The 143,770-nt window shown below is 45.6% G+C and overlaps 3 protein-coding genes and 1 pseudogene across 9 annotated transcripts; 2 read left to right on the top strand and 2 right to left on the bottom strand.

The window, feature by feature from the left end:
- Window positions 1-13,147: 13,147 nt before the first annotated feature.
- LOC144116527 (uncharacterized) lies at window positions 13,148-16,467 on the bottom strand (annotated as a pseudogene).
- A 7,810-nt stretch (window positions 16,468-24,277) lies between these two features.
- LOC144114885 (uncharacterized) lies at window positions 24,278-30,391 on the top strand. Of its 3 annotated transcripts, none has more exons than XR_013311159.1 (2): window positions 24,278-24,359; window positions 28,335-30,391. XR_013311159.1 is itself a non-coding variant. In XM_077648892.1 (2 exons), the coding sequence occupies exons 1-2, from the start codon at window positions 27,473-27,475 to the stop codon at window positions 28,458-28,460; spliced, it is 420 nt and encodes a 139-aa protein (XP_077505018.1). In that variant the 5' UTR covers window positions 26,457-27,472; the 3' UTR covers window positions 28,461-30,391. The 3 variants fall into 3 exon arrangements, 1 of the variants encoding a protein (XP_077505018.1); XR_013311160.1 differs by having other exon boundaries at window positions 24,279-24,437; XM_077648892.1 differs by lacking the exon at window positions 24,278-24,359 and adding an exon at window positions 26,457-27,766.
- Window positions 30,392-30,530: 139 nt separating this feature from the next.
- LOC144114886 (uncharacterized) lies at window positions 30,531-40,067 on the bottom strand. 2 transcript variants are annotated; one of them, XM_077648893.1, is made up of 4 exons: window positions 39,488-40,067; window positions 33,181-33,309; window positions 32,704-32,764; window positions 30,531-31,006 (listed from the first exon to the last, which is right to left on the bottom strand). In XM_077648893.1, the coding sequence occupies exons 2-4, from the start codon at window positions 33,209-33,211 to the stop codon at window positions 30,727-30,729; spliced, it is 372 nt and encodes a 123-aa protein (XP_077505019.1). In that variant the 5' UTR covers window positions 33,212-33,309; window positions 39,488-40,067; the 3' UTR covers window positions 30,531-30,726. The 2 variants fall into 2 exon arrangements, 1 of the variants encoding a protein (XP_077505019.1); XR_013311161.1 differs by lacking the exon at window positions 32,704-32,764 and having other exon boundaries at window positions 39,488-39,996.
- A 556-nt stretch (window positions 40,068-40,623) lies between these two features.
- Window positions 40,624-136,528, top strand: Mps1 (dual specificity protein kinase monopolar spindle 1). Of its 4 annotated transcripts, none has more exons than XM_077648890.1 (21): window positions 40,624-40,760; window positions 49,371-49,471; window positions 50,665-50,740; window positions 50,834-50,946; window positions 58,588-58,770; window positions 63,374-63,518; window positions 71,089-71,136; window positions 74,661-74,792; window positions 80,265-80,368; window positions 87,962-88,032; window positions 93,682-93,886; window positions 95,534-95,843; window positions 100,708-100,780; window positions 102,781-102,937; window positions 105,764-105,930; window positions 110,334-110,458; window positions 116,226-116,300; window positions 118,218-118,394; window positions 124,877-124,949; window positions 134,300-134,388; window positions 135,267-136,528. In XM_077648890.1, the coding sequence occupies exons 2-21, from the start codon at window positions 49,401-49,403 to the stop codon at window positions 135,297-135,299; spliced, it is 2,427 nt and encodes an 808-aa protein (XP_077505016.1). In that variant the 5' UTR covers window positions 40,624-40,760; window positions 49,371-49,400; the 3' UTR covers window positions 135,300-136,528. The 4 variants fall into 4 exon arrangements, with proteins under 4 accessions (XP_077505016.1, XP_077505015.1, XP_077505014.1 ...); XM_077648889.1 differs by having other exon boundaries at window positions 71,074-71,136; XM_077648888.1 differs by having other exon boundaries at window positions 71,053-71,136.
- The last annotated feature ends 7,242 nt before the right edge of the window (window positions 136,529-143,770 follow it).

Below are 143,770 nucleotides of genomic sequence, written 5' to 3'. Positions count from 1 at the left end.
GCGGTGGTGGCGCAGGACTTCGCAATGTCTCGCTGTATGTCATCACATAGGGCGCTGGCGGTGGCGGCGGTTGAGTGGGCTGCACCGTGCGGCGTATCTCGTCACGGACAGCCTCCGAGATGGCGGTGACACTAGGAGGCTGCTCCACAGAGCGAAGCTTCTGCAGCTCTTCGCGAACGATGCTCCTGATGAGCTCTCGGAGGGAGGTGTTCTCATCCCCGGGCCTCGGCATGTGGCACTCCACAGCAGTGATGTTTGAGGAACGGCCGTAGTGCGCAAACTGCTGCTGCAAGGCGCGCTCCATGCCTGCCGCCTCCTTTGCAAAATCGGCGACTGTAGCCGGAGGATCGCGCACGAGCCCAGCGAACAATTGCTCCTTGACGCCCCGCATCAAATGGCGCACCCTCTTGGCTTCCGACATCGAAGGATCAGCGCGGTTGAAAAGCCCGGTTATGTCCTCCACGAACATCGCCACGCTCTCGTTTGGCTGCTGCGCTCTCGATTGCAGGGCCAATTCAGCACGCTCCCTCCGCTCGTTGCTGCTGAACGTATCCAGCAACTGGCGCCGGAAGTCTTGCCAGGTGTGGATGGTGGACTCGTGGTTTTCGAACCACGTCTTGGCGGCGTCCTGGAGGGCAAAGTAGACGTTCCGAAGCTTGCGGTCCTCGTCCCACAGATTAAATTCAGAGACCCTGTCATACCCGTTCAACCAGTCCTCCACATCTTCAAACTTGCCACCATGAAACGGCGCGGGCGTACGAGGCGAATGAAGAAGCAGCGGTGGCGAACTCACAGTTTGCTGGAAGGTCTGGCTGGCCACCGTAGAGGTCATCTTGCGGGATGGCGCGGCGAGGGGATTGTACTCGGGAGCTAAGCCTTTCAAGCGGCGGCTTGACTTGTGGACAGTGTCGTGTCCAGGGGGTGTGGCTGAGCGCTGGAGGTTCCTGGGACCTCTTCGTACATAGATCGTACCCAGCAGCTGCACCAAAAATGTCACGGACGCCGGTAGGACGTTCAATCCCTGGCAGAACAGTACCTGGCGAGCACACTGCGCAAAGCGTAGCCGGCAGGGCCTAGCACCGAGCAGAAGAGGACGATGTCCGGCGCGCGACAAAGGTCGAAGACAGACCGCACGGGGGAGCCGGTAGCGTGATGGCTAAACTAAGTGCGGCAATATTAAGGCACATGTTTTGTTTTACTGCGAAAGCTGTTATAGGATTGTTTGAGCTGCTGTAGCCCTGCATTCTACATGAAATCTACACAACTTCATCCGGAGGACCTTGATTACTTTGTGATTAATTTTTTTTAAACTTAGTTCATTGAATTGAATTACACCATAGCTGTCAGCCATTGCAGTGAATCTTGGCAGATGACTCAATAAAATAAAATCCAATGGCCGCATATGCCAACCATGGAAGGTAGCAGCCATAATTACTTTGAGACATATATTTACTCTCTTACACATTATTTATTTTAATTCAGTTCAGTGTCAGGTGGCAAAGTGGGGAGATAGAAATCTTGTTCGACGTTTTAGGAGAGAGAAGGGATAGGGAAAGTGTTAGAGCGACAAGCGGGAATGGGTGGGAAGGGCGCCCAAATGGGTAAACCAGAGCTATAATAGCTTTCATTGATTATGCGCTGAGTCCGTAAGCTTAGCTATAAAGTTTTTTGATGTTCATCATTCAGAATTTTGTAGAGTAATCACTTTTAAGATATAGCTCATTATTCTGCATGCTCATCTTAGGCTGAGCGAACGTTCTGGCGTCACGCTAGCTCTAGCTCTTAGCTTCTCTTGTTTATTTTGTTAAGGCGTTCGATATGTGTAAGGCATCAGACCGCGCGGAAGTTTTTGCGTCACGTAAAGGATTGCTCCCACCATATGAGCATCTCCATATAGTTGTCAGTCTGGCGTACCCATTCTCCTAAGTACATCATTGTGATGCGATGGAGCCATCTTACCAGCTCCTCGGTTTTCTCGCATCTAGGGCCGTGCGATCCATTGCTCGGGCGTGTCTCGCGAGCTCTGTCATCAGATTGCGGTGAAGCTCGTCTCAGGGGGCTCCGTATAACGGCTGTCGCCGTAAAACATTCCCCTATCGTGTTTTTTTTTTCAGTATGAGTGTTAATTGGGTGCGTAAGACGCGCGTACGCCTCTCAATTCCCTACTGTTGTCTGCTTGTGTTTGATTACTCAGTGCTGCATATTTACAATTAGGAAAATAATGGGCTCGTAATACATTGTGCTTAATTCATGATAAGCATATTCCGGCACATGAAATAGCAGCTACAGGAATAATAAGCACTCTATGAACTGACTAAAACCATTACGCAGCTGAATAAAATGAAGATGCCTGATGAAAATTCTTGCTTCGTGCATTTGTACTGGGCGTTTTGCACAATACACGAGGTATTGGTCTGTGCGCTGTAGCGCTCCATCCACTCCTCTGCAGCTGTAGCGTCAAACACATTCATGCGCAAAACCTTCACGTCCGTAGTAGACACTGCGGTGTCCTCGCACTCCAGGTTGCCGGTGCGCCGGGCGGAAGTCCCAGGTGATAGCACGGATCTAGACGCGCCACCGTCTTCTACGCAGCCCGTAGTGGATGTACTGGGCCGCATCGCGCCGGCGCCCGAAATCCCGGATAATGTGGTGCAGGGAGTAGAGGCATCAAGGTCCTCCGAGTGCTCCATATATATGTGTGACACACACATTGCCAACAGCAGCACGTAGAGGCTCTATCTACAGTAGTCAGAAAAGGACACTTCGACAAGCTGCTTCTCGCACTCTCTGGGATCGAAAAGGGGCGAAAAACACCAGAGGAATGCGAAGTGCGTTGACCACTTCAGTGGTCATTTCCGACTTCCGAGTCTCGTTTATGTTAACGATCTCGTTTATGTTTATGTTCGTTCATGTCTCCTCTGTACGTGAGCCAGCCCAGCTTTGTTGTCTGCATTACGGCCACGTTGGTAGGGGCTGGTTGGGGCGAGTATGACACAAAAAACAACGAAGCACACAAGGGCGAAGAAAACAACGCGGAAAACTGAACGACAAGCGTATTTTCTCGGACACCGCCGCGGGTATTTTTCGGACCGCGGGCTGCGCGACCACGTGGATGTATATGGCCGCTGGAGTCTGGCATCGTCTGCTGGAGCGCTTCGCCGCGTCGTCTGCTACGGAAGTGACGTATACAGTAGAGTAAGCCAATGAGCAGTATCCTGGCTGGGTTTGAGCTGAAAAAGAAACACGGTACTGGCAGCACATCCTTTCTACAAGAAGGACAGCGGCGGAATTATTTGAGAGGTGGAGGGTGGCGTGGTGGTGACGAGGGGCAAGGGAGATTTAGGTTCTCATCTCACGGTACTTGTTTTAGGTGTTTCCCTCTTGCCCCTCCTCTCCAGACAGCACTGGACAGACGGACTGACAGGAAACCACGAAAACTCTCCCATCAAACGCACATAGCTTCGTAAGAACGAGGGCCCCGCCGGGTTGGCGGGGGATTCTTGTTTTTTCAGCTCGACAAGCTCTTTTCAAATGATCAGGCTAAAAGCATGCTGTTACATTAGGCGGGGGCCCCGTCTTCTCGTTCTGGTTTTCTCGCTTCATACATGTCGCTCGAAGTTCCGTTGCCCATGGTTCCATATACTAAGCAGGTTAGAATAAATGGGCCCCTTTCTCCTACTGTGCGAGGTTAGGCCCTGGGCTGCAGCCCCCTTAGCTTCCCCCCCCCACCCCTAATCCAGCGCTGATTACACCATGACGGGGCCGAGCTTTCCAGCACTACAGGGTCGGCTGCGGGTCAAGCAAACCAGCAATGAAAAGGAGGAAGTCTGTGTTTAGTTTTCCGAAGTCTCTAATAACTGAACTCCGAGGCCCTGAAACTTTGATTTGAGCACTTCTCACCTTGGCAAGACGGTCAGCAAATTAGTTCCCACTGTTGGAAATCTCTCGCTAATTTTGCGCTCGTCTGCTCTCGGATTTAATAAAGGCCTGACGCTCCTTTCAAATTTATTTAGGGGGATTCCTCCTTTTTTCAACACTCTTCGCTTGTGATTATGTAGAAGAGAAAAGGCATTTTTGCCATGTGGCATGTAGTTAAGATTTATGTCTGCTTTCTTGTCTGCCACGTTTGTATATATTTATGGACGTGAAGTATTTTGCCACAGATAACGTGAGATAAAGGAGCTGCTAAGCTTTTGACCACGTATGGCCTAGCTTTTTTTTTTTACATTCGGCCAGATTAGACGGCTAACGGTTAAGTCGCCAATGAGATGCTAAAACGGGCCTGTGAGACGGCACTGCCGACACGATCGGTTATGCGCACAGACGAAATGCATAGGCGCGATTTCACCCCCATGTCATTCAAAAGAACGCGAGAAGGTCTATATGTCCTGCGTTAACTCGCGTTTAAGCATTGAGCTCTCTGTAAAAGCACTGTAGTACTTGAGGTACTCGGCAGAGGTGTTGGCACCGCACCTAGTTAATGTCCCGCAGTCCGTCGCGTCGTTCGTTAGCGCGGATCCCCAGCAGGTTGCAAGTGGCCAAATTCGGTGGCGATTTGCGTGATTTCTGAGGTTTCTGTAATAAAACCGTTCCCGCGTATCTAAAACACACTGCGCGAGTTACTAGATCTGCACATTGGAAAAGTGTGACAGGGAAAAAAAGGGCAGAAAAAGTCAAAGGATATTGCATTTGATCAGAACTTGCCGAGCAGCGCTTTGGACGTCCCCAAATTTACAACGGAGCCACTGATACCTTGGTAGAGTGGCTTCTCCGTGTTTCAGCAATATTTTTAAGAGTTTTGCACGATTGCAGTAAAAGCTTCGCCACACAGCTTAAATGTTTTTTTTATTTGTTGGCTTTGCTGCAGTCCGCAAGTGTAGTTAGGAGAACGCGTGCGCCTGACTCACAACTACTTTGCGGCCTTCGGTTCGAGCGTGTTCCCGGCACACTTCACGGACTCCAGGGCACGCTTGCACGAAGCAAATAGTCTAGTTCCAGTGCTGTTGCTTTTTTCGCAGTCTAAACCTTCCACTCGCTTTGACAAAAGGGAAGGCGCATAAATGGTATCCGGGTCATTGGATAGTCCAAACGCGCTGTGATGTGGCGGTGATGTCCATCCACAAATTTAGGTTAAAACAATGGAGGGCTCAGGCTTCGTTGCTTTTTAGTAAATGAATGGCGCATAACTGGCTCCCTAGGTCAGCGCACACCTCAGTCGCATTTTGAAGTGCGCCGCATTGGCGTCCACCTAACACGTTACCCGTAACGCATTATATGGCTGCCTTTGTACCCCTGATATCGCTTCTACGAAGTGCCTTGTTGAAAGATGGCTGATTTCGCTTTAAATAATGGCTGCGATGCATTTGGAAGGTGCTCACAGGTCATTAATTTCAGCTTTCCAGTATCCCTCTGTGCACTGCTGTATTTGGCCAGTGCCCACCTATGTTGCGGAAACCTGGAGGCTAACGAAAATTCTTGAAATAAGGCAGAGGACAGCGCAGCCCAGGACCGCAAAGCGAGTTATGGGGCAGTGGAGCAGAAAGAGCAGTGGGTTAGGGAGCAAACGCGAGCTAATGATGCCCTAGATGAAATCAACATCAAGGGGAAGTATACATGTATAGGACATGTAGTACGGACAGTTAAAAGTCTGACGATTCCTTAGGGTGACGGAGTAGATTCCAAGACAAGGGAAACATAGCTCAATGTGGCAGAGCCATTGGAACAGATCAGATTAGGAAGATGGCGGTTACTCAGCAGCCGCGGCTGGCATAGGACAGTGTGAGATAGGCATTTGTTCTGCAGTGTACGTTGTTGGTATGGTGGTGATGATTGCACGGTGCCCGCTAGACTATTGTGAGGTTTCCGCTGGTTTACCGAAGGGAACAAAAATGCTTAGTTATTTTTGATGGCTTCCCTATCGTGCATCTCTAACGCCTCGCCATCCACTTTAGAAGAGGTGAGGCATGGTTGGAACGAATCATTAGTTGCATGTGCATGAAAAAAAAACAGCCGTGCAGGAAACACATGGGACGCAATTAAGGTATACACGACCTGTTGGCAGTCCCGACTGTGTCTTCGTTTCGCTATAGAGTGCCAGCAGATGCTCCAGCTCTTGTCTATATCGCGCAATAGGAGGCTTTCAACATTCTCGGCAAACTCAGTTTTTATGCGAAGCATAATAGGGACTCTACTTAGCTCAACCATAGCCCAGCCTGGCACGGCCGCGACCACCAAGGCTAACTCCAGCTCCTCCCGCTAGGGGCGCTGCAGCCGAGCACGTGGTCTGACGTCACGACAGCTGAGGAGAGACGGGGCTCAACTCGCGCGGTCGCCGCGCGGCCGCGACCACCAAGGTTAACTCCCGCTCCTCCCGCTAGGGGCGCTGCAGCCGAGCACGTGGTCTGACGTCACGCCAGCTGAGGAGAGACGGGGCTCAACTCGCGCGGTCGCCGCGCGGCTGCGATCACCAAGGCTAACTCCCGCTCCTCCCGCTAGGGGCGCTGCAGCCGAGCACGTGGTCTGACGTCACGACAGCTGAGGAGAGAGGGGGCTCAACTCGCCAAGGCTAACTCCCGCTCCTCCCGCTAGGGGCGCTGCAGCCGAGCACGTGGTCTGACGTCACGCCAGCTGTGGAGAAACGGGGCTCAACTCGCGCGGTCGCCGCGCGGCCGCGACCACCAAGGCTAACTCCCGCTCCTACAGGAGATTGCTAAACAACGAAGAGACTAGCCTGACTTACGGGCAGGCGATACCGAATCCCTTTCACAAATCTCTTATGCTTCGCATTCTAGGCTTAACCTTAGCTAAGCCAGGCCATTATTTATTTTGCTTTCTAAATCAGCATTGTGGCTCGAGATATCGAACGTGGAATTAAGTGTGCAAAATGACCCGATACCAAAATAGACGCTTCAGATGCGCCGGAAGAAGTATAGCGCCGCTTCAAGCTGGGGGACTCGGTCAACGAAAAAGTGGCTATGACGCTCGGCTGCTAGCTGTCCCGGAAGACGCGGGTTCGATCCCGGCCGTGGTGATCGAATTTCGATGGAGGCGAAATTATAGAGGCCAATGTACTGTTCGATGCCAGTGCACGTTAAAGAACCCCAGGTGGTCGAAATTTCCTGAGCCCTTCACGACGGCGTCCCTCATAACCTGAGTTGCTTTGGGACGTTAAACCACCATAAACCATTAACCAAACAAAAAAAACCCACGCCCAGTAGAATTAGGAGACACGCGCACCTGTCTGGTTGCGCTCTTCGTTAGGTGTTCTCGACTGGACGCAAGCGTCTCACAGTGGTTTCACAGACGCAAGCTACTTGGGGTTCCCGCTGCATTTCTCGTTGTATCGAAGTGAAGGAGACAGTAAATGCTGCCAGCATTGTATCCCGCTTTAACCGAGTCATCCTCACCGCTGCATTTTCGCGCGCATGACGCCACGCTGAAAACATTGTCAGCCTCGCAATTTATTGCTGAAACCAGCAGCGCTTCTTTGCCTTCGCGGCTCACCACTCAGAGCGTCTGCGCCCTCTTTAGGTTGATTGATTGATTGATTGATCGATCGATCGATCGATTGATTGATTGATTGATTGATTGATTGATTGATTGATTGATTGATTGATTGATTGATTGATTGATTGATTGATTGATTGAACTTTATTTCCTCGTCATAGCGAGTGGAGACTGGGACTAAAGGTTCCAATGACCTGACGAAAGGTCCCAGCCCCCTACAGCAAACAGTTTCGACAGCAGTGATAAAAGAAGGAAATACATATAAAAGGCAAAAGTACAGAATTTACACAAGTTCAAACATATTACACTTGTAATACGCACTACACAGCCACAATGCGCAAATATCACAACTGCACTGTATATATTCATTTTGTCATGGGATGTATGTACATACAAACAAGCAGAAATGGAACAGAATGGCATTGATCAAGAAAAGGAAACAACATCGGCTAGTAGCAATGCAGTTAACGCTTTTTTGAAAGTACCGAATGGAGCGCTAATGTCTAACAGTTCCTCAACCTTGTTTAATATTTCAGTTGACTGATATAAAAATGTTTGCTCTCCATAATTTGTTCTTGTTTTCGGCTTGTGTCGGATGTTTCGCCGTAGAAGGTGCCGAGATGTAACTGTATTGAATGTTTTAGAGAATAATTTCTGTTTGTGTACTGTAAGCAGAAGCTTCTTATAATAAATTTTGTCTGCGCGAAGAAGAGAATAACACTGGAATAATAGAGCGGTTTCAAGATCTGCATAACGACCATGGTAATTGTTATATATACGAAGAATGCGTTTTTGTAAAAGAATTAGCTTGTTGTCCCCGATTCGTCCCCGGTGAAGCAAGAGGGAAGGCTCCGGTCCGCCCGATGCCCAAGGAACGCTGCTTCTATTGTTTGTTTGTTTTGCTTTTAAACGCGTCTCTCCGTTGTGAAGTTCGATAAAACTATTTCCGGCGCATCTCGCGATTTGGTTGCGGCATGTGCTCGTTTTGCGCTCACAGTTCCATCTAAAAGCTTGATTTGCCTGCGATCTTGAATCCCTCCGATTGTGCCAATACTTTTGTGCGCTTAAAAAATAATGAAAAACTTGGTTAAAGATAATTACCTAAACATGCCACCTGCGCAGACCGTACTGCCGTATTTTCCAGGGCTGGTTGGAGAAAAGCCTACACAGACTAAAAGAAAAACACGCAGTTAGCGTCGAGGCTTAAGTTGAGTTCATTCTGATAGTCGTACAAATATATTTGTAGTAGGCAGACGAAATTGATAACAAAATGAAAGCTGCGAAGGGCCAAGCTCAAGGGGTCACCTGCACCTCAAAAAGTTTCTTTTTTGTCTTGCCTTGTGGGATGCGCGAGAGTAGGCCTCGCCACGCATCCCGACTTGAAGAGCGGTGGCCAAGTTGGTTTCAGGCTGTTTTCCACTGTCGCGCTTTGTTCACTGCAGTGCGCTGTATTCTGCGGTGGCTACCACACCATATCTGAATAAGCTTGCTGGTTACCTGTGGTAGGTCCCTTTAGTGCCTCTGAGCTGCTGTTACGTGCAACGATCGTGTAAAAAGCGACACTCCAATCTTTTGAAACTGTCACTTCTGGTTCACTGGCGCAATCAATCAATCAAGTGGCGAAGCTCTCATGCATTGCGTGAAAGCTCATTTCCATCTTTAGAAATGAGCAGCCCTTAATACGCCAGTCGTGGGGAGCAGGTGAGTAGTGTTACAAAGACCGAAGACAAATTTACGGCTGCCAGTATCGATAAATGAACTTGCTCTAATTTAAGGACGCTCTATTCTATGAAAACGGACATTTTATTAGCTCGAAAAGTCGTAACCACAATTTCTGGGCAAGCGTATTTTTTTCAACTCAAAGTTGTTTATCAACGCCCGGTTGATTTTCTGTACACATAAAGCATACCGCGGTAACTACAGAGGACGGCGCGAGAACAGTACAGGCGCTGTAGTTACCCTCTGCAGTTACCGCGCTATGGTACCTGTGTAGCGATGAACGAACGTGCCCAACCATATTCCCTCATGGTTTTCTATGGCTGTGTGAACTACTCGACTCGAAGCCACGACTTACTTTAAAAGCGAGATTTTGCTACGCATTCCAAGGTTAGACCATTCCCATCGATATGTTCACAAAAGTATCTTACAATTTTCCTCTTACAATTTAACTATTTTACAATCTTACAATTTGCCAAATGACAAGTTGCCTTGAAATTAAAACCAACATCCAAAAGAGCTAGTCTTGTATAAAAATGAAACATGGGTTTCGCCACCCCCAGCCATTTTCGCAAGTGAAGTGCCGTTTACAAACGCGGATCGCTGAGGCTAAGCAACACGGCTATTCATTCCAAAACGGTGATCATGGAGCCCTTTTCGGTCTTTTCCTCACAAGTTTCATCGGGTGGCACGAAAAATTTTAGACGAAATTTTCTCGGCAATAAATGTTTCTTTTTTGCTGTTGGACAGAGATCAACATAGCCAGGAAGAGCTACAAAATTAGCTTTGTACTAAGGGTGGAGTTGTCCCCAGTGTCCCTTTAACATATGCTGACAGTAGGCTAGCTGCAGGGATATACTGGAAAAGGAATTTACGTACGGCACGAAACAATTATATGCGTCGCGTCCTCCTTTTTAAGAGTTGGCCTCGTTTTTCTGAACGACGTCCAACACGGTTGCAACCATCGCTCCATCTCACACCAATTGTTTGTTTAATGGTTACGGGGATTGCCGTCGAATATAACGACAGCATGCAACAGAGCCAAGGTTCTCTCATAGGGGGTCCCACCTGCGGCCTTGTACCTTGGGACCTCTTGGTGTATATTCTTGCAACTTTTTTTGGGATCACAAACTTCAACTATCGTTCCATGTGGCCACAAAGTGCTGCATCCGAGACTGTGACTGGCGAACGCAGTTCCGTTGTCGCATTGAGGTTGAGTGTCACTGAAGGAGCAGCCGTCATTTCTGAGGGTGCACGCCTTACTCTGACCAAGCTATACCTAAGTGTCTCCGTTTTGCATGACACCACGTTGGCCTCAGAGGTCACTCTCGAACAATTTGCTGCTTTTAACGCGATTACTAAGCGACTGTTTGTCTCCCATGGTTGATTCACCGCCCTCACTCACTGTTTTCTCACCTACGCAGACGGCTGAGGCAGTTTATGGGCGTCCTGCGCAAGTTCGGTGGATCCTGCTACGCCATTTAAAGAGGCGCCCGGGGTTTCGACTTTGTTTTTTTAATAGTTTTTCGATATTTGTTATTTGGACGTAGTTGTAAATTATTTTGTGAATTATTAAATGTGAAGATCGCATCAGTCGTCTCATTCCTTCAACAACATATAAGCGCTCTGTGAGCACTTATCTACTCTGGGGGACTGTTCGCTCGTCAAAAGGGGGTCAATCTCCAGGTAGAACTGAATTTTAAAAACTTGGGGGAACAGTTAAGCTCCGCCTTAAATATATGACGCGATAGCGCATTGGGTTATTCCCATACTGCCGAAGGTCATTCTCTACATTCATAGATCCCTGGGAGCCCTTATGCCCCTTGTGGCGTAGTGGTTCAACGGTTAAGCGATGCGTCACTGCCCGGCGATGGCGGGTGCTCCCAGCAGAGGGCCTCGTGTGTGGCTCAGGTTGATCTTGCCGCGCGACCAGTTATTAATTTAACTGCCAGTTTGCTGACTATCCGGTGGCCAGGTTGGGATAACAGTGCAAAGTCGCGTGACCTAGGTGGCCTACCTGCATCCAGGGTCGCTCTCTGAGCACCACCTGACAGAGACATGCTCATGCTTGTTCGCTCACAACGCCGACACCGACGCCGACAGCGCCGACAAGAGATTTTGTGGACAGTGGGGCCTTTAACGCATCGCGTCAATACTTCGGGAGGCTACAAGAAATACCAAGTGGATCCGCAGGTCAGAAATAATAATTCACTTTACTTCAAGAAGTCGTAAGGTCTGTTTCTGTTACTGCTCCTATGTCCACTAGTGCTATTCGTGAGTTTCGGTGAATATGCTATGCGATTTGCTCTGCTCTGGAAACACTGAAACTAACCTCGGCCCACCCAGGAAGCGCTCCGAAAGTTCGATGTCCGAAACAAAGGAATATCCTTCGGCGGCCAACGCTTCACTGGCAATGATTACAGGCATCAATGATCAGACCTTGGCATTCGCTAAAAGACAGACCCAGCTCTGTGCACAAGTTCAGATCAAAGACAATAAAGCATCTCTATAACGTAAAATGTTAGGTGTATTCAATCTCCTCGAAGTTCTTGAATCGTAAACTAATATCCCTAGTGCCATTAATATAAAATGGCGTCGCTGCGATCGTATCGCTATGGTGGCTGGAAGGGGGCAGTGTGACGGGCAGGAGCCGGCGGGGCGCCCATAGGAGCGATGAAAGTTGTAGATGGCGCTACCTGCAGCTGGTGTGCAGCCATCGCGCCTGTCTCAGGGGGCGGCGCTGGGCAGCTAGGACGCCCGTCTAGCTAGCGTCGCGTTTTTTTAATAGTCGCTTAAGAACAAATGATGCGCGGCGCAAGTACTACAAGCTGTTTTCTGCTCAGATTCATTAATGAGAAGAGTGAAGCTTCTTTGGAGAGCAAAGAATAAAACGAGGCGTAATTTGCTTCATCGTAACGCGCAGCAGGAGCTTAGATGTGCGACTTAAAAAAAGGATTATATTTTGCACTTGAACGCAAAGTAGAACCTTGACTTGCTGGACGCCTTGGTTTCCAAGAAAAGACATGGTGTTAACCCAAGCGAACACGGACAGCAAACATGAACGACTCGGAACGCTTTTCAACTTTGTCATTCACACATCCGCCGTAATATAGTCAGTGGCCACAGAAAAGAAAATACGCCCAAGGAAACAGGCAAATACTACTTTGTGGCCGCGCGCAATAAAACTCGGCGACATCACCAAATCTTCGTTCTGTTCTGTCCGCGTCAGCATTCGCCAGCACCAGAAGCTTTATCTTTGTGAAAACAAAAAAAAATTAGGTGCTTATGTGGATGCAGAGGCAAACTTCAATATGCAGTAAATATTTTCCGTCACTGCTTTTGTTGTACAGGTCCACAATACCAGAGGAACCACTTCAATGTCCACAAGAGAATAAATGATTTTTATTTAACAGTGCGGCAAACCATATAACCATATGCACACATCAGACCGAGTGGAGCAGAGTGCTCTACTTCACTCTTCTTAACTTCAAATGTTTCTGGCGCTCCCTCTGAACAGCCTTGTCCTTATTTAAGGATTCTGTAAAAAAAATGCAGCCTAGTTAGCACCACAAACTGAATAATTCTGGCAGTAAGTTCTTTGCGATGAAGCTCGCATCCTACTTAGTGGAGCGTCAGACTGCTCAGAAATTGCATAAAATCATGCACACTGAAAGCATAAAGCTTCTCTGTTGAGAAAAACAATGTGAATGCACCCTCTAGCACTTTAATGAGCGTGGCAAACTCATCGCCAGGGTACAACAGGCCTCCCCTATCAAATTGTTGAGTGAACACACTGTCTGCATTACATTCAGCTGCTTCTCTGGTGACCGTGAGGCCAGAAGCACAACGTTGGCAAGAAATTTTGCCACTAAACTTCCTGGCCACATATCCCGCCATGTAAAAGACAAGCCGGCTATCACTTGTCTCAACCACATAGCTGTTGTGGTCCGAACTGAGGCACTGCTGAATCAGAGCCAGCATCATCAATGTTGCCAACCTCCAGCATGTCCTCAATTATGTCCTGCATGCTAAATGTGTACTTATTTTCACCACTTGGTGAACTAAGGAGGGCATTAACAAGCTAGGCTGGACTGTTTCCTGACTTGGGCGGACGAGCAAGGTTATAGAAACTGAGGCAATTCACAGTTACGAGAAACTGTGCAGGGCTTGGATGATCATTTGTCCCCGAGTACTGCCTGATAATACCGAACAAGTTTTCCAACTTGTCCTGACTTAGCCTTGACGTCAATAGGTATATGAAACCTAAAGACGCTAGGTAAGTCAAAAGTGACAGTGTGCTTCGAATTGTAACGCGCAGTCCTTCAGCAGTGCTCTTGCTAAGAAAGCCACCTCCAACCCTCTTTGCCACATCTTCCCATTTATCTAAATAGTCCAGAAAAGCCGCCAGGTCGGCAACACCCTGAGAGGATGGTCTTAGTCCACTGCGTGGAAACCTTGACGTGAGAAGGGATATGAGGCCACTCATGCACTTCACAAGCTTTTCTGTCGGCGTAATTGAATCATAAGAGTGCTTTAGGTGTGCTTTAAGTATAAAGAGGCCTTTTATCACTTCTTCGCTAAAGAGTGTGAAGGCTAAATTTACTTTCATTTTTTCGAACGAGTTGGGTCTGATGTGTGCACTGGTTATATGTGGCATTGCCTTCAGCGTTAAAGGGCTTTTGTCCTTTTCCCATGCTAGTTCTATATGCTCTACACATGCTCGGCCATCTGGAGTTAAGAAACCAGTGGTTACAAATGCGTTTCTAACTCATTTCACTAAATGCGGAAAATCTGAGCAGAAATGCAGCTCTCTTGTAGAGTCTACAGGATGTCGTTTCTTGAATGTGACATGGCTTGAGGATGCTGAAAGAGAAATGAAGGTATTTAGAGCCAACTCTTGTCGTACGTCCTCTAGATGTTTAGATCAAGATGTGTTCTCCAGATTACTGCACTCCAGCCTTGGAGTGCCATGCCAAATAAATCGAACACCAAGTTGTTTCTTACCACCAATTCCAAATGACCTCCACATGCTGCGGTTCCATGATGCTCCGTCACAAGTCAAAAAGTCAACAAACAGTCCAGCCCGTTCAGCCAGCACTATTGCTTCCAGCAAAAGCTTTGCAAGCATTTCGCCCTTGATGTTGCCTCTTGACGCAGACACCAAGTATTTGGGTCCAGTCACCTGCACAAAAATAAAAAACCACATAGGCAGCATGCATAACTTATTCTAGGAACACTGCTTGTATATTCAGTCAGCGGCACAAAATGTTTATTGAATCAACCATAATGGAAACCTTGTCTCTGCTTAGTGCTTATTTTGTGTGTGTAGCTGGGGCTAACACTCCTTACTACAACAAGGCTGCAGTAAATGAAGACTGGGAAACCACTTCTCTTTGTGCGCAACAAAACGGAGTGGCACACAAGGCCTATAAGCACATACAAGTCAAAATAAGCAGCATTACAAACCTTGAAATGGTTGGAAGAGCATCACCATTCCGTGATCTGCTGGAACAGTTCTTTCTTCTTCGGGTGTATGTCTTCCAAGGTCTACGAAACCTTGTACTGCACCTGAAATTATAAAATTCCATGACTACACAGTGCTGCATGTCATATTTAATTACAATGCTACCATGCTAGAGATACCAACTGTCATGGGAGAGGTAGTTGCAGTGGCTGTGCTTACCTGCAGTGTTGACACTGAAGTGCTCGCACAACTTCATTTCGTCGAACACTATGCCACCATGTCGTGCATTCGTGTCCATATGCTCAGTTTTCAGAGCGATGACCTCAAATACATTTTCACTAAAGCCAAAGCCACTTTTAAAGTTTTGAACATAGCGCTGTAGGCAGGTCCGGCTGGGTAGGATCAGGATCTTCTGTTTTCGAAGGTATTCATAGAGTTTAGGTCTTCTCATACGTAAGAGTACGCATTCAAGAATCCATTCTTTCTCATAATACATGCCAGACGTCGACTTTCTTGTTGCTGCTTTGAAGCAGGTCCTAATGGCCATTTGTTGCTTAAGAGGCAATGCTTTGATGCGGTCACTGAGCACTTCATCCCTCATTTGCTCATTTGCCTGCCTCATAGCCTCTAGCAACCTCGCTGTGTTGCGCGGTTTTTTTTTTTTTTTTTGCGCGGCTTGCAAGCGACGGCGTATATTTGCGTGCTTTTTTAGCCGACTTATTGCCGCACGCGGCCGTTTTATCCGTGACTGCTGGTTTTGAATCAGCTTCCTTAAATATTTACAGTGGATACAGGGTCTCGGCACTTCGCATGTGAGAAAGCATTTGGAGGAAAAGTGGGCGCCAGCAAACGATACATACTTGCTTGATTTTTCGGGGGTAAGTCCGCAACCTGTGCACATCACAAGCAAGTGAGTAGCGTCGAGGACTGCTTGAGCTTCAACAGAGGATTTAACGATGCGCTCCGAGTGCTTTACACCTCGCACATAGACATAGCACAGGATTGATCCCAGCTGGTTGTTGTCTTCTTGAAACTTGATCGCTTTTGGCAGCCGCATGCGACATATCTCATCTCCGTCTCGCTCGCAAACGCCGAAGAACGCAACGTGCGGTTCGGCTGCGAATCTCCGTTTGCTCCAGGAGCTATCTGGCAGCTGAAGGTTTTGGAAAATGCTCTCTACAGTTGCCTCGTTCTTGTCCTGTGCTGGTGACTGGCCCGGTGACAAGACGGCTATCTCGAGCGGATCCGATGACTGCGCCAACTGCGCGTCATTGGCCGTGCCTATCCTTTTGCGTTTTGAACATTTTATGTCTAGGTTGCACAAATTCCTCTCCTTCCGTTTGACGGGTGCTTTCTTGGTGAAGTATTTGGGGGCATCCGGAAAGACAGTAGGGATAGCGTCGTCAGTCAGCTGTGGCCGATCACGTGGAATATCGACTACGTCCCCATTTATCACATGCCGAAAGGTCCTTTCGATGTACTTCACTTCGAAGTGGCGTTCACAAACGACACACTCTGTTGTTAGCTCCTTGTCAGCACGTTTGATATTTCGCGACCACAGTTCGCGTCGAGCTGCATCTTTAGGCGGTCTGAAGAGGGAGGCCTTGTCTTTGCACGTTCTGTATCCGCTTCTGCAGCCAGGCACAAAACATGTTCGCGCTTTTGACGCCATGAGTGCACGCAGCGTTATCTATCACATAGCGCAGGAATAGCACTATATCACGCACTACACATCTTCAAATAATCACAGTGGCACATATGCAGAGCTTTCCAGCTCTAAAGTGAACGCGACCAATCGGTAAACACGCACCTGCGGCCTCTGGTATGGAGCGGCGGCAACGGCTTGCACACCAGCGCGCTTCAGCGCCCCTAGCGACGCGGGGAACTTTCATCGCACATCGCGCCTCTCCCTCCCATGGCGCGCATAGGGCGCCCGTCACACTGCCCCCTTCCAGCCACCGTAGTATCGCCTCCGAAATTAAGTTAACTACTTCTACGTCATCAAATACACCCACTGCATCTGTATTTGATGCACAAGAAGCGCAAGAGACGCCATTTTTGAGATTTGCATTACGGGAAAGCCAACTCAACGAGCTATATAATTGGAAATAATTGGCTTTTTGGGGAAAAGAAATGACGCGGTATCTGTCTCACATATCGTCGGACACCTGAACCGCGAATGTAAAGGATGGGATAAAGGAGGGAGTGAAAGAAGAAGAGAGAGGTGCCGTAGTGGAGGACTCCGGAATAATTTCGACCACCTGGGGATCTTTAACGTGCACTGACATCGCACAGCACACGGGCGCCTTGCACGCATTCAGACTTTGCTTTCAGTGGCTGGAAAACTATAAATTTCATTTTGCTCAAACATGAGTCTTGAAGCGAAAGCTTCAATATACGCTAGGTAAAGGTGTTCGTGCTTGTTGCTAAATTTGACCTTCCCGGAGCCAGAGATCGTGCTTTCGCGGAGTTGAGGTGTCCACTAAGATGTCGAGATCTGAGAGCTACTGCGCCCTTTCCTTTAGACAAAACGTTTCCTTCCCTCAAAACAAATGCTTCCGCGGGATTGCGGCGTCCACGGAGATGACGAGATCTGAAAGCTGCTGCGCTCTTTCCTTCAGTCAAAAACGTTTCCTTTCCTCAAAACACATGCCTTCGCATTCCTCCACGTAAGCAGACTGAAGTGTCCCCATCAGTTGCGTTTCACCACCACCGAAAAGGGGCCGCCGCGCTCGGGTTCGAACCCGGGTTGCCTGACTCAGTAGACGAGCGCCTTATACACTGAGCCACCGCGGCGGGTGCCTATCCAGTGTGCGGAACGCAGTCAACGTTACAGACGCCAAGTCGCTGCCACCTGCCAGAGTGGCAGGGTGACCGCTTTGCATATCTAGAGCACGGAATGCTCTCAACGTTACAGACACCAAGCCACGTCTACTTGCCCGATACAATACAGCTTTCGCTCTCTAACCTGGTTCCGCAGTACTTGAACCGCACCAATTTTTTTCTATAGGAAAAATGTTAGCATATCTGCAAAAGGAAGTGAATGATTTTTTTTTTTTACTCAGAACAAAAATTGCATGCAGTCGCCATCGGTTTCCCTTGAAAGCACCGCAGATGGTCGAAATAAATCAGGACCCCTTCTGCTGCACCTCTTTCTGTCTTCCTTCCTGCACTTCTTGCTTCATTCTTTCCTTCATTCATTTCCCTCAAGGCCCCGTTGAGCTGTCCATCTGGAAATGATGGAGTGGCTGAGTCTTTCCTTTCCGCAAAGCTAATATTCCATCACCACTACTACTACTCGTGGTGAGACAGAGGTGTCCACCGATAATCGGCACCGTGGCTCGTGGTTGGTTAGAGCACTAAGCTGCTGAGCCGAAGCATCTGGATACGAATCCAACTGCAGCGGCCGTGTTTAAATACATTTGACATGGAAGAGGCGCCCGGGTGCTGTTCGATGATGGTGAAATTATTCCTGGGCCCTCCTCTACGGCACTTCTTTCTCTATTTCCTTCTTTTACTCCAACCTTCTTCTCTTCCCTCACGGCGGGGTTGATGTATCCACCGAGAAATTAGGCAGTTACTGCACGGGGCGCTCGACTACTGACCCGGGGTTCCCGGGTTCGAACCCGACCGCGGCGGCTGCGTTTTTATGGTGGAAAAACGCTAAGGCGCCCGTGTGCTGTGCGATGTCAGTGCACGTTAAAGATCCCCAGGTGGTCGAAATTATTCCGGAGCCCTCCACTACGGCACCTCCTCTTCTTTTCTTCTTTCACTCCCTCCTTTATCTCTTCCCTTACGGCGCGGTTCGGGTGTCCAACGATATATGAGACAGATACTGCGCCATTTCCTTCCCCCCCCCCCCCCAAAACCAATTATTATTATTATTAATGCGTGCAGCGAGAAGGACCGTTTGCTTTAGACCCAGCTGGGTCTAAAACACTTGCTGAATAAAGTTTTTCTGTCTGTCTGTCCCTGCCCCGCCGCGGTGGCTCAGTGGTTAGGGCGCTCGACTACTGATCCGGAGTTCCCGGGTTCGAACCCGACCGCGGCGGCTGCGTTTTTATGGAGGAAAAACGCTAAGGCGCCCGTGTGCTGTGCGATGTCAGTGCACGTTAAAGATCCCCAGGTGGTCGAAATTATTCCGGAGCCCTCCACTACGGCACCTATTCTTCCTTTCTTCTTTCACTCCCTCCTTTATCCCTTCCCTTACGGCGCGGTTCAGGTGTCCAAAGATATATGAAACAGATACTGCGCCATTTCCTTTCCCCAAAAAACCAACTATTATTATCATTGTCTGTCCAACGATATATGAGACAGATACTGCGCCATTTCCTTTCCCCAAAAACCAATTATTATTATTAATATTACTGCACGTTTCCTTTCTTCAAAAAAAAGAAAAAGACCCTATGGGGTGTCCACCACTAGTGAGAGAGTTACTGCGTTTTTTCCTTTCCTACAAAAAATTTACATTTTTATTGGCCACGATATTGCCTTGTTGCGTAGTTAACGTGCTGACACGTGCGCGTGCGCGGGCCGCCTTGAGAAGACAAACAGTGCGTTCGTTTAAAATGCACAGCAACGCGCAACATGTGCCAAACTCTAGGGACGCCAGAACCGTGCTATGAAGGGAGCAGGCACCTTATCCTGCTCCTTTCAGGCAGGCAGAAAGTAAGATTATCCGTCAGGCAAATGTGAATAAATTAAATTGAGTTAAGATAATTTCGGAATAGAGCAGGGTAATTGAAGGCTATACAGTGCGCGCTGAGATCTCACTGAAATTGAGCAGATTTTGAAGCAAAAGCTTTAAAAAACCAGTGCTTTTGCGGCCGCCCGGCAGTATTACATGAAGGTGAGGGGGTGAGTAGCTCCTTTGGCTAATGAGCATTCATCTTCTGATTGATCTCAGGAACAATGGCCTCTGAGACGAAGCCGTTTAATGAAATTTGTCTCTAGATACCGGCTACGGTGGCACTTCCGAGTTGTATGGATGGAAACAACTTTTATTTAAAAAAAAGGAAAGAAATAATTTTTTCGATATGGTCACCTACTGGTCCAAGAGTCCACGGGCTTGTGCCTCACATAAGGCCCGATCCACCAGCCGTTTCTGGCCGGCGGGATGAGCGGTCCGTAAAGCAGCCTCCCAGGAAGAATGAGTGCGATTGGGGATGTGGGGTACTGCAGGTGGGGAAGGACATTCCCAAAGGTAGTGGAAAAGTGTTGATCTGGGCACGCCACAGGTGTTACAATGAGGAGGAAAGGTGGGGTGAAAGCATGAGACGGCAGGGTGAAAGAAAGCAGCCCGTCTGTAATTGTCGCCATGTGGCGCTGGATAAGGGCGACAAAGTACTGTGGGGTGGTGGTAATGTCATACGGCTGAGTTTGTAGAATGCGGTGATTTGATATGTATAAAGGACCGATGGGGCCTCTTGCGCAGGGTTGGGTGCCTGATCGTCCGGGGTCCGGGAGGAGAGTTCTCGGGCCAGCGCATGAAAGCGCTCATCACCGGGGATCGAGGCATACCCAGGGATCCACAACAGAGTAACCGTTCGGTCGAGAGAGGAGGCTGTGGCAAGAATACGTTGTGTGGCCGGTGTCGCCACGCCCTTTAGGTAGTGGCTGTATGCGGCCTGGGAATCTGTGCAAATTTCGGTTATGTTTTTGTCAATGGTGGGGTGGGCTAGCGCAAGTGCGATGGCGGCTCCTTCCGGCTCTGCAGGTGAATTAGTTCGGATATTGGCGGCGCCCCCCACAGTGCCGTTTTCATAGGCTGCGACTGCCGTGAAGAATCCTACTTTAGAATTTTCTGCCACGTCGACATAAAGGATATCGGAGCGGCTGCTGTATGTTTTGGTGTAATAGCTCGCTCGAGCCTGCCGCCTGCCCTGATGGAGGCTTGCGCTCACATTGCGCGGTAGGGGCTTCTGATATATGTGATCCTGCGTGCGCAGAGAAATCATGCAAGGTGTAGGACTTGTTGGGGTGGGAATGGGTGGATTCAAACGGAGCTGTCACAGTAGGCATTGTCCTGTTTCCGTGCGACTCGGGCGGACTAATTGGTTGGTGCGTTGAGCCTCTATTAATTCGATCACGGTATTGTGGGTACCAGTGGCCAGGAGGAGTTACGTGCTAACAGTCCGTGGAAGACGTACGGCGGAGTTGACAGCAGTGCGTATTAGGATGTCTGCCTGTTGTGTTTGACGCTGAGTGAGTATGTGGTATGGGAGGTGGTATGTAATGCGGCTGATGATTAATGCATTTGTCATATTGAGGGTCTCGCTTTCAGACAGCCCATGATTGCATGCTGCCACCTGCTCGATTAGTGCTGCCACCTGTTTGGTCTGTCTTTGCAAGAGCTGAAGGGTGGGGGTAGCATCGAGTGTGTTGTTAATGAAAAGGCCGAGAATCTTCACCTGAGACCCAATGGGCACTGGATTCCCGTACATGTGCAGTTCAATGGGGGGGGGGGGGGTCACTGGGCAGGGGTTTCAGCTGCAAGAGTTCAGATTTATTTGGAGATCAACGGAGGCCTGTGTTTTCTAATTGGGTGGAGGTGATGTCTATGACAGATTGCAGGATATCCTGGGCTGTTCCAATGGATCCTCGCGTTGTCCAGAGGGTTATGTCATCTGCGTATATGGCTGTGTGGAGCCCTGGGATAGCATCAAGGGTCTTTGCCAGTGGCGCTAGGGCAATGCTAAAAAGTAAAGGTGATAGCACCGCCCCTTGTGGGGTTACCAGGTAAGGCAGGGGGAAAGGCTGGGAGGCGACATCCCCAAGTTTTGCCGTGCGTCTCTGAAGGAAGGCCCATACATACAGTATTGTGCGTTTTTATCGTGAAGACTTTCAAAAGTTTCCCCGCCTCAACCGCTGGCTCATTTGCGATGAAACTGCACACAGAGCTTGCGTATTATGGTAACTTTTGTATCGTAGGAAGTTTGACAACGGTACTTACTTAGTTGAGCCGTGCATGATGCGAAAACATAATCGTCTACGTAGAGATCGGCAACCAAAACCCGCAGGCGACGCTTTTTCGCTGAAGGGCGGCTGTGGCGTCATCTGTTTGCGGTAGCGCAAAGCGTCACGACAAGGCCGTCGAGGAGAGCGTTGCAAGGAGCGCGGGACGTTTGAATATGCCGTTCCTGTCGTTTCGTCTGCTTCTACTGAAGCGCTTACAACATTTTCGACTAATTAAGCGGAAAAATATCAGAACAAATGATTTAACGAGGCTTTACCTTTTAATGAATATTGTTTGCAATGCTCGCCTCGGCGGCCTTGTCGTTACGGTTTCCACTGCCCAAACAGATGGCGCCACTGCCGCCCTTCAGCGAAGAAGCGTCGTCTGCGGGCTTTGGTTGCCGATCTCTACGTAATAATAATAATAATAATTGGTTTTGGGGGGAAAGGAAATGGCGTAGTATCTGTCTCATATATCGTTGGACACATGAACCGCGCCGTAAGGGCAGGGTAAAGGAGGGAGTGAAAGAAGAAAGGAAGAGAGAGGTGCCGTAGTGGAGGGCTCCGGAATAATTTCGACCACCTGGGGATCTTTAACGTGCACTGACATCGCACAGCACACGGGCGCCTTAGCGTTTTTCCTCCATAAAAACGCAGCCGCCGCGGTCGGGTTCGAACCCGGTAACTCCGGATCAGTAGTCGAGCGCCCTAACCACTGAGCCACCGCGGCGGGGACCTACGATTACGTTTTCGCATCATGCACGGCTCAACTAAGTAAGCACCGTTATGAAACTTGCTACGATACAAATGTTACCATAATACGCATGTTCTGTGTGCAGTTTCACGGCAAACGAGCCAGCGGTTGAGGCGGGGAAATTTTTTAAAGTGTTCACGATAAAAACGCACAACACTGTATTGCTATATGCGGGTGCCACAGCCGGTGGTGGCTAATGTAGTCAGGATATAGTGATGGCTTATACCCTCTTTACACGGGCAGCCTTAACCATGGTTAAGCTTAACTGTGGTTATAGGACTTAACTATGGTTGGCGCAAACCGTAGTTGGCCGCGCTTACACGCGGTTTAGGCATGTCGGTTATACCCTCTTTACACGGGCAGCCTTAACCGTGGTTAAGCTTAACTGTAGTTAAGGCGGTTAACCGCGGTTAGAGTTAACTACAGTTCGCCGCGCTTACACACAGTTTAGCCATCTCGGTTAGAGCGACAAAAACAGATCATGTGATACTCACCTCAGTGAAGTTAAAACATCGCCCATTGAGGCGTGCTATTAAACAGGGCTACATTGAAAAGAACACACAAGAGGAAAAACGTTGTTTCTTGTGCTAAGGCCTGCTTAAAAACTTTTTCTTTGTACTTGTGACTGTCGTTAGCCGAAATGTAAAAGGAAGTTCTAAACAATGATCACTGTCGACTTCGTAGCCGACTGCGCGATCTACCTTGGTCTGCGTTCCAATACTCTAGACGTCTAACAAAACGTCTAGTGTGACGTCTAGGAAGCAGTCTACATGTCCATGTATTGGAACTTGTCTACTGCTCACGCCGCCTCGCGGCATAATAATGTAACTAAAGCTTATGAACAATTGTACTACTATTTTTCAGAAACTGAGAAATAACGATAATTAAAAACGTGTTTTCAACAAGTTTACACATTTCTTCTGCAATGACTTTGCGCGTAAACCGGACTGGTGGATGTGCCTATCGGTCAGTCTACTTGTAGCAGACGGGACCGCTCCCCGAAGACGACGCTAAAGAGATATGAGATTATTCTTTTATTATTGATGCTAAGCTGTACATGCTCCTCGAACGTGCTCGTCCAGACGGTCCTGTAAACATAAGAAAGAATACGAAAGACTGTAATCAATTTGCGCGAAATGCGATACGGCTAATATACACTGCAACAGGAAAACACATACGTGACATTAAACCTGCTGTCTGCCGTACGTGGCACTCGGAGACAGCGAGAGACCTAAATACAGCAGCGATCTTTAATCCTGCAAATACTAAAATCAATTCGCAACATGCCGGTGTATTTATTCTGAGAGTGTAGAGATAAAGAATGCAGGCGAAAGAGTTGATGCAACTAATACAGCAACAGAAGAACACATTTGTTAACCGTCACGCCAGCCGTCTTAACGCCCGTCGAGGAAACCAACGACAGCGACGAGTATTCTCTAAAATCAGTGCTAATTAAGATCCGGCATCGTCAGATGCCGGATCACGTAAACAGACCTACAGCGTCCGCTGCTGCAGCAAAGCTCTCAACTGCACGATTTTCTCCTGCGTGATTCACTGCTAGGAATCGCACGTCCACGAAGATTAATTAGCCACTAGTTTGCGTGCCAAATAACATAATGAAATGACTCACATTTTTCCTTTCCTATACTCCGTGTACACTCCGACGCCCGCAAGAGTACGACTCGCTCATCCGCGTACATCAGCTCCGCCATCTTTAGACAGCAACTTAGCCTGCATCGATGTGGACTTCGGCGAAGCAGTCTCATGAGACTGCTTCGCCGAGAAATGGAACGCGTCCCAAGATGGCGGCTGTCCGGCTAGACGTCTAAGTAGCCGTCTACTTGGGACTATTGGAACGCAGCCTTGGTTCTACTTTGGCTACTTTAGCCTCTTCTCCCCGTGACTGCTCACTGCGACGCATCACTGCTCACTGCTATCGTTTATTTTCGTGGCTTTTCTTTCACAGTGAGTGCTGTGCTTGTGTTTGTGTAGTTAAGATCCTGCGGACATCTTGTGTGTCAAGCCTGTGTTGGCCCTTAGCAGGTCTGTCACGAAAGAGGGCGACGCTCAATTTTGGACTGCGTTCTTGGCGCATCAGGCAGCGCTACAACGCCTGCGCTGTTGTGCTCGCGCTTCCTTCCTGCTGTTGAGTTCTGCGAATTTGGACATGGGGAGGATTTCCTGAGGACCACCGCGAGGGTGGGTGAGCCCTCTGGGGGAGACGTGGCTGCAGGAATGCCGGAAGCAGCGACGATAATAGTGTCCCCACGTGTTCGAACAGGAATGCCGGAAGCAGCGACGACCATAGCGTCCCCACGTATTCGTTCCGGTCCTCAGGCGACGAAGTACAGGATCAGTGTTGCCCTCTCCAGTCACGCTGGGATTGAACAATCCGCCTTTTTCACGACGCGACTGCGCATGCGCCCATCCCCTGGCGGCGGTGTCGCGAAACATATTGGAAGGGTCGCGCGCTCCACTCGAGACCGGCCGTGGAAGCGTAAACAAACCGGAATTACAAACACCTCCCTTAGAATCCTTAACGCAATCAAATTCTCACCAAATTATTCCGAATTGATATGGGTCCCAGCCCATTTGGGGAATCCGGGGAACGAGGCAGCCCACAATAAAGCCCGAGGTTTCGTCGACCGGGCAGTGGATGAGTCTGGCTTCCTGAATTTCACGAAGGACTCAATGATCACATATCATGACCTCACCAATCATTTTAAACTAGAGAGGAGAATTCTCCCCCCTCCAGACAAAAGACTTACTAAAGAACAAGAGGTTACGTGGCGTCGTCTACAGACGAGATCGATACGCACCCCATCACTCCTCGCGCGCACATTTATCCCGATCTTTACAACCCAAACTGCAAACACTGTGGCCAACGTGCTACCTACGATCACATCCTGTGGGACTGCAAAATAGAGCCACCTCCGGGTGATCTAGTTACAGCTCCTTCTCTCGAGCGGTGGGAGACCGTGCTGGCTAGCTCTGACCCCAGAACGCAAGTTTTGGCGGTGGAGTGGGCTGACAAAGTCGTCGAGGGCTATGTACTCTCGACCACTTAACGCGACCTCTTGCCAAGCTCTTCCCGGCGAATAAAATGTTTTACAATCAAAACCGGCTTCCTACGCGGGGTGCGTTGCTGCAGCCGTCGGGCGTTCAGCGCGACGCATTTGGCGATACCTACGAAATATTTTGCATACGGCTGCAATGCCCAATATGTAAAGGGAAGCAAACTCGGATTTTTTCGCTTTCCGAGCGCTTCCCGGGACAGCCTTCGACGCGAAGCGTGGATAAAAGCAGTTCGCCGGCTCGACGATCGTGGCCGCCCTTGGGCACTGTCAAGCACGTCAAGACTGTGCCGGAATCACTTTGTGACAGATACGGACGAGGTACTGTGTTTAAATGCGTGTGCAGTCTATCACGAAGTGTTTTATTCATGGGCAGGAAGGCCTCGAATGTAACCGCGGCACCCAGACTTCGTTTCGACGTTTTTTGCTTTCTCAAGCAAGAAGGCCAAATGGGCAAGTGCTGTGAGCCGCTTTCAACGCGCGATGGAGCGGGCAACGAAAAAGAAGCTACGAGAGCATTCACGTGCCATGTTACTTGAGGAGAAGAAGAAGAAGAAGAATTCACGCATGGTGCTAAAATTTTGTCATAATCTCCTATGGAAATTTCCTTGTTTATGCCACTACACCGTGGCCAATCCCTCCGTGTGGGTATGTGCCATGTATTAAGAGGCAGAAGAAGAAGGTGCGTTATGCGTGTTTTGGAATCATATCCATGATAAAGAGCTCTGCGTGGTATCACCGGAATGGATCAATGTGCGCCTCTCGCGCTCGTCTTTATGGACCCGCATGCTTGTTTAACCTATGCAGCGGTGTGCTGTGGGAAAATACAGTAAAATGCTAACAGGGCGGCTTTGTTGCGAGTACGCTTGTGCTTTTATAGCTCGTGTAGCTATTCTGCAGCGCTTGAGCACAACGATTGCTTGCGAAAACTGTTGTCCCCAGTCGTTTTCTGTACTACGGCGTGCACGATGTATCCACCTTTCAGCGGAAAACGCCAACCTCACTGATCGGGGATATTTCATTGAACATTATGTTCCGAATGTAGCCTTGATCTCTGAAGCGGCGGCCCTTGCTCAGCTGGTGTTCGCATCGCATGCCGGATGATCGGAGATACTGAAGAATTTGCTCTTCGGTGGGCACAGCAGCCTGCTCCGGACTTCGCACCCAGCCATCAGTCAACCCTAGAAATCATCCGGGTACCAGGTGCTGCCCAGGACACGCCATCGTCGACAGATTCCAACAAAACGTGCTCCGGAGCGGCACTCAGTCCGGCCGGGTTGGGCGCGCAGTACCCTACCAGTGAGCTTCCAGCGTTGTACGCGAGGTGGCAGCACAGGAAAATGAAAAAGGCGGATTGACCGAGTGCCGCGCCTTCGACAGAGGTTCCGCGTTCCGGTCACCAGTACAAGATCTTTCACCCCTGCCGGAGACAGTCTGCATTCCTGTGTCACGCAGGCGCCTTCCGGGTCCACATGGGCGCGGTCCGGACACACGTGCGCGCCCGCCTGGAGGCCGCGGGGACGACAAAGTGACCGGGTCCTGTTCCCTTTCCCTCGATCGACCGAGCTGCGAGAGAACATCAGGACCGCCCTGCCGTGGGTGGTACCATCAGTGTCATCGTGTGATTGGACATCATTCTTCGAACTATATTCCCCATACGAAGAGTATTTAAGGAGCTGCTGGTTTGCTACCAGAGGAGAGCCCCCTTCTTGAGATACCCTTTGCTGGAAGAGACCCCCGACTGCTAAGAAGATCTCTTTACTGAGAAGCACTCTCAGTTGCCCTACTTGTACATAATGTAAATAATCCTTGTATAAAGTTTTCCAAGTTTTCTTCCTCCGATCGTCCTCGTCTCTTCTCCGGCCCAGTCACGCTACCTGAATCCCAACAACTGGTGGCAGCGGTGGGATGCTGCTACCTGAATCCCAACAGCGCGTGCAGATGCTGGCGCTGAGCGCTGCAATTGTCATGCTTGAAGAGACGAAGTGACACCGGGGGCGGCCGATGCTCTTTTTGTTGGCGGCGGCGCACCTGTCCATCCGTGAGCGAAGTCTGTGGGCGTACCCGCGCCCAGACTCGTGGTACGAGACCACGCTTCCACACCTTTCGGGCAGCGGACTCCGAAAAAACTTTCGGATCAACCGCGGCACATTCCGGTACATGGTGGCTGTTTGTGGAAGCATGAGCCGGCAAGATACCAACATGCTGCAACCGATTCCTCTGGAGAAACGCTTGGCAATCAGCTTGTACCGCCTCGCAACATCAGCAGAAGAGCGGACTGCTGCCAACTTGTTTGGCGTGAGCACTGCGCCAGTTAATTTATTATTTCACGAATTTTGCAGCGTGGTTGTGGAGCAGTTGGAAGCGCGACTTGTGCATTTCCCAACACCAGCTGAGCTTCACGAGCACATGTGTAAATTCACAGCAGTCACTGCATTAATTTCATATTTCACGAATTTTGCGGCGTGGTAGTGTAGTAGTTGGAAGCACGATTTGTGCATAAATTTCCCAACACCAGCTGAGCTTTACGAGCAGGTGTAAATTCACAGCAGTCTGTGGTTTCTCTCAAGGTGTCGGTGCAGTAGATGGCTGTCATATCGAGGTGTGCCCCCCAAAGCAAGAAGCTGCCGACTAATACAATTATAAGGGGTGGTACAGTGTCATTATACTTGCTGTCGACAACCACACATACAGGGTCCTATGCACAAATGTTGGGAGCCCTGGTAGGAACAATGACGCGGCAGTGTTTCAGAAGTCTTGACAGTCAGCTACTCTGGCTAGTGAGTTGTTCTGACAAGAAACAAAACTCATTGAAGGTGTGGAAGTTGGCGCAATTCTTCTTGGTGATCAAGCTTTCCCTTTGCAGACGCACCTGATGAAGCTGTTCCCCGTCCAGGTGCCTCTGGGTCCCCCTCACAGACCTTTAACTACCGGCTGCCGAGTGCCAGACGTGTTTTCGAAATTCTTTTGGACGTGCCAAGGCACGCTTTAGAATGGTGCTGAAGGGCCTTGAGTGTGACATCCACAATGTCAGTTATGTGATCCATGCTGCTTGTGTGCTGTACAACATTTGTGAGCAGCTCAGTGACCACTGTGATTCAAGCTAGTTTGGTGGGGTGCAGAGCGCTGATGAAAGGCGGCCTCAGCCGGTGTGCACGAGCAACCGGGAAGAGACGTCAGGTGTGGCCATCGGGAACGCCCTGGCCAAGCACCTTGCCTTGAGCTAGAACCCAGTTCGTGGGAAACTCAAGAGCAGCTAAGAAGGACACCTCTACCAAGAGGGAACAGCCCTGATCAGAGCTACACACACATTATTGAAAGAGCAGACTCTGGGTTCGGCTTACCTTAAATGGCTAGCATTGCATGCACATGATGCATACTCCCTACTCGGGTAAAGGTTATGAGGATTACAACTAGTGTAATTTTCGTAACCTGCATGTGCTTCATAAAATAGGTTTGGTTTATGGAGTTTAACGTTCCAAAGCGGCTTTGGCTATGAGTGATGCCGTAGTGAAGGGCTGCAGAATTTTCGACCACCTGGGGTTCATTAACATGCACTGACATTGCACAGTACACGAGTGTCTTGCTTTACACCTCCATCGAAAAGCCGCCATCGTGGCCAGGGTTTCAGAAAATAGTCTTGCATTATATAGCTGTTAATTATTGGTTCTCGTTAAGCTACAAAACGAAGTGGTTCATACCAACTACTAGTACTGTTTATGACAAACAAACCTTCACCTACATGCAACCATCTCTAAATAATGATTTCATTACTTCCTGCAAACAAATCTCTTTCTTCAAACAGTTTTGCTCACAGACGATAGTAAAATGCCAGCATCAGCCTTCCATTTTTATATGATTCAGTCTTGTTGAGCACTGCTATGTTGCTGTTTCATTGCCATTGTACTACCTTTTTCATTGTTGTGTTTGTGTCACATAGTCTGCGTATTGGCTGCTATTCTATCACTTGCTGTTTGCTTATAATTTTTGTGTATAACTGGCCATCATCTTGCCACATTGCTAATCAGCAACTTGTTGGTACCTTGTAAAGCAGTAGAAGCTTTTAGTCTTGCACTCCTACTTCTGAAAGCAGAAGTACTTGCTGAGGCCCTAGTTAGTTCATCATAAAGTTGAATGGCACAAAGGAACAAACACAGGAAGACACAGCAGTGGCACTTTTTCTGTCTCTTTGTCTTCCTGTGTTTGTTCCTTTGCACCATTTAACTTTATTCTGAAAGCAGTATAGTGAATGAAATGCATTCACTATATAGACCTTTCCAACAAGGGCCCCCTGGGTATCACCATATTTTTTCGCTAGGCTATTGCATGCACCTGATGCTAGCCCAGTGGAAGCGGATACCTCTGACCAAAAAAGCTGTTACTTACAAAGCTGTTACTGTTACCTACAATCATATTAGAGTGAACATTTTATATCTAGTCAAAGATTAAGGAATAGTTGCGAGAAATTTTTTCCTTTTGCTCATGAAGGTAACGAAATCATGTCGGTCACAGGTGGAAGCTTCATATTTTTGCACACATCATCCACACACAAAGCAAACACAAAAATGTGACGTAAATGTGACCCAATGGTGAGAGCTTTGAAAGACTTATTGTGATAAATTTCATTACATTCCCATCCCAACTTGTTAACCAAAGTATGCTTTCTGTGAACAATTTCATGTCATTACTATTTTGCTGATGTCAAAATTCCCCGCTGTTCTATCACTTGCCCCCCTCAAAAATGCAGTTATGTTGCAAGAAAAATATCAGCCTTGTAGCAAACAGTTCCTGGTGAACATGCAACAGCCATTGGTTCTGAGTGGAGAAGCAGGTGGAGTGTTACTGCGAGAGCAGCAGCAATGTACTTGCAACAGACTTGTTTGATTATTACACTTGTGTACCCCTGCAGTGTATGCATGGGCTCTGTTAACAACTAATACTGCAAGCTACCACGGTAGCCAGCCTGCACAGTGCAATTCACTGTTTAAAACACAATACAAAACTTTCAGCAGTAAAAGATCTTTCATCTCATCACATGCTGTAATATGAAATAACTTCCAGCTCTCTTGATCACTCTTTATTGAGCGAGTCATTATTTTCTTTGCTATCTAGAAATTTTGCAAGCAGTTGCACCATGCTTGCATTTATGGCATTCGCTTCCTTCTGAAGGTCCACCATTTTCTTGCGCATTTTGTGTGCCTTGCGGTCGGCCTTTGCTGCTGCCTCGCTTTCTCCTTTATGGAGGGCAACTAGCTGCTCTATAGCAGATCCTTGTCGCTTGTGGCGGCTCTTTTGGGGTTCCCTTCTTTTGGCGCTTGTGCCAGCACCGGCACTGCTGCTTGCGCCAGCACTCGCTCTGCTTGTGTCGCCGCTGCTGTTGCCTGTGCTTTGCAGTACAGGTACTGCAGCACTGGCACTGCAAATAGGGGAGCTGGATGCAAGTTGTGAGAGGTCGTCTCTGCTGCTTCATTCAGGCAGGCTCTCCTCCCATGACAGGAGCACTTCTGAGCCGTCTGGTGCCTCATTGACAACTGGCAGCTGCACATGATGAAACACAAGACAGCATGTTATCATCCCAGAAAAGAGGTTGAATGTGTCCTAATGTAATGCAATCATCCGCTTTCACAATATGTTACAAAAACACGAACTTGTGATGGCCAAACTGAAAAGAAGGCAGCGGTTCAAATTTTTTGTTTTCCTGCACATAACTAAATAGATATATATGAGGATCCCGACATGTACATCAGGATTCCCTAGCCCCCGCTTTCACATGAACCAATGGGTTCAGTTGAGGAGTTTTTTCCTGAATACTGTTGTGGAGTGCAATCGCCTTCCTTTAGGTTTATGTGACTCAAAATATTTTGTGAAGGAGTTGGAGGATTTTTGTACGGCTCCTAGAGTGGGTGTTGTGATGAATGTTGGATTTTATGTCCTTTAAATGACTTGTGGCTGTTTCGGCTAATGGTTTTATGGCTTTTATAATTGTGTGCCCCTCCTGCTTGGGCCAAAGTTATGGCTCGCAGTATGTACAAATAAATGAATGAACAGCTGAACAAGACAGTATACCAAGTTGATCAAAGTCAATAACAAGCAATATGTTAAACATTTGCAAGCATGTGGGGCATGGTTGACCAAGGGTAAACCGAGCTGATGAGGTTGAGTTGAACAAAAGTACATGGAAGGTGAGGTGCAAACTCTGGCACGACAAGGCGCTGCAATTTGAAGACGCAAGTACCATTTCTGCTTCCCATTGCCATTAATGCCCATGGTTGTGGGAGTAGCTTACTCTACATATGCCCCCCCCTCCTTGAGTCTGTCCAATGGTTCCAAAGGAAGGATTGCTGGGTGAGTTGGTTCATCATTATGGGCTTAAAAATGGAACGAAAAATGGGATGATACAGAAAGAATGAATAGACAGCACTGAACTTGCAATTGAGTGTATTTTATGTGAAATGGCAATAAATACAGAAAGCATGCACAAAGAACTTTGTCAAGGGATGATTTATTACACACGCTCACAGAGTCCCTCGTGCCGGAGTCCCCCAATAGTCATCCGCAGTTCGCGCACCTAATGCAACGCGCACAGAGCTCACACTTGAGCCCACTTCGACCACGCCACTCGGATCACTCCCGCGCTACCCGCGCACAACTCACGCACATTCCCGCCATAGCCAACCATGCATCCCCTCTCCCTCCAGTGTTGTCAGCCGTCCCTGTGTGTCCCCTGATGGTGCCACCCGCACTGGCCCCTACAACTTATAGAAAAAAACGCAATGCATTACAGATATCACTTATATACTTCGAATGAAGACAGCGCAAGAAAGGACAACCACAGAAGAGGACACGACACAAAGAACACTTCTCTTCTGTGGTTGTCCTTTTTTACGCTGTCGTTCATTCCAAGTACGAATCACCAACTAGCCCACCACTATGTTTTATTGAATTACTTGGACATCACAGATATCACAAGAAATTTATCTCCTTTGCTACTTCCCTTCAGTGTCGCTGTAGAGAAACAACGTTCGCAATAACAGCTTATGATCCACAGGTTTCTGGATTACTCCACTGTATTCAAGCCCAGTTGCTAATGTAATCAATGGACGAAGATGAGTATCTACGAGAGAGAAGGATGAAGGTGAAGCTGCATGTGCACAGGTGTGAAAGATGAATTGTCATACAGCACTATCAATATTAATATATCGCACAAATAAAGGCACCGAAATTCTGGTGCGTACCATGACTTCATCTTACTACATATCCATCCGCAGTGTGTGCCTTCTGACATATGATTCCCACCTGAAAAAAAAGACGTAACCTAAACCAGCAATGCACACTGAACTCCCTGTAAAACATAGCGGTCTTTGCTATGACATAGTAACATTAAGTATATGGGGAGACAACCAGCTAACTACCGATATGCTGAATAGCTAGAAAAAAAAAAAGGATTTATGGATGAGCTGTGGAAGTTGCTTGGCTAGTTGGTTCACGCTTCATGACAAAGAACAACAGCACAAGGCAAAAATGTAGACGTGGAGGACAGTGCCCATGTTTATGGGAGTGGTTTACACAACTGCTTGAGTCTGTTCTTTATTATCTATTGTTGGCCAGCATTTTATAATGAGTATAAGTTCCGCACTGAGAAATGAGCAGCAATAGAATTCTGAAGTGATCTGAACAACAGATTACACGCAATGGTATAAATCACAAATTACCTCTAAACTTGAGACTCAACTCGCCCATCATCGTTGATGGGAAGGCAGCCGAGGAAACTGTGGAGCTGCCAGTAGAAGATCCATGGGACACCAGGCGACCCAGTTGAAATGCCTGTCCGTTTCAGCTGGCTGGACAAATAAAAATGATGTGAGCTATTAAATGTGTTGCTAAAAAAAAAAAACATTTGAAGGTTGTGATCACAGCATTTCTCTCAGTGGATTAAGCTTCACTGTACACATTCTCAATGCAAGACTAAAATTTCACAGATAAGTGTCTAATGCATATGCACAGGTACTGGTGAAATTAATGCAATTTACATTTGCAATGTGGCTAAACTAAATCCTGCTAGTTGCAACTTTGCAATTGAAGCCATGACTGTGCATTATGGTTCAACTATTGTCATTCTAGCAATATCTTACTTGGTTAATTTCTAGATTTATTTCTTTCATATATCTTTCCCAGCCTGCAGTCTGTAAACTACTTCACAAATGCTGCAAGTACACAGTGAAGCCTGGTAAAGAAATATGAAGTAAATCTAGAAATTCAATTAACTACATTGTTGCTCTAGCAGGGGTCAGAAATAGCGACGCGTACAGCAATGCTGTCAGCGCTTCAGCTCGCAATTTGCAAATAAAAACAACGAACAACACGTGTGTAACGAGGAAGACAAAGTTTGCATGCACCGCCGTGCTCGAGCGAAGATTCTAAGTGCTTTCCAGCTTCGGGGCAGCGGCTAAGTACCTGGCGGTGTTGCGCTAGCTTCCTAAATTCTCCTTCTTTTTGTCTGTGCCTGCTTGCTCCTGTTCTGGGGTGATCGGGCGCGGGACGAGAGCTTAATGTCTACTTCTTCTCCCGGCCAGGGGTTTTCCCCTTGGTCGGCATCTCTTCTTCAAGACCAGCTCCCAATTGATCTCTTTTTCCGCAGTGGTGTTTCGAGCATTCCGGTCGCTTTAGTGCCTTCTGATGGGGGCGCTATCCGATTGAACAACCCGGAGGCAGTGCAGGCGGCCCTTCAGTCCACATAGAAGCACTTTATGCACATTACCGATGTCCGGCAGTTCGGCAGGGGTGGTATTTTGTGCAGGTCGCAGGATAAAGACTGTATTGATGACCTGCTAAAGTGTACGACCTTCGCCACCCACCCGGTGAGCGCATTCATTCCGCCTCAACTAGCATGATCCAAGGGCTTGGTCCGAGGGGTCGACTGTCGATTGAGCCCTGCAGAAAACGCTTGAGAACCTCTTGCCTGCAGGGGTGATTGCTGTCCATCGATGCAGCAGGATGGTTGACGGAGTAAAAATTCATACGGAGTCCGTCACTGCCACATTTGCAGGAATATTTTGCCCGTCAGAGATTAAGGTGTGGCCATTGGTTTTTCGAGTAGATGCCTTTAACTCTCGGCCCCTTCAGTGTCCAGACTGCTGGCGATTTGGCCACAGCGGCAAAGCCTGCAAATCAGCCTTACGCTGCTGTGCCTGTGGGGAACGTCATTGCAGAGAGGAATGTCCTGAACAGCAAGAGAAATGTTGTTTGTGTAGCGGTGCTCACCCTGCTGATTCACCTGACTGTCCTGCACGAGCACAAGAAGTTCAGGTGCTTGAGCTTATAGACAAGCGCAGATGCACGCGGAGAGAGGCTTTTGCCGCAGTCAAGGAGAGAGCCTCAGGCTACTCTAGTGTGGCCGCCAAATGCCCACCCATAATGGATTCTAGTTGGTCCCAGGCTATTACAGCAGCAGTTGAGAAAGCTGTGGCAAATGCAATGGATCGCATTATGGAAACCGTGTCCATGTGCATTTCGCAGGTCATAGCTGCTCAGATGACCAATCTTCTGCAGGCGTCCACCGCTCCGCTCTTGTCTTCTTTTGCTTCGGAAGCTACCCCTCCTTCTGTAGTAATCGATTCCGCTCCACAGGACCAAAAACAATGTGAGCAACAAAAGACCTCTCAGGCCTCTCCTTCGACCAGCGTTTTGGACGCATCCTCTATGGACTGTATGGATATGGAGTCTGATCTCCGAGCCCAGAAACGAAGTGGGTCTCCTCTGAATAGTGCAGGCCCATCTTGCCCCCAGTCAAAGACAAAGAAAAGTAACGCAAGTCAAAATGCTAAGAGCAGGATTCTAGAAAAGGCAGTCGCGGCTGTGGCACTCCCGCCAAGATAGGGTTCTTAGGTGTACTACAGTGGAATTGTCGATCTATATTCTCACCTTCAACAGATTTAAATTGCCTATGCAATCAGCTTCTACCAGATTTAGTTGCTTTACAGGAAACATGGCTGACTTCAAATTTCAATTATCATCTCAAGAATTACCGTCCTTTCCGGCTTGACCGGTCATCACGAGGGGGAGGGTTGTTAGTGCTCATCTCTACAAAGTTTTGCCACAGGGCATGCATTTCTTTCCAATATGCGGACAATGAATGTGAAATCCTTGCGGTTGACCTCAGCATCCCAGGTCAACAGCCCTTTACGGTAGCTAATGCATATTTCCCGCCTAGTGTGCGTGACACTCGGCCCCTTGACTCACTCATGTCTAGTAGCCGATCTCAGGTTCTATTACTTGGAGACTTCAATTCGCACCATGTGACGTGGGGGTTTAAAACAGACAGCTTTGGTTCTAGACTATTTGATTGGGCTTCTGACAACAACTTGATTTGCAACAATTCCGGATTGCCTACGTTTGTTCGGAGCCAATGCCGCTCTGCCTTGGATTTAACTTTTTCCTCCCCAGGAGTCTCTTATGTCTTGGGCGCCTGTTGACAATGCAACAAACAGTGATCATCTACCGATTAGTTTCAAGTTTGCGTGTAAATTAACTCTTCCTGAGCAACATCAGCGCACGTCAATAAATTACAGTTGCTTTAAAAACACGCTAAAATCAGCCCTCCAAATCACTTCAGACACTTGCGCTCAGACAAGTGCCGAAAGCAAGGCTGCACATCTATGTTCAGTACTGGACCATGCAAGGCAAAAGTCTGAATTTTTGGTTAAGAGAACTAAGGGTGCTATCGCGAACAATTGGTGGAATGCTGAGTGCACGCGTGCATATAGACGACGGAAAGCAGCTTGGAAGAAACCTCATGAATCAATGCCCAAAAAATTGGTTGGATTATAAATATGTTGCAGCAACATTTAAGCGCACCGTCGCCCGTGCAAAGGAGGAGTATAATACAAATCATTACGATTTTCTTTCACAATCAGGAAATAAACGAGCTTTGTTTAATTTCATGAGGCGTAACAAGTTGATTCCACCAGCTGCCAACATTGAATCCCTCGTTCAGTCCCCTGCTGACATCGCAAAGGCCTTAGAGGATATTGTGTGTGGCTTAGAGCTTCGCTTTCCTACTATATTTACATGCACCTCAAGTGATTTCGCTGAGGTCTCTATGCCTGAGCTGTTGCAAATTGTTCTGCGCTTATCCCCAGCAGCTCCTGGCCCCGATAAGGTCACTTCATCTATGATCAAAATTTTCTTCAATGAATCTCCTGCAGACCTGTTGGCTCTAGTTAACCATTCTATTAAAGGTCCTTGGATACCGCATGAGTGGTGTCTTGCTGAAATAGTTCCACTGCTTAAAAAGCAAGGGGAGGGCTTAACTTTAGACAATATACGCCCTATTTCCTTAACATCGAACCTTGTTAAATTGGTGGAAAGGGTCCTTCTCAGCCGTGTCATGTCATTCATTACGAAAAATGCCTTCTTGAATCTATGTCAAATTGGTTTCAGGCCGGGTTGTTCAATTTGGTGTGCTCACATTGACCTAGAGAGTCGTATTAAATTAGCAAGCAATAGAAAACAGTTTGCTGCGCTTGTCACCTTGGATGTCAGTAAAGCATACGAAAGCGTTGAGCACTCGACTCTGTTACTAAGTTTACAGGAACTGAACTTCCCAAGCTATTTTGTAGCCTAGATTTCTGCTTATTTTTGTAAAATAGAGAATTTTACTGTGGCCAAAATGGTGTTTCCTCAAGGAGATTTCCACAGACAAGAGGTTACCGCAAGGATCAGTTCTCTCACCTGTTCTTTTTAACATTTTTCTAAGCTCAATTCCATGCATTCAAAATGTGAAAACTTATGTGTAAGCCGACGATATTGCATTTTTTGCAACAGCAGGTGACATTCACACTCTTTATCCAACCCTGCAAAATTACCTCAATGTTCTTGACAACTGGTTAGGAAGAATTCATCTGTCCCTTAATGTGAAGAAATGCGCATTGTTAGTATTTCCAGTTTCTGTTTCTGTAAATATCTGCCTGGTCTATAGAAATAACATAATACCTCAAGTTCAGACGGTGAAGTATCTCGGAGTAATATACGGCTCTACTCTTTCCTGGCGGCCACACATTGAGCAACTTTCTGCAAAAGGAGTTCGGGCCATTGGCATCCTGCGTAGGCTTTGTAGTGCTAGCTCAGGCATGAGAAGGCATACACTTCTGATGATTTATAAAATGTACGTCCACCCAATTTTGGAGTTCGGGTGTGTCTTATTCTCAGGAGCTCCTGCCTATAAACTTCGCCTTCTTGTGCTGTTGGAGCGTGAGGCATTGCGCCTTTGTCTTGGGCTTCCTAAATATGTCGCCAATGCTGTTCTGCACCTTGAGGCGCGAATGCCATCGTTATCAGCTAGGTTTCGCCTTTTAACAGTTCAAACATTTTTAAAATTGTGCAACTCACCTCTTCACGCTTTCAGTATAATATTTCTTAGTCAACCTTCCGCCTTTTTTAGTGCTGCCTGGTCTCGTTTTCATACCTCGCAGATATGTTACGTGCAGTCCCTCCTTGATCCCATAAATATTCATTTCACAGATGTCCGCCAATTGTATAACAACTCATCATCTGTCCACATTGAATTCGATGACATTTTCCCATCGAATGCAAAGCTGCAGCCCTTCCCGCTTCTTCAGGGTCTGTTGCAGGACCACCTAAGGTCCTTTCCCTCTTATGTTCTTATTGCTACCGATGCCTCGCAGGATCGCGATAAGGCAGGTGTGGGAATTTTTTCGCCTTCACTGCATTGGTCTTTTTCTCTCCGTCTTCCTGACGTCACTCCCATTTTTCTGGCTGAATTATTAGCAGTAATCTTAGCCTTACGAAAATTAGAAACTACCATTTCCCAGGTTGTGGTTATGACAGAGTCTCTGTCCGTTTGCTCTTCCTTATCCTCACCCACTGAGTCTCGGGCATTACGCCTCTTTAAGTTTCTGATTCCACTCCATCTAAATTCGGTAAGGTTGCTTTGGGTACCAGGTCACATGGGTTTTCACTTAAATGAGGTTGCAGATTCCTTAGCAAGAGCCTCTCTCTGCGGCCCAATTGTTGCTGTTCTGCCAACGTGTGCATATACAGCTGCGGTGAGGTTTCGCAGCTACACAATATTTCAGGAATTTGCTGCCTCGGCTCTTACATCATCTCCCGAATATCAGCATCTTCTGCATCCTTGGAGTAGCAAAGTCTGGCGCTCACGCAGACTAGAGGTCTCTTTCACGCGCTTGTGCTGCCAGGTTCCCCTTCTAAATTTCTACCTTCACAGATCTGGCCTAGCGGCTTCCCGATTGTGCACTTTTTGTGCCGAACCTGAGACAATAGATCACTTCCTGCTGTTCTGCCGCCGCTTCTCTCATTTGAGGAAGCGTCATTTGCAAATTCCATTTCATCAACTGGGCTTGCCTGTGTCCTCCGCGGTTGTTCTTTCCATTGGCGCTTCTTTGCTTGGACGAAGCGACAAGAGTGTGCGCTCTGCTGTGCAAAATTTTCTTCAAGAAACACAGCGCCTCCCATTCTAATTTCTTCTTCCCGCTCTCAGTCAGTACGACATTGAAACATTACAGGCATTGTATACTATTATGCACATTAAGCCATTGCCCCGTCTTCGATCTCCAAGTTAACAGGACCCCTGTCCTTCCGTCTTCCAATCTATCAGGCTACATCCTATTACCACTCCTTTTCCTGTCAAAAATTTCCTGTATCCAGCAATTAACCGCCTGTGTCTTGGCCACTCCCCCGCAGTGGGTATGTGCTAGCAACGTCTGAGGCCTTCCTTCCTTCCTTCCTTCCTAAGTGCTGCGTATGCTGCTCCTGCCTAGGGTCATTACTCTCGAGTCCTTACTACCTCAACAATGCATTCTCAAGATCGTCTTCGACACTCCAGAACTGTGCGACGAAGGCGAAGAGAATCGACGCGTTGCTCCAGCGACAACACATGCTACTGTCGCACATGCGAGGCTGATGTAAATAGATCAGCTGCACTATGAAAACAGCGCCAAGAACCTGATGGCACGAGCATCGTTCGGTAAAGGTCGCACTTACCGGTATTTCATGTTGAGGTTTTTCCATTTTCAGCTTCACTTGTTTGGTGGTGTATGGGCCTTCTCCCGGCGGCAGCCCGGCGTTCAGTTCCTCTACAATCGCAGCATATATCCGAGCGTTGCGCGTGTTACCGTATCAGATCCGTATCAGGGCCGCGGTTGTTGAATCAGGCCAGATGCCACAACTCTGGGAGGACGAGTCGTTCGATGTTGCTGCTGCCATGGGCGCCGCCATCTTGTCGGTTAAGATAGCAAACAGAGGTCGGCAAGCTCGGTTTGGGTAACTGTGGTTAGGTGGCGTAACTGCAGTTTCGTCTGCCGTGTGAGCGCGGCTAACTATAATTACGGGGAACCGTAGTTACCATAACTGTGATTAAGGTCGCCCGTGTCAATGCGGTCGCTGTTGCCTATCCTTGTCGGGTCTTACTCAGAGGCTTTACACAGACGCCGCTGAAATCCGGGAAGTGCGGCCAAGGCTTGGTGCGGCTAGTAGTGCTTTCAAAATAAAATGTGGAAGGAAAGAATGAAAAATAAGAAAGAGCATTTATTTGATAATTCGCGCGCCAGATTATTGCTTTTCGAAGCTAGGATAGGGGTTTGAGAACGAAAACGTGCAGTGCTAAATTTGAGAAGAGGATATATTATGCGTCACCTGTAGAACTGAAGTGGAGACTATAGAGTGCTTAGTTTTGAGACTTGGTTTTGAGGAGCAAAAAACTTTGTCCCGCCCTTCGCGAGGGAAGAGTGTTGGTATTACAACGCTTTCTAGAACACTGTAGTTGGTATCAACGTGCTGGTAGTAACGTTGGGTTCTAGAACATATGTAGCTTTCGGATTTGCTGGAGGAAATAAAGGGAGTAGTAAATTTGGGAAAGGGTCGTCAAATTAGACAGTTCAAAAGGGAAAGTCAAAACTGAGAGTAAAAATTTAACAGAGACAAGGGGTTATTATAGGATAGTTAGCGCAAGCTGACGTCCTAAACAAAAGGTAAAGCCAATATCGTCCATTCTCCTATTCATCCATCCATAGGTCCACGCTTATATGTATGTGGCGTCGTTCTTCAAATCGGTGGAGTCAAAATTCGTCGGCTGAATAATTACTTGCGGAATATTTTGAGACTGCAGATCGCTTTATAATTTAATTCGAGTTGTGGTAGGTAATTTGATGTTAACGTCATTTATTTTCTGCAGAACGAGCGCGGATACGTGCTGCACGTTCTGCACGCGCAGTGCCAGTGGCAGCGGTTGCCGCCGAAGTCTCCGAAAGGACGAAGGGTAAGCCGCGGTCGAAACAGTCCTTTGAGATTGCGAAAGGCTTATAGTTTGTGGGCTTCGAATGATATGAAGCTGAAAAGTCGAGTCACTTGAGTCGAGAAGACAGCTTGAGGGCGACGCGCGTATGAACGTGACCTCGGTCCGTTTGCTCACGCGCGTTCGGGAACGAACCTTGACCAGCCCGTTTTCTTTTCATTTCAAAAAGGTAGGCATGTAGTGAAAAGTGGAGTTCAACCACACTGCGTCCGCCAGTGGAACGATTATTCGTCTGGACTTGAGACGAAGTTACTGGAACTGGCTTTGCGCTAGAGGCTTCGACCGCAAGTTCGTGATAAAGCTGTCTGCGTTTGAGGTCTGTATGCATACCCGTGCTTTACCTCAGGTTAAACGGCAAATGTGAGCAACGACCAGTCTCCTGTGAATGCTTTCTTTAATTATTTCATTTCGTCCACTGCTTAGTCCAGAGCGTTGCTCTTTCCACGACCGGCTTTATTACATGGCGACCTGCTCACTACGCCGGCTCCTACGGCGCCGCGTGTTCGGGTAAATATCACGAGACTCTTCAGGAGGGACAGCGCGCCGCAACAGGTGGCGCCACAAATTACCCTCATTTCGGCAGCGCCCGCCGTACACTTCTGCTATAGTAGGATACAACTTAAAAAAACAGCAGTTGTTAACACTGAGCCACGGTCCGCGGCGTACTGTATTACTCCGCTAGCCAGTCACAAAAGTGAACGAAATCAGCTTTTTAATATTTGACTTTATTAAACAAGCCAGGTATCAAAATTCTAGAGCTTATAACTTTTTTCTCATGGTTAGCTTCTTGTTTAGGTGACAAGAGAAGTTTTAACAACGGCCTACATTTTTGTCGTGGAGGAATTCTGTGCGCCGGTCCTGAATGTGGGCGGAGCTTCACTGCAGACTTAAGTTGTATCCGACTATAGCTTCAGTACGCTTGCGCTGGCATGTGGCCGGTAGGCCGAGTTAAACCGCATCGTTTTTTAAACACGCACCACAAAGGCGTGTTAATATTCATCAGATGCAATAATCGTGAACAGCTTTCTGTATACAGTGGTAGTTACGAGCGCGAGCTGTCAGCTAACACGCCTTCATCTCGCGCTCGTAGCTTCCGCTGCATAGCCACAAAAAGCTCTACCTGACTAGAGGCTGCTAGTGGTAATATTTTTGTTTTCTCAGAGCAGCAGTTTTGCAGTTAAAGTAAGCTCAAAGAGTGGTTGTACTGGTGGACGCAGCACCGGTGCTACTCGAGCAGCGTTTTTTTTTTTTTGTGTGTGTGCACAGCTGCACAATTTCAACACGATTGCTTCTGCTCTGTACCTAGCAGCATCCCAGGGCGAAGTAGCGCTCCTTTCCGCCAATTTACGATAAAAAGCGCGCTATGGACACTTCTTACTCACTTGTTTTCAGGAGCGTTAACCCGATTGTTAATCATTTCAAGACGCTCTCTACATGAAAAATAAATAAAACCAGACTCGAAAAGCTTGTTTACCAGACACAATAGCCGGTCGTGTTCAGAACTTTATTCGACGCCAGCCAGATCCTTACACGTTTACGACCTTCCGTGATTTTGGTTTGGCATTTATCATTTTTCGTTTGGCGTGCTCTTCTGTCAAATCAGAGGCAAAATTGGACAAATGGCCTCATAAACTTGTGGACAATCACCTTTAGCAAGGCCCTTCTGTGAGGCTCTGTGGTGTCCTTTGAGCACACAAACAGTGGATTTTTTTCAAGTGTTGGCAGCACTAGGTCTGCAAACTTCTTAAGCGGCTTTGGCCCCCTAACAAGCACAGGAGCCACACTTGATGCAGCACCTTCCAGGCGGCTGACGAACCCTACGAAAGCCAAGGTAGGGTACGACAGCCCTCTCCGGTCCATGCCTGCTATGATGGTAGACTGAGAGGCTGGTGCATGCAAATTAATCAGACAGCCCTCACATGCCATGCAGTCTTGCACCGCTCTGACCAAGAAGCCAGCAATCATTGCCAGTGTGCTGGCTCGAAGGCTTCGCTGAAGGGAACCTGTAAGAATGAAGGCTAATTGGAACTGAATGACACTTGCTCTGAAAAATGCTATCGGTAGCATTTCAGTCCTAAATCAATCTTTTTCAAGCACAGTGCCCAAATATTGGTAATATGTCCTTAATTCATGCAAACAGATAATTTTCAATGGATATAAGACTGAGCTGTTTAGGCAACACTTTTCGGAGGTCACCGTTCAGGCACAGCTAAGTGCAGAATGAACGCTGTCCCTTCCTCTTGGTTGAAGCCTCAGTCGTTGATCCCCTCGTTCAGACCCTAACAGTCATTTTGGGACAGCACCTGAACTCACTGTTTTCGATTAATATCTCTACTTTTCTGAGGAGCAGAACACTTAAAACTTGGATGACGGAAATGGCACTAGGCCTTCTAGCTTTTCCCTTTGAAATTAGAAGCTGCATGTGTAAATTTAGCATGCAAAGCCCAAATTATTAAAAGGTTGTCCCAGCATACTTGGATAGCGCTCCAGTGCAGCGAGATGTGGGAGCAGAAGCTTCTTGATAGCACTGTCGGAAGTGGCCTTTACAGGAATGGGAAACAGTTTTGATGTCTTCCCCAGCGAGCCCACCACACTCCCAGCATTGGCTCTGGATGATGCGCGGATGATTCCAGTCACCAAGATTTTCTGTAGAGATGATAGGGCTGCGTAGGCGTCGGTTTGGTCATTGCACCCATTCAATTGTCGTATTGTCGAAAACAGTGACTCTACATCATCACCTGAGAACCTATCTGTGAGCACAAAATGAAACCCAGACTTCAAGAGGAACCTTGTGCGTAGCACTGTCGACATGCTGGTCACTCTCGATGCCTCATATGTCTCGTCAGACAGGAATTCCATTTTATATGATATGCCTTCTTTCCATTCCATGAAGTACTTCAGAAAGTCGTTTTCTAGCCATGAAAGTCTGAAAAAGAAAGGTTTGCAGAGTAGTAAACTAGCGCATGTCACAAGAAAAGCAGCAAATACCTCTTCAGTAGCTGTTAATAAAGAAAACCTACTTTCCATTAGCTCCACACTAGAAGACGAAACTTATTAAACTCTACAAATCCATGCTTTCAACAGTAAAATATGTCGATGGCTGAGTGGTTATGGTGCTCTGCTGCTGACCCAAAAGTCGTGGGTACGATCCCGGCCACAACATTTGCATCTCGATGTAGGCGAAATGCTAGAGGCCTGTGTATTGGGCCACGTCAACATGTGCTAAACCTCAGATGTTTCAAATTATCTGCAGCCCTCCACTACGGCGTCCCTCATAGCCTGCGTCGCTGTAGGAAGTTAAACCCCGCAAACCATAAATCAGTAAAATACGGTCAGCATAAACACTGCCGAAATTAAGACACGCCTCTCGTCTTCTGCAGAGTAAAACGGCACCCTTAAGGCATCTCTGCTTATCCAGTGGAGAGTGGTGCTCTTAATATTATGGACCACAAACCATTTGTGCACCGAATCCATGAATTCTACTGTTGGCAGGCAGTCGCCAAAGCCAGGAGCTCTAAGGCTCTGTCCATGTTGCAAGAATCACAGGACTGTGGTGACCTAAACGAGAATAAGTGTAAATGATGATCATTCCTATAATATAGCTAATTACCCTGCTTAATGCTGCGAAGTCGAGGAGAAAAATGTTATTCAGTGCGTACAGTAACCCAGAAACTGATCCTTTACATTTGAAGCGTGCATCCTTTACACAGCCAACAAACTATACGCTTGCATACTTTACCTGTGGCGAAAAAACCTTAACAGCCCTGTTGACCTTCATTTTATGAAATTTTTTGGCCACAGGTGCTGCTTGGTCAGTCACCTTGCTTTTCCTGAATCTTGTACAACAAGGCGAAACATTAGTCAAGTTTGAATAGCTAAAGCAAAAATGCCATCTTTGTACCTTAAGAAGTCTGGAAGGATGAATTTTCCATTTCTTGTGAACAGTCTCTTCACTTCAAGGAGCTGGGATCTGATGTTTTTCATTATGTGGCAATAGTCAAAAGACAGGAAAAGTTCACGATCTGAATCCACAGGGTGCCTGAAAAAAATTATATTCACAGAAATTAGCCTAGCTGTGGTGAAAGTTCTAAATGAGATGCTTACAATGAAGGCATGCACACGTTTGAACTAGCATTACTTACTCAACAACAGGTTTTATGGGGCCACCCGACAGGTTCGAGAAAAACTTGGTGTTGGACTTGTGGTTATCTCCAACAAGGCGTACAACTTTGAATCCCGATTCTTCAACGCACTGCATTACCTTTAAGGCAAGAAGCTGAAGTTGCTCTCCTGACAAGGCCTTTGTGAAGTAGTACCCTACTGGGAGCCTAAAGGAAACAAGAGTTGCATTTGCAAATGAAATTCAAGACACATTTCTGTCTTGGTTTAGCTAAAGAACTGCTAACCCAGGTGGAATATTAATTACCTGTAGTGGGTAGAGAGTCCTATGAACACAAAGCACAAGAAATAAGTTGCCAGTTGGTCGTGAAGCCTGAAGTCTACTTCTGCACCTCCCAGGTCAACAAAGCCATGCACAGCATCTGACTGCTTTTGGTAGGAGGTAGTTTGCTTGAGGGACATTTCGTCCATCATCAGGGAGCCAAAGCGTGCCTACAAATGTTAATATCCAAATGTGACAGAATCCTTTTGATATAAAGTTAAAATATTTCACCTGCTCAGAGTGTAATTTTGCCTCCATATCTAGACGTTGCTTTATAAGTGACGACACCACTTCTCCAGTGCATGCACCAATAAATCTCTTCAGTGTCGAGCGGCTTGGCAATGACAGAACCCCAGTTTCTCGAAGCAGGTTGTATGCAGATGGGACTTTGCGTGCCATACGACACAATTGCGGATGGTTTCCTCCCGCCACCGACCCTTCGGTTTGCTCAAAAATGAAGGCTGTTCTTGCAGGAAAAGAGCCTTTGCATCATCTTCCTGCACCTTTTTCTAGAAAAGAATGACATTCATTAAGTAATATTTGCAGATTAACCTGAGTACTCAAGTTCTCAACGCCATACATACCTGAAGAATTGCCAAGTTGGACTTCTTCATAGCTGTCTCTGTCCTTGTCTGCTGTCTAAGCACAGAAATCTCAGCCTGCAGCTCATCCCGCTTTGATATGAGCCTCCGGCATTTGCGCTTCAACGTGTTGACTTGCTTTAGAAGTTTCGTCATGTGTGGTAACGTCAATCTTGTTTGCACTCCGTGCATCATTGTGGTCATTATTGTACTGAAAGTGGGCTCAGAGGAAACATCAGGTGAGGGCTGTTGCACAGGCTCAAGTGAAGTGCCTTTTGTAGATGCCAAGAATGCATCCAGAGAGAGTCCTTGACGAATTACTTCCATTTCATGGCTGTCAGCTGCTTGCATCATAGTGTTAGTGGCTGTTGGTGCTGGAACCTCTGCCATAGTGACCGAGATCTCAGCTAGAGAGCCATCAGTCATATTTGCATCCAGCCTGAAACATGGACATTATACTGAGGTTTTATTTACGTAGAATGTAATTAATGGAAGAAAGCAAAGGAAAACTATATTTGCCTACAGGATTTTTAAAAGCAACTGAATTGAGCAATATTTCATGATGAAGATAATTTATCGCTAAAAATCGCACTTGCCTTGCTGCCTTGGCATCTTTCCCTGTGGGCGAAGCCGGTTTTGCAGCGTTACGCTTTAAAGGAAGCCTCTCCTTTTTCGCCCCCTGCTGCAGGTACGTTGGGTATTGGGGAAATACTGACGGCACAGTGTCTGGCTTCAGCTTCCTTATCTTCAGGCCCTCTCTGAGGTCGTCTCCTTTAAAGTGCAGGCTGCAAACTTTACTGCAGTCGCTTGGAGTCCATGGCACTTTCCCAGGTCCTGTAAATATCCGTCGATTGTAAAACAAGCACAAAAAGAGAGCAAGGACTGAAGCCCTGATGACGCGGACCGCGCACTGTATCAACGCAAAAATGACAGGAGAGTAAACAAAGCTAGTCGTGGAGTGAACATTTAGGGCACAAAAGAGGCCCGCTGACTAGGACGCATTCCATGTGAAGCGTCAACGTTGCAGGTGTATTTTTTTGCCTTCACAGCCACGTAAAGATATATATGGTTCCCACTGCTTACCTTCTGCTTGGCGAGAAATTCTCTCGAGCCACTGGGCCCGCAGTTCTCTCACGGGAAACTCGTAGAATGTGATTCCTTTTGCTGTGCGCCAGCTTGATTTACAGAGTGGAATGCAGCAATACACCATCGCGGGCGATGATTTTCACGGCCTACGAAAGCTAAAGGCTCTCAGATATAATTAAATTCTTAGCACATATGCTGGAAGCAAGGAGAACAGCCGGAAACACGGTGTGCACAAAAACACAACGAAGAAGCCGCGACTGCTACCGCACACCAGCCCGCACTCGGCGTGGGGGTAAGTTGTGGCGCCACGGAGAGCAGCGGCGGTCGAGCGAACTAACAAATCGGGGGCTACGGAGGCAACGCCGGTGAACAGGTCGCCAAGTAATAAAGCCGATCGTGCTCATTTCTTCAGCGTTCCCGGTTTGTCCAGAGCGTTACTCTTTGCTGTAGCATTCCCGCTCAGTCCAGAGTGTTGCTCTTTGCTGTAGCATTCCCGCTCAGTCCAGAGCGTTTCAGCTTAGTCCAGAGCGTTCCCGTTCAGTCCAGAGCGTTCCACTTATTTCATACCGTTCCACTTATTCCATACCGTTCCACTTAGTCCACAGTGTTGCTTATTGTAGCGTTATCCGCTTACTTGAAACGTTGGCTGCTAGAGCATTTTCCTTAAGGAAAGCAGTTAAGTGAAAATGTGAAAATATCAAAGTATCTGTACGCCTTTTTTAAATTTCTGAACAAGGCAGTGAATCACTGTGGAAAGGTATGTAGTTGGCACATGCACGCTACTGCAAAACCATCTGCTTTCATGCTGAGCGCACTCATGCAAAGCCCTCGCGGGGTACTGCCATGCAAATAGCAATTTCACTGCCTATGCAGTGGTGCGTGGTGTGGAATATAAAATTGTGTGCATAATTATTCATTTGCCAATAATTCTGCAAGTAGCCACAAACTACAACTGCTGGTATGACGAGCACTTCTTTCCTTTCCGTTGTCTGCTTAATTGCTGGTAGGGACAGTTAATCTATTGTACACGACTGTTCTTGTGTTTTTGGTTTTCACTGTGCCTTGCAATTATTTCCTTGAAATACTGTCATATATGCCAGGATTTACTAGTACAACCGAAAGAAGCCAACAGTCACTGAAACCAAGGAGCATAAGGGAATGTTTTTTTTAAATTTGTGGTGTTTATCAATGGTAAATTAATAGTGCAACTATTTTATCGCTGTAAGATCATGGATTAGAAAGCAGAAGAAAAAAGTCACAGCAGATTTGCATAGTTAACCAAATGCAAAGTAGGTGCGCTAGCACTGCTTACTCCTGCTATACTTTTGTTAGTGATGCAAAATGCACTGGCGTTCTATAAGGCCGCTCTGCCTTCTCATCGGCTGAGACGGGCGATGTTGCCACTGTCTCCTTCGCGCTTCAAGCTCGGGGATTGAGAAAGCGAGAGAGAGCAGGGGCGGCTTACCCGTAGCAAATAAGACAGTCTTATTCCCAGTCCAATCTTATTTGCGGTGTAAAACCTCCCTTGGTTTTGAGAAAAGGAAAGGCACATAGCTAGTTCACTTTGTTGGCAGACTCCTCTTAGTCATGCCTGAACTAACTCTGCACTTTCCTTTATTTCCTTTCCTCAAAGCCCGTTGTAAAACCTGTGAAACCTAAAACCTGTAAAACTGCTCTCAGTTTTGAGAAAAGGAAAGGCTAGTTAACTTTGGCGTGGATGCCTCAAGGGTGCCAGGAACCCTGGCTAAACCAATAAAACTGAGAGAGGTTTTACACTGCGAATAAGAATACATTGGGTTTTGATAAAAGGAAAGGCACATAGCTAGTTCACTTTGTCGTATCCATGAACACAGACTAAAACACTGAGTTACCGTGCTTTTAGTTGGCCCTCCAACAAAGTGAACTAGCTATGTGCCTTCCCTTTTCTCGAAATAGAGAGGTGCAAGCCAGCCCAGTCTTCAGACTGCCATCGGCGAAATCCGTGATTGCGGCTAGAAGTGCTGTGCACCTGAAACAACGTGCTGCCGGTGGGATCCAAACCCACGACCTCAGATGTGGAGGTCATGGGCTCGGATCCCACCAGCGACATGTGGTTGTTTTTTCTTCTTTCTAAAGCATGGTCTTGCAGTGATAAAGTAGATGCACTATTAACTTACCATTGATTAACACTGCAAATAAATAAAAATAGAATCAGTCTCTTATGCTCATTGGTTTCGGTGACTATTGGATTCTTCCGTTTGTATGTCATAACGAGCTCCTCATTTGCCTTCTCTTGTATGCAGGGATTTACTAGTGCCACATTGATGCCACATTTGTAAGAGTGGTTATATTTAATTTACAACTGTGCTTTTTTTCATGTGGCAACTGATGGGGCAGAGCAGTATTTGTGTTCATTGCTTAAAGGATGTGCTGTCAACTTTTCTTTTGGGCTAGACATTATTTTTTTATTTTGTGTGAAAATTTCAGGTTTGCTGCTTTGTATGGACTGGTGCTACCATGCATGCTGCCACTCCTGCATCTGAGGGCCGGGCTTCACCGGCCATGTTGCCTTCATCAGGGCCACAATAGTAATGCCAAATCTCTTGTGAACCTTTTTTTTATTCTGGTGTTTCTTGTGTTTGTTCAAATAATGGGAAGTGGCTGGCCAGATTACACTACTGGTCTTGTTTAAAGTGCCTTCATTTTTATGCGGAAAATTTTGCAAGCTCATGTGGTTATGTGTGCACTTATACATAGCTTGTACCAATGTCATATTGGATGCTATGTTTGAAACTAGAAGCATGGAAAAAGCCTGCATGTTTTTCTAATCTGCTTATTGCCACTGCATTTGGGAAGCCTCGTTCATTCATGTGGCCAATTTTCTATGCCACATGCCTCTGAAAGGTGCCATACATAATATGTTGCCATAGTAAATCGATACTCAAACTCCATAATTTCCATTTTTCTCTGATATGTTTTTTCAGGCTCTGGGATGCTTACGAGGCCCACTGAATTGTCTTAAGAGCTGCTCGCTATTCAGCTGCAGAAATCCAAGCCGGAAAATTTCTTGCATTGCGCTGTCCATTAGATGTTCAATAGGTACACAGCTTATGCAGTCAAAGTTCGCACAAAGTAGTTCTTAAATATGTGAAAAAATTGGCTGCATTATGCATCAATTAATTTAGTAGCAGCTTGAGTGAACATGTGGTGGTGTGATGCTTTGCTCAAGTTTTTATTTTTTGTTGTTGGTCTGCTCTCTCCAGAAGGCTTTCTGTGCAAGCTGTGAGGGGTTTCTGAGCAAGGAGCTGCACTGCGTTAACTGTTGTTAATGGCCGCTCATTAAAGGCCATGTAAATAAGTTTGGCAGGTGTGATGGATCTACTTTGTTCACTCTTACTCAAGCAAACAGAAGTGTATGATAAGAATTGGATGGCACATGTTTTTGCTTTATTTGTAAGCAGTGTGCAGTCAGCCACAGAGTTTAGTTCCTGAAAGCTGAAATCAGATAAAATGTTTGGTAGGGAACTGCTTTTGGCAGGTATGGGAAAACAAATATTAGCAGGGACAGGTAACACCACAGCGAAACTGAGACAGAATGAAGAAAATAGACACAGCACTAAATGTGTAGCACAGCGCTGTGTCTGCTTCCTTCGTCCTGTGTCAGTTTGGCTGTGCCTTTACCTGTTTAACATATACTGACTAGCTCAACAAAGTACCCTTTTGCATTAGCATGGATGCTATGGGTCAGCTGCAGTACTTTTATCACTGAATCTGTTTGCAGTTCGTGTCAAGCCAAAGAGAGTAGTCATGGCTATGCAAAATCAAGACCCACACCCAGTTCACTACGTACACTTAAGGTGAGCTGGCTGGTTAGGTCTAGGTGTGCTGCTTGAGAATTTTTTTGCTTAGTTGTTTCAGTGTTCTTATTGTGCAAAAATATTTGTGACCAGCATCGGACACCAACCAAACGCAAGGAGCCTGTTCCAGGGAGGCATGCTGGTTTGCAGCATGGACAGCTGAGGACTCCAGCTGCACAATCCCCTTTGGAGCTAGAGACTCCTTTGTGAGTAGGGCTTCTGCTGTCAGTGCTAGCTGCTAATGCTTTGGTTGGAGTGGTTGTTGTGCCATACAGGAGTAAAAAGGGCACACTTTGTCGCCTAGTATCTTTTTTTTTTTTTTTCTGCTTGGGGACGCATAAGCATGCACCTTTCCAAATGCAGTAAGAATCAGTCAGTCAGTCAGTTTTTATTTGCAGGAAAATCAAATCATCCTGCGGGTGGCAGAGACTAAAGGCATGGTTGCCTGACAAGGTCTCTGCCCCCATAACAAACGGAGCAACCTACAGCAGTACAGCAGAGAGCTTTTACAAAAAAGAGAAGCATCGTTACAGATAGTACACGCATACATACAACATGGCTGTACTTGAGCACTATGGACAGTTTTTTTTTAAAATCACATTGAAAATTTGCTCAAATATCACAAAAACACGTAAAAAGAAGTCAACAATTGAAAACAAAATTTACATTTTGTTATCATTATCATTGTTACTTAACAATCTCAACGAAAAACAAAATTGCCCGCAGTTCACGTTTGAACCTTTTTCTAGGTAGGCAGAAATCTAAAATAGAAGCAGAGTTATTTAACATGTCTATTACCTGGTATTCCAGATCTTGTTTTCCATAATTTGTTCTGACTTTTTTATTTCTGCGTTTGGGGTTACGAATATCATGTTGAGCCAAAACAGGTGTGTAAACACTGAAGTTTGCTATCCCAGTATCCATAAATAGACTTTACTTGCTGGTAAAACATCAAATCTGGGAAAAAGTTATTGTGTCGACAACAATCTAATAGGGCCGGTGTGGTTCACAAAACTTCGGAGGACACGTTTTTGCAGCAGTTGTAGCCTGTCATAGTTCCCTTTTGTCGTTGTTCCCCAGACCAGAATGCCATACAAAAGTTTAGAATAGAACAGGGAGTAATATAGTGATTGCTTTAGCCACAGAGGTAGAAGAGAAGCTATTTTTCTAATGCATCCAACAGACTTCGCGAGTTCGGACAGCAGATGATTAACATGAGGGTGATTAACATCATAGTGTCATAGCCTTTTTTAATTGCTTGAGGCATAGAATGAACTTATGAAAAGAAAGTTGACAGAAAGTTGGGGTATGCTTTCATTGGTGTATCGAAGCATTGCAACATTTAATACTGAGTATCTATGGAAAATACAATTTTTATGGACATTGCCTGTCAATATTCAGTGTAGTTTGTTGGTGCTCTGGCCAGCTCTTTAGCTGCTGTAGAAGTGGCACAAAGTTTTTTTTTAGGGCTTCATACTGGTTACAAACATGTTACTCACTCAGTGTTGTTAACTAAACTGTTGCTACTGCTTTTACAATGCTAGCTGTCAGTGTGAAGGCTGTCAACGAACTCGTAGTAGTGTTCGTCGCCAATTAGCATCCACAGTCATGTGACCACCCCTTGCACATAGCTGGCGCCGCGTACCTCGTGCTAACTTCATTATCAGGTGTGGTGCGTGGTCGCAACAAGACTGTGTCTTATGCATTCAAACACTGCTCAAGATTACATCGTGAAATGACTACATGGTGTGGCATCCCGATAAAGCCTCCAGCGGCAATGTATCAGTCATAGGAGGGTCATGGATGTAGCAGAGGCGGAGCGTTGAGCACTAAATGCTTTGTGCATGCTGGAGGCAAGAACCATAAATGTGCAGTGGGTTGTATGTAAGACTAATGTTCTCTGCAAGCTGACCACAGACGCACTGCACGAAAAGATGCCCAAGTCTGTGCCAACACTTTTCTCGTGCTATAAATCAAATTAAAATTAAACTTTATTTTCTCTCTCAAAAAGAAAAGGTGATGAGTTAATGCTGCTTAATTACGGCTTGAAAAAGCCTGGTCCCCTCTGTGCACAGTTCAATGAGCAGTTCTAGTATTTTATATAAACATAAAAAATGGCAGTATATACTATGTTAAGTTTGCACACAATCAGTTGGCACATCCGAATTAGCACCTTACAGATCAAAACACTTCAGACAAAAAACATGTGCAATTTTAAATATACGTGTTTGAAACACATACAGTAACAACTTTCAACACTATTCAGAAATAAAGAGCATTTCTTGGCAGTCAAAGCATAGCATTAAAGAAAATAAGCAGGGGATAAAAGAGGCATCAAGAACACCAAAAAGTACAAACACAAATATACAAAAAATGACGAGGTGTTGGCCATAAGGAAATTGCATGAATTGCTCATTTTGGCATCTTTTGCAGGCAGGTATTGATAAGGATAAGGTTATTGAGAACAGCAGCATGATATGAAATGGACTGGCAACCGTACTCTACGATAGTGAGGTAGCACCTATGCAACATTTCGGCGTGGATTGTGGATATAAGTTTGAGGTCGCAGGTTTATCAAAATAGGACAGAAAGGTTAAATTGATGGAAAGGGATGGAATAGTTAAAGTAATCAGAAGTATGCGCATGACATGGAATATTATCAATGGCATGCAAGGCACGCTTCTTAAATTTTGAGTTTCATTGTTTTCTTTTGATGTAGTTCACCATATTAACTGGCAGTAGTTCAGTGTAGACGAAAATAGTGCTTTATAAATTAAGCGTTTTACTGCTGTTGGCAGGAAGTGGCAGTGTCTATGTATTTAGTATCTCACATACGTACCTTAAGTTTGTTGCAGTTGTTCAATACATTTGTTCCCTGTAAGTTTGCAAAAATGCTATGCCAAGTGTCCTAATTTCATTAGCAATGCTTACTTCCTTGCCGTCTAAAACTATTTTACCTTCGGGGTTTACGTTTGTGCTCTTAGTGTAGAAAAGAATAGCTGGACCTTTTTAGGATGCAGTCGCAGATTCCTTTGCGACCAGTTACTAATCTGTGGCAATGCGCGATTCGTTGAGCAAATTAAATCGTCAGCATTCGCTCCCTTGAAAAACATGGCAGTATCATCCGCATAGCCAGCCCTCGAAATGATGTCGTGAAGGGAAAGAATGTTGTTGATTTAAGGAACAATTAAGAAGTCTAAGAATATTTCCTTGCGGTACGCAGGAAGTGGTGCTTTCTATTAGGGGTGTGCAAATGTTGAAATTTTCGAATATGAATCGAATACGAATATGAAGAAAAACTGGCTTCAAATATTGCATATCTCTAGAGTACACAAAATATATTTCAGAAAATGATAAACAAGCAGATGTTGCCCCCCCCCCCCCCCCCCCCCCTTTTTTTTTTCAAAATAGTGTATGGTCTTTGCAGCTGCAAATAAACAAACTATACTGCCTCAGCACCGTATAAAAAAATGTGATGTGTACAGAAATGTATACTACTTGATTAGACTGCATAACAGTATCCAACCTGTAATGTGGTCATGCAAAATGAAATCCACAACATGACAAGACTGGAAACAAAAAATAATGTGATGCCTAGTAAAACCTCATTAATTTTGAGTTCAAGGGATAGAAAGAAATGCCCGGGTTATTCGAAAATAGATTTATGAAATGCCTCCCCCCCCAAAAAAAGTTCCGAAAATTCTGTAAAGCCTTGTGAGGCGGCTTCATCGCGCAAACACGTGTAAGCCCGTGAGGAGCACCGAGTTTCGGCGTGCTTGACGAACACACAAACATAAGTGAGGGGGGAATGCACATAGGCGTCGGAATGGCGAGACTGCTTCTAAAGAGGAAAAAAATTCGCCAACGACGCGCCAGTTGGCAGAGAATGCGTGGGCCGACAGCTGTAGTCTCCGCAGGAGAGCGGCGAAGCTCAGAAACCGAAACTATGTGGCCTGGCTGTTTTTGGCCTAGCATAAGGGGCCCTCCGAACGTTATCACGTCTGCCGTTGCGCCACTTAAGAGGTGCCGGAGCTGGAATGCACTGTTTAATAGGCGGGATTCTTACAGGATCTCTTGCCCTGTTGTGACACCTCGACTCACCCTTTCGGGTGCCTCAGACGAAATTCCGGTAGTAGGCTTTCTTGCGTATCGTTGTTGACCAAAACGAGATGGCAGAGGTCAAGCTGAGAGAGTTATGGAGGCGACAGGACGGATGCCATGGATGTGGGCATTAGTATAACATATTATGGAAGGATATCAGAAAAAATAAGCGCACTTATGGGTTGAGATCGTTCGAAGTGGGTCGTTAGCCATTTGGTTTGCAGCACATGTGATGTTGGAAAGCCCGCTTGTGGAATGTCGCACGAGGTCAAGCCTAGCGGCATCGGAATACGATTGGTCCACGTGATAGACGGCAGAAGAAAAGGAGCAGGATGTTTGTTCTGTTTTCCTGGAACTTTAAACTCGATCGTCGGATAATTTGCCCAGATAGTGTGGTTTTGCCATGGTGGATTTTATGAAAGGTAGTGCCGCTGGTGAGTATTTGGGGATTTTTGAATATTCGGAAATTCTTATACAAGAATAAATTGATATTCATAATTGATAATTGATAAGAGAAATTGATATTCATCAATTCATCAATTTCTCAAATATGAATAAGAACCGAATATCAAACATATTCATTTCATATTCGAAATTTTGATTATATGCATGCCCCTGCTTTTTATGTTTTAATTGTGATTATTATGGTTTACATAGTTGCACCTATTATTCAGATATGAAGAAGATTTCCACTATTGTGCACTACATAATGCTCCAGCTTAGACAATAAGGTTTCATGATGGACATGGTCAAACTCTTTCGAAAAATCAGTATATAGTCCTAGTCCGAGTTCTTTAAGTTCAAAAGTGTTAGTGATAAGCTCCTTTTCTGCTAATAGCGTTAATTCCATGGATTTGCCTTTTAGAGAACTATAATGGTGTGGCGAGATAAATGCAGATTTGTTTAAGAAATTGTAAAGGAGCACGCGCAGTATTTGGTTTTTCAAACCTTTTGAAAATATATGTTGTACGGAAACGGGACGAAAGTTATGTTGATTTCGTCACCTCCTTTATATAGGGCTACCACTTTGGAAATCTGCGTATTCTTGGGAAAACGACTGTACTCTAGGACTGGTTGTATAGTTTAGTCAGGAGTCGGGACAGGTACAATCAGGTCAAGGAAATATTAACTAGAAGGATCTGCATGTCATTCACATCCTGTGACTATTTTTCATTGCCTGGAATGCCATTGTGATTTCCATCTCAGTTGTGGGAAAAAATACCATACTTATTGCTGGCAGTCTGCATGAAGTGCTAACACCAATAAGCATATCAAAAAGCTCTTTGTCAGCCACAGTGGTTTTACCTACATTCAAGCTTATGAGTACAGTTAAACTTACTTTGCAGAAGACTGCTTACTGTGTAAATGCTTCCAAACATATCAGTGTTTTTAATTGCATTATTGAAATATGCCATTAGGTACTGATGCTTAGCATTCCTAAGCTTAGCATTTAAGCAATTTCTGAGCGACATAAACGCTTCTCTTGACACATCCTTTGATTTTACGGAATTCCAGTATAGCGTATTTTTAAATTTATTGTGATCTAGAAGGTAGCTTATAACCCATGGCTTCCGTGAGTTTTTGTTACTAATTTGTGGCATGCATGGAAAATGTTCTCTGTATAGGACTGTAATATCCCACAAGAAAGTGTCGTACATGGAATCATCAGGTTTTTCAAGAACATGAACCCAGTCGTGGGCTTGAATATCAGCACGAAAACTGTTTAAAGAATCATTAGTTATATTTTGAAAAAGCAGGGGAGGTGTGTTGTCTGTCTTTGCTGCTCATAATCCTCACAACCCTGTAGCTGCAAGCACTCATAACTTTGCCAGAACCAAAACACAATCGTTACCTATTCTTATGTAGCAGGAGCATTCAAAACAAATGCAACAATTGCAAAAGCACAAGGTGGGCATGCTAGTGTTGGTCATCTGCATTGCCACGGGTGTAATCACCATTAATTTTTTTATTTGTGAGTTAGTGCTCATGTCCACTCTTTATGTTGTCTCATTTCTTGAGCTGTATTTTTTTTTCACTAGTAGCTCATCGCAATTTAATGTCACTATCATGGTGACGGATTTTGACATTTGGCTTCAGAGCCCAAGGACATGGAATTGAAATCCAGCTGCAGGGGCAGCATTTCGATGGACACAAATGCAAAAACACCTATGCAATGCGAGTGCATGTGAAAGAGCCCCAGGTGGTCAAAATTAAATTTGTGCTGGCCACTACGATGTCATTGATAGTTCTCATGCACCTTCGAGATGTTAAACCTGACCTACCACCATGCTGTACCATTCAGTATATCTGTTATCTATGTTCGCTACATTACATACTTAGGGGCATGCATTTTGCTGATATGCTTGGCTATATTGGTTGCTGTTATTAAATAGTGCTCCCATGCATTAAATACTGTGCTCTTTAGTGGATTTGACTTATTTTTGTGCCAGGTTTGCCTTATTCATTGGTGGTAAGGTGCTTAGTGCATGCGGTTCCTAATGATTCAATGCTGGCTGAAAGATCAGATTTTGTTTGGTTCTATCTCTTGCCCGTTCTACCCTTTTGTACAGTTCAAGCATTTCAGTGGCTTGTTTTCAGTTTTGTTCTTCTTTCTGTGCTTCATGGACTGAGGGCGCTGTTAGTTACTGAGGATGATTTAATCGTATATGTTGTATTTAATTTACAAACAGCATTTTTATGATCAGAATTCTGTTGAAGCGTTTTCACATGCTTGAGTTGTGTGCACAGATTTTTTTCTAGCATTAAATATGCGGGGGGTCTGTTGCCATGGGCACTAAATGCTGATACCTACTTCTGCCGCTTGTTTATTCTTACCACGGAACCATGCAATGGAATGCTGGGGGGGTTATTATTGAACAGATGCTTTTGTTTCTTTCTTAAAATGTCAAACAAAACGCTAGGCCTCTTTCTGCTGACCAAGAGTGGCAAATGTCGAAAGCCATTATGTATACTTCATTGACCTTGTGAAAGCAGATTGAAATTATTAATGAAATATGCTCCCTGCGGTCTGATCAGTGCATCATTGAACAAAAAGTTGCTGAACTAGGAGTTAAAGTGGAGTGCTTCGAAGATGCTGCATCATCAGTCCCAGCTTTAGCAGGGGCTGTAGGTGAGCCTTCTGCTTACGAGACTGTTGCTGCTTTTCTTGTGACAATTCATGATAACCAGGGATCTGGAAAAGAGAACTTTGAGGAAGGGCTTGATTATGTATGGCCTGTCTAATGCCATCAGTGAAATGTGGGTTGTCTGAAGTGGAGGTTGTTTCCTTTTCTGAAGAGCTTTTAAGAGTGCACTGATTAGGTTGTTACACACTGTACAGGAAATAGCCCCAGTAGTAAAATTCTTGTCTTTTTAAGGTCGAGCAACAAGTACTAGCAGCTGGTTCAAAATGAAAGGGCACAGGTTTTGCTATAAAGATAACCATGCATTGAGCTTATATAAACGAAGATTCAGGCAAACCCCCTTTAAGCTGAAGCATGTACTTTACTTCACAAAAATGTGCTCAGTTCTAGAATGTGGCTGCACGACATGGGATACTAGACCATAACTTGCATTATATAGCTTGAGTGATTGAGAAATGGATGGTGTGATTGAATTGTTACTTTACCGATAGCTCCTTTGAGTTATGTGGAAATCTTGGCTGACTGCTATTGACCAGTGCATTGCTTGCAGCCCAGTCTTCTAGAGTTAACTCACCACTCTACATTTTTTTCTTTTTTCTTCAGTGAAATGCGGAATGCAAAAAACAGCCCCGAGAAGAGCACGTTCAGCATGTCAAGGAAAGGAACGCCGCAGTTTTCAGGGAGCAAAATGAGTTCGCCTGCTGATTTCCTAGAGGAACGGAGACGTAGCGTGTCGAAAACCCCGGAACCTCCATCTCCCGTCAGGCCACCCTCTTCACACTCCAGGCATGTGTAAAAGGCTGCAGGCATATAAGGAGTATACACCAATGTCACAGTGGTCCCCATTTTGTTGCACTTGGAGCATGGTGGTAGGCCCTGCATATGGCTAGTTAGCTTACTGCCACCCGCTTTGGCTTGCACTGCTGAAGCTGTGTGCTGCACAGCAAAATGGTGACTGTAACATCATGTGAATACCCACTATATTATTCAAGTACTAGTCAGTGCTGATCAATTGGACACCAGTTAAGATTGAATGTGCTTTGGTTTATGTATGCTTGTGGGTACTAAGCCTGTGGGGCACATGTATTGAAAATTTTGTTAATATTTTAGTGTGCTAGCACTAGAGCTCTCACTAAGCCGATTAGCCATTGTCTGTCCGATCCCTCTGTGTGGGCAGGTTATGATGACGTCATCTGCCCCAGCTGGCCCATCTGCCACCTAGGTTGCTTCTCTGTGGATATTAGTGCACTGGCACTAAAGCCCCCACTTGCCAATTTCGCTGTTTGTACAGTTCCTCTGCCACCTTGAAGGGCTGGGTGGCAGATGGGGCACCTAGGTGACGTGGCGTTGTGACGTCATCACAACTTGCCTACCGGATTGTGAGCAAACTGCCCACCTTGGCAAATGGCCGTGCAGTTAATGATTAGTCGTGGGAGGTTGCTCTTCCCGAGTCGCACAAGTCTCACCAGTGACACCTGCCATTGCAGGGCAGTGGTCCATCGCTGAACCGCAGCACCACTGCGCCAGGGGTGACATGAGGACAGGGATATATGGATGTAAGGTAGAGAATGGCCCTTGAGAGAATGAAAGCTGAAATGCTAGCACACTTAATTTGCATCTGGGCTAACCGCGCTAAATCTTGTCATTTTTTTGCTGCTTTTTAATGTTCATTGTGACATAGACCCTCTTGGTGTAATCTTATTGTTCTGCAGTGGCATCATTTACTGCCTTTCTTTTATCCTGCTGTTCAGTCTTGTTGCATTAATCCAGCTACTCTAAAGGTATCACTTTTGCAGGGCCTCTCCAAGTGCCCTTCAAAATGCGTATTTCTAGTGTGTAAAGGGTTTAACTGTAGGCTTTTATTTGGCTAATATTTTGCTTCAGGAAAAGTATTTGGGATTTGGTGTTAATGTTCTCATGCAGTGCTTTTGTCCGCGGTGGCTGAGTGGTTATGGTGCTCGGCTGCTGGCCCGAAAGACGTGGGTTCGATCCCGGCCGCGGCAGTCGAATTTTGATGGAGGCGAAATTCTAGAGGCCCGTGTACTGTGCGATGTCAGTGCACATTAAAGAACCCCAGTTAGTCGAAATTTCCGGAGCCCTTCACTACGGCGTCCCTCATAGCCTGAGTCGCTTCGGAACGTTAAACCCTCATAAACCAAACCAAACCAAACCAAGCAGTGCTTTTGTGGAGGTAGATTGCACCTTGTTTTTATTACTTAAGCTTTGCTTCCTAGTAAAATGAAGTGAGTCTTGTCCTCCAAAAAGCACACAACTGCCCTAGGTGCATTGTATACATAGTACAATACAACACTGAAGCATGTAACAGCTTATCTGTATGTGCATGTATGCCAATATGAATTGGTTTTGGCAGCACAAGTTTCAGTAGAAATATGCTAGAGCCCTTTGATGGAAACCATCTAAAGTCAGCATCTTGATTCAGTGCAACCTTAAAAAATCTTTTCTATCTTTGGTGAACTACTATATTTTCTCACATAATGAATCCACCTTCCCACTTTTGTCATTGAGAATTTACTTATTTTAAGTGTTAGCTTTTCTTGATGTGTTCCTTAGTTTTGTGCCCTCAACAACGCAGACCTTGGCACTGTGCCAAAATGCTATGTGCCCAAACATCACAGCATGTTTATCTTTTGACGAGAGAGCTCTGGCGGCGGTGGTGGCACGCGGTGAACTTGGCAGAGCGCCAAGACGCTATGTGCCTTTGACAGAAGTGCTAGCGGCAGTGGCTTGCTTGGCATACTGCAGCGTGCCTGGCTGCACCAGCGTATGCTTAGAAAGCCAACGAGCGCTAGAGCATCGGAGAGGAGCGTAGCAGTTTAAACCAGAATGCTATACAACATCCTCTTAGCTTGAATGCTATGGAGGAAGCAGGACTTTCGGACCCCCCCCAAGCGATTTGGTGAGATCAGGAGCGGAAATGCCTAACCTCTCTCACACCACAGCTAATGCTTAAACATTCATGTAACACACTTGCAACTCCCTTGCGATTTCTGTCTTCAATTAAAAAAAAAAGAGTACACCTGACCTTAAGGGCCAGTGTTCAGTATGTTTGGTTTATTTCGTCGCAATTGGCCAGCACCATCAACCTTCACAAAATCATCATATGGTGGCATGATACAGCAAACACATTTCAAAGCAAACGATGCTAAATACCAGCAACTAAAATGTGGCCGACTGCGTGCTTTTGTTGATGGATGGGTGGGTGGACAGACGGATGGACATATTTTGACTCTCGCAAAAAAATCTCAACTTGTTTTTTTTCCCATGTAATGAGCACTCCCCCAAATTATGTCAGTTCGGAAGAAAAAAAAAAAGTGTGTTCTTGCATTGCGTGGGTAAATAAGGTAAATGAATCCTGGTTGTATAAAAAATGAGATTGAGCCTGTAGCATCTGAAACCCAACTTCTGGCCACTTTATCAGAACATGTGTTATAATCAGAAGCACTTCTTATGGCCTACTCAGGCATGAAATGAACCTCTGCCCCATATAGCATGGGCAGAAACCATATTTGGCTTGTTGCACCCAGCCATTTAATTGTACTGTTGCACTCTATATGACTTGTAACATACGAGGTGTGCCTTTGTGAACCAGTGGGAGCCTGGCTCCTGATCAAAGTCGGGCTTTTTGGAGCGTGTATCATGGCACATTTTATTGTCAAGTGTAAGCCACACACACTACATTTGCCTCTGGCACATTACAGGTCATGTTTGAGCGCAGTTGTACGGCCTCGAGATGTAGTGTCATTTTCGAAGCATTGTATTCCTTACTTATAGAAACCAGTCTTCAAACCGGATTCTTGGTAATGATAATTTTGGCTGGTTTGAAGCCTTGTCACACAATGGCCCTTAGAGAGAAGGAAGTGGCTGCAACTTTTGATACCATGAAGAATTTGCTATGTAATTGGCGAGAAACTAGTCAACAACATTCAGCAAAACCTGGTTTATCATGTAGCTACCTCTCTGGTAGTAATTAAAGTGAATGTAGTAATATACAGTATAATATATTCATGGCCCCTTATTTTCAGGTAAAACCTAATTTTACCAGATTCTTGCAACCCTGAGTGTAGTTCTTAAAGATCGGGTGAAAGCCGATTTCTCCCCGAAAATGAGCCTTCTAGACGGTGTTGGTTTTCCAGTTCACACAGCTGAAGGCGCCCCATGAAAATTTGGGCATACCTAGTGCTTATTCAAGAGATGTGTCCTAGGTCAGCTATAGGATCTTAAACCTCTTTTAATGCTTGTTTCCATGAGGTGGACGAATTTGAGGGCAAATTTGAAAAAGGCAATTTTGAAGAGAGACCAAAACATGGCTACCGACCAGAAGTCTTATCTGAGTCACTGCATGAGGTGCTACCCAGGCATTTTGACTCAAGGACCTTGTGCACTTAAAAAGCAGTGATGTTTTGGCACTGTGCGGGAGATGCGGGATTACTTCGTAGGAGATTGGTAATTTATGCGACAAAATATTTGTATTAGCTTAGGGAAAAAGTTTTAATTGGGAAGCAATTTTTAGTGGAACCCGCGATTTTCATGTATCTTATGAAATAATCAGCAAAATGTGAAGAATTTTTTGCCTAGCAGGAAAACACTGTTTTAATAAACTGTCTTGTGCTGAATGAGCAAAAACTCGAAGTAACGGAAGTTTTTTTCTGAATAACCAGATTTTCGCTTGAATTTGAGCTTTAAGAATATTGCCCCCCCCCCCCAAATTTTGGAAAAAAATAAAATTAGAAAATGAAGGACCCTTAGTATAGTATTATAGTAAATAGTATTGCTTCGTATATGTACTATAACGGCACTCGGGCAATAGTCATGGTGAACTTGAAAACGGATGGCACATTAGGTAGATAATGCTTGTAGAGAGAGCTCAGGAGCACAGTTGCCACCATGTATATTGGCTTGGTGTGGCCAACAGATAGTTCCCATTTGTATCCTTCATTTTACTTTTCAGCTCTCTCTTTACTCTCTCAGCTGCTTGAGGAAATGCTGCAAACTTTGCGGATACACAATCTAGTGCCAGGTGTTGCCGCGGTGTCTTAGTGGTTAGGGCGCTCAGCTACCGAGCCGGAGGACCCAGGTTCAATCCCAGCTGCAGCGGTCGCACTTCGATGGAGGCAAAACTCAAGACACCCGTGTGCTGCGCGATGTTAGTGCACATTAAAGATCCCCAGGCGGTTGAAATTAATCTGGAGCCCTTCACTAATGTGTCCCTCATAGCCCATGTGTCGCTTTGGGACGTCATAACCTGCAATTTACAATTTTTTTTTCTAGTTTCATATTTGTTCAACACAGACGAGTATTAGGTGCATGGTGCAATTTTATGCAAAGAGTTGTAAATTTGCTGCACCTGAATTTAAATTTTTCTATTCAGCTTGCAGTGGCTGCGGGGTTGCTTGGACAAGGACAAAAACTCAACCAGCCAGTCTGGGCTCAAGCTGTCGTATGCTGCTGCTGCTGCAGGTGGCTCTGCTCAGCTGCTTACACCTGCTCACAGCCAGGGGTCTTCGTCTGGGACTGTAAGTGTATCTAAGTCCGCATTTTGTAAAATGGCACTTTCTTTCTTGGTCTTGCATGTGTTGGTAACAATGGCACTCAAGACGTCGATAACATATGGTGATATGGTGGCATTTCTGTTTTATAGCTACAGTAGAATCCTGATGATACGAATCTCGCAGGTTCACTAATCTCATGGGGTCATCCGGACTTTGTATCATCCAAAATGAACAAAACATGTATGCAAAATTACGGCAAATACACTCACACAGATATGTTTATGACTGATGGGAATAATTTGTGGCAGCAAGTTGCCACTCAACTCTTGCAGTGCGTACTGTGCAACTGGCGATCACTGTGTCAGTGATGTGCGAGCCACACATTGTAGCTCACTGCTCGCAGTGTGTGCCACGTATTAGCGATGTGCGAGCAGCGCTGAGTGCTCACGGGTGTGGCAGCAGCTTAGGTGTTCATACCATCCGTAGTGGTGTGGGAGAGTGTTTGCAACACCCAAAGTTCTGCACTTGCACATAATATACTCCAACCAGGGAACTTTATGAATTCGTATCATTCCGAAATTTGTATCAGTACTTGCATAGTAAACCCACTAGCATAATGAGCCCACCCCCCACTTTTGTTGGTGAAAATTGACTTTTTTTTTTAAACTGTTAGCTTTTCCTACTGCGTTCCTCAGTTTTCGCGCTGTCTTCAACAGCGCAACAAGATGCTGCATGCCGATAACATCACAGCATGTTTCTTTTGTCTTTTGACGAGGGCTCCTGTCCTGTCAAATGGCGTTGGGGGGGGGGGTCTCGGCGAACTTGGCAGAACGCCAAGATGTTGTGCGTCCTTGACAGAAGCGGCAGTGGCGGCTTAATCGGCGCGCTTCTGTGTGCCCGGCTACGCTACTATGTGCTTAGAAAGCCAGTGAGCGCTTGAGTATTGGAGAGGAGCGTGGCAGTTTAAACCAGAATGCTATAATTATAACATCCTATACATTGAAATACTATGAAGGAAGCAGGGCCTTCAGACCCTCAAGCGATTTGGCGAGCTCGAGATCAGGAGCGAAAATGCCTAACCCTTCACCGTCCTGCATGTTTGTTTTTTTTCAACCTCGCATAATCAACGTGCACCGGACCTTGAGGGCCGGTGTTCAGCATGTTCGCTTTCTCTCGCTATGATTTGCTGGTGCCGCCAGCTATCACAAAATCGTCGGATCGTGCTGTGATACAGCAACTTTGCTAAACACCGGTGACACGAACGTGTCTGACCACGTGCTTTTGTTAACGATGGATGGATGGATGGACGGACCGACGGGTGGGTGCGCAAACGCATGATATGAAATTTCAGCCCTCCCAAAACAATCTGTTAAAACTTTTTTTCCCGCGCAATGACCTCTCCCCCCAAATTGATGTCAACTTTTCTGGAAAAACAGTGGGTTCATTACGTGAGTATATACGATATTTCGTTCCTTCTGTTTGGCACAGCATACTCTTTGTATGCATATCAAGGTGTGCTGCTAAGATGAGTCTCACCACTAAGAAGGTTTGTGCATTTGGAGCATAGACATACCTATTCTCAAGCAGTGGTTATCTGCCAGGTGTTAAGAATATGGGTTCTGTGCTCTCAGGTTATTGACACGCTTCCTATTTTGATATTCGTTTTGGAATGAGGCTGTTTGCATTCAGATAGGTGGGTCAAAATGTTGCAAGCTTGTTGATTAGTATAGTGACCATATCTTGAGGTTGTTGTCAGTGCACATATAGTTGAGAACTTGCTGGGTGAGTTGGTTATCTTAAACGGGCAGAAAGGAGCTACTAAGACATAGAAAGGACACATACAAATGCTTCATTGTAACTAAGTGTATTTGGTGCCTGGAAGCACATAATGCTATACTCCCCCCCCCAAAAAAAACCTTCTGTTCATGTGGCTGCAATGAAAAGAGGTACACATATTGCAAGTTTGTTTGCAGGAATTAGATGCGTGGATGTGTCACTAAAAGTAGTGAATGCCTTTTTTTCTTTATGAAAACCATTTAGTACTTGTTTACCCACTGCACCACATATGTATGACATTACGGTAAGGGTTGTGGGGTGGGTTGGGTTATATGAAACAAAAAAAATGAAAAGAAATTAGTGATGATACAAAACACTTATTTTCAAACAGGGTGGAAAAAATGATTTGAACAAATCAATTCTAGCTTTGAAATGCCGTACTTTATAGTCATGATCAACATGTTTGGATCTGTAATATTGAGAAACAATTTTTAAGCTTTCACTTTCTTCTCGTCACCTTAAGAGGCTCCCATTCTAATACCTGTTTCACTCAGAGGGCTCGTGAGCAACCATGTTTCTGCTCTTGCTTAAAATCTTAGCATGAGGAAATTGTAGCTTGACCACAAGCAAAGCAATGCGCCAGCAGGTGCGCATCCTTTGATATCATATTCTCTCAGGTGGTCATCAATGCAAGGGGCAGTGTGTTTGATGCAAAATTTACTATAGTATATGAGGGTGTGGTTTCATATACCACCAGGTCCACCACTCCTTCGGCACACTTTGTAAAAGGCTTGGATGCTTCTTTGAGCAACCTTTTAACAGCTGTCTTAAGGAGGGATGTTGTTCTTAAAACTTTTTTTGACTTATGATAGGATTCTTAGTAAAGTAATTCTTGTTTTTTTTATGTAGGTCCCAAATATACAGTTAGTTTGAATAGCTCAATTAGAACTTAAGTTATAACGTTTTGCCCCCCAAAAGTTTGTTTTTAAATATTTATAGAACTGAATCGCCCAGAATACGCTGGAGTGCAAAATTTGTGTGTGTGTGTGTGTGAAGGGGGGGGGGGGGGGGGGGGCAGGGGGGGAGATGTTTTTGCGCTTGCCTCAGTGAAAATACATTGGTAAAAAATGTACAAAATGAGATGGCTGGAAATTTAGGAAAGCGTCTAATTAAATTTAATACATAATGTAGAAGCCACTGAAAATAGCATCGCTACTCAGCTCTACTCTTCCCAAATAAATTGTTACCAAGCTCATTTCAGTTACCCAAGGCAAACCAGAGAGAAAGCTTGTAAGGCGGAGACTGTTTGTAAAATCACAAATAAAGAGGCTTTTAAAGCCATCTTGAGAAGTGTCAAACAAAAGGGCGTGAAACCAGCTTTCAACTGCTAGCTGAATGGCAGTGATTGGGGAGCGGTTTCAGAGTTTCAATTGCGTGAACGGAACATCATTTCGAAGCTCGCGCTTCGTTTTTCAGCTGCGCGACTCTCATACTTTATATGAAGTATATGTAGTAGTAAGAAAAAAGTTTTTCAAAAAATCAACTTATTTTTTTTTTTTTTTGCATCTAAAGACCCATATCGCCCCTTAAGGTTGTAGGCCAATCATCAGGATTTTCCTTCCTTCCTTCTTTATTTCGCTGTCGACTTTAAGCAGCCACTCAGAGAAGAGATCGCGCGTCATCCAAGCATGGCTGTTGGCTCGGTAGTCACACGGCAGCGACACTACATTTTTCATGCAACGAGGTTTTAAAGATTTCCCGATGATGAGAGGCCTGAGCTTCTTCATGCCAGTTGCATTACAGGCGAACAGCACAGAAATGCGAACCTTCGATTTCTTCCCGCCTTTGCACTTCGTGTCCTTTAAATGCATCGTTTTCCCCGGGAGGAGCTGATAGAAGCACGCGGTCTCATTGGCATTAAAAATATCCTCGGAGTAAGACTGTACGATTTCTTGAAAGTGGCTGTTCGTCCACGCAGCGGCACCCTCCGCGTCCGCTGCTTTTTCCTTCTTTCTTCTCCGAAGGCTGTCTGCCAGGTGATCCTGTTTCTCTGACGAAAAAGGTTGAGCCACCCGGCACTTGCTTTAAAACCAGCGACTTCAAGCGCTGTGGCGAATTCCCACGCTTTTTCCTGTAGCATTGGCCCAGACACTGGCACACCTTGCAATTGGGCATCTGAACCACGTCAACACTGCTTGATTCACGTTTTGAAAATTCTCAAGACTCAGCTGTTTCCTACTTGGAGCAAGCTGAGACCTCCGGTGAAGCTCAACTAATTTTGCACGATCCTTCAAGATGGTCGCAATGGTTGACGGAGCCACTCCAAGCTCCTTGCTGACAGTGATCTGCCTTTTCCCGCCATCAATGTCCCAAAGAATGGCGACTTTATCCTGCAGCGAAAACTGCTTTCGCTTCTTTTTGGTGGGCACTGCAGAATTCATCATCGTCCGAAGGGCAGAGTGATCTCGCGGCAGCCGAATATCAACACGTCCTCACCAACCTGAGAGAGACAACAACACGGGCGCTCCACTGGCTCAGGTGATTAGTGCGCGAGAAAAAGTAGGCCTAGTTACGCATTCCACCTGCACGTCAATGTTTTGTGATGATATTTGTCAACTTCAGAAACTGCCTGGCGACAAAACCCGTACTTTGTTTTCCCGGAGGTGGCCTCCGTGACTGGCTCCGGCAGCGATGCTGGAGCTGATCGCGGAGGCCACACCCTGTATTGCTCGCATCCCGCGATCGGTTCCGAACTTGCCGCTTTCCTTTCTGCGGTGGGTGTAAATTCGTAGTAATGAGGTATTTAACTTGAGTGACAGCGTTAAAATTGTAGTCGTTATTCTGAATGTTTCGGTATTTTGATATTCGTAGTACTGAAAAATGTTTACATTGAAAGCATAGGCCTTCGGAAGGGGTTTTTTGAAATGTTTGTAATTCTGAAAAAATAGTTAGTCTGAGGTTCGCTGTAATGAGATTTGACTGTGTCTTGCACTGCAACATGCCTCTTATTCTAGAGGTAGCTTTGGTAGATTAAATTCAATGTTTTTTTCTTTTTGTCATATCTTACACTGCAAGTCTGCATGTTCCATGACTACAGCACAACGAACGGGACATAGAAGGACACTCGAAGGGACACAACACAGCGCTGTGTTGTGTCCCTGTGTATGTCCTTCTTCTATGTCCCGTTTGTCGCGCTGTAGTCATGGAATATCGTAACCAACTTGCCCAACAACTTACCTTGCTGAAGTCTGCATGCACAGCCTTTCCACATTTGGTCGCATCTCTTAGCTGTGCTTTCTCTTATGGAAACAAATTTAAACATTGTTAATTACACATTTGGAACCAGCATTTTCCAATCATTATTGTATGAGACGTTACTGAACAGCACTCCTTTTTGAGCTCCTTATAATCCTTGTCAGAGTGAAAGCGCAGATAAATTTGTTATATTTCAATGCGGCCTTTTAATAAAATTCAGCTTACAGTATTGATTTGCGCATTTAGATGTGAGTGAGGGTCAAAGTTTATACATCATAAGTTGCAAAGCTGGCTATTGTCTAATTTATTTTTGCAAGCAAACAGAATGCAGCCAAAGCTACCCTATTTTTGTGTGTATTACTTGCATCGCAGAAACGCGACCCTACAGTGGGGCACGCATTATATGTGAATTGTGGGTGAAGGCAGGTCGGCTTCACCACGGCTCATTGTACCTTCGGGTGCATGCAATCCCCATTGCCATCGATGGGCTGTTTCTATGGTGGAAGGAAAAAGAAAACTTTGCGGTTGTGCTGATCAATATATAAAGAATGGGCTGCTTTATTGATCAAAAGGTTGTCTTCGGCAGCAGAGATAAAATGAAAACTGCAATGATAGAGATGATTGGATGCGATCAATGATTGTGCATAGCAGCGAGCATCATCTCCAAATAAACTTGTTCTGAGCACAAACTGAACATTGTTTGCACAGTTTCAAAAGTGGGTAACCATATTTCCTGAAAGTGTGCGAGTAGTACGAGGGAAATTTTTTTTTCTCTGTTGTGCGGGTCCAAATGAGTAGTGCAGGCTGTATGCAGGAGTGGATAATACACATGAAAATACAGTACAGTAGAACCCCGCTATAGCAGATTCGGTTATAGTAAAAGCTCGGATATAGTAAAGCGAAGCTGTGGCCCCATTTTGCCTTCTGTAGATGACCATGCATTTTTTTGGGTTATAGTAAAGAATTTTTTCGATGAAACAGATATAGTAAAGAGCGTCTGAGCCGTGGTGATGTACTGCCCGCGGAATGATGACATCGCGGTGCACGTGAAGTCTAGGATTGCGGGGCAAATAGATACCAAATACGATAAAACAGCAGTTTTTTGGGGGTGGCTTCACCATTGAGCTCAAGAGCTGCGAGAAGCCAACTTTTCGAAGACCTTGAGGCCGTGGGCCAAAGCGCGCGGCGTGCACGAAAAAAGTGAAGTTGGTTATGAACATAGGAAAAAGGCGGCTCGGGTCGCTGAGGAAGTGCAGTGAGGGGGAAGAAAAGGGCGCGCGTTCGTAGCACGGCAGTGCGAGGCACGGGAAAGCGGCAGCAAGAGGTAGAGGCGCGGTGGAACTGCGTAGGCGGTTTTGCCGCGCTTGACTGTGTCACGCACGTTTTTAACTACTGCCTCTTAAATGACGCTGAGACCACGGAAGAAGATGCCATCATCATGCAAATCTTTGGTTTTCACATAACCATGCTGTATTTGTGTAAATGCAGTACTTCCACAAGATTTAAACGAAGTTGAAAATGTGATAACATTCAATAACTGAAAATAATTATCACATAATGAGACGATAAGAGCACGATGCCAGGTATTTGAGTGTTCTTTTATAAACTAGCACTTCGTGCTTAGTAAGCAGCCAGAGAGCATAGTCGGAGCTATGCCATCGCCAACAACTGATACAGTAAAGACCCTGATATAGTAAAGATTTTTGCTGGCGTGAGCTACTTTACTATATATAGAGGGGTTCTGCTTTATATTATGCAACTGTGGTATCAGTCATTGGCAGCATCTTACTGCTGCTGAGCAGGTCATCCTTCTGCCTACGACCCAACTCAACACAGCGCAACAAAGCATGACAACAGGTGGGGCCACAGTCTTTAGTGCTTCATGCTAATGTCAAGGGAGCATTCAGCACAGGACCCATTAGGAGTTTTGCTGCCCTATGTTGGTTCAAAAGTGCCATGTAAGGGTAGCCTTCTTACACTATGGCTTGCAGCAAACATATCTGTCATAGATTTGGTAGTTTTGGCTTTACAATGTACAAAGGAAGTTTTTTACATGCAGATACATTAGGTTTTGTAACAGCTCACAGCTGGTGCTGTTGTCTTTTTTGGGCAGATTAAGGTACCCTTTCTCACAATGTTGTTACCATACTGATTTCTAAAGCTGGTGTTTTCTCTTTAAAGGGAGACTGAAGCACTTTTTGCAAAAATCGGGCTTGCGGTGGCACCTTTGATGCTGCAAACTCGATTATCGAACTAAAATTGGGTAAAAGCAAGCGCTAATTGTCGTTTTTAGCAGAAATATGCAGCCAGTGCCTCGGGGGCACATCGCGGGTCACGCCGCCGCCTCTGGTTGGCCAAGAAGACGTGACGACATTTTGAGGACCGGTGAAGCTGCCGATATGGTTCCAGTGCTTTGTAAGCTGCGTTGCGTGCCGATTGCAGCTCTTCGCGGTGTTGTAAAAGCGATTATAGGACACTTTTGACACTCATGTGAACATCGGGGTTTCACTGTATGTGTTCGTACCAGTTGCGCACGCAAACGACGCAGTATCTCCGTTGCCAGGAGCGAAGACCAGCCGGGAACATCTACCAGCGTTGGAAACATGCTGTGGTACGTCATTTTTCGAAGTTGCATGTCGTTATTGGCAGAAACTAGACGACTGTCCAATAACTTTCCCACGATAAGCCACTTCTCATAATGCCATTCGGAAGATCATGATGGTGCGCCTATAGTCCATAGAAATGACTAAACCCTAATGTGTTAGCTCTCACTTGCCCTGTGGCGTGTTCTCAATAGTGTCGTGGCATGGTGTGTGAAAAGACCCGCGACCACATTTTTCTCTCCTGGCAATGGCGCCACGTACAAAGCGTTGCATGAAGTAGAAAGTATTATGTGGATGCACAATTAATTGCTTGTGCGTGATTCAAGTGCGTTCGTCTGCTGCGATGTGATTCGCAATATTGCTTTGGTTACGCTGGAGAGCGGCAGTTATACCCGAAGCTTGATGCAACGGAAAGGCGAGTTCGCTAGCTCACATGTACTGCGCCAAGACTCGCTGCTATTGTTAGAGGCCTTTCTTTCGAAAGAAGCCGTCCACAGTGCTCTTGTGCATGCGCCGGCTGGCACCATTCCCAAAAAATTTCCGGTACGTGTCCGATGCCGGTACGGGATTTTTTCGCATGTGGGGTGACACCCAGTTGTGGATAACCGTATTTTCGCTGTGGCTGTAATATTACTCGTTCATAGCAAGTGTTTGTATGCATGCATAGAATGGAAGATGAGTACTTCTACTTATTATCAAGTGCCAGAAATCGCTAGGAGAGACCTGCTATATGCGGCTACTGCGAAATTAATAATAACCTCTAGTTTAATTGACGCAACAATTCTTGAAAAAAAAAAACAGCAAATGTTCCACTAATGAGTGAGAAATTTTAATCAACCTTGGGGGAAATTTTAACACTTTTCATTTACAGGCTTTAGTGAAATGCAGTGTACTTGCTGTTTGGCTCATCTGAAAACAAATGAGAAAGTCTACACTTTCTACCTAGTTGTCTCCTGGATACAGTCTGAGAAAAGCACCTTTTTGAGGTGTTTGTACAGAGAGGTTTCTACAGAGGTGTGTGTTGTTTTCAGTACTTGAGGTTTTTGCAAAGTGAGAGCAAGAAAAAGTGCCGTTTGCAGTGAAGATTAATTTAAATTAGCAGGGTCTGCCGAGTTCTGGCACGTTTTCCTGCAATCACTGTGCAGGAACCTGGCACTAATGTGATTGACATGAAGAAACCACATGGCAAATAAAACAGAACTTTATTCCATTTTGAAGTCAGGAATAAGTATTTTTGGTCCTCTAAAAATGCTAATAAGGTGCATTAATTTGTGAAGATTGGCAGAACATCTCTTACCATTTAGCGAAGTCGCACAAGATAATTGTGTTCCAATACCAACCTGTAAGATAAGACAGCAGGGATTACACGGGTTGTAACTTCTGTCAATGATTATTGCCATTGAGCAGTCATGTACAAGCTGGCCAAGCTTTGTTCTGCTATAGGTAGTCGGTGACAGCCTCCTGTCATCCAGCATTTCAGTGACTGCATGTGATGATCCACTACGCCAGCAGCAACAAAACAGTTAGGCACATGTTGAACCAATATCCAGTTGCATTTTACTACACTGAATAGCTCTACTGTGGCATTTATTGTCGCCGGTGTCGAGCAAGTATGTCCGAGTTAGCAAAACTTCATTCCTTTACGCGGAGTTGATGATGCTGCCCTAAAATTCTGGATCACATGAGGCTCTCCAATATGGCAGAAAAATTAAGGCAGTTAGGCTGAACTAACACCAACTTGCGAGATGCACCTGCAGGGATTAAACAAGTTGTAGCTTCTACAGCTGAGTGAGTTTGCAAATCCACTTCAAATAAGATTTTACGTCAGCTAAACTATTTTTTTTTAATCTTGGGCATAAATACAAACATGAAGGCTCCATGCAGTAATTATATGCTAGCAGCAAATGTATGCATGCACATTAGATACTTGTTCAGGGAACTGAAATAAGAGAGAAGGTCTGTTTGGCTTATCGAGCACTTAGAAGGCAAGCTAAAGCAACAAAACTCTAATCATGTCAGAATTGCTACTGCGAATTATAAAATTTATTTATTTATTTCAGAATACTGCAGGCTAAAGGAAAAGCATGTTGGAAGTCTGTTGGCAATGCAAAACCTACTTGTGTCAAGAACAAAAAAGTACATACTGAAGACCTGTAATTGGGGTGAAACTTTCCTTTGTAGTCTGCCCTGGCATCTAGCTGCCTCCCTAGTATGGCTTTGGATTGAAATAGTTGGTCTGTTTGCAGTTCATGCGTGCTTAAATGGTTGCATGTAGACATCTAACACTGGATACAATGATGGATACAATATTGTTGAAATAAATTTTGTGAAAAATTGAGCTGTATTTACAGTCTGGTGGAAAGTGCCGTAGTCGAGGGCCAACACACTGAACTCCTAGCTACGAATGTGCCTTGTGTCACTTTCTTCACCATCATTGCCCTTCCAATCAATAAGGCCCAAAAAATTGCAACTATGTACATGTTTACCGCAGAAATGCAGAGCAGAAAGGTGCCTAGAAAAAATTTTTTTTTTCTGCTTACCAAATGACTATTCCATGAAGCACACTAAGCAAAATGATTAAAATCTTCTTTTGTTCTGATCTCCAAATTGTCGAGAAATGCAGAAGCATAAAGCTTTTAAGATCATGCAGATACTGTCTTATAGTTTATGGTGTGTTCACCACAGTCTCGCTAGTAATATTTTCTGGAAGACAGCAATGGCTGCTAATAATGTGGCGGTAGTGCATTGGTTCTTCTTTCGTAATGGCAGATAAGAAGTACAAGAGATTGAAATCTTAAAAAAATAAAATGAAGGGAGAGCCTCAGTCCAGCGGTCATCATTGGCAGGGGTTATATAGGCCCTTTACTCTAAGGAGGATGGACTGGGGTTATGGTGGGGTGTGGAGTGAGGAGGGTGGGAAGGTGGCGCACTTAGTCTTCAAACAGCTCTTGTCTGGCCATGGAGGCTGTCACCTGCAGGTAGGAGAGAAGCAGGTTAATATCCATACTGACATGAAAAGAATGCAAAAACATACCCCCCACCCCCCTTTTTTTTCTGAAAAAATGCAACAGAATCAAAATGAACAATCGCAATAAAACAGTAAAAAAAAAAGATAAAGGAACAGAAGAAAACGCCATGGAGGAAAGAATAGAGGCGTTAAAGTGGTTATCAAGGTTGCATTCTTTCCCTTATAATCTATGCAATCCCCAGCATATAGTACACAGTGGTCTACATACTTTCTAGTGGCTGCATGATTTTGCCTACTGTGCCTTATGTTTTGTGATATGTTTTTCACTACTCTGACGAACCAAACAGTTTACTAACTAGTTCTCCTTAATTAACGGTGCATGTCATCACATCCTTTGCTATTAATTTTTACCTGTCTCAATGGCTATCAAGGGCTTTAGCTGCTCAACCCACATTCAGATTTGGGACATGCGGTAAACCTTCATACTATTTACCAGTATTTTCTCTGCAGGTGGTGAGAAACTGATCATTGTCTATTGAACCTTGACTTTCTTTTCTCGACCAGCTTGTCCTTTGGGACCTTTGGAAGACTGCTGCTGAGTGGTGGACGAGGTTCTGGAGCAGTTTTCCTCTCCTGAGGCTGCATGCTCTCAGCAATGGCCGTAACCTTGTCGAGGAGGCGTTTGACGCAGCCTGTGTGAGCATTTCATCTTGTAGCTTGTGCAATATTCACTTTCTTCGTGATCAAATAAACTAGGTGGTGCAAGCTTACCATGAGTTGGTGGCTCCTTTACTGGACAAGCTATTGGGCCACCACCTGCTGCCTTTGGGTAACGCACACACCATCGAAGTGTGCCATCCTTTGTGCGTGCCTGACCACGTCCACTTTTCTCGTTGTACAGCTAGTTGGGTCCTGAAAAAGTTGCACAGGACTGTGTCAAAACGTGTAAACTTGAAACAAATGTAAACAGTCCAACTGTAAAAATCATGCTACAAAAGGAGGTCACTGATGGACGTTGAGCACAACACCATGTTAGCAATTAGTGGTTTTAAAGCACCATGAGCGCGCATGATGAAAATACTGAACAAGCAAAGTACTACTTTTGAAGAGCTATGAGAACAAAGCATCTCCTCAGTTGCCGGGCGGATTGAAAATGAAAATGCAGTGCTTGCATGGTGAGCACAGCCGAAACTCTAAATGCTCACAAAGTGTCGGCATGTAAAATCCCTTCCGATTCGGTCGACTGCGTTTTTAATTTCTGTTTAGACGACATAAGAAATGATGCGGCTATTGACAATTTCAGTAAGTGTAATTTAAGATGGGCAGCTTTTCATATAGTTGTGCCACGTGTCTACATGCCTTTCACTTTTTCTACAGATGCATAACATTTGTTTTGTTTAACACAATTGTTTTGTGATATCGATGGCTTCTCACTGTAAAAGTAGAGAATAGAAGACAACAGCTTACCTGGCCCTCATTCCTGAATACGAATAATGGCAGGTCTTCGGTGCAAAATGCACTAGAAGGCTATGAAAAGCCTCTAATCCATAGTTTTGATGTCTGGTAGATAGCCATGGCATGTCTTTAAGAAGGGCCTTAGACTTTGTAATGTCTTGAAGCTTCTGGAAAGCCTTTGATTCTAAAAATAAATGGCCATTGTCAATCTCTGTAAATCTCTAAGCGTGCGGCTTGCTGTATGCTGACGACAGCAACAAACGGACAAAGAAGAAACAGACATGGACAAGCGCTCGTCCCTGTATGTTCCTTCTTTGTCCATGTTATTTTGGCACTTTCAAAAAATGACAAACGTGTACCAACTATCCCGATCCGCCACTCTTCTGGAGTTCCGAGTTCTTTAGCAAGGCAACGTGATCACCAAATTGCATCAACTCTTATTGCCAGTTCTTCTCATTTGAGGTTTGTGAATACCTTCTGTAAACACGCAGTGAATAGTACTCTAGAGATTGTGTCTCCCTACCTGAAACCCTCTCTTATTGGAATTTTATTACTTTATATATCATAGTTAGATATGCCTAATTATGCTTCGCTAGGGCCTTTCACGTATTTTTTCACAAAATGTAATATACCTTCTCTGAGCCACTGCTTGGTTTTGATGTCACCGTGCAAGCACGTGGGGAACGATGCCTGATCGTGTGTATGGATGTCCCTTATATGGTTAAGAAGTGAGAGCCATTTGGGCACAATGAGTTGTGCTTTGCCTTCACTGGATGCTGTCGCCCAATACAGAAGTTCCTTGCAGTTATTTTGTTTTGCAGCTGTGTGCAGCTTCTTGGTGATACCTAAAATGCGTATTAGAAAAAATAGAACTAATGTAATATGTTCTATAAATATGCTGAAAATAACATTTTATCAGCCACCGTAAAGCAGCAGCTACTAGATAACCTTTGCCATGTTCCACACGTCGAACTCATGGGTGATTGCAGCTTTGTTGTTAAAGAGAAAGCTCTTGATCTGTGTATGACGATCGGTCACCAGCACTGCTACCTTGATCTCCTCACTTTCCAGTAAAGCAGGGCCCTGTTTCATGCCTTCTAACTTCATGTGACAGCTGCCGCCAGCTTCATTGGACTATGGAATGATAATGGCAAAGGATATTGAGTTTGATGCGCTGCGTGTCTACCAATTAAAAAAAAAAGACTGCATGTACTGAGGTCTCTCCGTCCCAGCTGCAACTATTTTTACGAAAATAAATGTTTGTAGTTCTAACTATGGTAGTGCTGTGTTGGTGCTTCATCTACCAGCACAGGGATTGAAGGCTAAACCTATGATAATGCATGTGCTGTAGAAAGAAGTCATGATATTTAAGTGTTGCGTTACACTTCATTTGGCTGCATTAGTGAGCTATAAAAATTTACAGAACGTTGTTGTAGCAAAGTGGAAACGCACCTGCGCGACTTCAAAATGCAAGACTTTGTGGCGTCCATCAAATTATACGTGCCATATTTAGCACTAAATCCTGGTGAATCAGACCGTCGATCTCCAGCAAGGTTCACCTGTTGGCCTTGCAGCTCTTGCAGCAGACTTTTCTGCTCTTCTTTCCAAACCTGAAAAAAAAAAAAAAACAGTGCACATTGAACCTTGACCATGCAAAGAAAGCTGGAAACTTCTTCACAATGACTCCTTACCCTGTCAGTTGCAGGCCACAGGTATGAACGCTGGATTGCAAAAACTGTCCTGTTGCTCACAACGTGTAGCTGTTGGGTTGCTTCCAGAGAACTGCTGCGCAAAGCTGCAGGTTGAGCATCGGCTGCTGTTTTTTGATGTCCTGATTACACCAGTAAACGAAATGGCCAGATGCACACTCCTCATAAACTTCTAGAAGCGTGCCTTCACACTCGAATCTGACTGTACGAGGTGCGAGGCACTCTGTGCACAGCTGGAAAAGTTTCCAAAGGTATTTCTCCTGCACCAAAAATATTTTGCTGCCGGGTTCATCTGTGGAGTTTCCAACACATCTCTGCTTGGAAGAGAATGGGCAAATTTTCAATCGCACTGGACGGCCTAAACACTCTACCTGCATGAAAACATGAGGAGTGAATGTTCATGGCACCAGAGTAGAAGTAGGGTAAACGGGTTTTTATCATACTGTTAATAAATCACATGCTTCTCTTCAAATTCCTCACATGGTCTGTAGTCCTCATCATCATAGTTCTCATCTCCACCTTCGTCTTCTGCACTGTCATCATTTTCAATGGCCTCTCTTTGGATTGGCATGGTGGTTTGAGTAGCTGCATCTATCATGGGGCTACCAACCTGAATGCCTAAAAGTCATGTGATATGTGCAGCTGCATTTAGTAGTTTTTACCACTGGACACAACATAGAATATGTGGAAGTTTTAGTACAATTGAAAACCTCTATAGCACTTTGCCCCCTTCCCCGTCATTATTGTACAAAAATGTACGCTCAATGTGGAGGCACATACCGATAGATACAGTGTGAGATTTTGTCTGAGAGTGGGGTGATTCCATGCTTCTTTTCACACATGCCTGTACAACTGTGCTTTGTGTCGCTGGCCGCACCGTTGCTTGGACAGACTTGGGTCTTCCCTCTAAAGACTGTCAGTTTGACCTCCTGCGGCACATCATGTGCTGCATCTGCAATAATGAGCAAGTTATCATCTATGTGTAAGGGGTCAGTGCCTTGCATTACTCTGCTTGCTGAATATTGATCGTTACCAGTCAGAGCGAGGATACTTAGTGAATTTTCCGCACCGAAGTTTTCATGTGGCATTGCACAGGGATCTGCTCCAGCTTCTGTTGTGACATCTGCAACACAGACTGAGATATGATTTGATGCACAGGATAGCCATGCATAACTAAATGTTGAGACTGAATGTAGCATCATTACATGCTGAGTTACCAGAGGAACTGCCCAATTTTGGATAAAGTGTTTCCATGCTTGATCTTTCTCCAAGCAGTTCTGCAAGGACCTGAAAGGATAAAAAGCGTACTGGATTACTGAATTGCTCTTTACTGAAAATTTTTCTATGAAAACAAGAAAACCGCGTATGTGATGTCGTTCTCGGATTTTAGGTGATCATCGATATATATGTTTACCTCGTAAGAATAACATGACGCCTGCCGACTTATCGCATTTGCATAACCACATCAGAATTGGACAGATTTAAAAAAGTGCGAAGCTATCGGTTAGGGACATAGGGGAACAGCAAGGCGCCAGTGCGCATGCGCAGGACCATTACCAGAGGGGCGTTATTGTCCTTCGCCTGCGCTGTGGCTCCTCGCTATTTCGCTATGACCCTAGCCGATAGCTTCACCCCATTCTAAATGTCTCTATTAGCTCCTAGTCGGTTCTGTGTCCCGCCACTGCCAGAATAACAGTCCGACGCCGCGCACCTGTGTTTCAAAGCCAAGCTGCAACTCGCCCAGGCTTCTGTCGAGTATTTTCTTTTCAGATCGCGTAGCTAATGATTCACGGCAAAGCAGTAACGGGTGGGAAATCACGACGCCGCATGTCAGCAGCTTGGACATTTGTTTGCTTCGACGCGTTGAACTGAACCTCGCTCAGCGCGCCCCAAGACCTGGCCAACCTGGCTGCGCCACTGCTCCGCAGGGGCTCCACGAGCATGTCAGGCACAGCAGTGGGCTTTTTTCAGTTGCCCGTCCTGTCTGCACGTGAAGCGGTGTTTCGTTGATGAGTTAAGTGACGTTTAGCATGGGGATCTCTACAGCATATCCCCTTGCGCGAGAAAAGGAAACCTGCTAGTACAGCCGCATGATGCAGCTGTGCCCGTACCATCCCCATCGCGGGATCGCTCTCCACGTGGGCTAATCATGGTCAACGCTTCATGCAAAGCTCCACACACAATTGAGACCTGAATTGCCGCAGAGTAATGAATTTAAAATCGGAAGTAGAAGCCCTCACCTCATGTTTCCTTCTTTTAGCAAATGCACTTCTTGGCGGTGGTGACATGCTTCTTTTGTGCAAAAATAGTGAAGGAACCGCGTGATGGTTCAGCCATGCCCCTTTTGACAGAAACCCCTAGCGATCGCATTAGGGACAAGCTCTGCACGTAGTCGCTGTCACGAAAGTGCTTCGAGCAGAGTACGCTTGCTTTGGTCGGCTTGAACTTCTCCCTCTTCACAGCAGCGACCCACTGCACTGCGAGCTTTTTATCTTTGGGAAACTGTGGAAGACATCTTCGTGGCCGTAGCTGCTCGTACACCTGAACGCACAGCAGTACCTCATGTTAGATCAGCTGCATGTGTTCGGATGCTCAAAACTTGGCTGAAACACTTTGTGAGTACGTCCACAACGCAGGCAACACGAGGAACAACGCGCGCTGAAAGCATGTTTAGGTGACTCGGAGGACCTCCGGCTCCTCATATTGACGTCACATGGGTCGATAAGGAGGAGGTTTTCCTCTCTGCTTTTCTCCTCTCCTGCACTCTCTCGGGACGCGGGAGATTTGAACGGCGCACTTTCAATCTGTGATTGTGCCCATGCTTTTGCAACAGTTTAGAAAAATAACTTCACTAACATGATCAACAATGAGTATACTTCAAAAGCCTAGAAAGTTTGCAGATTTGAAAACCGCCTTAGCTTCTCTTTAAATCTTTAACAGAGCATGTAGCCAGTATACAACTGTGAAACTAATGTTGCTTGAATTTTCTTTGTGGAATGACTAGCCTGGGACTGGCTTTTCAAGCCGTTCAAGCACATGTTGGAGCAAGGACTCTTCTCAGAGCTCTTCTACCAAGAAAACAGGGACTCCTCCAGCTCTTCGAAAGTTGTAAGTAGCATATGCCTTCATGCTGGAATTATATACACTCCCCACTAATGTGTGCCAATCTTTCGCATTGCTACCAAAATGCACGTTCTGCACCAGGTCCTGACGGCATTCCTAACTATATTCTAAAGCACTGTGAAGAAAATATTGGTCCCTTTTTGGTTACTTTATTCAACAAGTCACTACGGGCTGCGAAACTACCTAAATATAGGAAAATAGCCAATGTCACACCAGTTCACATAAAAGGTGATCGCAGCCAGGTCACCAATTACCGCCCCATATATTTGACATCTGTTTGCTGCAAAACCCTGGAGCACATAATCTAATCTGGACTTGTAAAACACCTTCAAGATAAGCACGGTTTTCGATCAGGGCTGTCATGTGCAACCCAGCTAACTGAGTTTGTTCATGACATTGCATCCTGGATAAACAACTGTTTTCAGATAGAAGTTATTTTTCTAGATTTTAAGAAGGCCTTTGATGTTGTGCCGCACCACCTTCTTTCAGCAAAAAAATGGTGCGTCGTCCTCGCCTGTGGATGTTTTACCGTTCTTCATATTCATCAATAATATATGTGTCGACCTCAGATCCACTGTCAGACTGTATGCTGACGATTGTGTTTTGTATTCCCCTGTCATGTGCCTTGATGATTTGTGTATATTACAGGCTGACCTTGACAGAGTTTGTGACTGGTGCTTGAAGTGGGGCATGGCATTGAATGTATCTAAGTGTTTCCATGTGCAATTTACAAACAAAAAAGAAAATTCTTGGATCGTATCTCTTAAACCATGACACTATCCAAACTATATATAAGGTTAAATATAGTGGTGTTATACTCACAGCATCCCTAGACTGGATAGCCCACGTTAACATGATAACTGCCAAAGCTTCTCGTCTTCTGTATTTTTCCAACGGAATTTCAAAAGCTCTCCCCAGATACTAAAAGAAACATTATATTTAACAAATGTCAGGCCAGTATTAGAATATGCTTGTGTAGCATGGGACCCTTTCGCGGGTACACTCATTGACATGTTAGAAAGGGTACAGAAACGCGCTGCAAGGTTTGTGACTGGGAATTATAATTTTCATGTAAAGAGCTCAGAACTTTGCGAATGTATTGAGTGGAAGACTTTCGCAACCCAAAGAAAAATCTTCAGACTGAAGTTCTTGCACAGCATTTACAATGACTTTACCGGTATTAATAAAAACACTTATCTAAAGCAGCCATATTACATTTAGGAAAGACTAGAAAATACGAAAAAGATTAAGTTATCAATGCCGCATTAATGTATTTAAGTATTCGTTTTTCCCTAACACAATTCTTGACTGGAATATGCTTCCGAATGATGTGGTTTATGCACCTGATTTCCAAAGTCCTGTTGAAATGATGATCTGATGTTTTCCAGCACTGTGCCGATGTAATGCTACCACTCATATCACTCATACTTCTTGCGAAATCATTGTCTTCTTTTAGTATGTTGTGTTACCTTGCTGACATGTTTCCTAATATCTTCTTTGCATGTGTTATTATATGCAGTTCATCTCCCCTACAATAATGCCTCATGGGCGCTGTAGGTACTTGCAATAAATGAATGAATGAATAAATAAACAAAAAAAATAAATTTTATACAGTCGAGCCCACTTACAGTGTACATTAGTCATGTGGATGATTTTCATTGCGTCTGAAGTTTGTAGTAAATGGACTTCCTATATTACAGCCAAAAATGTCCAACAGAAGTGGCGTTTATTTGTTTAAAAAGTGAGTTATGTGCGCCTACTTTTTCAAAGATGATCCCATTAAGGTGCTTTCCATGCTCTCCAGCATGGTGATCTATTCCTGGCTGAGATATTTGCTGCCAACAATCTGCTTTAGGGACGCAATATGACTAATCGCAGTTGAAGCGAACACAGATCGGCCTTCCTAATCAGATGGTGGTGATAGGGGAGTGCTCATACTTTGTGTACAGTGCCTTTGCTAGAACACTGCTCTGCGATGTTGGCGTCCGCACCAACAAATTCATTCCAGGTGACATTCAACCAGCTGTGCATAAACGATGCATTGCCACTAATACACACGTGTTTGATCACAGGGTGTTTTGACAGCGTAATCTGCTGTTCCTGAACCCATGTGTATTTAAAGATCCAGAGATGGGCAAACTATTCCGGAGCCTTTCACTAGGGTACCCCCCCCTCTCTCTCTCTCTCTCCTATCACTCCCACCTTCTTCCCTTTCCTTCACGGTGTTGAGGTGTCTAATGAGTGAATGAGTGGCGAGACATTTACTGCGCCTTTCATTTCCTCATAACCCATCTTCCTGGACCCATGCAGCAATGAAGGTGGCGCAGTACATGTGTGGACAGAACATATCAGCTGCACTGCCTGCTGTCTGCACTTGCTAGCAGCACAAAATGCAGAGAGCTGACTGAGCAGGCGATGTACATTATGTTACCAGCGGGGCCATCAAGGCATTCAAACTTAAATAGCTCCCATTGATTCATCCCCAACTGTATGATGATGATAGTGAAAATATTTTTCGAAGTAAAGTTAGAGGGTGCGGAAGAGGAGGGTGATGTCCTTAGTCCTGGACTGCACCGGCGAAAGCTGCTGCTCTTACTCGTTCGATAAGCTGACGTTGATGTTCTTCGTCCATCTGCCTTCTCCTTGCAAAATTCGCTTCAATGGAATCCGGGTTTATGCCGTGTAGTATATAAGGGCTGTGGAATGTGAGTCTGTGGTCTACGGAGATAAATCCCTTTGTTTTTGCTAAGGTTTTTGGCAAGTGATGGGCATGTCTGCTGCTCCAATCTGAGGTTTTGTAGTATCTCGCTGTATGTTGTGAGTGGATTGACCTGGTCCGATTCTGAGGTATAGTTATCAGGGCCCCGGGGGAGAAAAGCCCGGGCTGAGCTGTGGGCCAACTCGTTCCCCTGTGTACCCTCGTGGCCAGGTATCCACACCAACTGTTTGACGTCAGCATAGGCTTGTCTGGTTTGGAGGATCAAGGTTGCAGGCGGGGCAGTTCTACCCTTAAAGGTGCACTAAAGAGGGATCTGAACTTGCTTTTTTACCACGGGAACTCTATCTGCACTCTCCGAGCATTTTTAGAAACTGTTGTCCTGTGCAGCAGATTTTCCTATTAAATCGAATTAAATGTTCCAGCTCCTGCCTTTTATTGAACTAGCCTGTGAAAAGAGGGGTCAGCTAATGCATGCTGTTCCTTTTAGCCAGTCATGTGGTTTCGCATTTGCTTTTTTTGTTTTTAAGCTTCCGTGAATAAATAGTTTGAGTCGTAGACTACATTGTTGCAAATTAGGCCCACGGAAGTAAAAATACAAGTGGACTCTTTACTTTTCTCGATCTCTACGCATCACTCTGCCGATGGCAAAGCGTCAAGATGCCACGCGGCTGGCATAAAGGCACCCCACACGTTGGCTGACTCCTCTCTTTTCGGAGGTGAGTTAAAAAAAAAAAGCTGGAACTAGGATGTTCAATTCAATAGGGAAATTGGCCGCACAGGACAATAATTCAGTTTCTAATATGTGCTCGGAGCATGCAGGTCGAATTCCGGCCATAAACAGACGAGCTCAGAATCCTCTTTAGTGCATCTTTAATGAAGCTTTGATATGCTACTTTTGAGCCTGTGAGGCGACGTGTGGAGCTGCGAGAGCTGTGGCCATCTTTTCTGCTGTTGTGCTGTGGTTGACTGCTGCAAGTCCATCGACTGTCTGTCCTTTGTGGACAGCCGCCACTGTGGACCCACGGCATCGACGTAGAATACGCCTTCTTGCATGCCATAGTTCTGGATTGCCTTTGCTCTTGCTTGTCTTCGTGCCTGGTGGTAGGTTGGGTGCATGTTTCTTGGAAGCTTAGCAGCCTTTAAAGCATCCTCTCCAGGTGCTTGGGATGGTTTTAGCAAAAAGTTTAAGGTTGCGCTCAATATTGAGCTTATTGAGGACCCTTCCCTGTTTGTGTGGTTTCCAGTCGGACCACTTGAGCCGTAAGGTGTGCCTCGATGAGTTCTTCAATGGTGTTGTGGACCATTTAGTATAGCAGTCGCACAGTTGAGAAAGCGGGAGCCCAATGGCTCTTTTATAAGTCATTCTGATTTGGTGTCGAGATGTATACACAATTGAACCTCGTTATAACAAAACGGTTTGCAATGAAATAATGGAAATAACAAAGGAATGATGATTCACCTTGGAAGTTCATCAACACTGGCTGTAACAAAGCTGTGGGTATAACTAATGAATCGCCTGGCCCTTTAGCTTTGTTTTAATGAGGTTCAACAGTATCAGGTTTCTTGAGTTGAAGGTATATTGTGCCACATATACTGTGTGGCTGGTAACAAATGCCTGTATAAGGCGAAGGGTGTCATTTTCTTTTGTACCACCATTCTTGGCTGTGTTTCTGGCAGTTATTCAAGCAATTTTTTCACCCATGTCGCAAAGCTTTTGTAGTGCGAGTGAACTATTTCTCCTGTTGTTGATGTAAAGCCCCAGAATTTCGTTTCTACCTCATGTATTGAGGTGTCGTTGGTCTGGATTTCTATAGTGTCTTGGTTTTTCAGCTGTCAAATGATAGGAAGCTCTGATTTTTCTGGGGAACATGTGAGTCCACAGCCATGTAGATAGGTTTGGACAGTCATTGCCGCTTCCTGGGGGGGATCTTCCATTGTACCAACGTTGCCCGTCATGGTCTGTATTCTAATGTCATCTGCGTACAGTGCATGATTGATGCCTGGATGCTGATTTTATTGGGAGGGGAGATTGATCATAGCTATGTTGAAGAGAAGAGGAGAGCAGTAACATCACTTTCGAGGCTGTCCCTGTCTTGCACCCACTGTGCTTCTCCTACTTCTCATGCTTCGCCCAGCCAGCACACATGCCTGCAATGATTGACCTTGTAGACTATCAATGCGCTTGGCAAGCGGTTATCTGCAGTTTCGATGCCATCTCTTTATTTATCTTTTGGATTTCAGTACTCTTTCTGGGGTAGTGCTGCGGGGGCTGAGAGATGCTCTGTGGCGAATATTTTGACTGTGGGGGCAAGTTTATGGCACCTCCTCGTTCACTATAGCCGAGTGGTAATGCCACAGTTGTTCATTATATTTGAGGTTCATTGCCATTGCTTTAATACATATTTTGACGGTAGCACAGCCCTTGTTCATACCGTATATATACTCGTGTAAGGGCTGCACTTTTTTTCTGCGATTTTGACATGGTGCGGCTCTTGCACGAGTCAGGCCTATATCTATCCTCAGAAACGTCGCACTGTTGCTGTGACTCTAAACACTAATGTAAACACTGCTAAATGACCACACATACTTTATTCAAGGAAATTCCTCATTCAAGAGCTCGTCTCATGGGTGCCTTCCCAGAGGGAGTCGTCTTTGATGCCGTCCATCTGATTCGATATTCCAGTCACCTTGAAGCTTTTCACAATGGTGTCGCACGATACCAAATGCCATGCACTTAAAATCTACAAACAAACTTGATGCAGCGAAGCTCTCTTCAACCTCCAATAGGAGCCTTCTCGAGAACATACGCTGCGCTGCCATCCACTCGGAGTAACAACGCCGGAAATCAGCTTTAATGGCTGATTGACAGAAACATCTAGTGGCTGCACGATGTTTGTCATTCCTCCGGGAATGACAGCTAAATTCGTTCGAGTTTCGGCGAGCTGGCCCTTGACACAGTCTGTGAGGTGGCCTCGAAAACTGTTGAGGATGAGCAAAGCCCTCCGTTGGAGCAGGCCGCCCGGTCAGTTTGCCCACACCACTTTTACCCAGTCCTAAAAGAGTTGCGCACATCCAACCTTTTTCGTGGACATGAACGATAATGCCATCTGGAAACTTTTCATTTGGCAGAGCCTTATTCCTCTTGAAAACCACATATGGTGGCAGCTTTCTGCCATCAGCAGTGATGCTGTGAATCACCATGCACCGTTGCCGTTCTGCACCGGTTGTACGCACAGAGATGCTTTTTGCACCTTTAAAATCAACTGTGCTATTTTCTGGTGTATCGAACCAGACAGGCATCTGATCCGCATTTCCTATCTGAGGCAGGTCATAGCTGTGCTCCCTTCGAAGGCTGTTAACAAAGCGTTGGAACTTCAACAGTTCGTTCTTGGACTCATTGGGCAGCTTTTGACACAATGTCGTTCTGCACTGAATGGAGAGCGCGTGCCGATTCATAAAGTGTTGAAGCCATCCCCTGCTTGCTATAAAATTCGCAAGCGGAATGCCCATGTGGCGAGCAATGTCAACGGCTTTCACGCGGATTATCTTCGTCAACACTGCAAAGCCATTTTTTCCTTGCCGTTGTGGGTGTACTCACAAATTCCTTTTCAAGCTCCGGAAACTTGCATTGCTTCTCGCAGAATGCTTTCCGGTTGCGGTTCATACTAGCGAGCTGTTCTTTCTGGTTGCACCACCGACGCACACACTTTTCATTGACGTCGAACTTGTGTCCAGCCGCCCGCTTGCAGTGTTCATCAGCATAAGCGACAACTTGAACGCCGTGGTGTAGGAAATCAAATCTGCCCATCGTCACCAAGCGATAAGCATAAGCCGCGATCCACTGAATAATGCTGCACACAGTAACTACAACCGCACTAACACACTGCACAAGACCACAGCACCGCACAAAGAAAAAATGGCTCCCAGAGTGAAATGGTTGCAAAAACAAGACCACATCCCCTCATGATCTCAAAGCACTGATGATGATAGAGGATTTAAAACAGCTAGCACCACCTAGTGACTTGTAAAACTTAACTTTTGCTGGTGCACGAATTTTCGCGTTTGGCTACGAAAGTATTTTTTTCTTTTCAAAATTTTGGCTCCAAAGTTGGGGATGCGGCTCTTACACGGGGACAGCCCTTACACGAGTATATATGGTAATAAGTGAGCATTTGTTACATCTGCGGCCGTTATAAGTGGGCTCGACTTTACGTGTCATTTCCATCATGGTGGAGTGACTTTTGGATATAAATACCTAGCTCAACTGGTGGAACACTGCATGTGACATGAAGAGGTCATGGGTTTGGCTCCCTCCGGTGGCTTGTTACTTTTCATGTAGTTTCCAGTTACCCTTCATTGACTAAAAAAGGAAATAAGTTGTAAAGGAACCCTTCTATTTTTTACCTTTCACTGAGCAAATCTCAGTCAAGCAATACATTTATTTTGGCAGGTGAAATGGAACATGGAAAGGCTGAAGCAATATGCTAGACTAGTGCACACAGGCTCAAATAGGTTGCTAATAAAACTCAACTAAGCTTTGATGGTGGGTGGGCTAGCAGCTGTATGCGCATGCGTTTGGTGGATAGTGGTTGTTGCCAGTTAGAATTAGAATTGCTTGTTATTTAACCTGAAACAGTATGAAAAATTTGTGTGGAAGTTTTTTTATTAGCTTGAGTTTTCTTTACTAATCCTTAGAATGTTTGCAATGGTTCTGCAATATCACCTCCTTTGCTGATCTTTGTTCACAAGGTTTGTTGTGGCTCTGTCACTTTCTCTGCATGCTTTCAGCTCTGATTTGTCCTCAAAGCTTTTGACTGTGCTTTCCAACAATAGTTTGATTTTTTTTTTTTTTTTTACAGCAAGGAAGATCCAGGTTTCTTCAAGCAGAGGTTGCCTTTGAGTGAGAGTGACGAAAGTGACGATGATGCAGGTAAGAATGTGCATTTTAATGAGGTTTACCCACTTTGTTTTTTAGGTGTTTCTTTCTTGGCAGTTGTTTAGCCTGTCTTTTGTTCAGAACAAAATGTTTCAGCTTTAGCAGTAGCGGTTTATGAATCTGTTACCCGTTGGTAATATTTAGGTTAGCTCATGCATGCATGACTTCGATTGGTTATCTCGTTTTTTTAGGGGGGGGGGGGGGGGGGGGGGGAGGAGGAGAGGGTTGCGGTGAATTATGATTGTAAGGTACTGCAACAGCTCTGATCTCCATATGCTTTGGTGACATTTCTGCCACTACAACACAGAGGAAAATTGTGCTTATACAAGGAAGACAGTAACATAGTACGCTCTGAGCCCTCAACTTCCTTCAGTCTTGTGGTGCTGCGATATTTCTTATTTTGCTCTCAGTTGCTGAAATGATGGGTGAAAGCTGTGCTGTGGGCCACTCAGATCACTCAACAAATTTATTGGCTATGTGTTGGTGTTGTGACAGCCAGAATGAGGTTGCCTGGTGTGTCAGCCAGTAGTGAAACCAAATGAGGCACCTTTTGGACTTTTACAGCTAATGTGCAATTGAAGTTTGATAGAGGATGTAGTGCAAATGCTGTGTCCACTTTTGTGCCTTGATTACAAATTGGTTTCCAGCTGCTTATTGTTATAGCTGAGTGTGGGGAATGCCTGCTGGCTGCAAATGCTAGGTTTTTTAAAATCTTGCAAAGCACCTTTTTCTGGGAGACACACATCTGTATGCGTAGATTGCCGATGCATGCAGCTCCAACGGCTGCCTAAAACCCAGTAACGCGTGCATGTCACATCAGTGTACCGTAACAGTCTGTATTTTGCAAGACGCTACTGCTTTGTCTGACAACATTGAATTTGCAGTGGTGATGCCCATCGTCATCTCACTTCCCCCTCATCCAGCTTTGTGTTATGCTCATGTACTTTTGCTGTCTAGCTGTGCTACACAACTGCAGGAGCACCATCTTTTAGTCTTGAAATACACATACTGCAGTTGATCCCAGATATATCTAATTCTAAGGGGATTGCAAAATAGTTTGATATATCGATAATTCGATATATAACAATGGCAGTAGATAAGCTTATCTATAAACTGGAAGCAAGAATACACTGCACCAACACTAGTGACTCTTTCTTATAGCAATGTGTACCTGCCGGTATGCTGGCAGCGCTTCGCTCGCAACATTTCCGTGCAGAAGGTGCTTGGAACTAGCTACTACATATGATAAGAGGTCTAATTTTGTTATCAGTACACTGTAAATAGTATAGTCTCTTATTGAAACTAAGGTACGGTTGGTTTTGCATGGTAATGCCTTTGGCAGCAAAGCATACCACGCGAGGGCTCACTAGGCGTCATCTGTCAGTTAGGTTGGCTTTGCCGCATGATAAGTTGTGCACCGAAAGTTACCTTTTCTGCATGACAGCGATGTCGCTTGGAAAATTAGTACGAGAGTTCGAAGGCTGCCCTCATGCACCCATGTTCACCTCTTCACATGCTTCGACACTAGCGCAGCCAGCAGCAGACCAAAGCTGTCTTTTTCGGCCCCTTAGCCTGGATTGGATGTTAGTGTAAACACAATATCCTGAAGCTAGAAAATAACATCATTGAAATTGTGGACAAGTTTAAATTGCTCGGCATTGTTTTTGACTCTCTCGTTAGATGGTCTGACCATAAAATGCATATCGAAAGTAAGCTTACTAGATCTGTAGGGTTCCTCTTGAGACTTTGGGACAAATTTTCTAAGCCCAAGCTTCTTATTTACCACACTATATTTCAGTCATACATAAACTACTGTCACCTTGTTTGAGGTACAACATCCAAAAAAGATCTAAACATCATACTTGGTCTCCAAAAGAAAGCAGTTAGACTGATTGCTGGTGGTTACACTGCCCACACAGAAACTTTATTTCCACAATATAGGATCCACCGTGTGCATACCACGTTTGAGTATCTCCTGTTGCACTGTTTTAGATTCTCACCACAATGCTCCTCCGACTTCCTGAAGAATCTTGCTGGACTTTAGCCATATGAGAAACGCTTTCTTAATGCTCCTCCGGCTTCCTGAAGAATCTTTCTGGACTTAAGCCAGATGAGAAACGCTTTCATATCAGAAGCAAACAAAAATGGGATGTTCCTCGAACTAGGACGTTATACAGAAATCAGAGCCTTTGTTTTGTCTTACCGTACACACTAAATCATCACAGCATAAATAACCCAGACATCTTTACCGCCCCCATTAAGTATTATATTTCATCAGTGCTGCACACTCTTTTCTGTTCTTTGCCTAGGTGAGCTTTGCCATGAGTACTATTCTTGAGCTTCAGCCACGTTGCCACTGTTAATAACTGTCATTTTAGTTTGTTTGATTCACGAGCGCAAGTATTTCTCATGTTTTTGCTGTTTTTCATACTACACAGTTTCATTCTCTATACAGTCGACGATTGTTGTTTCGAACTCTCTAGGGACCGCGAAAACGACCGAAAAATCAGGCAGTCCGGAAAATCAGATTTCACCGAAAAAAATCCCGAACTTATTACCAATATGCCCGAGGAAGGCGTCAGTTGTATTGCTCATATTCTAAAGCTCCTCATAACTAAATTTCGCCGCGCGACATGTGCACGGATGAGGATGGTGACCGCTTTCATGAGCTCGGCCTAGCTATGCTGCCCGTGGCATGTCGCCGATGAACGTACGGGTTGGGATAGTCTAATTGCGCGTTCACATTTGGACGTTCGGTGGCGAGAGCGAGCGGAATCCGCGGCCGCCGAAATGCTGTCTCGTTCACACTTCCTGGCCACGGCGTGGCCGCTCATCGTCTGTGTGCCGTCGGCTCACGGCGTACACAGATGTGGCAGGAGGTTAATCGATGCTGTCTACACACCAAAACCTTATGCACACTTGCGTACGCTAAATGCAGCTATTTTGTCAGACGTTACGACATTTCTAACATTCTCACTTTTTAAACGCCCAGTGGCGCCATCTGGTGGTTAGGACAGGAGCCATTGCTGTCAAAAACTCGACGCCCCTCTTAAGCCTAAAAGGGGAAGAATAGTCACCCGAAAAAAAAATTAAAGCAAATTTATCGCTCAAACGTTTTCTTATGGGCGAGATAAGATAAAGCGAAAGACCGCTGGCTCTTTTATGGCCTGTGAACATGCTGAAAAATGCAGTAACAGCGACGAATCCATTCCGAAGCGAGGCGTCCTGCATCGAAGGGCGCCGCCATGTTTGTCGCCGCAGGTACTCGCCTTCCTATTGGCTGACGAGATTCGGCGGATTTTTTTCCGGCGGCAGAATTCGGTCCTGGACCAATCGGCCTTTCCGCTGGGTATTTCGGTGGAATCTCTGCCGCGGAAGCGGATTCCGCTCGCTCTCGCCGCCGAATGTCCAAGTGTGAGCGCGCCATAAATGGGAAAGCGAACGCGCCGCTGCGGGAACTAGGCTGCGCCCGTAGTACGATGGGCCTGCAACGAGAACGCGAAGATGGCGAAACAATTAGAACCGAGGAACAGCCAAAGCTAGTGCTCCGTCAGAGTTGGCCTTTGGCATTAGGCCTAGGTACTAGAGCCGAAATCGGCATCGTATCCGGCGATATGCGCTCTGCAATGGCTTGCGTATAATGAGAGGCATCTTGCCTGTCGTCGAAACGCCAGTACTTTACGGTTTTACGATAGAAAAGTCAGGGTTGCAGTGCGTTTTGCCCCGGGTACGCTGACCTTGCTTTGAAATGCACCATCATTTCCTCCCGCGCACGCCGCTTCCGTGGAGCCATACGCCTCCCACGCACTTCCTCTTTCCGTATCCAGGACGAATGACTCGGCACAGATGAGTCCCGCGAACTCTGACTACTGTTCAAGTTCGTGTGGCGGAAGAAATTCAAGAACGTGTACTGTACCAATTCAAAACCACGCAGGCGCGATGTGCCGACTCGCGCGGAATTTCAGCATCTCAAGTTGGAAGGCTTGAAATTAGTTTTGTTTGATCAAATTTTCGATCTTTCCTGCTGTTTGAATTAATGAGGTTCCACTGTGTGCATTACCGTATTTACTCGCGTAATGGACGTGCTCGCAAAATGAACCCACCCCCACTTTAGTCTGTCAGAATTTCCTTTTTTTTGTTTTTCAGCCTTTGGCTTTTTCTGGTTCCTCAGTTTTCGCACCGTTCGCAGTGCAGGCCTTGGCAGTACGCCGAGATAGATGCTCACGGCCGCCGATAACATCACTTGTTTATCTTTTTAGGAGAGCTCCTGCCAGAGGGAGGGGGGGAGGGGGGGGTGCACAGCGCGCTAAGATGCTGCACGCCGCCGATAACACCACTTGTTTATTTTTTGAGGAGAGCTCCTGCCAGGGGGGTGGCCGGCAGGAGGGGGAGAGCGCGGGTCGAACTTGGCAGGGCGCCAAGGCATAGTCATTCGCATTAGGCACTCATCACCGTGCTGTTTTTTTTTTTTTTTACCTCGTGTAAAAAACGCGCGCCTCACCTTCAGGGTTGGTGCTGAGCATGTTCGCGTTATCTCGATGGGAATGGCCGGCACGTCCAAGTGAAAGATGCTTAACAGCAGCGGCGCGAACACGGCCGGCCATCCGACCGCGCGCGTTTGTTGATGAAGGAAGGACGGATGGACAGAGGTATATGAAATATCGACCCTTCCAAAAAAATCTGTTAAAACTTCTTTCCCGCATAGTGAACCCTCCCCCCAAACTGATTGCAACTTTCCTGGAAGAAAAGTGGGTTCATTACGCGAGTAAATAAGGTATATGGCGGCGAGTGCGAACAACGTCCGAAAAATCGAGCAGTCAGTTCCAGCGCGTCAGAAATTTCAAGCGCTCTTATGCATTGGCTGTATGGGCCATGTCGCGGAGCCGCGAAAAAGCCCGAAAAATCAGGTGTCCTAATTTCAGGTGTCGCCGACTGTATGTATGGTTGCCTTGAATGTGCACATGTTTCTGCTGCCCTGCCTTCACTGGGCCTCGAGCACCTCTTAAGCTACCCTTGTAGCTTTTTGCCGGAGGCCCATTTCCTATATGTCTGGAAATAAACGTTCTTCAATTAAAAAAAATGGTGCACAGCTGACCTGTCTTCACGCATGAAAATAATGGCAGGAATGACGCTATGAAAAATGCCACTTGCAGGGACATAGGGTTGTTCGATATGTTGAATGTTCCAGTAAATGGAAGTTTGATAAAAGCGAGCAGCAGTGCTATACCTTTGCATGGGATTTTCAAGGGGATGTTCTGACTGTTTGGTACAAACAGTAGTTTGATATATATCCAGGATCAACTGTATAGGGTTCCACTGTGCTTGCACCTGGCGCCTCATCTGTCTGAGGAGTAGCTCAGGCATGTGCCATGGGCTCAGAACAATCAATGTGTACCTTGTGGATTCCTCTTGATGTGCGGTACATTATAATTGGTCGAATGTCCTTTGATGGCTCCTTTGTCACTGCGTTTCACGTGAAAGGCCTTTGTATTGGCACTTACAATGAAGAAAATGCGGGCCTGGTGCCTTGGCCAATTTTATCTTTCAGTGCTCTCGTGTACCAATGCACAGTACAGTACAGTACAGGTACACGTGGTTTTGAGCAGAAATATGCCTATTCATGCCTTATTTATGTTGCTTCAGGTGATCAGCCGGTACCTGCTGAACCTCCGAGGGGCTCTCGTCTGGAACGATGTCCAAGCAGGAACACTCCCCTGAAAAAGTCTCCACCAAAAAATTCTCTTCTCCGAAGCTCGACTTTTGAAAGAAGTGCTTCTAAGATGCCCCCTTCCAGTCAGAGAACTGTGGCACACTCTAAGCAACAGTCATGGCAGCAGTCATCAAAAAGGTACTTTCGGGTACAAATACCTTTAGACTATGTGCTAGTGTAATGAATAATGTGACATTCATCACTGCCTTTTCTGCAAACCATACAAAGTACATGTACTTCATTAGATTTTGTGTATGTGAAAGATCACGTACGTAGAAACGGAGCAGCATCCAAATTAACGAGTGTCCGACACCATAGACTTGCAGGCGTTTGCTATGTGTGATCCGGCATTCAGAATTTCTGAATTAAAAGGGGTAGAATTAACGTGGTTTTCTGTACCTGTAAATGAGGGTGCTAGTGTGTTGTAGGACATATTAACAAATTTTGTTGGTGAAAAGTGGTCTTTAATGCTACCGTTGGCATAGTAAGTACTAACATATATTCCATTGCTTGGGTGGGTGGTGTATGTGCTTTGGGCTTGCCTTACTTGTAGTATTTAATTGAGAGTAATAGTGTGGAAAATGCTTTTATTTACTAAGGAAGGCCTTATAGAGCTCTTTAGCAATGAAAATCTCAGTTCAAAATTTATGTCTGCTGTTAACTAATTTTTAGTGTGTATTAGGTTTCCAGCTCTCATCAATTGAATACTTTCCTTTCCCATTCTTGGTTAGAAAACTTCAGCCACAGATTTTGTGTCTACACATTTGCGTTCTTGACAAGCCCAAGGTATTGGAAACATTTTATTCTAGTGGTTTCGAAAGCTATGAACAGTCGCGCTGCATGTGGCTTAAGAGCTCCACAGGCATCATTGCAGTGGCACCACTGATTCATTTTAATTTGGCTTTGCCAAATGGTTGCCTTCAAGCTTTATCTCAAGCAGCAGTAATGTATCCGTAGACGTCAGGCTTAGTTCACCTTATGCTGCAGTTAAGTACATTCAGCCATCGCACGATAGTATGGCTCATGTAAAACCCAGATTTTATCTACAATGGTAGGTAAGGAACTGCGCATCATGTGGTTCTTGGGTATTATGTTGATAGTGCCACATAATTTGTGTTCAAGCGCATGTGTAGTGCTGTGGCTGACACAGTGTGGTAGCCTAATACTGTGGAGCACTGACACGTTTAATGCATTGTGTAGTCAAGGATTTGACAGACATCAGTTTGCTTGAGTTGCATGCCTTGAGAATGAGTTCGCATTTGCTGACCGCAAGAGCGACTAGTATTTGGCATTTCTGACCCATTATGTAGATCAGCTCTGCTTCATTGCCATGCATTAACCCTGTGCTGGCTTTTCTAGCACACTTGTCCAGCACAAATGGCCACACTGTAGGAACGAGAAATGGGGAATGAAATCTTCTGGAAGCCCGAGCTGTATTAGAAAAAAAGTCATGAGTTAGTGGGTTGGATTGTCCCTGCTATGGCCCATGAATAAGCACCATGGGTGCTGGTTTTGGTTTGCAGCTAATTTAAAGTGTGCTCACCAAGCATAGGTCAGTGCTGATGAATCAAGTAAATCGAATTTTTAATGAGTAAGCACTGCATTTGGGGCTCGTTACCCAGTGTAGTTCAGGCTTTAGGGGGTTGTCGGATGTGTACACTGCACCTCATAAGACGGCCCTTGAAAATTAACCTCTGCAGGAAAACACATGTCCTAATTGGAACTTTCTATCTCTACATGTGTGTAGTAACCAGATTGTGCTGTAGCACACTTTTTGCCTTTCAGCTTGTCTGCTGCTAGAACATGTGCACAAGCGAAGCCACCGCAGGCTGCACATGCCCAACAAAGTGGCAGGCAAAGGCATTCATCGTATTGCCCCCCGAGAACCTCGGCCCGAGAAACGAGAGAACCTGCCATTGCTGAGAATTCTGCAGAACATGTGCCATCAGTGGCTGCAGATAGGAAGGTTGGCAAGGCCGCTGCCGTGGGTCAGAATGGCAGCCTGCGCAGCCGGCTCTCTGGAGCCAACGAAGTTCTTCCTGGTTCACAGAGGAGGAGCCTGTTAAGCCTGCTGCAGGATTCTGATCCACCTGTGGTGCGTATGCATGGGTCATCGTAGGTTGCTTGTAAACCTTTGAGTGCAAGGCAGCATTTATGATTTGAAAGCTGTTGGAACCAGCTCGAGTTTGGAGATTACATTGTTGCAGAAAAGTACTAGTCACCACTTCTAGGTGAGCATGAATGCACCATATGTTAGATACTTGCGAACTAATGAGCAAGCAGCATGGGGAGCTGTCTGTTTGTGTGGTCCTTGCATGTGTATTATAATGTGGACATCTGTGGAGCTGTTATGTAGCTCCATTATGAGCTTCTGTGCTTGCTGTAGAAGTGAGTGACCCTGTATGCCTTGTGTCAAAAGTAAGGAGCCCAAGGGGTTTTCTTCTCAGAAGGGCAATGCTGTGTGGCACATTATGCATCGCCAGTGTTCCGAATCTCTTGAAGGTGAGGGGACTGTTGTCTTTGTCCCTGTGAAGCTTAGGACATCTGTGGGTCCTTTAAAACCCCCTACTTGGCTTGGAAGCAAACCTTTTGGACTCTAGACTTTTGACAAAAGCTGTAAATGCTGCCAGCAGCAGCTGAACCTACAGCTGTTCTCTGTAACTTCAGAACATCTCATATTTTGCTAGCTCTGGCTGTGTTTTATTTATTCTTTGACCTTTCTTTTGGTATTTTTTTCTTTGTAAAATGAAATGCTAGGATAAAAACAAAGCTGCTGTTGCAGTGTCTAGGTGGAATCTCAGCCCCTTTTCTAAGAAGTATTTGTTTGCAGTGTTACGTGCTATACTTTCAAAATGATTTCATCATTGAAATAATGGCTGCAAGGAGGCTCTTATCATGCTGTTATGGACTGTGCTTCTAAAAATAATCACCAAAAAAGATCCTGCCACAAAGTCCTGCCTAATGGTTTGCTGTGCCCTTCCCCCATCTTCCTCGCCACATTTAGAAAATTGAATGCCACGTTAGTTAGAGCTTCTTTTTAGAACCTTATGTGTCTTAGCATGATACTGATAGATATACCTCTTTCTTACAATTGTATGTAAAGAGCCTAGTGCCATGCTAGCTGCAAGGTTTTAATTTAGCACACTTATATTTCATTCTGGTTTGCTGTTGTGGTTTCAAAAAAAAAAATGTGGATGTGGGCAGTGCATTAATGGGCACCATGGCTTTCAGCACCAACTTTCATATTTTTTTAATAAACTTCGATAATGTTTTCCTCATTTTAGTAAACTCTTTCAAACGTCAGTGCACAAAATTTCAGCATCATACTATCTAAAGAACATTTGTTTGTACAATTTTTTTCTCCTCTAGGCTTTGTGGAAAGCCTGTAGGTTTGACAGAATGTATTAGAAGATTGGTTTAGCTTTCACTGCATTTCTCAATGCATGCTATGCTTGATGACTATCTTAAATTTTTTTTTCCAAACGAGATTTTTTTTTTTATTTGCCAAAGCAGTTAGATGTCACACCAAAAATCTACAATCCATCAAAATAAAAACGAAGATTGTCATTGAATATAGTATAATTCTTTGAGTGTAAGATAACAAACTGGGTCAAAATAGATAAAACATTAAGAAAGAAATAAGCTGCACAAGGTGAGTGTCGTGTCAAAAAATTGGAATAAAGAAACTTCTATCTTTCGAGCATTTCCCCGATATGCAGAGCCACCGCAGTTCACAAAAGAATATCTTTAGAGTATATGCTTCCTAGTGGATTTCAGCAAAGAAACTTCGGGATAGTATAGAAAATGAGGCTATGAGCAAGCATAATTTAAAAATATAACTGTGTTTTAGCTCTGGTTAAACCTGGAGTGATGCGATAGTTACAGCTGGCCGAGTGCAACTCGCTCAGTCGAATTGCAAAGTCAGTCTTTTGCCACTGCGTTTCGCTGGGCATTCCTTCATCTTCGTTCCTGAACGTGGATTTACCCTCTCCCCCTCTCTACTCCTCCCCCACTTGGCACGGGGGTGCCGTGGCCACGCTGAAGGCTCGAAATGCTAGCGTAATGTAGGCGCGTGGCGCGCACACCAGCTGCGTGCTCTGATGTCACTCCGCGCATGCACACAACTGACGAGACGGGCGGCGAGGCGTGCGGCGCGCACACCAGCTGCGGGCTATGACTTACTTCACTTCGCGCATGCGCACAGCTGGTGGGAGCGGCGGTGCCACGGCTCAGCGCGCAGCCACGCTGACCTCGCGAAGGGGCTGGCGTAGTGTAGCTATTGCTACAAAAAAACATACTTTTTGGCCATTTTTCATGGTTTGAAGGTTGCACCCTCCCTTAAAGGGACAATCAAAAAAGCATTCAATGTTCGTTCTCTCTTGTGTTTTGTTGCAAAAGAAAAAAATTGCGAATACTGTGAAGATCTTGATGCTGCCTTTTTTGTAGGGGTGTGTGAATATTTGAAATTTGCAAATAGCAAATCGAATATCCTTTTGTCCAATTAGCTGATTGAATCAAATAGTGCATGTTCTGAATTATTTCAGACAAATCAAATCCATAGCCACATTTTTGAATAGTTTTCGGATCACGAAATTTGGAATGGGGCACACTAATTTTTTCTACGACTGTTTCATAAGCAGGGCCTACTCAATGCTGCACAGCAGGCTGCCACGATTGCTCTGTGCTGGAGGAAGGGTTCAGTGTCATGATGCAGTCCATTCATGTGGCTATGTTCATAATGCTCATACATATGGCCTTCAAGATTTGGCGACACTGCAGTGTTCAGCCATGTTTAACAAACCCTACCTTCATGTTCAATATCGGAGGCCATGGCTTTTTCTTGACTCTCTCATCAACTGAGATAAGGCACTGGTTTGTTCGTTGTCATCACCTCTAGCAAAGGTTAATTTTCCTGTGCATATGACATGATGTAAATAGAGTTAATATATTGCCTTCATGTTGCGTGTGTACTGGTGGAGGTTAGTGTTAAATTTTTCAACATTTACAGGTTTAACCATCTGTGTCTTATTGTGCCGCTGCTAGTGCTTTGCTATTTCACATGAATATTTGTTTTGTGTGGATATTTGCACGTGTAGTGAACTTTCACACAAATACTCAATTTGTATTCGATTTGATTCTGTCATTATTCAGTTTGTATTTTATTTGATTTTAACGAAATTATTTGTATTTGATTCGGTAGTGAAGCTAGCCTATTTGTACAGTTAAAACCTCGGTGTATTGAATTTCAATTTAATGAAATCCTCTTTGTAACGATGTAACGATATGTATGTAATGATGTAACATGAAAGTGGGCTCCACCAGTCTGGTGGATGTGGACCACAGAGACAGATGAAAAAATAATGGTGATCATACTGGTGAGTATGCCACCTACTGTGCCATCTGGGGTAGTATGGTTAAGGCTGACATGAGTGTCGGCACAGCCTGCGAGACCAGCTCTCAGCACTCTCTATTTTGCCCAGAATCAGTACTGAATGCAGTGCACTCATGCTTTCTGCAGTCAAAGGCGGTGAACCGCATTTATCGCGTTCATAGATTCCTGAAGCTTGGTAAAAGGGCTGGAAGGATCACTGCTGTCTATACACCCGTTAGCTATGAAGCCAGTCTTCGAGCTCCACACCTGGCAACCTTGCTTCCCACTCGGGCTATGTGCACACTTGCACAAAGGTTCATATACTCACACCTGCAGTCGGAAAATGATATGCGAGATGGGCCTGATTTCATTTCATTGGTTGTTGATTGGAGGACACTCTTCTCACTCTTGCTCTCGCTGACATGGTGTAAAAGATTGGTGGGGAAGAGCCGGGATGACCCACTGCAAGAATGGCTACCGCCACTAAAGGCCTTCCTTCCTCTGTTTCCCTACTTTCTTCCCACAAGAGTGCAGTAGTGGCAGCAATTGAATCTGTTGCGTTGCCACAGTGGCTAAGTGGTTATGGCACTCGATTACTGAGCTGGAGTACCCTTGCTCGAACCCGACCACGGCTGCCGCATTTCGATGGAGGTGAAACACAAAACGTACCTGTGTGCTGTGGGATGTCTGGGCAGGTTAAAGATCCCCAGGTGGTTGAAATTATCCTACGGCATTCTTTGCTTCCTTTCTTCTCTGGCTCCCTCCTTTATCCCTTCCTTAAGGCATGGTTCGGGTGTCCACCGAGATATGTGAAACAGTTACTGCACCATTTCCTTTCCTCAAAACCAATTTTCAATTTTTTTAGCGGTAGGCTCAGGCCATTGCAAGAGGATGACGATAAAACTTAAGACGATAAAACTTAAGACGGTGCAGTGGTGTGATGTGCTGAGGTACCTTGTGAGCTCGCACTACAAACAATGCAATCGCGATAGGCATACTGACAGCGTGCAACGCCGTTGTAGATGGTGAACAGAAGTAAAGGACCACTTTCAACACAATGTATTTTTTCCTTAAGTGATCTGCAATGCATTTTCTTTGCATGCTGGGAGGCAAATTTTTATGTAGTGAAATTTCTGTTGCAATAAACTGGATTTTACAGACTTTGTTAAATTGAGGTTTAACTGTGTTCGATTCAGTTGTGAAAAAGTATTATTCACACACCCCTACTTTTTAGGTCTTGCTTACTGGACATGCTGCTATAGCAAAAAAATGAATAAAAAAATAACTTAATCTCACAGATAGCACGTCAGGGTAGTAAAAACTGGCCTAAAAATATTGTGTAAAGGAATTTGTTCTGACAAGACTGTAGGCACAAACATATGACTCAGTCAGCTATGTGCTTAGTCTTTCATGTGTTTGTGTCTATTCCCGTGCTGACGCCACTCAAGCTATTCTTTATTTTCTTTTGCTGTGGTTTATAGTTGAGTTTTTATTTTAATCAAATTTGTACTCTGTGTGAGACTTGCTCAAAACCACTTTTTACAAATGTTTATAGTGTGAGGTGTCCAATTCTCTTTTGTTTTTACAGGGGAATTATCACACAGAAATAAATGGAAATAGGTACCAAGTGCTAAACCTTATTGGGAGAGGTGGATCTAGCAGGTAAGACATGGCTGTGTATGGTGTTAGCAGTTTCTCTCTTCTGCCATGATTGCAATGCAAAGATGTTGATGAAAGGAAGGTGGCCTTGCTGGCTTTTATTGCAGGCAAGGGAAATTTTCAGGTAGGCAAGCAGGCAGTGAGTGAATTGACTTCTACTGCTCACTCACTGGTTGGTGCTCTGTTGCTGTAATCCAGCTTCGTGTTTGAAGTGCAGCCCCTGTTTTCAGGCAACATGGGCCATGCCTCTTGCATCACATATGTGTCTAGTATTGTTGGAATAGTTTTTGAGACAGTACTTAACGAACCACTGTGGAATTTCGACTTGCCCGTAGTTACCACTATGAACGTGGCAGGAAAAGTGAAGTATAGTTAAATTGTACTAGTTATAATTAAATTTGCTGTACTTGTTTTAGTTCAGTTTGGTTAATTTACATGGAGCTTTTAGGAATCATAAATGAGTAACATGATTACCATATTTTCTTTGTGTTCCCTTAAGGCTGAAATGCCGAACACACTGCAATGTTTTTTGCCTCTGTGCAGTTTTGAGCTACCGAAAACCATTGCAATTTAGTTTTACTCTTTCAGTTGCCCATGCTACTATTTTTCTCGATAATTTGAGAAGAGACAAGAGCATTGAGATCAAGGCTTTGTACGAGAAGTAACTATGCTACAGTGTTCATGAAGTAAGCAGACAAGCTTGTGATTGAAAGTGTTAAAGAAAAAGGAATGCGGTCACTGACCATGTCATGAAATTCAAAGACGTTTCGGAACCTCGTACGGGTTCCTTGATCACGGTGATCAAGGAACCCGTACGAGGTTCCGAAACGTCTTTGAATTTCATGACATGGTCAGTGACCGCATTCCTTTTTCTTTAATACAATGCCTGACCAGACGAACTTTCGTCGAACCATTGATTATGATTGAAAGTGTGTGAAACAGTCGTGAGCTAGAAATGTGTGAACACTGAAGGATGGCCTGGTGCTCTGCTTTGCTCGGAAGAAATGGTTGGGAAATGGGTCTCTAACCCTGCCTTCAGTAGATCGAAATACCTTGTGGCATGGCGTTGTTTGCCCCTGGCTGCCCTTGTGCCATTAAAACCAAACCGTCGTCATAAAAGTGCGTTTTTCGACAAAAGCTGGAAGGCAGGCTGAACCTCTGCAGGTGTACCGTAGTTTCAAGAACTGTGCTTATTGACACTGTGATATTTCTTCAAATTTGATCTTTTGGTGCTTCACTGTGCTTCAAATAGCAATACTCTGAATATCATTCCTACGTGATCCAAAGTGGTTCTAAATTGAGTTTTACTACTCTATAAGTTGGTCTGAATGATAACTCACCAGTAGCATCTGTAAGCATTTTGTGATGGCCTCAGATGCTGCATAGGGCTTCCCTTTTCCATGTCACACTTCTTCTTTCATAAAATGCAGTGCTGTTTATAAAATGTAAATGATGTTCTTAATTTGCTCCAGTAATTGGAGCTTGAACTGAGGGTTGGTTGCTAATCGCTGTGACTCGGTATTATGAAGTAGTAATTACTGTGCTGCTTACCTTTGAAACAATGCACAAGTATCTGTATGCGCATTTGTGGCAGGTAGAAACTTTTTTTAATTTGTTTGCAGATACTATTGAAGCATTGTCAGGTCACAAAGTAGTCAGAATCTGTGCCGATGAAGAGCATTTTGTTCCTTGCCACTAGGGCTACTTAGGTTTTAAAAGGCAAAGTGGTACACAACCCTACCTTTAGAAATGTTATTCTGTTCATAAATTTTTGCCACCCATTGTTTACCTGGCTGCCTGCAATTATTGCATGGGGCTTTCTGCCTTGTTGTCCTTGTTTCAATAGCCACAACAAATTGGAAAATGCTATAATCTTTTTGGTCATGTTTGGCCCCGGCACCGGTATATTTTATGCCCAGTCATAGTTTGCTCACTATTTCTCCTTTACATGATGAAATGTGAAGAAGTCAGTCAACTTGTTTGCGCTATACAAATTGTGTGCAGGTTTTCATGATGCTCACCTACCGCAAGAAGCTCTGTGCAGTGAAGCTTGTGAGCATGTCAGGTGTTCAGCCAGTGGTTGTGCAAGCGTACATGAACGAGGTGGCCATCTTGAAGTCATTGCGTGACTGTGAACGGGTCGTCCGCCTGTATGACTAGTAAGGCCTACTTTCATACATTTTATATTTTCTTTCATTTCTTTCGCATTGGATGAGAGAAAACTATTGCATGGGAGACGGGATCAACTTCTGTGGTGACAGTACTTATGCGCTAAAGGAATGGGAGTTAGTATCTTGGCAGCTAAAAAGTGCTATCATAGAAAGCAGGTAGTGGAACAGGCAGGATGGGATTTTCGCAGTCTGAAAAAGTAGGCTACATAATTGTTCTGTATAGCGGGCAAGCAGAGCAAAGCTCCACGAATGTGGTGTGCACTGCATGTTCCATCAGTGGCAAATGTCCATGTTTCTTCATCAGCCAGCCCTACTTTAATTTTTGTGCAGTACCTTTCATTTACACATACCTGCTTGGAGTAAAGCCTTTGCAGCAGTTGGAAGCCCATGCTTTTATCTACAATTTGTTGGACTGGCTCAGTCATAGCTGCAAATTCTCAACTTCTAATTGATGTTCACCACATACATAGTAGTCCCATCTGGACATGTCCTAGCATGTCCCAGGTCCCAGCATGCCTGCCATTCATGGAACATTTTTGAACTGGTGTTCTATGAGGGTTCCTGTTTTCAATTTTGAAATCTCCAGTTAAATAAAAAAAAAGGCAGTTCAGTGTCGTGATCCAGCACCCAGTTTCATTGTCGCTAAAGGTTGAAATAACACCTTTGTGTAAGGGCTCTCAAAGTTCATGGAAGGCGACTCTGGCGAAGAAATATTTCTTTGCATCCCAGGCATATTGCTCGAGAGTTAATGGTGCACTGTGTAATTTGCACAATCACATTTGAGCAGCTAATATCTTTTCCAAGATTCATATATAAGTGCAGCTGTTCTGTTAATATTTTTCTCTCTAATATTGTCTTCCATAAACATTCAACTGCAGGTGTACATTCAGCCACAGCCATTGTAAAATGCCTTCGTAGCCAGTGGAAGTATTTCAGGGTGAATACCTTTTGCATTGCCTGTTCCTCATGAGTTTAGCTGTTGTTTTGGCTGTGTTGCAGGGCAGTGCGCTGTTGGTGGACATACCTATGTATACTAGTCTTCAATGGACCTTAGACATCTTTTGTAATGAACGGCTATTCAAACACCTGTTCAGAGCTCAGGATTTTTTTTTTTTCCCAAAGAAATCTCGAATCATTGTCAGCACCTCCAGTACATTTTTAATGTGATAGCATTAGACTTGTTGTCACAGCAAAACCTTGCTGATGTCCCATGTCATGAAATTCGCTGATTAGTTGAGAGAGGTCACATTATCTTATGAAATCGTCACAACCTGCCCATCGTGGCAGGTGGAGGTGACCACAGAGTTGTGAGTGACCTAGACAGCAACCTAGATTGAAAAATGGAAAAAAAATGATAGGTACCCGTTTACTCACGTAATATGTGCCCTTGTGTAATTTGTGCACCCATAATTTATTATCCAAGTATATAAAGATAAACTTTTGCATGCATATTTTATGCTCCTTGTTGCGCCAGACTGCCAGCATACATGCATATGCATGCAAGGCAGGCTTGGAAAAATTGGCGCGGCTGCGTCGGCATGTGCAGCTGCAAAAGGTGAGAGTGGCAAAGGGACTATTTGCTTGCCATTTGCCCGGCTCGCTCGTGCTGGCGGTCACTTTCCCGGATAAACAGTTGCGAGAGCAAACTTCCGGTAACCTCCATCACCTGCCAGAATTCGCAATTACCAAACAGATTGCTGTTCAGTTTTCCGCTGGTCAGCTGGGCCGCACGAGAGGCCATTGTTCTATTTTCGTCCATTTGCCTCCTACTGCTGGCTTTGCAATTGTATCGTCGCATGCTTATTGCTTTGAGCTGTGCACAGGCCATCATGCCATCCCATGGGGAACTGCATAACACGGGATGGGACGGGAGGGGTTATGCATGAACCTTATATTTGGAGTCAACTTTTTTTTTGCCATTAAGGGTGCGAGTTGAAAAGTCAATGTCTAGGCAGCAATATACAGTATATATGTGGGTTATGACCTCTGTGTAGTTTTTTAGGACGTGTTTGCAAGATCTTTGCGTAATTTGTGCGCCCCTCCTTTTGAAGCCCTAAAGAAAAAAACGTGCGAAAATTACATGAGCATGCATGCAAATATTGGCACCATCACAGCATAGCGGATGCCTGCTACTGCATCTAGCATATGAATATGGTGTTTGGTGGACCGACAATTGCAAAGAAACGCACACAAAAGTTGCAACAGAAGCTGCTGCAGTTGTGAAATTAGTGCTATCTCATTCCACCCTAAAGTTGACTTAAGCTCCCAATAGTTTTCTTTCCTTAAAAACTTTTTAAGAACTTTTGACAAGTACTCACTGGTTCTGTTCTAAATTCAGCACAAAAGTCACTATATGCCAAGAACGGTATGTAAGAAAAATGGATGATGACTCTGCGCGGCATTTGCCTGTCTGAAGTTCATATCTACTCACTTCCAAGCCACCTGGATGCTTACATTTGCTGTTGTAAAGACAGTACCACAGCAGATGCCTTTCAAATGGCAGCACCTGTCCTGAAATCTAAGGTCATGCTTCATGTTTCATGTCTGGTGTTCATCATGAGTGTTCTCGGAAAAAAAGATATATATATATATAACCGGGTTTTGCTTGGTGAGGACACTGTATTTGGATGCTTGGTAGTGCATGCGTTGTCGTGAGCTCTTGGTATATCTCGTTCTTTTTTTTTAACCTTTATCTAGCATGCCAGTTTATCCTTATCTGCAGGCTGCAGAAGCCTATGGCAACGCAGCAATGAAATTGCACTTGGCTAGCCTCTAGCGGTGGTAACTGACATCACATTTAATTGTTTGCTGCAGTGAGTATGTCAGAAAGGATCAAGTGCTGGCCCTTGTCATGGAAAAGGGAGACCAGGACCTCTCAAGCATAATCACAGCTGCTATCAAGAAAGGGGCTCTTGACCCGACTGGCGTAAAGTTCTACTGGTTTGAGATGTTGCAAGCTGTGCGGGAGATCCATGAGAAAGGTAGGAAGTGGCTACTGTACATATGCGTGCTTGTTGCACCTGAGTGCTTTATCGCCTGTCTTTTTATCCATCTCTTGTAGCCTGAATAATGTTTAAGCATGGAAGCCGTGTTGCTGTATAGCCAGTCCCGTATATATTGAATCTGAAGGGGATTGCGTATACATTGAATTTGAAGGGGATTGTGAAAGTTCAATATATTGGCAATTCTTATTTAATGACCGAAGATCTGAAATATGTGCAGTACATTAGTGGCGTACTTCGTGCAGCGACATGCTGCCCGCTGGCATAGCCTCTTGCTGCATATCACTATGCCTGGTCTGCCGTGCATCAATGCTGCAGCATATGGTGCTTTGAAATCCAGCCACTGCCTATTATAAGAGGTCTAATCCTCTTGCCGCTACCCTATACAGAATAATTGCTCATTAAAAAGGTATACAATACGCTCCCCTTAAAATGAACTTGAAGGTACCATTAAAATTTGTTCGTCTCATCAGAAGTTCATCTTAAGGGGACACTAAGGAGACTTATGTAACTAGGAAAAACGAATAGATTATTCCTCAGGAACAGACCGGCATTTTTTTCTGCACTGAAGGGTGGGTGCATTGCTGTGAAAATTGCAAATGAAAGTCCAGAAACCCTTCCATATTCAAACTGCCAGCTAAAAATTAGCATATTTACATCATTCCTATGACTCATTTGTGATGGACCTCTCCGATGAATCAGGTGCCACTTCCAAAGGCAGGAAACACGGCCGGAAACTGAACTAGCCCGCTGGCCGAGTGGGCTGTCACGGCGGCAAGGTACAAGTGCAGGACGTGGACAATGGAAAAAAAATTTTTGTCGGAGGGTCAATTTCTGTGCCTTTTTATCAGACTGAGCGTACTATTCACCAGCGACAATTAAACTACACTGTTGTAAAGAATTTGAATACGTATTTAGCCTTTTCGCATTGGTTGTTGTTAGCAAGCTACGCAGGACACGACAAGTGTTGGATGCGTTGAAATGCAGCATGTCAACATTCTTTCATACGATGAATATAGTGGTGCACCTTAAAGCAAAGCTTGTTTTATTTTAGTGCAGCAACAAATAAATAGTTATCATCCATGAATATTGGCAATTAATTTAGCTTGCAAATATTAAGTGCATTTGTTTTTTCCAGCTTTATTATCGCTGCCTTTTCACAAGCCTGCACCTGTGTCAGTTAATTGCTAGTCCACTGTCTCAAACACATGAGAAATCTACAATTCCAGTGTAAACAGGGGAAAATAGTTCGCATGATAAACAACTGAAAGATTTTTCAGGTAAACTCCTGTTGTCGGCAGTAATAACAGACGGTGTACTGTGATCAGCTTCCAGTCTAGCAAGGCTCAGTGACGCTCGTCTGCGGCAAACAGTATGATCACGGTGAGGTGTAGCATTGGGTATATGGCCACTCTCATGCAGTGTGATTCCCTTGCACATGCTTTCACCGCAAAATTAATTGTATGGGACTCACATGAACAGAAAATAATGCATGCGTATCTCGTCCATGGTTGCAGCGGAAGTGGGAAACCGCGGTGAGCGGCTCGGCCCGCCTATGGTTCCAACGGCTGCTACTAGGTGACTTTCAGTGGTGCCTCTATAGGTGGTACACACGGTGCATTGCTTTCAGCAGGGAATGCATGCGTAATCTTGATGAACACTCATCAGCTGGTTGAACGTTTTTCTCAGAGAAGCGCGTGTACCGTTGAGTATAGACACCTAATTTTAGTTCCGTGTTTTCTTCTCTGTAATGATGCTTGGGACACAGATCACCATGTAGTATTTACCTACGACCACTAAATAATTTTAAAATTACTTCTCTCATGCTGTTTGTTTTATCAGCCGAACGTTGACTGTGGTGTCAAAGGTAGCTTTAGGTCATGTGAGGCATGAAAAAATCTGCAATACATTTGCTGATATGTAGTTTTAAGTCACTACGATGCTTAATCCAGCCTGCTTCAAGAGCCTGAATGCTAACAAACGACGTATTGTGGTTATATTAGTTTCACGTGACCTAAAGCCACCTTTGACATCACAGCCACAGTTTGGTTGTTCGGACAGCATCAAGAAGAAATTCAACTATAAACTATTTAGCATTCATAAGATAACACCGCAGGGGTGATTCATGTATACTAACGTCTAACGCATCATTTCGAAGAAGCAGTCACCTAAGTAAAAGTTCGGGGCCTATAGTCTCTAATACAATTTAGCTGCATATTGCATCTGTATGCTACAGCTTCACCATAGAGAATGAGCTCTCAAATGGAAGGTGCAGTTGAACTATTGGTGCCCAAATTTGAAGCCCCAAGTCAAAGAATGGGTGCACTTCATGCCTATGCACCTTAAGTCGGCTAAAGACATGCGATATCTGCCTGTGTCAGATTTCTGTGCCGTGTGCAGGCAGGTATGAAGGTGCCCTTCCTTTTCTGCACTGTCAAGAAAGCTCCCCCTCAGGAAAGCATGCACCTGCGAGGCAGCATCCCTGCACTTTAGCGTGAGGGTGCGCTGGTTATCTTGGGGGTTATGCTTTCTTATGTAGAAGTGTTATAGTATATAGTTTTCTTATCTTGACTGAACTGTGCAGACATTCTGCGAGGGCAGTTGTGCAAGGTCATCGTGGTTTACAGTTGTTGCAAAGTTTGCCTCTACTGAAGCATATGTGAGACAGTCTGTCTTATCAATTTTTTTTTTTATGTTGAATCTTACGGGAAACCAAACAAATGGTCCTGCATTATTCATCTTATCTGAGAAGTCGTCTTATTCAAGGTCGTCTTAACAAGACTCTACGGTAGTTTGTTCCAGCAATGCCTTCAATGTTGGAGAAAGCCAAAAAGGCCAGGTAAAAGCCACTTGTAGCGTTTGGCCAGCCAGGTTGGCTTCGCTGCATGACAAGCAGTGCATCAAATCAAGATCAAATGCTGGCTTCCTCGTGTGTAAGTGGTGTTGCGTGGAAGATGGGCATGCCAGACCAAAGGCTATTCCCAACCACGCCCCACATTTCCTCATCACAAGGTTTTGCAGTGTCTTCCTGTTACTGGTGCTGCCGGCAGGTGTCCAAAGCCACGCAGCCAACGGCTCTGTGTTCATCGCAGGGGCGCGGCAAGGTGTTCAACATATTGGATGTTCTGCCGAGCAGGAGGTCGATAACAGCAAATAATAGAGGGCTATTCTTTTGCATAGAGTTTTCAAGGGAATGGTTGACTACTCAATGTAAACAGTTTGGTATGTTTGGGTTCAATATATCCGGGATTGACTGTATCTCATGAGAATTTTTTTGTGGTTCAAAGTCAGGTACATGTCACTGCTGTGCCCTTTTACGGTGAACAATGGTGGCTTCAATGGTTATTTTCAAGAAGTATTTTTCTTTCGCGCTGCCTTCATGCGACTTAGTGCAGCTTTTTTTCTTGTGCTGCTTTCTCTTCTGCTTTTGAAATGTTTGTCAACCACTTTAGTGGATGCTGTTAGTGCTTCTTCAATGTGCATAAATCATTATAAAGTGCTGCTTATGTTATCTCTCAGGATGTTTTCTAGGCGACGATATTGTTGAAGTGAAGGTTAACTTGAAGGGCCCTGAAGCAAGTTTTAAACACGGCAAATAAACCAACCTTATTTTTAGACCACATGTCAATGGGCATCTGAGTTGTAGCTGCTTTATGTGTCCAGATAAAAGTGTATAATTTTGGCTTGGTCCAAGATTCCTGCCATTCTCTACACCTGTTTCAAATCTCCACCATCGTTAGTGCTACCTTTTGATGAATTCTTCAGTATCGGAAATTACAGGTGCCAAAAGCTTAGTGGGGTGAGGAAGTACACAAATTTTGTTAATTTGACCTCTGTTAATACGAACTGCCGGCTTGGTCCCAACCATTGCCTGCGTACCTAAATTTATGGTGCCAGATGCTCACTAATTCGGACGCTGCGGCTCTCGCACTGGTTAGTTCGTACTTGCTCTCGAAGGGAGGCCATGTTGCGGCTAGACCAGCTTGGCAAGTGATCAACCAAATACTTCCGCCATGCACACGTAACAGCAGGCGTGATGACGATTGGAGGGCCCTGTCTCTGAAAGATAGTCCGATCACATTGTCTTAGTTTTTCTGAGCTTCGGACCAGCCCACGGCGACGGTGGATCTGCCTGCCAGCCGAGAATGGCTGTGCACGGTTTTTGGATGTTGGTTGGCGAGTTGCTGGTCTGTCCTTTTCTTAATGCCCCCTCTCAACAGACTTGGAAGCTTTGTTTAAACTTGTTTTGAGAGCCATCTAAGAAAATTGCACAGTTCAGCATATTCTGTGCCTATTGAGAGCAAAATAATGTCGAAATTTTAAAGACAATATGCAGACCTAGCATGTCACTTGACATATAGCATTATTGCTTTTTTGGTCAGGTGTGATACACTCAGATCTGAAGCCAGCCAACTTCCTATTTGTGGATGGAAAGCTGAAGCTGATAGACTTCGGCATCGCAAGCACCACGCAAGCAGATGTCACCAGTGTCTTCAAGGAGTCTCCGGTACAGTGTGAACTTCTATTGTTGCTTGTGCGCCTGCAGTGGAGCAGGATAAATACCTTATCTGTATTAGGCTGCCTGTAAATGTTAGCTTTGGACCTCATTTTTGTGGCTGTCACAGCCATCATGCTCAGAGTAAACAGATTTTTATGGAAAGAGTACTGTTTGTAGTTTCTTTTTATACACTACAACCTGAAGCTTTTTGTCTTCATCAGCTTAAAAGTTAACAAATTAATATGATTAATTCGATGTACAAAATGCCTTTTGCACCATAGGTGACCGCCAACAACGCTGCCTTGGTTGAATTCTGCAATCTGCGCCATGTTTTATAAACCCGTTGCTCTTGTTCCTTTTATTAGAAAGGGCACCCTGTGCATGTATTTGCTATCTGGTGTGCCTTTCTTTTTTTTTAGTGTAATCTTGCTATACATGTTGCACGCAAGCCATTTGAGAACTGGGAGGATTTAAAAAATAAGTGCATTGCTTCAGTTTGGCATTGTAACACTGTTGCTCAGTGCATGGAATTGGCAGTGTTTATCCAATTGTAATGCTTTCTTTTGGGGTTTTTTTTTCACACAAAAGGACTCAAATAACACACACAGTCTCTGCTCCAATTCATTTGCGACATTGAATATGCTCTTGAACTGGAACCAATACTGAGACCATGCTAGTACCATAGTCATTTCCAACACACATGGCAGCCTAGTTTTTTGTGCTTTGCGTAGTCATTTAGTTATCTGAAGTGTTTTGTCAGGTAACAAAGTCAAGCTATAGCTACTTGCACTGCGCTGTTATGTGATTTTGTAGCATTGATGCAGGTTTTTATGTTCTCTGGTTGTGCTCTGCGGAGTTCTTTGAGGGTTGTGAAGGGCTGGCAGGGAGTGTGGGCTACATATGAGATGTAATCTTTCACTCCTTCCTTTCTAGAGCATGGAAGCAATAAGCAAACATAATATTTTTTCTCTTCACATAAACTTTGTTTCTTTACACCTGAAACAGTTTCTCTTTTCTTTGTTACATAAGTTAGAATCGTCGAAAAGGTTGTGGGGTTTGACATGGGGAGATAAGTACTTTCTCCCCACTCAATCGCGGCTGACACGGTTCAAAGCCGCCCGGACCCCACCCCGTGATCGCGTACGCTACCGAGCGCTCGCCGACCACGGCGGGCCTTGCTCTGGGGGAACAAAGGAACGACACATTGGCTGACACAAACAGGCATTTATTGCTACAGAAACAATAACGCCAGCTAGCAACAAGGTACGCTAATGAATCGAGGGCGTCCGACTCACCAGCAAGGTTCCGAGCGAATGTTCGCCCGCGCTAGGGCAAGGGATATAAACTCCGCAGGCCGGACGGGACGATTACGGGAGCCTGTCTCCCCGTCGCTTCTATGCCCCGTCGGCGAAGAGCGGAGCCCCGAGCGACGCGTCCGCCCAGGCTGATTATCCCGGCCGAAGAGACCCCATCTACCGCGGGCGGGCTTCAGCAGTCTCCCCCGCGCAGCGACGCTGGCGCCCTCTCTTGCCAGTTAATGTAACTGGCAAGGGAACGCGTTCATCCTCGGGGTGAGACTGCTGCTGCACGGTGCCTCGCGGGAAAGCAAACTCAGGGGGCTGCAGGGCAGGTCCCCACATCCCCCCAACCTTAAATAGACCCACGCGCCTGAAAGTACATGCTATGGAGGAGTCTCCTGGTCTTCATGTCCTTGAGGTACGTCTTGCAGCTGAGGTCACGCCGACAGCGTCCACGCAGACTTCCGCGGTATTCCGAAGGCGGCGTGAAGGTCTCCGCTGGGATGACTCGTATGGCCCGCGGACTACCGTGTCCGCAGGCCCGCGAATCGAAGGCCGGTGGGAAAACTGCAGGCCAGGATCCTGCAGTAGTCGCCAGGGCAGCAGCAGCCGGAGGTGACTGCTGACTGGTCTCGCCACAGCTGCCCCGGATGGATGCGGCGAACAGGATACAGGCCGCTCCGTCACAGCAGGGGGCAGCGAGACGATGTGCACCGGTCAGCAAGCCTGGGTGGTTCCACCGGATCTGCAAAATTGTCGAAACGCTCTCGGCGTGCCTTTAACGTAGGTCACGGGAGGGGAAACGGCATCCGCAAGGGCCTCGTGGCACAATGCCTAACTCGCTAGCAAAACGTGTCGGCGGCTGTGCAAACGCAAAGTTCGAGTGAACAAAGCCCTTTCTTGAGTTGAACGAGACTGCTCAGTTCGTGCGAGGTTACAAAAAAACGGACGGGCAGCAAAGTGCGCCCCCTCTCAACGTCACGGTCCGGTGGTCATGTCTCTTTTAATGTGGTGCAGGCAGCTCCGAAAAGCCTCAGGCCTAACGACCACTCCGACAACGACCGTGACCACAACAAAGACCCGAAACGGGTTTTGTGCGCGCAGCCGCGTGGAGACATCAGCTTTGTGGGGTGGTCCTACCCCGCTCACTGCACAAAGCAGCTTCTGAGCGGTCGGCGCCCACCGTATCGGACGGTGTCGGAGCGCCCGGTGCCGAGCTGCAATACCAGCGAGCTCGTTGCGGCACCCGTGGCCCCAGGCCACCCGGCTCCCGGAGCCGCGACTCCCAGAGTCGAAAAAGAGATAGTAGAGAAAATATATACAGAAACTCGGACCACCCACGCGGCTTCCGTACTCACTCGCTTCGGGCTCGGCGACTCCGCGGGCGCTAGGCCTCGAACTCCCTCGATGCGGACCAAGTCATTCTCACGAAGAAACTCCAGGGAAAAAAATGTGCTGAGCATGTCGAAAAGTTCAAACATGCTGCAGCGCAATACACCTCGCACTCAAGAAAGCATGCCGCAGGTCCTAGCGATCAAAATTCACTCTAGGCCTAGCACTTGTCAAGTCCGGACAAAGAGCGTTCCTCGAACCGAACCGACAGTCGTCCAATGTTCCAAGAGCAGGCCCCACGTTGGGCGCCAGATGTGGGGTTTGACATGGGGAGATAAATACTTTCTCCCCACTCAATCGCGGCTGACACGGTTCAAAGCCGCCCGGACCCCACCCCGTGATTGCGTACGCTACCGAGCGCTCGCCGACCACGGCGGGCCTTGCTCTGGGGGAACAAAGGAACGACACATTGGCTGACACAAACAGGCATTTATTGCTACAGAAACAATAACGCCAGCTAGCAACAAGGTACGCTAATGAATCGAGGGCGTCCGACTCACCAGCAAGGTTCCGAGCGAATGTTCGCCCGCGCTAGGGCAAGGGATATAAACTCCGCAGGCCGGACGGGACGAGTACGGGAGCCTGTCTCCCCGTCGCTTCTTCGCCCCGTCGGCGAAGAGCGGAGCCCCGAGCGACGCGTCCGCCCAGGCTGATTATCCCGGCCGAAGAGACCCCATCTACCGCGGGCGGGCTTCAGCAGTCTCCCCCGCGCAGCGACGCTGGCGCCCTCTCTTGCCAGTTAATGTAACTGGCAAGGGAACGCGTTCATCCTCGGGGTGAGACTGCTGCTGCACGGTGCCTCGCGGGAAAGCAAACTCAGGGGGCTGCAGGGCAGGTCCCCACAAGGTATTATATAATCATGACAATATATGGTAATTCACTAGTCTTGGTGAAAGTAAATAGTATGTGGTTTTCTGATCCTATTGCTCTGGTTCCGGGCGATGGCACAGTAGCAATAGTACCAGTACTATAAGTTCAAACAAAGCAGAAGATTGCGCTGAATAAAAGAGGTAAAGCTGTGATGTAGCCTTTAATTTACTGCGGAAACAGCCTTCCAGTACGTGAGGTTCAAGTGAAATATTGTACACCCATGTGCATGGCTACTTGTAAATTTTTGGGTTAGGAGAAAGACGTACAACATATGTGTTGAATTGTGCCCAAGACAGTGCATTGCTTCAATCTTGGCCTCTGATTGCAGCAGAGGCATGGGGTGAAAATTGGTATGTTTAGGTAAATACGGCGTTGCTGGGTCAAGGTTAGCCCTTCAGCCTCTTGCTGCTCTTAAGGGGAGACGCTGGTCTTGAAATGAAAATATTTATTATTAGAGACATCCTAATGAAGTTAGGCTTGTATATGTATTTCTTCTTCCTGTTTTCAAAACTATAATTAGTTCTTATGTTATGGGAAAATAACAAGCCTAATTAGATAACTCTTTTAGGGTCATTAAGACACTTTCACTCAATATTTTTTGTTTTGGATTAAAATGCAGCTGTAGCAAAAGATCTGCCAACTGGAGCTATGCTAGTTATATTATTGTTGAGATACATAAATTTCTAAAAATGTTCAATTATGTACAAGCACCATAAATATGAAATATAATTAGTTGACATTATGGTTCACAAATTATATGTTCGACTCAGCCATAAAAAGTAGCATAGCCCCATAATTTAGTTTTTTCTGAATTCAATGGTGAAATATTAATTGAAATTTCGCTATAGGAACATAATGAAAAGTTTTGCAAGACTAGTCATGTTGGCAAAAATCGTGAAGCGGAGAAAATTGCATTTGAAGTGCAAGTGATACTCGTTTGGGCGTGTTGGTTCATCTTTGAAAGGGTGCATACTTGCACGAAGAAGGCTGAAACAAAGAAACACACACGACATGTACAGAGCGCTCTGTGCATGCTCTGTGTGTTTCGTTGTTGTGTCCCGTCTTCTTCGCGCAAGTACGTACCCTTTCAAATTTGAAGTGTGTGTGCCAGCCATTGTGAGGTCATTGTAGAGGCCATGGAAAATGGTGGGATGCAGATGTTCCCAGAAGATTTCACAATATTGAGTAATACCAGGATGTAGAGAAGAGCCAGCTTTCGAACAAAACCAAGGTAGCTGCCATAGGGGGCGCGGTGTGGGAAGCGAGGGGCGGTAAGTTCTGCCGCATTTTTCTCTGGAACCTCCATTTCCGCGCTGCGGAGGCGTCAGATATATAGATTTTTTTAGTAGTTGGAGGTTGAATTAGACCTATTCAACCTTTAAAATTTGTAGCCAGGTACTGTAGTGCGTATTGAACCCAAATATGACATTTTTGCAAAATTGTAATTACTGGCATCCATTCACTTCAGTCGTCATTGACAGCCGGAGCATCCCCCCTAACAGGGGTAAACATAGAACACATAAGCGGCACAAATACAAACACGAAGACAGTTCTGAAAGAAATTTCAAGACCCGCATCTCCCCTTAACCCCCTAGCGGGCTTGGGCGAGCCAGGCTTGTCATAAGCCAGCTGTCATTTCTGGCTCCTGATGAGTCCAGCTTGTGTGTTTTCTGGCACACATTGTCCGGTTAAAGGCGCATCCAAAGCATTTTCTTTGTTTGCTGACAGATAGCGGCACGAGTACTAAACCATTTTGGTACCAGTTCAGAAAAAAAAAAAAAAATGTCCATTGGGTGGTTAAGTGAATCAATTTAAAACCTATCTTACCATTTATTATTAGCTGTTTGGCCTTTCTGGGTCCTGAAAAGTAGCTCTGAAAAAATTAGAATTGTGCCAACTGCACAGAAATTTTGCTACACAATAACACTAGTCAAGGAGATTAATGTGGGAGCAGAAGCTTTCTTTGTGATGTGCAGTGTTATGTGTAAGATGTCGTGGGTATGACAGATGTTACCTTTGTTTTATACCCGCTGTGGCAGCTCGGTGGCTATGGCCGTCTGCTGCTGAGCATGAGTTTGTGGTAACTTCACCAACCACAGTTATATTTCCAGATGGTTGAAAGTAATCTGGAGCCTTCCACTACTCAGTACTCACAGTTTGGGTGCTGTAGGTGTGGCACATTACAATTAGTAATTTTTTTTTTCATTCTGTTTCAGATGGGCACGTTGAATTTCATGTCTCCCGAGTCTCTGCAGTTGGTTGACCACGAGGCTGGCAAACACTGCCTTAAGGTTAGTTTCTTTGATGAGCTAGCCTCACAAAATGTTTAACTGGCACATGGCTGGCTGCACTCCTCTGTGCTTATGACTGACCTTAGTGTAGCAGGGAATAAATGTTATTGGTTTCTTGTTTCCACATAGTTGCTTTGGGGCCGCTTAAAAGTAGATCTCACTTGGTACTGATATTTATGTCTGAACTTTACTTTGTATAGAGTTTCAAAGGGGCCTGCAATGATGACCAAACATGTAGTTTTTATTCTTTGTGTAGTGTGAGACATGATGACGCCAGTGTCTGAGTGCACAGAATTGTTATATGTAGTATATAATCTGCTCCTATGCTTCTTTTGGGTCGATGCCGGCACAGTGCAGCCACAATTTTTCGTAGTGGATATGTGGTAGCAAATATCATTGGTTGCTGCCTCTTATGATTATTTGAGCATCCAGTTTGCACATTTACAATTGGCAAAATATAGTAGAATCTCTATCATACTGATCTCACAAGGTCACAAATTATTCGTATCACCCAAAACGAACATAATTCATATGCAGAATTCATGCAATAGGTTTTCGCTGGCAGTGCTTACTTACAGCCACGCGGTACCATTGACACCAGACGCTGCGCTGGTCGCATGCCGCCACTCACTGCTCACGACGCGTACCACGCAACTGGCAATCATGTTGGTGACGGCGGTGATGTACAAGGAGCAAGTACTTGGTACTTGCGGGTGCGTTTGTATCAGCTCTGGGGTGGGGGATTGTTCGTAACATCTGAATTTCTGCGAATTGCACAGAATGCACTCTGACCAGGGCATTTTACGAATTCGTATCAGTGGGGATCGTATCATCGAGATTCTACTGTAATCCAAAAAGCAGTGCCTCAGAGTTTTGGGGCTGTTTTCGCCTGCTAAACAGAAAAACTTTGAAACTGAATGAAAAGGACTGCAGTGCACTGATGACACTGTTTGCGCTTTTGCTTTGTGTTCTGCTGAAGGTGAATACTATATTGCGAACTGTCGGTACTGCAGACAAAATGAAGAATACGAGTGAACTCGCTGCATGGCTAAGAGAGAGGAAAAATGAAAAAAAAGGAAGAAAAAGGTGGGAAATTGAAGGGGAAAAAAACACTTGAATCTTGCTGGCAAAAAGTGGATTATAAGAAGGGATTCGGGAGCCCCATTGCACTTGCACTTGAATGTGCTGTGGTGCCTGTACCCCCAAATGTCAGAACTGCCTATGCAGTTAGAGTGCGTGGCTGTAGCATGGGCCCCAGACTGCCATTGCATGCACGTATCATATGTATATGCAGAGAAGGTGTTGTACTGATTGTAGTGATAAATGTTGTCACTGCTTGAGTGAAATGTACTTTCATCTGCGTGTGATTTGGAATTTCAACTTCTCTTAGCATGTGCTGAGGAACCTCTTGGAGCACATAACTGGCCATGAAAATTAAAAAGCTCCCAGGTTTTTCAGTTCTGTCCATGGTGCCAAAAAATGACATAACTATGTTCAATAACTGTGCATCAATAACTATGGGGGTGCCGGTTCTGCGCTTTGACATAGCAGCTGCTCAAGGCCAGCACCAAGAGCGATGTGACGGAACCGCGCATCAGAAATGCAATCACGTTGTAGCATGCCTGATATCTCGTTTGTCTCACCTTTATTTATGGTGCCATGCTTTGGTTTCGATTGTAAGTCGATCCCCCCTCTTCAGATTTTCAAAATAAAAAAAATTGGTCAACTTACAATCATGTAAATACGATGAAAGTGGGAGTTTTGGGTTATGACATACGCCTCTGAGGGTGCCACAAACTGCAAAGAAGTCCCTTGCACAGCTATTGCTGCAAAACTGTTCCAGAGCCTCTTAAAGAGCACATAAAACACTTGAGTTTGTTCAGTTACATTTGCTGTAAGCTGGTCTGTCCTTTGCAGATAAGCCGCAAGTCTGACGTTTGGTCTCTGGGGTGCATCCTTCATCATCTTGTGTTGGGCTATACGCCTTTTCAACACATTCAGAGCACAGCGGCGAAAATGACGGCTATTGCGGGCGCATCATATGTCATCAACTTTCCTGAAATCTCAGACCCCAACCTTCTCGACGTTCTCAAGGTGCGTACTGATGGATTACATTTTCCGCTTTTCAGTCATCCAATATTTTACGGGGGCATGGTTCACGCAAAATGTAAGTTATGTGGAAATATTGGTGCACGTCTGCTCCCAGGCCCACTCAAACCACATAATGAAAGGCTACACACTCTCGGGAATGCGCCTGGTTCACCGAAGTGTCCCTTGTGGTTCTGGCCCCACATGGGCAGTATCCTTGTTAGTCTTTCGGAGAACAGAGGAGTTGTTAGTTGACACGACACTGCTGCTGGTGCTGTTTAGGCCATAAAGTGCCCTATACAGTCGCCGACCGATTTTTCTGACTCGAAGGGACGCAAAAAATGGTCCGAATAATCGAACAGTCCAAAAATCGGTTAAGTACAAAAAAACCACTTTTTTAAGCCAATTTCATCTCGGTAAAGTCACTGATTTTACCTTACGAAAAATTTCTCTTGCTGGCGACGATTTGCGCCTGAATTTTCACCAGAAATGCACTTTCACTGTACACGCTAGACAGCAAGGTTATGGCGTTCAGTTGAATACTTCCCATGCTTCTGTGACGGACCCGGCGGCACCAGCGGGGCCATGTTGTCCAAAACCCTTGTGTGCACCACACCGCTTGTCAAACACACAAAGACTAGGCACTTTTCGTTCAAAGTGGTGGAACCACCGGACGCAATCGCGAACGGATGTAACTTCGTAAAGACTGAGCGCCACTCTGTCGACGCGGTTGGAGAAACGCAAGTGACATGTACCCGTGTTTGAACCCGAACTCGTGTTTGGCGCACTGATCTTTCGCTTTGTTTTACCTCATTTATAAGAAGACATAAGCGTGGTGGCTCAGTGGTTAGGGCGCTATGCTACTGAGCCCAAGTACTAGGGTTGGAACCCGACCACGGCGGTCCCCTTTTGATGGGGGCGGAACGCCAAGACGCCCGTGTGCTGTGCGATGTTAGTGCACTAAAGATCCGCAGGTGGTCGAAATTATTCCGATGCCCTCCACTACGGCACCTCTACAGTGCAGCTCAGGTGTCCGCCCCTATGTGAGACAGATACTGTGCCATTTCCTTTCCCCAAAAACCAATTTTCATTTTCAAACGGTGAATGGCGAAATTATGAGACAAGCAATAACTGCCCGCGACAACGTTGGCGACAAAAGCGAGTTGACGGCGATGACAATCTGACTGCCACCTTGAAGTCGCAGCGATCGCAGGGACTTCTACTGGCAAAAATGAGGTACCGAAAGTATGTCAAGCCAATCCAACTGCAGAGTAAATCCACCTCAATGCAAGATGGTGCCTTTTGCGCCAGCGAAAAGCTGATAAGATCAACGTTTATAGATATACTTCAGTTTCGAAACTCTTCGGCGCGCTAATGGGGAGGAGCCGGCCTGCCGTGGTTCCTGCCACCGCGGCGCTGCGGTCGACGGTTGAGCTATTGGAGGAAGCATTGTCTGCTAGCACCCAGAATGAAATCTAAAGTTTGAGGAAAACTCGTCTGGTCGTGTAAAAGATTCATGTATAAAGCACTCAACGTTGTGCTTGCGCAGGGGTTTCAGAGTTCGCTGGTAGAATGTTTGTTCAGCGACCCTCTTCGACAACTAGGCATTATTTCAATAAGTCACGCTTGTTTGTTTTTTTTATAGCACTACATACGCTGCGCACCCACTCCTGCTAGCACACAGCAAAGAGATGCGTCTGCATGCGGCATTCACCGTGCTGACATCTGCGACAAGAGTGCCCTGCACTTGTGTGCATATGACGCTAATTTAGGTGTGTTGCGGTATGATTTGAAAGGCACTTGCTCGTCATCTGTCGTGTCAGGCCACCGTAGTCCCTTGAACACTCGTCCCGGTGGCGTCCAATAAATTTAAATGCGCTCAGTGCCCCGTTTTCCTGGTTTACCTTGCTGCTTATGATGCAACATTCCTCAGGGTACTGACTCGTGATATACTCAGAACTGCAGCACTGGGCAACATACATTGTTTTAATGCAAAAATCTGACGGGTCAGATCTCGTATGAGGGAAAGCAATCACCAAAAATAAGTGACACCATGAAAACTATTGAGAATATTAAAGGTATGATATTAAGGCTATTAAAAATGAAAGGAAGCATTTTGAGTTTATTGCCAATTTATACTGTGGACATATTTAGAGGCGAGCTCCTACAAGTGCTCTTTTTATTCTCTAGACGGTGTTGGGCTGCTCCAGCCTCGCTCTTGGCTCGGGCGACGTAACACCGCTATAGATGCTCTCTTTGCACGGATTTTTTTTTGTATCTTACTTTTGCAACAAAAAAAATGCACGTGTGTTACTGAATAAAAATGAACCAATTGGGCTCATCTAATGTTCCAGGCAGCTTATCGAAAAGTGATGCTCAATTCTCTTGAAGATAAATAGCCTCTTCTTTCCATTTCATAAGAAAATGCACTTCCAGAAGATCAGGCTCCGGTTCTAAAAGTGGCATTAAAGTAATTTAACTTTGCGAGATCTTCTAATTCTGAGGAAGTCGCAGGGTGGGAAGCATAATTTTCGGTAATAGCCGCGAGATAAGTGCTCTCCAAATAATTTTGTGACTCACCTCTCTTAACCTGAATTAAAAGATACTGGCTGCATGCTGCTATAAACTTCGTCCACCCTCTTCGGCGATCGCCGCTTTTGAAAGGCAAACGACAGGTGGATATATGCAGGATTGATAGGAAATTGTGTAAGAACGGCTTTTTTCTTAAGTGCGCCTTGTGTATCTCCACGACGTCACCATTGATGTCTACGCTTTTAAGCTAAGTGATTGTTTGAAACTTAATCACATATATTGTGTGTTTTCTCAAGTAGCCTGACAGTGCAGGGATTGTCCTGTTTTTCACTTTTTGAGGAATAGAGGGTCACATAGTGAGCAAATTGCGGCCATTCTTACATATCCTCAGCCGCTAGTACAACTGTGTATGAAGCAGGCAGTCATATTTGTTGTATATCAGATAATCGGAGAGGATAAAGCAGTGCCGCACCACTTAAAGGCTCGGAAGTTCAATAAGATTAACACTTCCTGATCCCAGGAAGCACCTGCATATGCATGAGTGGTAGTGTCGTTCATGACACCTTTCAAACTTCTCCTTGATGGATATCAAATTGCGAAGGAGAAAGGCTAGCCGTTACTGAAAGCCATGAATGGAATGATATCTCGAGAGAAAAAAAACTGGACGCAGAGTAAACATGCACTGTCGCCTGCACTGTACAATGGTGGCCACGACGGCGCAAGCGTCGACTGCAGCGCCCTCACAGTCCCTTGGGGCAAGTCGCGCCCAGCTCCGGCGGGAAAGTTTTGAAAGTCAAGTGCTATATCTATAAACATTGGATAAGATGGTCGATTTTGGCCCTCAGGCGACTGAAATTTGTCCGAAAAATAGAACTTTCAGTCCGAAATATCCGCCACCAATACGTATGCGCTTCTATGGGGTGACTGACGGTGCCTCATTGAAGTCCGAAATATCCTACAAGTCCGAATTACCCGGCGGTTACTGTATATGGAGCCATTGTTCGAAAAACTTCCTCAAGACTAATGCATTGGCAAGGCCCCTAACTTTCTGTGGCATAAAATTAAAAATTCCGCAGGAAACATAAAAGTATGCTTCAGAATGCACCTTGCATTATATTTGGAACCAAAGTATGAATATAGTGTTAATGTTTTTTTTTTAAGGGCTTTTCAAAGGTAGCTACAGCTGCCTTTGTCACCAGGCTAGAAATCTGCTAGAAGCCAGTTTTTTAACTAGGGGCAAAGTGAAGGGTGTGCATGTGCAAAAGGGAATATGGCTATGGATATGGATAGATGGCTATGGATAAACTTCCTTGTAGCGAATTCCTTGATATTGTGAAGTTATTCAAATCCTCAACACCGCCCCATTGAAGCATGTGTATTTGTGAACTCCACGTAACGAAGGTGTTGCGGTGGTTGACCTTGATATGATGGAACCACCTCACTACAGTAGCCGACGGGCAATTTGGACTCCAATAATTCGGACTTGTAGGATATTTCAGACGTCGATGAGGCGCCTTCAGTCACCCCATGGAAGCACATACATATTCGCGACGGATATTTCGGACATCATAAGTCCGAAAGTTCGATTTTGCGAACTAATTTCAGTTGCCTGTGGGCCAAAATCGGCCATCTTATCGGTATTTTGCCGGCGCAAAAGGTGCCATCTTGGATTGAGGTGGATTTACGCTGCAGTTGGATTGGCTTGACATACTTTCGGTACCTCATTGTTGCCAGTAGAGGTCTCTGCGATCTCTGACACTTCGAGGTGGCAGCCGGATTGTCATCGCCGTCAACTTGTTTTTGTCACCGACGTTGTCGCGGGCAGTTATTGCTTGTCCTATACATTGAAAATTGGTTGTTGGGGGAAGGAAATTGTGCAGGAGCTATCTCGCATCTCGGCCAGAAGGAATAAAGGAGGGACTGAGAGAAGGAAGGAAGAAAGAGGTGCCATAATGGAGGGCTCCGGAATAATTTCGACCACCTGGGGATCTTTAACATCGCACAGCACACAGGCGCCTTAGCGTTTCGTCTCCATCGAAACGCGGCCACCGCGGTCGGGATCCAACCCGGGTATTCCGGATCAGTAGCCGAGTGCCCTAACCACTGAGGCACCGCGGCGGGTCTCATACGTTTGCCATTCGTCGTTTCGTCACTTGGGTTCCTCTGACCGTGTCGACCGAGTGGCGCTCAGTCTTCACGAAGTTAACATCCGTTCGCCGTTTTGTGATCGCGTCGGGCGGTTTCGCCACATTGAACGAAAAGTGCATTATCTTTGTGTGTGTTTGACGAGCGGTGTGGTGCACACTCGGGTTGTGGACAACATGGCCCCGCCGGGTCCGTCAAAGAAGTGTGGGAAGTATTCCAACTAAATGCGGTGACCTTGCTGTCTAGCGTGTACAGTGAAAGCACAACTTTGGCGCAAATACAGGCGCAAATCATCGCCAGCAAGAGAAATTTGTCGTGAGGTAAAATCAGTGACATTTCTAAGCCGATTTCACCTCAATAAAGTGGTTTTTTTGTACTTCACGGATTTTTCGGACCATTTTCCGGGTCCCTTTGAGTCCGAAAAACCGGTCGGTGACTTTAGTGCTGCGTTACTTGAAATTCGGCCAAATCACACGAAAGTTTCTTGACAGTAAAACATGAACTGCCATGAGAACTTCCTCGAGCGCAATGAGTGAACGCAGGTGACAACTTGCCATGCTCCAGTGCGATGGGTGCCTCTCTGTGGCAAATGCAGCAGTCTGCGCAGCTTTCACTTCTGTAGAATCACGCCACACCAAGTGGCACTATACGACAGTTCGTCCAAAAGCAACACAACAGGATTTAGCAAAGAAGGCACGGCAACGGTGGTGCGCGAGCAATTACCGTCGCCATTTGGTTGCTCGTGCGATTCAAGTGGCTACAGCAGGCTCATGGTGAGTGAGGCAGCGGAAAGGGCCAGAAACATGAGGCGAACACGTTCGCACTTGAGCATTCGGCACCAAAAGTGAGCGATATTCACAGCCACCGAGGTGCTCTGTTTCCGAGGGCAACTGCGGACAGGCATACTGTAAGACTTTCCTTTTTTTTTTTAGAAGAGCGCACAGAAAGAGGTGGGTGCTTCTTACTCCCCCAGCTCCCTTGTTCTCCCCATCCCAAACATAGTGGCATCGTGCGATCCTTGACATAGACTGTGACATAGACGGCTGCCACACTTGTTGTCAATGCGATCGCGAAATGCCTCTGCATGTTTACGACTTTGAGCAAGAGGGGTTTGCATGAAGTTTTCATGCAAAAACTGGATGTAATGAAAACCTGCATGTAACGAAAAAATGCACTTTTCTCGATTTCGTTATAGCTAGGTTTAACTGTAGAAAGAAGGCAGCATGGGCCGTTGAGAAAGAGAAGGGACTGAAAGAGTTGAGTGAAGCACAGAAAGCAAAGAAGGATAAACGGGCACAGGACTGGGCTGTACAAAACATCAGGTAGCGGCAGGGCAGCAGTGACAGCGGCTGCTGATGTGTGGCAGACTGCATGCGTTATAGTATTGGAGGCTTGTCTTCACTGGGTTGTGGCGCATGCATTTGAAATGTGGCCTCTTAAATAATGTCGACATATCTGCTGCTTCTGTATTTCAGCACGGCGTCTGAGGGGGCCCTTCACTATGGTTCGCCTGAACAGTCTGAGATTGCATTATAGTTGTAATATTAGTTCTTTTCAAATTCTCCCAAGTTCTCAGACTCCTCTCTAGCGTTACATTTGTGCAAATGAGGTGAAATATTAATTTTTTCCATCATACTGCTGTTGTACTGATGGTCATAAAAAACAGCAGAAAACAAATGCGGCTGCTAAAACACAATTGCATGAAAAATGCTCATATCCGTGGTTTTTTTGCGGAAACTACAGGCCTCATACATTGGTATTCACCTGTCCGTCTCCTCCGCCCCCCCCCCCCCCCCCCTTTTATTTTGCAGAAGTGCTTGCAACGCAATCCAAACCAGCGACCAACCATACAGGAATTGCTTGACCATCCGTACCTCACAAAAGGTGGGCATTTAGTTAGTATTTATTTATTCAAGCATTACAGTGGGAGGAGGGGACACTAAGTTACAAAGCAGATCAAAGTCAAGTGAGCTCTTGTCAGATATTCATGATGTATATAATTCATGATATTTTATGAGAGGTTGTGTACTTAGTGCTGAAAAACTTCGAGCCACATTGTGTTCAGAAGTTGTAAGCTTTGATCCCATGTTAATGTAAATGATGATGCACAGTCTTTGCCAGAAGTAACCAGGCCAACAGGGTTTACTTCTCAGCTGTACAGTAGAACCTTTATGGCATCACCAAAGACCAGTCTCTAAAGGTGGGGACAAGGGTTCTTAAGATTTAGAACTTGAGATGCCATAAGTGCTCCAGTACATGGCTAAGAAACCTGGTTACCCGGTTACTTTTGACATGCTTGATTCATGTGTGCGCACAGTTGCTGAAGAGATGGCAAGCGTAACACAGTGTCTTAAACATAGTGTGCTTTGTTTCCAGGTTAAACCAGGTATTCCACAGTGCTTGCACCCCAAACATATTTTGTGAAAATCTGTTAAACCTGATTTCTTTCCAAAAATGGGGTGGCAAAGAATCTAGGAGCTTTCTCAGCGTTTTAACAGGGTACTAGAAAAGAGAGCAGTCAAAAGAATGACGACAATTATGACACCACCAATGCTGTCAGGGTTGCTGTATCAGACTTACTGCATGTTCCAGCAGCTATGCTTTGCCGCATTGCTCAGTAATTTCTCTTGCGTAGGATGGTCGATTTGTGCAACTAAAGGAAATGCAGAGTGCTTCACAGGTGAAGCTAAGCAGTTTGCTTTTGCTTTTGCTGTTCCTAGGAGGAGGCCATCACATAAACACTGGGGCACTTTTGATTTCAGATATGAGCTGCTATCCCAAGCTTACCTCCTTGCTTATCTTGCTTATCTCTACTTACCGTATTTACTCGAATCTAGGCCGGCCACGATTCTAAGCCGAGACCCGAAAGTTGAAGGCCACAGAAAAAAAAAAACTTACCTCGATTGTAGGCCGGCCGAAAAAACAACACTGTTTATACCTCATTATCACAATTATTTTTATGACGCGACACGACTGTTCTTAAGTCGCCGCGCACGTGAAAGTGCGTGGCGCGAAACGACTGCACCATGTGTCTGCGCATAGGCGACTTGGTGTAGAGAGAGGAACTCGAGTGAGACACAGCGGGAAGCATCGTGCCTGCATGCTCTGCCGAAGCGTGATTGATGGCCCCGAGAGGGACCGTTGAAAAAAAAAAGCTGCCAAAGGAGCTTTGAGAGAAGAGGAGGAGGAGAGGCGGCGTTGGGCGAGGAGACATATGCAACGCCAGCCCGGGATCAGCCCCCGCTCATTCGTCATCATCATCGCTGACTTCTTTATCACTGGCCTCCTCGAACAGTGCACTATCTTCACTGCCATCAAGTGCATTAGAGATGCAGCACTTGCGGAATGAGCGTGCAACCAAGCTTTCTGGGATGTCATCCCAGGCTGCAGCTATCCAAGTGGCTACAACTCCCAGTGAGGCGCGCTTTATTCGGCCTGTTGGTGTAAGCTCGCGCCGCTCTTCACTAAGCCAGTCCACGTAGTACTTGCGCAGCCGATCCTTGAAAGGCTTATTGAGGCACACATCAAGAGGCTGCAGCTGGCCTGTCATGCCACCGGGTATGATGGCGACGTCGGTACCGGCTTCGGAAAGCGCAGCTTTTACGCCGTCAGTGAGGTGTCCACGGTAAGAGTCCAGGACGAGGAGGGAACGTTTGGCCAAGAGGGCCCCTGGACGCCGCTGCCAAACCATTCTGATCCACTGCTCAACCATATCGCTCGCCATCCATCCATTTTCGTTGGCGCGGACGATCACATTTCTTGGAAACACTTCCCGAGCTGGTAGAGTCTTCCTCTTAAAAATTATATACGCCGGCAGCTTGTGGCCATCCGCCGTGCAGGCCAGCATTACAGTCATGCGCTGCTTTTCGTATCCGGCCGAGCGCACTTTCACTTCCTTGGCACCTTTTTCGTTCACGGTGCACGCCACTGGCATGTCAAACCATACCGGCGTCTGGTCAGCGTTTCCCATTTGTCCTACGGCGTAGCCGTGCTCCATCCTCTTCCTTATTACGAATCGCTGAAATGAGATCAGCTTCTCTTCGAAGTCGCCCGGCAGCTTTTGACAAATGGACGTGCGACGTCGGAGGCTGAAGCCAAAGCGCTTCATGAACTTCTGCAACCAGCCCCGGCTGGCTTTGAACAGTTCCCGGGGGACGCCTTGCTCTCTCGCCAGCTCTCTTGCTTTGGCTTGCAGCACTTCCGTGGTCACTGGAAGTGCCGCTGACCTCTGCGTCTCCACAAACTCGGCCAGAGCTACCTCCACTTCTGGATGGCGGCCTTTCTTGGGGCCCGTGAAAGCCGTTCTCGTTGCCGCGCAAGCAAAAATTTCGTTACGCTGCCCCCTCCAACGGCGAACATTCTTCTCATACACGCCGAAGTCCCGCCCGGCTTGAAGATTTGACGACTGCTCTGCAGCGACTATAACTTTCCGCTTGAAGGCGGCACTATAATGGCACCGCCTGTTTGGTGCCATGGTGTTGGTGATAAAAACTACGCACGAAAACTTCACTGCTGCGAATGTGCTCACGCCACCGCACGAGAACAGAACAAGGCCAAAATGGCAGCCAGTGCTCATGTGTGCTTTGATCAGTATCGGCTACGGATAGCAACGGCTACGGATAGCAACGGCTACAGTGCTGTCTTTCGTTGGCGTTTTGTGGGGGCGCCACCTGCGTGCTACATTTATTCGTATTTTACGAATACGAAACCTCGAAACGAAATCCTCGAATCTAAGCCGACATAAGAGTTCTACATCTCGTTTTTTTGAAAAAACTATCGGCCTAGATTTGAATAAATACGGTAGTTGCCTGAGCAAAGGCAGTGCAGACTGACATGCAATCCAGAGAAAATGCTTTTTTACTTGTCCTTCTGATGCAGTCATTTGCTCTGGTTTTATGGTAATTTTCTGAGCGATCTGATTGATTTGTATTTTAAACTCGTGTAGGGGCCGCACTTTTTTTTTTAAATTCAGTAGTCAATTTTGTAGGTGCGGCCCATACACGAATGAAGAAATAACTTATTACCATATTTTTTCCTCAGTTATCTAGTTCAAAACTGAGGGTGCAGTCCATACACGGGTGCAGCCCTTACTTGAGATTGTACAGTATTTCACATGCAAAGACTCACAATTTCGAGGCACCTTCTTGAAAGTTAGTTTGACAGTGTATATAGCTTGGGCAATGCTGCAGGAAATGCAGTGTATACAGCCTACACTCATGCAATGGCCGCTTCCCCAACTTGGCAGCCAATAATGTGAAAAAAAAAAAAGGCAGAGAAATTGCATTTAACAATTTCTCTCGCATGATGCTTGGAGCTTGCTGCCATTTCACATAAAAGGTCTAATCTTGTCACCACTTTACCATCACCACAGTCATCTGTCATTGAAATAATGCGATTGATTTCCTCAATGCCTTTGGCAGCAGAGTCAGTGCGAAAGTAGGCCATTCGAAAAGCTGCCTCACACTGACGGCCGTGGGTCACTTGCGTGGAGTGCTGTTCTGAACCCTCAACAAAACTGCCATTACGGTCATTTCAGCATGAAATCGCATAGTCATACTTGCATGTTTCTGCCTTAATTCTACTTTGGAATAAATGCGGTGAACACCTGTTGTATTCTGGGTGGCTTCCGGCAGTTGGTGTATCATCAAGTTGCATCATCCAAATCTTAGCCGCCACGGTGGCTTAGTGGTTATGGCGCTCGGCTTGTGGTTCAAAAGATGCGGGTTCTATCCCGGCTGTAGCAGTCTCGTTTCGATGGAGGCGAAATGCTAGAGGCCCATGTACTGTGCAATGCCAGTGCACGTTAAAGAACCCCAGGCTGTTGAAATCATCTGGAGCCCTCCACTGTGGCCATCATAGCCTGAGTCGCTTTTGGACGTTAAACCACATAGAACATAAAACCTAAACCATACAGACCTTTGATGCAATATCTGTGTAAACGATTTGCTGGGCCCACGCTAGTTTGTTGTAAAATACTGCTTGTTGCACAAATGAGGGATGGGTAATTTGGTTCCACTTTAGTCAGAAAAATTGAGCAGAAAAGTGTCGCTTTCATGTAAGCGCTGCACTCTGTCAAAATCTAAGAAAATAAAGAAAGTGTGGCCCTTACACTAGTGTATGTATGTTGAGCATGCGATGCACACAGGTATGAGATGCACAGCGGCCACAGTGAGCCCGGCCATAGAAGAGGGCGACGTTGCAAGTCCCAGGTGTAGTGTGTTGAAAATGAGATTGCACATTGACGGGCTTGCTGCTTATATCACGAGCTTTGAGGCACAGAGCTGTTGCAGGCACCAGATAGGGAGCTAGTACAAGCAACTTACGAGTGCCGGCTGCAGATAGGGTGGACGCTGAGGTAACCGCAGCGTGGTCGGAATGCATAGCAAGAGTTGGGGATGGGAAAGTCTGAAGTGGTGAGGGGAGATGGTGGAGACAATGCTGGCAGAGATGAATATTACACACAGAGGTTGCGATGCCACACGAAAAGCATGGATCTCAGTTCCTGGCTCCTCTATTGGAATTGCTCAGGGGTGGCGATCAGTGCCGGGTGTCCAGCGAGCGGTGTGACGCGATTCAAGCAGACAGGGCTGCGCAACAGTGCAGCGTTATGGTGTGAACACATGGCTGTCGACTGGTGTAGCACGCTGGGCCTCACCAGCGACGAGCACGGAATGTCCAGTGAATGTGATGCAGGAAGCGACGGTGTCCCGCTTATTGGAGAAGCAACCGAAGATATGGGACGTTCATTCAGAGATAGCTCCTCTGCGTTGCAGCTAGCCCCCACTAGCAAGAATGAGCTAGAGTTTGTGGCGGCACTACTGCAGGCGCGAGAACCAGCAAGCAGGGTTGGGCAGAAGGTGCCATGGGACTGGAGCTCGAAGGTGGGTGGGTGTCCGTAGCTAAAGAAGGTTGTATACAGTTTGGGTGGCAGGACAGTGAGGTGGTACGCCAAAAAGGTTGTCAGGTCGTTGTTCAGGTCGTCGTAAAGGTGCGTACTAGGCGCTGGAAGAGCAAGTTGATCGAAGGCGCTGGCGGGTAGCTCCCTCTTGACAAGGAGGAACTGCCAAATCTGGGATGTAATGCCGTTAACGTACAGCTAGGCCTCAACTTGAATGAACCACGCAAATGGCCTGTGTGGTCAGAAAGACCACAGCCGCAGATTGGATGCATGGTCCTGGGCGCGGTAGGTTTCCACTAGGCATGTGCGAGTACAGTAAAAGCTCGCTAATTCGAACTTACGGTTAATTCAAACTGATGCCCGGGTCCCGGCACAACCCTGTATATTTCAATGGGGGAAAACTCCCGATATTCGAACAAGTATGCATCCGCTACTATTAATTTGAACTAGGAGCCACTGGCTGACACCGTTCCTCGTAGATAGAAGTTGACCCATAGCGAATAAAACACGCTCCAATTTTACCAGAGATTTTACAGAGGCCACGTTCCGGTGCATGCCGTTCCAGGTTTTCGTTGTGCCGCGGTCACGATCATGTAGTGTAAACGTAATATGGCTGGTATGGCGGTTCGGGTGATGACGGCTTTTGTTGGTGCCGCGAGCTACGTGTACAGCAGCATGGAGGCGTTGGAGCCCTTGAGTGACGCCGATATAATTGAGGCTGCATGCACTGAGCATACGTCGCAGGGCTCACGTGCAGTGAGAACAGCCGACAGTGATGAGTCCGACAGCAGGGGCGAGTCTGCCACCACCAAGTGCACGTGAAGTAGCGTCGGCGCTGGATGTTGCAGCACGCCACTTCTCTGTAAATGAGAACTCGGACGTTGCACAGGAGCTTTGGGCAAGCTGTAGATGATGCTGATGGAGTATCGGCAGAAAAAACGCAAGCAAATGCACTTCGCCGATTGCTTTTAATTTTGACAACCCTTCCCTGTAAATAAACATGTTTTGGAGCATAAATAGCAACATATATTCCGGCACTAATGCTAGCTGCTGACGCAAATGCATTCCAGTACTTGTTTCTGGTGCATAACTGGCTGATCAATTTATTTCATTTGCCATTAGGACCAGATGAATTAAATTCTCAGAATCGCCAGCCACAAACGTGTAGTGGCTGCACCTAGCTCACAATAACGAGTCTAGATGTGAGTGCTTCAGGTTCTGCCCGTGTGGCAGGGCACTATAACCACTGATTCTAGCACCCATTCGATAATTCGAACATCGCTTAATTCGTACAATTTTCCGGTCCCCTTCGGGTTCGAATTAACGAGCTTTTACTGTATTATATAATCTTGAATATTCGATCGAAAAGTAAAGTATTCAATATGCGATTCAATTCGAACGTTTGGTGTTCGAAAATTCGAAGTATTCGTCTCGAACGAATAACGTTTCTGGAACTCTTGTTGTGTGTGGTTTCGGTTCAGCGTACTTCTTCCAGGATGGCCCTACGGCGCTCGCTGCGTTCCTGTGCTCTCGCGTTTATGCTGGAGCTGCTCTGCGCATGCTCTTGTAAACGACACGAGCAGACGGAAGCGCGGCATCAAGATCTGTACCTGCCAAGTGTCCATGGTTGCACTATCTGCGGTGCGCATGCACCATAACCGGCACGGTGGCGTGCGTCAATACAGATATTTAGTATAGCGCAATCCGCTTCCGCGTGACGCCGGTGTGTGCACGTTAATTGTTCCGGAAGGGGCAGGCGTGTTAACAGCTGTCCGGCACCTTGTGGCGTTCTTAGGGTGATCAGCGTATGCGCAGTGGCTCTCCGCGAAAGTGGATTGCACTACGCTAAAAATTTCTAATCGGAGGATGCGCGTCTTCCTTGACTTCTGCGGAACGAATCTGAGCTGACTGCAGCTGCCACAGCCACCGTTCTCTGCGTGAAATTCGCTAAACAAACTCGATGGCACGAGCACGAAGGAGAGCTAGCATGAGACACTTTGGTCTCACACTTCACAGATACGTCTGTGCTGCATGTAGGTCGGCTCCCCCACTTTCCAATGGCCATTTTTGCAGAAAGTCGACACAGCTTCACTGAGTGACAAAGCTTCAATAAATTATTTTTTGATGTAATGGCATTGTGTGTATAAAACAAAAAATTTTGAAAATGCCTATTCGGTGGCTTGGTTGTTATAGTGCTCGGCTGCTGACCCGAAAGACTCTGGGTTGATCCCGGCCGCAGCGGTCACATTTTGATGGAGGCAAAATGCTAGAGGCTCGTGTACTGTGCGATATCAGTGCATGTTAAAGAAGCCCAGGTGGTCGAAATTATCCTTAGCCCTCCACTACGGCGTCCCTCATAGCCTAAGTCGCTTTGGGATGTTAAACCCCATAAAGCCAAACTAAAACCAACGAAAATGCTTGTTGTGCCATTAACCTTTTGTGTGCCTGAAGTATTCGAATTATTCACTTCAAAATCATTCGAAAAAAATTGCTATTTGCTTCAAATTTTCTTTGAACCGAAAAACCACTATTCGCACTAGTTTCCACTCATCCGGCAATTGGGCCATTGCTTGCAGGACGCCGGCAGGTGGCATGTTGCTTCAAGCGCTTAAGTAGCGTGGGTGCAGTGTATTCTCGCTTTTAGGTAATAGATAAGCTTGTCTATTGCCATTTCCTATACATCAAATTATCAATATGTCTATTTCGTGATCCATTCGAGTTCGATATATCCAGGTTTGACTGTACATGGAAATTCCTGTCCAATATAGTGTTGCGTATGAAAGCGAAGAGCCAATTGTGGCTGGCAAAGATCTCACTTGGACAGGTGCAGTTACCGCAATTCTTAAGGGGCGTTGCTATTCTTATGCCTTCACATGATTTTCTCTGTTATCCAAGCTCATTTCTCTCTAAAAATTGCATGTTTGTGGCCTTGGTACAGTATTATCTCAATCCAGCCGGACTTTGTAGTGTCTGTTTAAGCTGTTTTTGAAAAGGTAAAGTTGGTCCTTCTCACTAGCACTTGAAGTTAGGCAGCCATAGGCAGACCAGTCTGACTCATGCAAAACATGTCTGCCTTTGAAGATTATGCTGTATGCTTGCCTCTAGAGTTTAAGCTTGTTTCTGTGAACGTCAGGGGTGTGCATTTGGTTGCGAGATGACTGGCAGCGATTGAAAATTCTTTTATTTAAGTAATTCTTAAAAGAAAACATTTGACAGAAGCCTGTCTGGTTGGGAAATTAATTTAGTAGAAAGATGACTCACGCCAACCAGGTTAATTTTTGAAAAACGCGACGTTTCGGGACCGGCTTGGTTTCTTCTTCAAGGTGTGACTATGGGCGAGGCGCAGCTTGGCTTTTTAAGCCCTCGTGTTGAATACCTCTGGGTCAATGGCCGCAAACCATGGATTTAAGACGAAGGAAGTGTCCCCAGGGAATGATTAACATTCCTTCGTGTCTGTTGTATGTGCCATGACTCCAGCAGAAGCCTCCTGCGCTGGTTAGCTTCGGTCTCCAGTAGAATAGTGCCGTCAAAGTAAATTCGGTGGTCACATTCTTTGCAGTGTTTGGCCACCGCGCTGCGCTGACGGTTCATTTGTCGGACGTCCGCTTTGTGTTACCTCATTCTTTTGGCGAAGTTCTTCGTTTCCCTTACGTACGAGGCCGGGCAGACTGAGCAGGGAATATTGTATACAACCCCTTGGGCCCTTTCTTTTGGGTGACGGTCTTTCGGGCGGGGGGAGGAAGCGTCCGATGGTGGTAGCCGGTTTGTGCGTTGTTATCACCTCTTCTTTGCTGAGAATTCGGGCCAGCGTCTCGCTCACGCCTTTCACGTATGGTATGGAAACACGTTTCTGGTTCTGGCGTGTGCTTGCGGAAGGAATAGAGCTGTTTGTTTTTGCTTTTTTGCTTTTGGCTGACTCGTCGGATGAATGAACTGGAGTACCCATTTTTTTTGGAGATCGGAGACTACTCGGTTCTTTTTTCTTCATGTGAAGAACATATGGTATCGGCTCTCTTCAACTAAGATGTAATGACAGATGCCTTGTGGGGAGTGGGATGATTCGAATTGAAATGGAGGTACTGTCCCGTGTGGGTTGGTTTTCTGTATGCCGAGAACCTCAAGCCTTTGTCGTGCCTTGTGACTAGAACGTCGAGAAAAGGCAGACTGCCCTGCTGCTCACGTTCAACTGTAAATTGTATGGCCGGTTCAGTTGAATTTAGATGGATTAGGAGGTTTTCTACTTCTGACGTTAAGGTCTGTTTAGCATGCTAGTGTTCTCGTGTATCTTGATATCAGGGGAGCTTTTGTGGACTGGTGGTACTTGGTGTTTTTGCAGACGGAGCCAAACAAAGAAACCCAGTGCTTCAGTCGGTGCTCACTGAAATTGAAAATTTGTCTCCTGCAAGTGTAGTCAAGTTGTCCAAGGTAATGTGTGTGCATTTCCCTTCATGAAAATCTGTTTCCCGCTACTTAATGATGTTTTGGTGTAAAAAGGCAGTGTGTAACTTTGGAGGATAATTTCTGCCAGGTTTTGCAATTTGCCAGTGGTGCTTAAACCTAAAGGTGCCACTCGGCTCTGTTTACTAAGTGCACTAATGCGTCCAATGTGCCCTAACACCGAAGTGGGGGAATGTCTGAATAGCTTTGGGTGATGATGACCCATGTCTGCCACTGTGATGTTAGAAAGGACTGCATAGCAACTGCTTTTGTTGCAACTATTCCAAATTGTACTTGGAATAATTGCAGTCTTGTACTATGGCTTTGACATTGTAGAAATGTATGAACGAAGTGATTGCTGTAAGCAGCATTTTTAAGCATATTAAACCTGCCTAAACTGATAAGCTTTTGTGTGAATTTGCCCACAGAGTCATACCTTAGTAGTGGAGATGGAAGTAATTGTGATTTAGTGACACGATGGCAACTGATAACCCTAATGCTTGAGGCTGTACTTCTGTGTCTTTTAGTACATGGTTTTTGCTCAGAAAGACATGTTAGCTACATATACTGCAGGCTGTTTTTACTTTTATCCTCATGGAACTGTTTAATTGGTGTATAGTGTTTTTGTTTAGCTGACAGTCGCTGAGATGAACAGCTCAGCAGTTTGGAGCAGTGCAAAGGACAGAGCACAAGGAATAGAAAACGGATGTGTTCATTGCATAATTTACATGTGTCCTATGACTGTTGCTGTCTTGCATGCTGCTCCTTGTGTAGTTTTTTTTTTGTACTGGTCCTATATTTGGCCAGGGTACACGGGGAGGTAATCTTTGCACCCCTGCTATCTAATAGTTCTCTTCTCTTTGCAGGTGGTCAAGTATCTTCGTCAGCAGAAGAAGTAGTGGGATGGTCTGTCAACAGCGTGCATAAAGCAAGGAACACTGGCTGAAGGGGGCCATAAAACATGAAACATCGGCTGACATTTCATTCATTAGAGGCTGTATTGTGCTGCTTCTAACGTATATGCTGTCATATGAGATGTTAATGTTAATGCTAGCACAGGTAAATTGCATGCATGGGTTATTGTTGGCATAAGTTTTACCATGCAAATCTTCTTGCTTCTGAAACATATTCATTATGTTGCACGACAAAAAAAAAATTAATTCAGCTGCAGTAGTGCTGTGCAGACTTCAGTGCAAAGGCATAGCCAGGATATTGTAAAACATGTGGCAGTGTTCCGACTCTTTCCGCATGTGTTCAAGTTTAACTTAAGAGGTATGTTCTGCATATGCAGATCAGAATTGTTGATGCAGTCACACTAACACAACTAACCTTCTATTTTCTGGCAGAGAATGGAAGAGTTGCTACTACAAAATTTAATGTGTTAGTATTGGCTGCACATTGTGTTTTGCCAGCATTTGTACAGCCATTCAGATGACAATATTTTTGTATTTTGTAACAGGTCTCAACGTTACTCTGTTTGTATTAGCTGCATATTGCAGCACCTGTACAGTCATTCAAATGACAATAGTTTTTGCATTGTATGTACCAGGTTTCAACATTGAATAATTACAGCACCTGTGCAGTCGTTATTAAAACAAAAATAGTTTTTGCATTGTTAGTACAAAGTTTCAACATTGTATATTTCTGACATTGGAATGCATTTTTACATCTTGAACAATACTTAATGGTGGCATGATTTCAGTATTCAGTATCCGATCATTTAAGCTCATGGCCTATGAAACATACAGGTGTGTCCCGCAAAAGAAATGCTTTACTTGGTATTGAAGTACTCGTGACTATGCAGATTAAATAGCAAAGCCCTTAGCCAATTTTTTTATTAATGTATGGCCATCTAATGCATGATATCGACCACCTGCTAAAATGGGGGTTTTCCCTCTTCAGTCCTAATTGAGGTGCTTCCTTTGTGTGCTCACCCTGTAGTGAGGAATGTTGGGCTAATTTCAGCTCACAATATCTGGCTTCATGGGCAAATGCAACATTCATAGCTCCACATTGTTCAGCGGCATGCAGGCTTCATACTGTGACAACAGATTTCAGGATGTTTGGCAAATTTTAGGTTTTAAAATTTGACTGTGAACTAAAATAAACGCTGAGATGCATCCTACCATCTTGTGGTTCATTGTGTGACTGAAGACGTTTGTAGTAATACTGAGACTCTCCTTGAGACTAACTCAAAAAGGATATGCGAGCATGTTACGTGTGTACAAATGTATGTTTCAAGAAAAAAATTTCGGCAGAGACATTGACTGCATATGTGTGGGAATGTGAAAGCATTACTGTCCCTGGGTGCATTGCATGACCACCCACATGCCGACACGCATGCATGCACCACGCTTATTACGCCACCCGGAACACACGACGAACGGTTGCATCCCAATTTTGATACGAAACTGTGGGAAGGCATGCGATTGAAAGTGCTTATGTCATCGGCTTGAGTCCCTGTCTCGGGCAATAGTTGGATACAGCTTAAATCTACAGTGAAGTTCCGCCCACATTTAGGGTTTCACAGAATTCCTCCACATAACAAAAAAGTAGACCATTAACATTTTGTTACCTAAGCAAAAAGCTAATCTCAAGAAAATAATTCAAAGCTCTAGTGTTTTGAATTTGATACCTGGATTGTTTAATAAAATCACACATTTCAACCACCCAGAACGCTGTACGACAAACTGTTGCATCACAGTTTCGGTACAAATGTAGGGAAAACAGGTGCCAAATAGAGGTCGGAGGATTGAGCTGGGGGTGCGCATCTTATTGTGTGCGTCATACAGTCACTTGACTGCACATGTGTGGGAATGTGAAAGCATTACTGTCCCTCGGTGCATTGTATCACCACTCACACACGTGCACGTGTACGACACCACGCGCGTACACACACGCGTGCGCACACGCTCACAAACGCTTGCTTCCCCGGCTTCCAGTGCACCAGAAGTGACCAGCTGGCAGGCAGTGCTGCTGTCATGTTTTTTTTTAGGGTGCCTCGATGTGCGCTCCCCCTCTACCGCTCCGTCGAGGGTCGGGACATCCTTTGAAGGGGGTCAGTGGTGCCTCGGCGAGGGCGCGCGCGCCATATTTGTGCCCACTCCCTGTCCCACCTGCGTCAGTTGCATGTGCAGCGGCCTGTTTCCCATCGATTGCAATTTTCCTTGGCCTCAAAACGCGGAAGACATGCCAGGGTGTTGCGTGCCTGCATGCACAAATCACTCCCGAAATGGCTCGAGAATGTTTTCATTTCCGAGAGATCCAAAAAGAAAACTCTTGTGGACTGTAAAGGTGAAACGTGACAAGTGGCAGCCGGCCAACACTTCACGCCTATGCAGTGTAAGTACTATATTCCTTGTTTTGTTTCCTTGCTGCTTGCCCCATAAGTAAGTGTGGTGGTTTAAAATAATACCCAACGTGCATGCTAAAAACGGCGTTAGAGTTTTTGTAGGCATTCATTTCTATTTCACGTATGTACGATCGTTTATGCCAGCCGCGGATTCGATCCCGGCCGCGGCGGTCGAATTTCGATGGAGGCGAAATTCTAGAGTCCCGTGTACTGTGCGGTGTCAGTGCACGGTAAAGAACCCCAGGTGGTCGAAATTCCCGGAGCCCTTCACTACGGCGTTAAACACCTATAAACCAAACAGTTTATGCCAGCATATACCACAGTGCCATGCACTGTGTTTAAAATGCTTAGCCAACATACACTTCAGGACGCGCAGTTGTGGTCATGAATCGCATATTTAGTGTAAAGAGACTAAGTTGCAAGGAATATAAGGTCTTGATCTGAACAGAACACAATACATGCGTGCGTTGCAGTGGTGCCCGGACCTTTATGATCTAGCCCTCTGCTGCTCGTAATCTGCGTAACGCTGCAAATGTCTATGTTACCGATTACTAATGAAAGCGAACACGTCAGAGATCGTTGCACCGTAGTTTTTATCCGAGGTTCTGTAAGTAAAGGCATGAAGGCTGCACGGCAAGTTTAAGATTTCATTTGTTGACAGACAGTTGTTTAGTACCAATATAATGGCATCGAAATATTTCGAGCTGTTGATTTTTATTTCCTTTGTGGTGATTAGTACTTCTAATACTAGACCAGTGATTTTTTCGTACACCATATGCAAAATTTCGAAAATCAACTTTCCTGCACAGCAAATGCCCCTTCACCATGGCAGTGGCTCAGAAATTGGGTGCACCTCTATATTCTAATATTTTACGCCTTGTACTACTTTGCTCGTACCTGGCAAACAATCTTACGGCTGAATTTCACCCTTCTCCAACAAAAGCAGTGGCTCGGCAGAACTGCGCCTAATTCCTTGATCGCGGCAACGTGAAGGCAGGGAACCTGACATTGTTCAGGGCATATGTGTTGTTCAGGGCATATGTGTCTACTTTGCTGCACCCCATTTCTGACCCCAAAACCAGTTTGGTGGCTGTGATGAAGGGTTTTTGCAAAGGGTCATGAAAGGAGTGCCTTATCGGTAAAGATCGACCTTCGTCATCTGTATGCAACCTCAGCACAGTAGTCTATGCGTGATTATTTCATCATATGTGGTAGAATTATAATAAATACATTATTAGTGTCACTGAATTTAGTGTATTATGATGTTACCGACTAATCACCCTAACGATTGTGCGTAATTACTGTGTAGTTAGTGGTATAATGATTAGAGATGACTATAATTAAAGGTAAAAAGGTTTAAAACTGGGAATAATGACTGACAATTGCTATTGCTTAAGAACTTATAGAAATTAATATGGCTTAAAATTATTGAACAAAATAAGTATTCACTTCCAATGATGCAGAAAATTTTAATATTTAAGGCTAAGCATTTTAAACAAGGCCACGTGATACTTGAGGGGTTGTCAAGCGTTTCACTTTTCTGCTGTTCCATTTTGTCGGCTTTTAGTGGCAAAAATATTTAAAAATTGGCACAGGGAAGGAAGTCACTAAGACAAATGAACACAGCAGGCGGATGGCATATTGAAAAAAAAAAGAAAAAAATCCTGAGGGACGATTGATTCGGAGTGCGAAAGCATACGCCTTTCGCTTTTTACGATTACCACATTAAAGGGGCCATGACAGCCTATTTGCACGCATACCCCGCTTATCGCCTTTAATTCCAAACATGTTAAATTACAATTGCCTCCAATTTTCAGTTGATTCTGTGCGGTTAATTTTTTAACTAATTTTTTTGTTTCTTTTGCGAACTGCTTGCTGGTCTGGCAACGTCTGATGGGTGACGTCACGAGCGCATACATGCCACCCGTCATCTGCTGCGAGCTGTTGAGGTGCTTGCATGCACACCGTAGACAGCGGTCGCTCGAAAAGTTTTTCCTTTTAGCTTAACGAAATAAAATGTATTTGCCGTGTTCTCTTTTGGGAAGCCTTCAACTTAGTACGCGAGCGGAGGGATCCTTGGGAAAGCGGACTTGCTCGTGGCGCCCACTTTCCGATTGTTGAGGAAACAGAAATCGATGGACCCCTAGCTGCTTTATTATTTACGCTTAGAAGCATGCTGTTCGTATGTTATGAGTGTGGTCTCTTTTGAGCAGTCAAGTGCTCCCGTATGTGAAAAGCGGCATGTGCCGTGCATGCCTTCGCCGATGTGCGCCCTGAAAGCCGCGGCGTTTTGTAGCTAGCTGCCAAGTTCTTGTCCGCTATTCATCGCTCGATAATTAAATTCAAATTATCAAAAGGTGCACTACAGTAACCTTGAGGCACGAAAGGAGCAGAGAAAAGTGCGGAGTGCGACGACTTCCGCGCTGCATGTACGCGTTTGTAAGTCGAACATAAATTTCCTTCTACTCAGAGAACCGTTTTGCAGGAACGAAGCCGCTTGCAAAACCCTACGTGACTCGAATACTTTCACTGTCCGCACCGATGAATAGTCACCGCCGTCTAAATGAGTGCTTCGAAATAATATTACAGCATTTTGCTGTGTGTGCGCATTGTGCCCCAGGAGTGCGACGATTACGACAACTGCAGCCTCGATCTCGCTGAGGTTGCTTACATCTGGCTGTGCGCAAACAGTACTGCTCGATCGTTTGTGATGCATAAAACGCCAGGCGGGTTATCCTTACCTTAAATATTACGTACGCTTGCTCACAAATTGCACTTTTACTCATTTACACACCATGATAACACGCCAATAAGCGCCGATGATGCTATATCGCCTGCTTGGGAAACGCTTCGCGTAGGATATACCGGCGCTTTCCGCTAATTGTATCTGCTTTCTCTTATGTCACCAAAATTTAATTTTAGATCGGTTTAGCTAAAAATACGTTCGGAAATTACTTGAAATAATGAAAACAACCAGATTTGTTGTCCACAGCCGACGCCGACGGCTGCTGCAGGCTGCCTACTGCACATGTTATGCGGACCGGGTCACATATATAGGCACTTTCCCCTTATTGTACTCGCGTCCTGCGATGTAGGCAGTCCTCGCTTGGAGGGCACTGTAGCCAAAACTACGCTCTACAGCTATTTGCAGGCGCTAAAATTTGCGAATTCGCTCTCCGCAATCGCCGAAATCGCACACACGAATCCTGCGTACACTCAGGCCTCGCCACGAAAGGGGCCGGCGGTCCACCGTCAACCGAAATTCAAGAATATGGCAAAAGTTCCTCACTGATTAGTAACAAAGTGTGAAGATATGATATGTAGCCGCTTGTCTCGATTTTTTCTATACGGATAAGGTAAACAAGCGCAGTTTTTCCGGCCGTCGCCTCACCGGGCGTGATGCTCTCGCTCGGCCGCACAAGCCCAGGCGACGGCGGCGAGCGGCGACGGCGGCGAGCGGCACCGTCGTGCGGCGTTTTCGGCCCGCGTCGCTTGCCTCGCCGATCGGTTCTATGCGCAGGCACCGAATGAAAACACATCTTCACTGGTGCATGCACATCGCGTATGTCGCCGCACATCTTCGCTGGTGCACGCACGTCGTGTGTGTCACCGTGGCTAGCATGAGGTCCCATGAGTTTTAAAATTCTTAACTGCAAATTTTCTGCCTCATTTGAGTGATCGTTTGTTCTGCTCAGTCCTTTTAAGTCATACCTATGTTGCTGAGTAGCTGTAAGTCTCCACATTTAAGTTGTCGATGCCGTAAAAGCATTGGAGTTGCGAACTCAATACGGCTCAATCGCTTCATTTTTGATGGATGCAACTGGAGGTTTGAAGCTCCTCTCATTGCTTTCAGAAAAGCGGCGAGCTAAAGAAGCAGTGAGAGAGTCCAAGTACGGCACATATATCGCCACACGGTAGTATTCCTCCGGCGACTGAATCCCGTAGTCGTCTTGGTGGGCCTGACGAGAGACTTGCTTTGTACAGATTTCACCACATTTAAGTGATTGGCAGCCTCCCTTGCTGCATTCATGATGTCAGAAAACTCCTCTACAGCGTTTGTCCGGTGGCCGCGAAAAATACGCTGCAGGTCATTGATGTGGTCATGCACAGAATGGAAGTCCATGGATACACCTTGCAGGATGTTCGTAACTGGTTCGAGCTGAGCGCTGTACTTTGCTACAATGTGCAAGCAGACGATGAGATGAGTTTGTCGTTGCGCTGTAGAGGATGTGAGCTCGTCTAGTTGCAGCGTTCGAGCATGATTCCGTTGACGCGAGCTCATCGAGTGCTACGACTATGGCCATCTAATGCTGAGAGAAGATCCTAATAGACTTTTATTTTGCATACCAACTTGCCTCACACAGCATCGGAATGTTGGGCACCTATTTTCTCCGGAGCACGCTCTCGCGAAAGAAGTTTAGGGTTTGTTTGATTATAACAATTGTGTTTAGAATTTCAGAGACGTCGTTCAAATCGTTGATGACGAGATTTAGATTATGACTTGCGCAGTGGAAAAATAGTGGCTTCGGGAACTGTTTCTGTATTATTTTGTTCACTGCAGCTTCTTTTCCAGCCATTGTAGAGCATCCATCGTACCCCTGTCCAACGAGGTTTGAAAGAATCAGCCCGGCATTCGTCAATAGCTTCAAGATTGCAGCGGCGATGCAAGCGGATTTTAATTGCTCCAGCTCTACAAATCCCAAAAACTGCTCTCGAACGAACACTTCGGCTCCCGCCTTGTCAGTAATGCGAGCGCCTATAGACATCTGCTCTTTTCCTGAAATATCTACAGTTTCGTAAGCAAGAACGGAAAAAGCAAACGCTGTGTTAGCTTCGGCAACTATCTGCTCTCTCAGGATGTCGCCACAGATTGTGATGATCTCGTTCTGGACGCGGACAAAACTGTACTTAGCATTGCCAGCAGAAGCGAAGTGCTCCTGAAGTCGTGTATCTCCAGCTTCTACCCGAAAGTCAAGGAGATCATTGAAGACTCCACTATCGGACTGCTTGCCGCGAATTGGCAAGTCATGCGTCGTGCAATGGACAATGGTGGAAACTATTGGAAATAGTTTCTCACGATTCCTTCCAACTGGCTCATGCAGTGCTCTGTTCAGCTGCTGTACAACGGGTAGCTGCTTGCCTTTCATCCCATCCATAATGTTCTGTGAGGCCGTCATTGCCTCCTGGTGCCATTGGGATTTTACGTGATGCCTGCACGCATCGTGCATTTTTCTGTAGTTACTGAAAGCACGCACGATAAAACTACCTTCAGTACCCCGGTGAACACGCGGAGGAAAAGGTGACGCAAAAACTACAAAGGACGCCATTCGCTGTCGCTGAGTACGCAAGCCAAGGGGCGTAATCTCCCAGCCATTGGTGGCAAAAAGGCCTCTTTCCAGGTATTACATCCTTCTTAAAGTCGTATGTAACATTTGGCGACCATGGCTTAGTAAGAAGACGTAACTTCAAAATGTCCGGGATGCCAGTGAGTTTAGCTTTGCCTAGGAACTCTCCTAAGTCATATTCTTGTGGCAAGTTAATTGTTTTCTGGCTGTTGTCTCCGGACTTAAATCCCAAGCAAGGAGAAAGGGAATCGTCTCGGCTTACTGCGTGACTGGAGCTCGCTGTTGGTGGAGTTCTTTCCATGGAGTCGATGACATCGGCTACTGTCCGGTGATGAAAGCTTGCATCACTCTGGTCAAATCCGGACTTCAATTCTAAGAAAGAAGAAAGGGAATCATCTCGGCTTGCTGCGTGACTGGAGCTCACTGTTGGCGGTGTCCCTTCCATGGAGTTGACGACATCAACTACTGTCCGTTGATGAAAGCTTTCATCACTCTGGTCAAATCCGGACTTCAATCCTAAGAAAGGAGAAAGGGAATCATCTTGGTTTACTGCCTGGCTGGAGCTCGCTGTTGGAGGAGTTCCTTCTATGGAGTCGACGACATCGGCTACTGTCGGTGATGAAACCTTGCATCACTCTGGTCAAATCCGGACTTCAATCCTAAGAAAGGAGAA

Source organism: Amblyomma americanum, chromosome 1 (assembly GCF_052857255.1).
Source record: "Amblyomma americanum isolate KBUSLIRL-KWMA chromosome 1, ASM5285725v1, whole genome shotgun sequence".
Taxonomy (NCBI): Eukaryota; Metazoa; Arthropoda; class Arachnida; order Ixodida; family Ixodidae; genus Amblyomma; species Amblyomma americanum.
This window is presented reverse-complemented; position numbering and strand designations above follow the sequence as displayed.

Bases quoted from the DNA above. Each gene is read 5' to 3' on its own strand.
- LOC144114885 (XM_077648892.1), top strand. From the start codon at position 27,473: ATGCTCTTTTTGTTGGCGGCGGCGCACCTGTCCATCCGTGAGCGAAGT. The intron at 27,767-28,334 runs GTGAGCACTGCG...TTCCCTTTGCAG, and splicing joins CTGCTGCCAACTTGTTTGGC to ACGCACCTGATGAAGCTGTT.
- LOC144114886 (XM_077648893.1), bottom strand. From the start codon at position 33,211: ATGATGGGCGAGTTGAGTCTCAAGTTTAGAG. The intron at 32,765-33,180 runs GTAATTTGTGAT...CTTTTTTTTCAG, and splicing joins GTTGAGTCTCAAGTTTAGAG to GTGGGAATCATATGTCAGAA. The intron at 31,007-32,703 runs GTACGCACCAGA...CATCATGTGCAG, and splicing joins TGTAGTAAGATGAAGTCATG to CTGCCAGTTGTCAATGAGGC.
- Mps1 (XM_077648888.1), top strand. From the start codon at position 49,401: ATGCATGCTGCCACTCCTGCATCTGAGGGCCGGGCTTCACCGGCCATG. The intron at 102,938-105,763 runs GTAAGGCCTACT...TGTTTGCTGCAG, and splicing joins GTCGTCCGCCTGTATGACTA to TGAGTATGTCAGAAAGGATC. The intron at 116,301-118,217 runs GTTAGTTTCTTT...TGTCCTTTGCAG, and splicing joins CTGGCAAACACTGCCTTAAG to ATAAGCCGCAAGTCTGACGT.